This window comes from Zeus faber (assembly GCF_960531495.2).
Source record: "Zeus faber genome assembly, chromosome: 2".
Lineage (NCBI taxonomy): Eukaryota > Metazoa > Chordata > Actinopteri > Zeiformes > Zeidae > Zeus > Zeus faber.
The window spans coordinates 32,490,356-32,601,212 of NC_137189.1; the positions used below are offsets into that span (position 1 = coordinate 32,490,356).

The 110,857-nt window shown below is 44.1% G+C and overlaps 2 protein-coding genes across 2 annotated transcripts; both read right to left on the minus strand.

The window, feature by feature from the left end:
- Positions 1 to 19,643: 19,643 nt before the first annotated feature.
- fdx1 (ferredoxin 1) lies at positions 19,644 to 32,245 on the minus strand. The gene is made up of 5 exons (XM_079996689.1): positions 31,792 to 32,245; positions 24,664 to 24,788; positions 22,447 to 22,576; positions 20,279 to 20,393; positions 19,644 to 20,047 (listed from the first exon to the last, which is right to left on the minus strand). Exons 1-4 carry the CDS (start codon positions 31,986 to 31,988, stop codon positions 20,285 to 20,287), a joined length of 561 nt encoding a protein of 186 aa, XP_079852815.1. The 5' UTR covers positions 31,989 to 32,245; the 3' UTR covers positions 19,644 to 20,047; positions 20,279 to 20,284.
- A 9,087-nt stretch (positions 32,246 to 41,332) lies between these two features.
- nbeal1 (neurobeachin-like 1) lies at positions 41,333 to 107,957 on the minus strand. Its single transcript, XM_079996809.1, has 54 exons — positions 107,787 to 107,957; positions 98,634 to 98,725; positions 95,978 to 96,139; positions 93,181 to 93,262; positions 92,781 to 92,908; positions 91,978 to 92,060; positions 87,217 to 87,302; positions 85,000 to 85,351; positions 82,781 to 82,887; positions 82,077 to 82,160; positions 79,332 to 79,415; positions 78,745 to 78,843; positions 78,038 to 78,612; positions 77,468 to 77,600; positions 76,648 to 76,767; positions 69,962 to 70,271; positions 69,636 to 69,721; positions 68,922 to 69,011; positions 68,558 to 68,726; positions 68,155 to 68,288; positions 67,369 to 67,528; positions 66,570 to 66,672; positions 64,758 to 64,917; positions 64,094 to 64,252; positions 63,349 to 63,508; positions 62,707 to 62,795; positions 61,766 to 62,365; positions 61,507 to 61,682; positions 59,897 to 60,185; positions 58,368 to 58,676; positions 57,073 to 57,222; positions 56,748 to 56,905; positions 56,001 to 56,125; positions 55,250 to 55,376; positions 53,181 to 53,329; positions 52,948 to 53,081; positions 52,752 to 52,853; positions 52,562 to 52,657; positions 52,211 to 52,335; positions 51,961 to 52,101; positions 51,725 to 51,855; positions 51,419 to 51,528; positions 50,785 to 50,902; positions 50,215 to 50,312; positions 49,401 to 49,517; positions 49,076 to 49,165; positions 48,542 to 48,651; positions 48,154 to 48,326; positions 47,462 to 47,556; positions 46,735 to 46,851; positions 46,471 to 46,632; positions 46,131 to 46,279; positions 45,489 to 45,624; positions 41,333 to 43,701 (listed from the first exon to the last, which is right to left on the minus strand). Exons 1-54 carry the CDS (start codon positions 107,835 to 107,837, stop codon positions 43,594 to 43,596), a joined length of 8,253 nt encoding a protein of 2,750 aa, XP_079852935.1. The 5' UTR covers positions 107,838 to 107,957; the 3' UTR covers positions 41,333 to 43,593.
- Between the last annotated feature and the right edge of the window lie 2,900 nt (positions 107,958 to 110,857).

A 110,857-nucleotide genomic window follows, 5' to 3' on the forward strand; every position in this document is an offset into this window, starting at 1 on the left:
ATACCTCTACTCTGCTGTACCTGTACTCTACCTCTACCTCTACTTTGCACTACCTCTACTGTACCTCTAGCCTGCCTCTACTCTACTTTTAACTGCTCCACCTCTACTGTTGCTCTACTCTACCTTTAATCTATCTTGACTCTATTCTACCTCTACTCTGCCTCTACTCTACCTCTGCTATACTCTACCTCTAACTGCTCTGTCACTACTCTACTTTCATAGGGAACTGATGAGGGAATCATTTCATCAATATCTTGAAGAAAATATACTATATGATCTAATTCAATATAAAGACAGACAGAATGTGATCCAAATACAAAAAAAAAATATTACTTCATTGTCATTAAGTTCATAAGTAGTGCACAATGAATCAACCTCATTTTCGCAAGCACAGTCACGCACACAAACACACACAGGTGCAAATCCAATAACACACACATTTCGCTGAGTGGCTGTAATCTGTTGGTCACAACTGAATGTGCACGCCCGCACGCACACACACACACACACACACACACACACACACACGCGCGCACACGGTGTTAGGTACTGAAACCATACAAGTCACTCGCAGATAGATAATCCCACCCACACCCCCCTTCCTCTTTTAAAGCCAATCTGATCAGCGGATCAGGGATCTATTTTTAGGCCTGGCTTTGACCGCGTGGACTAGGGAAGTGAATAACCTAATTAAACAGGCTCCTGGAAAATGCAACCACTCTCTCCCGCTGGTGCGTGACCCCTCCTACGGAGCCCAAAGCCCCCAACAAGCCCTGCGCCCTGGAATTCAGGGTCAGCCAGGATTCCTCTTCATCCAGAACGTGCTTAACCACAGTGTTTTTAAGTTCAGGTGAAAGCCTCTGCCCCCCGTACACCTGTCAGAGGAAGGGATAATGGACAGTCAGCTGGTCAGTATCGCAAATGAACCCCTAACATGATGATCAGGACCCCGACGCAAATAATTATTCTGTGACAATTATTTGTGAGATTTATTTGGGTGGAATGCCAAGTGTAAATCAGTAACATTCCATATTAATTGAACTTGTCATTTATTGCCTGCTTATTTTCAGTTTGTGAAATTCAGTTAGTCAAAAATGTAACCACGCGCCCTAATGAACGAGTTGTGGCAGTTCCTCGATATTCAGTTCCTCGCGGTTCTTCGATACAGAGACACAGGCAGAGATGTTGCAAACATACCAGTTTTTGTAGAGAGCTCTTGTTTATTGTAGAGGCTGTCCTCCTGTGTGTGTGTGTGGGGATTCGAGTTTTACCTTTTGCTTGTTGATTGCTCTAATGATTAACAGGCAGACAGCCACACTGCCAAGACAGGTGTGGCTGCTTATTTACGATCCTTGTGTCACTCAACAGTTATAAATGATGGAAATCAAAATTTAGAATCATCAATGAGACCATGTTGAAAAATGGTGAACCCAGCCCAAGATATTGATTGATTGATAAATTGATCAATTGGTTGATTGATTGTATTGTCATTCCAGAGACAGCTTTCAGGTCCCCTTGTGTCCAGAGACCTGCCCACTGATCCAGTCCTACTTGAGTTTCCCGGAACGCTCCTTCATCCTCCACAGCCACGCCCAGCTGAAGACAGGACTCCAGACCCAGGAGAGACACCTGTTCCTGTTCAGCGACATGCTACTGATCACCAAGGCCAAGTAAGAGAGCGTATGTGTTTGGGGATAAATATCCGTTAACTGTATTAAAAAATGGATGTAGCCTGTGTGACTCCACCCGTTGCTTTCTGAGGACATGATCTGGGTTGAGGCTTGTCGCCATCTCAGCAGGAAACGGAGCAAGAACTTTCACTCTCTGAGGTGGAGAGTGAAACCATGAGAGAGTCAAAGGAAGGAAGAGACACGTCCACCTTGATAAAAAGCAAACAAGACGCCTGGCAAGGCAACCTCGCCCCCAAATAAACCTCTCTTTAAGTCCTAATATCCCCTTCATGGTCCTTTACGGTCCCAACCTGGCACCCATTAGAAGAAGTAAACTCAGATATTGAGACCCTAAATACATATATAATAGTGAGAACTTTCTTCTTCCATTGACTTCCATTCAGACAGACAGTTTCTGCAGCAGCATCTAGTGGCTGTTAGCTGAACTGCAGTTTAAAACACTTTTGCATTGACTTCAACACCTGCCCTTAATGGCTGCCACTTAGTGCTGAGAACATCCTCGTGGGCGCTTTTTGTGTGAGTTTGAGATGCTCTGTGACAGCTGTGTATATTTGTGGTAGTACAACAACCGTACGGCGAACCGCCGGTTCTCATTTGCATCTTTTAGGTTTTGCCACATAATTTGCTCCAAAAGGCTGCATGGACTGTGAACAATAGTAGGCCGCAGTGATGAAATGCTGCCGAGCAATTTTTCCGCTCACATCAACAAATTGTGTGTGTGTGTGTGTGTGTGTGTGTGTGTGTGTGTGTATGTGTTTCCCCAGGTCAGGGAACCACTTCAAGCAGAAGGCCCAGGTGTGGCTGTGCGATATGTGGACGGCAGGCTGCATGGAAGAGGTGTGTGAGGGCAGCACCAGCCCCGAGAGGGGTTTCGTCATGGGCTGGCCCACTTGCAACTGTGTTGCCCTATTCAGGTAGGTACGGACACACACACACACACACACACACACACACACACACACACACACACACACACACACACACACACACAAACACATTGTTTTCTTGGTCAGTTGTGTGCTAATGTTAACAGAAGTTTACTGTCTGATGTTCCCTCAGCTCTGCAGAACAGAAGGAAAAATGGCTCTCGTTCCTCAAAAGGTACACACAGCTAATATTTGCGTGCATCTATGCAGTGTATATGTCTGTGTGTTTGTGTGTGTATGTGTGTATATGTGTGTGTGTGTGTGTGTGTGTGTGTGTGAGCAATTACAGCAAATAAACAATTTCCAATATCTGTAAATAGAACCCTATCGTGTTCCTCTCAACCCCCTCCCCTCCATTTCAACTCACCTCTTCTCCTTTTCCTTTTATTTATTTTTTTTGCTTTTCACCATTTCAGTCGGATAAAAGAAGAAAAGGAGAGGGAGGATCCCAAAACCATCCCTCTGAAGGTGTACAGTAAAGGAATAAACACATTTGCGCCCGTAAGTTCACCCTGGCTTGATTCAAATCATGTTTCTGATTTCACATAAACTTCCACCAACAGGACTCTGTCTACTTATATTCTGTCCACTGGTTCGACAGTGTATTTCTGGAGGATTTGATTAGGTTGCACATTATTCGTTATTGATCCCCCCAGGAGAAGTCTTGCCAAATCGACTGGTAAAGCGGCACCTTGGTTAATTCAGGGAGGCCAAGAATGATTTACAAATAAAGTCAAATATGAAAGTAAAACTAAAAAGTCAAAATTCTTAGACCTTCTTTGTACATTTCAGTTTTTGGGTTCTAAAGGAGCTCCAAAATAAAATGACAATGTCACCATTAGACGATTTCCTCGTAGAATTTGCATTGACGTCTGTCATTTCTCGTTTTCTTTCCCTCTCCAGGACAAGACCTTGCCTGTCAGCAACTCTGATTCAGCCAATGAGGTAGTCCGCCTGGCCCTGCAGCAGTTTGATATAGCAGTGAGTAACCTCAACCATTCCATAATAAGTAAGGGTGCCAGGGGGTACCAGGATACACAGCATCTAGCAAATATTGCATGTACACTCGTATAACGGGTCACATTAGGTAATTTGAGTGTCCTGGCCCATTTTCATAACACTACGGCTGCTAATGCTCTTTTGCCTTTTCAAATAAACATTTTTTAATGTCAAATTCAAGTCAATCGTCAATCTACAATTGAAGACATTGGCGACCATATTGTAACAGAACCATCAGACAGGCTTTCATACAGGAATAGACAGGAATTAACATGTTCACAGAGTACTCAAAAATGTCATCTCATCTAAAAGTGCCGTTACTTTAAAATGAATTTCACCAAAGTATTAGTAAAATATGTCTAAAAAGAATCAAAATTCTACTCAGAAACGTAGAATCTTTGGTCGAGGGTTCCTTAAGTACATGGAACTGAGTACAAGTAACAAGTTACTGAGCATTCCAGCTATTAGTGATCTTATTTCTGTGCCTGAATCTGAGAACTGCATTGAGGATTGACTGCCAATGCCAATCGGTCGCTGTGAAAGCTGCTTGGTATCCATAAAGACATACCTTGTGTATAACAGTCATTTCATTTCGTTTTTGCTGGTCAGTCGGCCTTTAGAAGCCAAATGCTCTACCTGTTATGAAATGTGTACATAACCATGCAACTGAAAGAAAATTGCCTGTTTTTTTGTGTTTCTTGGTATTTAATGTAACTGTAACTGTGTTTTCCACAGGGCAGCGTGAAGGACTACCAGCTGTGGGTAATCTCCAAGAGGGACAACACCCCTTATCCTCTGATCGGTCAGTGAGTCTTTAGCTTGTCAGTGGTTCCAAGTGGGTGGGACATTGAACTTTTGATGTACCATGCACATTTGATGTCTGCCATGTAGTTTCTTGATGAATGTGATGTGTTGATGAGGAAGGAGTGACCGCTGACGCTGACTTGATTAAAATAATAGTTTTATTACACAAATCAACATCAAACCAGACTTGCCATGGACGGCCTGAGAGAGAACAGGAGCCGGATATATTCTCGGCCAAGCGGCGCTCGGCACTCGCTTTTAAAGCTGTACACAGATAACATACCACATCTGGTTTCAACCCATAGGTGCCCGCTCAGCCTCTGTCTTGCCATAAATCTAAACACTTCCTCCTCTGGCCAAGATGGAAGAATCAACAAAATTCCTCTCCCATAGGGCCTCTGAATAGACCCGTTGTTATTTTCGTTCTCCGTGTGACATGGAAGCAATAAATCTACAGTAACATACGTTAATATTATTACCGCACTATATCTAAGCTTTGGGAGCTCAGTGACCTATTCACCTCAAACCTTCCAGACACCTCAGCCATCTTTGCCCAAAGAAGGTGTTCTGGAGAAAAAAATTACTTTTCACACTCCTTTGTCCCAGGTCACGAGTTTCCCTTCAACATCCAGTTGAGTCATGTGCGCGCCGCTCCATCGCAGGGTGGCACCGGCAGGGATGTGATGGCTCCTCCAGACAGACAGAGGGCGCTGCAGGCTGAGCAGCTGCTGGAGGACAAGCAGTGCAGGTTCGTCCTGAAGCTGCGACCTGGGGCCACCACGCAGGCTCCATCCATAGGTGAGGCACGGAGGAACAACCGCAGGGTCTGAAAGCCGGACAATGAATACTAATTGTTCCTAAATTGGACTTGATTGGCTGTTCCACCATTGGCATAGGGTTCGATAGCGCTCTCTTGGCTACTTTATACGTATATCCTCATTAATCACTTTGAACACGTTTTTTTACGATGGTGAGTAACAGTAGCCTGTTCTGTCTAAAAATGTAAGGATACATTTTGTTATTAATATAAGGTTTGGCACTAGGGTATTTGATTTTTCATAATGAATAACACGTTCAAATTAAAAAAACATTTGTAAGAACGTTTCACTTCATCAAATCAGAGGCCCAATGTACGTCACACAGAGAAAGATATCACAAATTCAAAGGATTATAAACCTTTTTGTTTCTGTTGTTTCCACAGAGTCCTTGTCCCAGAAGCCCTTCAAAAGGAGGCGCTCCCTCATCCCCTGGGCCTTCTGGCGAGGCTCCTCCCCGCAGCTCTGTGACTCGTCCTTGGCCCAGTCCCGTCAAGGCTCCGGGTGCCTTTTTGGCCAACCACTGAGCTCTGTGTGCCTGGAGGATGCGCTGCCCAAGCCGGTCATGGTAAGAGGTGTTAGAATGTGTTAGAACGACTCTTTAGCTGGTGTGACTCCATGACTCCTTTTAAAGAACTTGTTCGATATGAACGAATCGTTTGCGAGTCTTACATCCCCAATCGCCAATGGAGGTTGTGTTTTAAGACTGGAGTGTTTGAAGAGGGAGGGGTGCTGAAATACAGTGAAATGATTGATTGATTGATTGATTGATTGATGGATGACATACTGGATAGGCAACGACATCTTTCTCAGCCACAATTCTCACCTGTACAACAATTATAAAGGCTGTTCAATTTGGACGTGGGCGTCCAAAATGGCTACATCCTTGGTAGCCTAATTGGATCTTCCTGCATCTTCTTCCTTTCTTTCCCGATATCTTGGAACCCTGCCCTCTCTTGCCCCGCCCCCCACCAGGATATGCTGTTCTTCCTGTACCACGAGGGCTCCTGGACCCGGGGAATCTTTCGGCGCTCGGCCGGGGCTCGGGCCGTCCGCGAGCTGCGGGACTCCCTGGACGCCGGGCAGAGCCAGATGCCCCTGAACCGGGACCACGTCTTCATCATCGCAGGAGTCTTCAAGGTGCTGCCCCCTTCCTAACCCCCCCATTTGTTTCTTGTCAGTTTTGTCCCCTACAAGTGGGTCTGCTAGCCATTTTGTGATCAGTGTTTCTTCTTGAGACTGACGACAAAGTCATCATACAAATCAAAAAATAACTTTAGCAAGAAATTAGAAAGCTGTTTATCTAAGGATAATGTAAATAAATATAGATAACATCGATGCCCTAAACATACAAAATACAATATTTACAGTAGGAACCACTTGTAGAGGGCTGTCCCAGCCAGAGGTCTCTCGGTTGACAGCCGAATGGCAACCAGCTCCCAGTCAGTTTCCAGCCAGTCCCAAGTCAATTACCAGGCGGTTCCCAACCGGCTGGGATTTCCTCCCCTTCTTATGTGTCCTGACAGGGCGTGTTTAATTTAAACTGTAAACACGCCCATTCATTCAATTGGAGTGTCACCATGAGATGCCATTAACCTTACAAAAACACATTCCCATTTCAGAGAGAGATTTCAGTGGACCAGAGATATTGTCTTTTGAACCCTGACCAGAGTTCATCCATCAAAGTAATTTTTTTTATTTTTTTGAATGAGAACAGGTTGTTATGCTGGTTGTTATGCTGTTATGCTGCACAGAGGACACGGTCCAACTGGACATTCTCAATTGGAATCTGTACATTAATATGACGTCATGCAGCGTCTTACTGTAAATTTCATCTTGTTCATTTTATTTAGGAATAGTGATGTCAGTTAACCAAGACAGCTGAAAACTCTGGGTTAAAGTTGTTCGGTTTTTCCTTAATATCTGCTTCCTATGTGGATCGATTTGGATGAAATTTCAACCACGAGACCCCTGTGACATAGCGGTTTACACGACATGTTTACCATGTTCGTAGGTTCTGGCCAAGGATGTCTTCCAAATAGTTTTAGCCGGGTTGGACATATTTTGGAGTGAAATGCATTGACCTGTGTTTCGCTAATATACGTTTGTGAATTGATTTGGATGAAATTTCAACCACGCGGTAGAAATTATTTAAATTAAATTAATTAAGTATGTGACAACGCAGTTCGAACAAGAGGTAAACTATTTGTGTGTGTTATGCTGATGTTGGTATCCCAGATAGTTTTAGACTTCAAAATTCAGAGATTTTTTCTCCCTACGGACTGGACCCCCAATTAACCTACAATTAACTGGAAGATAGAAAACATTTGGCAAAATACAATTAAAAAAGAAACCTAGCAATAAACAATAAACTATGAAAATAAATGTAAAAGTAAATAATGATCAATAAAGAATTGGCAAATATACAATAAATCTAATGATAAAGAATAAACAATAAATATAACACAAAATATGAGTTACGTTGAGTATTTAGTGACATAATAGAGGGCATGAGGAGAAATGTGTGTGTGTGAGCATGTGCACGCACACAGACACACACACACACACACACACACATCAGTATCCCAGGTACAGGGCTGACCCATATCTGAGCAACATGATTAATCTGCTCTGATCCAATTTGGTGGTGAAATGCTATCCAGCAACACCTCTGCTTTGCTGCTATAAACCTTCTGATTAAGCCGTTTAATCTGGATAAATAGTAGAGATGAGTAAACCGTAACAGCATGACAAGCCTGGCTGTGGGTGTAGTAATATAATAAATATAATAATAAGACCTCGTCTCCATTTTCCTAGTTTACCCCCATGTAACTTTGAAACTATACATTGAAATTATACATTCTCAAGACTGTGTAAACACAGTTGGAAAATATATATAATATACATTTTTAAGTCATATGTGGAAGTTTCATGGCCCTCCGGCACAGAGACACAGATATTGGGGTTGAGAAAACACAGTTTGTGAGAGAGTGTCTAGGTGGAATAAGCCTAGGAGCAGATGGACACGGTCATGACAAGGGCTCCTCTCCCGAGTGTGTGTGGGGATGGGGGTTTTACCTGTTGCTCGTTAGACCAACAGGTAAAAGGTGTCTGTGTGTGTGTGTGTGTGTGTGTGTGTGTGTGTCGCTGTCCTCAGGATTTCCTGCGCAGCATCCCCGGCAGCTTGCTTTGCTCCGACCTGTACGAGGAGTGGATGGAGGTGTTGGAGGAAGACGAAGAAGAGGAGGAGCAGGTGGGGGAAATACAGAGGTGAGACCTGCACCATCCTCCACCTTTTCAACCAGGCTGTTTCAATTTGTTGAGAAAAATCTCACTCCTGATTTAGTTTTCCTCAAGATGTACTTAGATGTACTTCATTATTATGGTCGTGGTGTCTGTGTCTAACCCCTGCAGGCTGACTGGGAGGCTGCCCAAGCAGAACGCCACACTGCTGCACTACGTGGCCGCCATGCTGCATGGCATCCAGAGCCACGCCCACGACAACCAGATGACCAGCTTCAACCTGTCGGTGTGCTTCGCTCCCAGCATGCTGTGGTCCCCGGGGCCCTGCAGCCCCGAGCTGGAGGGCGAGGGGGCCAAAAAGGTAAGGAGGCCCGGAGACTAGAGATCTAAATTTATAGTCACGTGATGGACGTGTTGTTCCACGCTGAAAAATCAGGCTTCGGAAAGAATATTTCCCCGGTTTTGATTTCTAGATCAAAAAAATCTTTGAATTAAAAAAATTGAATATCTTTATGAATGAAAATGTTTTGTTGCACCATTAAAACGCAGACACGAAATCACAACAAACTAACAGTAGAGTAGGAACCGTCTGTCATGTCATACCAGAACAGTCATATAGTAGTAGTAGTAGTATTCCAGTAGTCATCATATCATATAAAACAAGAACTAAACAATGTTTTGATCGTTATTTATGGGGTTCCCTTTTAAGCCTCGCGAGGGGATTTGGGTGGGGGCGTTAAGCTCTGCTTTGACAAGTTGGCCTGAAATATTGCTGTTTGTTGTTTGTTGCTGAAGACTTCTTCTCTCTTCTCTCCACCTTCACGTCTGTTCTTCACACCTTTGGCCCTCTCCCTCCCTCTCTCTCCCATCCACATCTTTCTTCCTATATCCCCCTCTCGCTTTACCTGCTCTCTCTCCCGCTTTTCTCTCCAGGTGTGTGAGTTGGTAAAGTTCATGATTGACCATTGCCAGAAGATTCTGGGACAGGAGCCCAGCACGCTGTTTGGAGGACCTCCTCAACGACAGAGTGCTGAGGAGATCAGTGCGGCAGGTTCGCACGCTCGCACATACAAATACTCATGTCGACAACCTTTGAAGCCGTGTTGGTTATTACGTGAGACCTTTTCAACCGAGATGTTGGCTTCCCTCATTTACAACTTTGGATCACACATCCCCGCTGAACGCTTTACTACTGAGGAAGTTACCACTCCGCTGCAGCTTCTCCTTTTCGGACACAAGAAGCCCACAATACAGTCAGACAGTTTCTATGTTATAGCGAAGACCATAATGGTCGCAAATCAGGTGTTTGAGGGTTTTATCAACTCTTTTGCACGTCCGGGAATCAGCTCATTTTGCCACTCTTACTGGCGGTCTGCTGTCAATGTGCCATTTTGGATGTACTGGGCCAAAAAGTATTTTTTAATTAAATGTGATATTGCGGTTAGTCAAAACATGTGTTGTGTCATGTGTTTGTATGGGAGCTTTCGAAAAGGAGATTCTGTGTTTTCTGAGGACCACTGGACTACATTTAAGCAGAGTGAGAAGCTGCAGCCGAGCCAAGTTTCTCAATAGTAAAGCGTTTAGGGCGGATGTAATATGAAAATTTACAAATTCAATTTTACAAGTTTTCAACATTTTCATAAGACCTATGAAATGATATGTGTTCCTGTATTATATTATATTTATTTATTATATTTATATTATATTATTATTATATTCCAATAAACCACAAAACAGTGTGAGGGATCAGTCATCAATATGGGTGGTAAAATAGCCAACTCCTATTAGTTTAAACACCACCCCAGATGCAAGTTGAAAGTCAAGTCGAGTCAAGTCAATAGCTCATTTCTCCCCCATCAGAGACCTGGTCGTACGACAGCCTGGAGAACGAGCTGGATGACTGCAGCAGCGGTGGTGCCGTCTCTCCGGCTCTCGGCCGCCACCTCGGCCCCAAGCCGCTCCGGGGGAGCCTGGACTCCATCCTGACGTTCAGCGACTACGACCAGGACAGCCCAGCGCGGGGTCCCGCCCGCCACAATCAGGCTGCGCCCTCCGAGAGCCCCCTGACCAGCCCGCTGGACCCCCGTGCCCCGGAAGGCCCGTACAGGCAGCAGAGGAGATGCTCGGAGCCGGCCATAGCATACGCGGCCGGCTTCACAGTGTGCGTCCCGGGGGGCACTGAGGGCCGCAATGTGGATGAGGACGCTAACGAGGGGTTTTGCAGAAGGCCTGGCGGCCGCGCACCGTTGGCCCCCTTGGACCCCAGAGGTCAGAACAGGAACAGGGCCCCGTTGAGACCGCAGGCATGCTCCCCCACCACCACCACCCACTCCTCGCTCGACTCCCTTGACGCCCTCCCCGGTGCCTCTACACCCTGCGACCTGGCCCGTGCGGCCTTGCCCCCCAGCGTGGCGGCTGAGCAGGGGCCCTACCCAAAGGGCTCCACACACAAGCAGCTCCTCGCCTGGGCGACGCTGAGAAGCAGCAGGGGCCTCCACCCAAACTCCTGGCTCAAGAAGGCGCGGAGGCTGTCGCTGACGCAGCAAGACAACCTGGAGGACGAGGAGAAGGACAAGGTGAGGGATCCAGTCAAGCTGGATGTGGGGGTAGGGGGGTTACAACAACAAACAAGATCTATCTTGAAAGGCGCGATACTGATGAATGATTTATCTGATTACAACTTATGGCACAGTCACACAGCCGGCGTACATGCGCTGCAAAGAGCAATACATTTCAAACAGAGCTGCGACCGGGAACGGGCTCACGGCTTCACGGCGACAAGGACAGTTTTAGCAGAATTCCACTTAATGCAGATTTGCAGAGCCAGGTGATAGCCAATAGCAGGGAAGATACGCTCTCAATGGAACTGAACCTTGGAAAATGGTAATAATTTATTTATTTTGTGAGGTAATTTATTTTGCTAAGTAAACAGCTCCACCATTTAAAAAAATAATAAAAGTACACATGGCCCCATTAAATCTGGAAAAGGAGCCCACAACGGCCTGTCGATTTTGAGCCCAACCAGGCCACAAACAGGTGTGGCAGGTGCACAGAAGCCCCGGTGTGACAGTACGCCGACGAGACGAGAGCTGCTCAGCTTCACGCCGCAGCCCCGTCGGCGGTGGCGTGACCCTCGCATTAGTCAAACAGCTTACTGTGGCCAGGCCCGGCCCCAGCCGTTTTGCCGCTCTGTCTGTTGAGTCTCCACGTGTCAGGGCCCGCGCACGTTCTGTGTATCCTTGGAGAGCTGCCGTTGTAATCCTCCTTGTCACGTATTGATGGAATACCCTAGAGAAACCCCCCTGCGTTTCAGCGTGCTCCCGGAGCTGAGAAAAAGCGCCCCTGCACTGACCGGGTGGCACAGTCCCGGCAAAATAAATCGACTCTGAACTTTTGTCGAGGATCCAATGACCGGTTCATTGTCTCCCTCGTGGGAAAACATCCTTTTCTTCTACTGCTGTTTGCGCTGGGAAAAGATTCTTCAGCCAGCTCTGCCGTTAGACAGCGCTCTCTGAAAGGAGACATCCGTGCGGTTGCCCTGGCGTTTAGCTGTCTCACTGCTTGTTCCGAGCTTGCCGCCTGTAGGTTTTTTTTTGCCGGTGATGTTAATCTCAAAGAGAACGTCAGACCAGACGCCCAGGGAGCACATGAATGTGCCGGTCTTCATTTTTGCTGCAGTGCCGCTCGCATCCGCCCTGGTTTTCACCCAGCAGGCTCCGGTGAGAGTGTCAATCCCTATTGACAAGAGGGCATCATTTATTTCTCAGAGTTGAAAACGGGATGGGTTGAACAGCCTCAACTCTCCTCTCGCATCTTGTTTCACAGTGAGTCCTCCTTGTTGTGTGTGGTCTGTCAGCCCTTGCCGGCGCAAAGCCGAGGAAGAAAAGAAAATTGTAAACCTTGGATTTGGATAGTGCCAAAGAAGCTGACCGCCTGGAGGCGGCATGACACAGCGTCATCAACAACCACATTGAGGGAGTGAAGAATGCCCTTGGTTTAATGTCGCGAAACTCTTCTCCGTACGCCGTTATATTTCCCCCTCACGTTGGAGCCACTATCAAGTTCAAGTTCAAGTTCAAGAGATTATTTGTCACATACATATACATACGTTCATACATATATGCAGTGAAATGTCATGACACCCGGTGATTACTCACAATAAGCTCTATAAATACTAAAAAATACCAAAATGTGCGTAATCGACACAAGGTGCTCGCGCAGGCAGCCGCAAGGGGAGGCGCCACAATCGCGATTCTGGGTCCTATAATTATATAATAGAATTAATTGACTGTGTTGTATTAAATATACATTTAAATCCTCCTAAAAGTAATTTTAAATAGCATTACATTATCTAATCTTACAACCAGACAGAGAATGCAGTGCAAGGAAAACATACTTGAAGAAAACACAATCAGCTACAATACTCAGGTATGCTGTGGCCTTTAAACCATGCTCAGTTGGTACTAAGGGACCCAAAGTGTGCCAAGAAAATATCCTCCACACCATTACACCACCAGTGTGAACCCTAACCCTAACCCTCAAGGCAGGATTGATCCATGCTTTCAGTTCTTTACGCTAAATTCTGACCCTACCATCTAAATGCTGCAGCAACGTTTTCCAATCTTCAATTGTCCATTTTTGGTGAGCCTGTGCAAATTGTAGCCTCAGTTTCCTGTTATTAGCTGACAGGAGTGGCACGCCCACTCGCTCACCTGTGAATGCTCCGGACAATCACCTGCTCTGTTCACACATACCGCTCAATCGGACATTACACAGACTTTGTACACAGGTGCTGGCTGGGTAAAGTCCGGGTCAAATGATTCAGATATTTGTGCGTTCACACACACAGCTCATCCTGGTAATGTCCGGATCATTTCAGGGTTGCAGTGCATGTGTGTGTAACGCCGTTTGCTCCCACATCACAGTCCATGGCAGGGGCCCCTGGGGAAAAAGTTCCCCGGGCGGCGCCTCCATTTCAGGGCCCAGCTGGTTTGCCGGCCTTGGCCCGCACGGTGGATAGTCCTCGGCCCTCATCGGCAGAGTCCCTGTCCCACACCCGTCAGACCCCCTTCCGGGCCCATTCTCTACCTCAATTTGGAATCTGCCCGAGTCAATTTCCAATATTGGATACATCGCACTGGGCAACGGAGGCGCGGTCGGCGCCGCTTCGGCCTTCTGCTGCAAAGAGGCCTCTTCCTCCATTTTACTCTGTTTCTTATTCCTCATTTGATGATCCATCCCCTGCCAAAACATGGCCCATGAAAACCACTTGCATCTGTGTCCCTCTTCCTCATCTCTGACCTTATGCAACTTCCTTTGTGACAACACCAACTTGCCCTTGGCGGCCTCCTCCGCTTCTTCTACCGCTTTTTTATACTCTTTCCCTCTTCCACAACACTGGCCCCAATGGCAATTCGTCATCTTGGTTTACTCCCTGTCACCGCAATACGAGATTTAACTCGTCTTTCATGTCCTTCCTAGGACCCCATTCCGTCTTTTTGGCCCCTTCCAGAGCCGTCAACAACAACTCCACTTGTACACTAATCGGTTTATATCCTCACTGACCACGCAGGAGAAATTCTCCAACAATACTTACAAATATACATACATATATATATATATATATATATATATATATATATATATATATATATATATATATATATATACACATACACTCTGGATTTTAACAATCAATCGACTATAGATTCATAGTTATTAAGAATTGAATCGTAGTCTTGTTGTAACTGTTTCATAGCCTTGTCCTCTCACGTTCCCAATATCAAGGCCCTGCTCCTCTAGTCTCCTCGTAAGCACGTCTGTCATACCAGTCTCGGTGGCATCCGTCAATTCAATACATTCCAAGAAGTGTGCCCTATCCTGTACAACACCGTCTTCAATAAAGCGCACTATCAATGTCATCTGTTCAGTTTTGCTCTCATCAGGTGCACAGTCTAAAATGACAGAAAGTATTTTGTTTGTTATTTTGTTTATTTTGCTGACTTAAGCAAAGAGAGAATTTGTAACTATCTTCATGCGTTCCAAGATAAGTTGTTCTTTTGATATGCTCTGCCATTACGGCATCAAAAAGGCTAATCATCTTCGCAAGTTGTAGAAAGATACTACTGATGTACTCGAACAATGCAACACCACGTCCAAGAAACGCCATGTTTTGTTTTGTGTTGCCATGACGCGAGAAAAACGCTATGTGCTACGCTATGCTGGGTGTCTCTGCTCAAACACACAACAAAAAAGCTTCCAGCAAAAGCAAAAAACAGCGTCCTGGTCCTCTGAATAAACTAGCCCAGGCCTGTCAAGTTTCTGCCCCGTTAAAGTCAGACTGTAGTGACTGGTCGGAAAATTTCCTGGGAGGGCCGTCTCGTGGAAAATCAACATCTTTGACTCGTGGTCCCGTCCGTACGGGTCGAGCATCCGTTTTTTCACCATGCAATTCGGGTTGCTCCTCCTGGGCAGTAGGTAGTGCCACGTTACCGCTTGTTGAAGGTAAGTTATCCTCCAGCTCGGCCCCACGGGGACCAGCATGGTGGCTGTGCTGCAGCCAGCTGGGTCAGAGCGAGCTTGCGCTCGTAGTGAACGCTTTAATTTTGACACTTCTTGCTCTTTCTGAAGTCTTCTCTTTTTATATTCACTTCCAGATGGTTTTGTCTTCAAAATTTTGCTCCGTACTAAGCCGAACTAAGCAGATTTCTAACTTGTCGCCCGCTTGTTAAAAAAAAAAACCCACGCAATTTCATTTGACACATCAACAGTCAGTTGTTGATGCTCCTGTTAGGATTGGCTGGTTGATATGAAAACATTACACGTGTGTGACGTAACGCGTGTGTGTGTGTATTTGTTTTATTAACTAGAGGAATGCAGGCGCTGCTCTTGGAAGGAAGGGGTGGCTGAACCAACAACACAAATCAAAAGCAGCAGTTCTAAAATTCTGCTTCAAGCAAAAAAAAAAAGAAGCGCAGGGACGCCATCAAAAATTCTGAAGAAAAGGCAAAAGAAAAAAAAGGCAGTCACTTGGTTTGCCTATATGGACCAGCTCTAATGAATGTCCTGACTGTATTCTCTCTTTGTCTCTCTCTCTCTTGTATTCAACACGTCTGGACAACCAGAAAGGATCAAGTGACAAATCTCTCGCTGGCACTAAACCAGGTGTTGAGAAAGGAGGACCGGGGAAATATGGACGGAAACTGACCTCTGATGAACGCCCCAGGTCCAAGCCGCTAAAAGCGGCGGCGAAGGAGGTAGCAGGAGAGCAGCTGAGCAGAAAGGCAAGGGGGCAGGAGCCCCCCGGCCATCACCGCTCCACCGGCAGCCTCCATCTCTGCAGACCCCTCTGCCTCCGTGCCTCAGACCTACCGCCGGCCCAGCCCGGGAAGCCCCCCAACACAGCATGCAACCTCGCCACAGGAAGTGCCGTGGACGAGGCGGACCAGCCCCCCCACCGCCGGACGGGGCTCCCCCTGTCTTTGTTCCGACGGCAGCGCTACCACTCTGTCACGCCGGAGGAGGAGGAGGGTGATGCCCTGCGCTCCCAGCGACGGGCCTCGGAGCCCGGGCTGCTGCAGTCGGGCAAGTCCCCGGCTCTGGACGGGGCCCTCCACTTGCAGCGGCCCTACAGGGGGGCCGTGCGCCAGCGGCTCCCCAGCGATCCTGGGCTGAAGGTCTCCAAGGCGGACACGCACGGTGGGGTAGAGCCACATTTCTGCCTCTCGCCCTGCGCCGCCAAAACGGTGCAGGGCTACTTTGAGTCACACCCCAGGAGCAGCCAGCAGGTGGCGCTGGACCTGGTGGAGAGCCAGAGGAAGTGGCTGCGGAGACACAGTGACCCGGCCGCAGAGCCGGAGCTCGAGAAGTTCCTGTTTTCTGAAGAGTCCTACGTGTGAGGAAAGGCCGCAGGCAGTGGCAATGACATGCAAAGGCATAGTTGTGTAGTCCAGTCCTAACCCCTCACCCCTAGTGCGCGCGAGAGCTCGCCAGGTACGCTGTGAAAACGTTTAAAATACCACTTGAAAAAATAAATAATGGGAGCCCAGCGCGCGTGTTGCAAGATCAAAATTGCAAGGCTGCACCAATTCATGTAATTCGTCAGTTCCGGCAGAACAGCGGCTCCGCGTTCATCAGAACGAGCTCAAGGCTGAAAGTCAGAATTATTAGCGGGGATGAAAGGTTTGACTGTCTTTGAGAATCGGTTTGTGACGTGTCACTCGGTCAAAAGAGTTGATCTTCAGACCCTTCGTTCATGTGGTTCAGTCGGTGTGACGCGTGGTGAGCGAGGAAAGCTGAGGTGAGGACGACTTCCTGAACTTCCTGAATTTATTTCTGTGAAAATAATTCATTTTGGTGTAATGCAAGTGTCTATCAGTCACATTCAATATGAATTATAGCAAATGCCTTTTGACCTGTTTTTGCCTTGGTCTTTAAATTAGTCCCTGTTCAGTTTGTGAGTCGAAGATAATTTTGCCAGAGACTCAGAAGACTTGTTCTCTACGGGCAAATTGTTCACCAGTCTTGCGGCGCTAACTATTCGTAGACCATAATAATAATAAAAATAATAATAACAATAAGCACAGTATGTTTGTGATGTTTTTGTTGTTTAACGGGGTAGTGGTGTGGTGTCGCGGCATGAAAAAGGTTGGAAACACCGTTTAGCGGACTGACTTTCAGATGGTGCTGAGGTCACCATGGTGATGTGAGGTCACCACGGTGATTTGTTCCGGAGAACAGGCGTTTGTGGAGGAGAACACGCTGCAAACCGTCAGCCAGCATGTCCACAAGCCCAGAGACACACTGAGTGTGGAGCTTTACTGATGACGAGTCAGTCATCAATGATGGAGTCAGTCAGAAGGTCACCTCAGTATTGTCCACGAGTAACCGATTGACTTTTTTAACCGATCTTCTTACGTACATTGTGGTTTCCTCGACGAACCCCCTGTGTCTCTGGCTCTGTGGACATTCTGGACGAGTCACACTTTGCAAAGCGCTGGATGGCTGGATCGCGGTAGAGCGGCCTGGGAATATTTAACCGTATAAAAAGAGTGAGCCGAGGCAGGGAAAACGGTTGGGAGACGCTGGTGTTTGTCGATCCAAAGTAGAACCGTGGCTCCGCTGCAAGTGGACGTGAATGGTTTGTTTCTCTTCTCGAGATTGGGCCACACCGTGCACTCCCCCGCCCACTTCGAAAAATGTTGGTTCCCGTCGTCCCGCTCGGGGAGTTTGCTGCCGACTATTTAAGGCGGAACTGGGTTGAAAAATGCAAAAAAAAAGTCTATCCTTGAGTTTGGTTTCTTTCGAGTGGATGTACTTCCACAGCCTGTGTTTTGTTGTTTGGGGGGAGTCTACAAGGTCCACTGAAGAAGGCTGTGGACGTTGTAGAGGAGACACAAACTAAATGTAATACACTGCTTTGTAACTGTTAACACATATGTATATCTATATATGCAATTTGTCCAAAACCGAACTGACCTTCATTTTGCTGCTTACTACAAATGAATCGTTATTAAAATCGTCATCCCACGCTCAAACAGAGGATACATCTGGGACAAACTAAACTTTATTTTGCATGTGACTCGTTTTGTTCTTGCCAAACACTGTGTAGGATTGTTCCTTTAGCGTCCACTGGATTTTCTTTCTTGGCCTTTTGGGGAAATCACCACTTGGGTGTTACGTATGTGAACACAATCTGTACTTTTCTGATGCCTTGCTCAAAAGATGAGTTGAAGTGTTTTACCAGGTTTTATCAGCTCTGTGTCAGCCCTGTAGAGACGTTTACGCCCTCGGAATATTAAGACGTGCAAATAAGGAAGAATTTAATTGATGTTAATATGAATTGATATTGACAATCGTTTGCAGATAGAGCAGATGTACCAAATAGAAATGTTTTAAAGCTTAAAACGCTTGATCTATTAAAGCAGTGTGAGCATTTTGAAGCATTTGCCAAGTATGTGTTTACATTTCAAATCCTCTGTAAATTAAATGACGTTATGGAAGTCTGACTTTTACTACTGAGCTCATTCTCTCAATCTACAGCGTCATAGTATTCAAGTTTTTTTTGTATTTGGGGTTTTTTTTGTCAGAGAAACAATTCAATGGACCTAAAATAAACGAATGTATAAGACGCATTTACCAAAAGGGACGTCCCGTATGGACGCTTGCTGATCCGAGTGTTTTTATTTCCAGTGTTGGTTTGCTGATTGGAGACTTTTAGAAGTGCCGCAGCTTAATAAACATTAAAGAACCTTAGCCCACAAGCTGTGTTATTTTTCCCTCGTTAATGTGATGGGTACCAACTCAAGGTTAAAAACCTATTGTGCTTTTTTTTTTTTTTTACTATTTTCCACCTCTGGCTTAATGATTGCTGTTGAAAATAAAACCAATTTTTTTGTTTCTTTTTGGCCTTTGAAACTGCAATGCTTTATTTTGCAGCTTTTGCTGAAACTATATTTTATATTATTATAAATTATATTATTCCCATTACCATCTGAGACGACTTGGTATTGATTCCAATGTCTCCGATACAAATTCGGACATTCCAGCATCGTATTCGGTTCCTTTCACCGCTGATGGTCCAGTTTATGCTTTTCACATAAGTCTGCCCTGATTTCAAATAATATGATCCGTGGGGGACCTTGAGGCAGGATTTCAGCTACCTTTTCCAAGCCAATATTGTCCGAGTATGAATCAGATAGTATGCAAATGGAAGCAGGACGACACTCTAAACTGTTTAACAGTGGTAGAAGAAGTACTCAGGTCTCAAACAAAAGTACAAATACCCTGTTTTCTATGTTACTTGGGGTCCTATAATCTGGATGTTTTGATCAATGACAAGCCTGAGCTCTACAAATTGGTGTTATCGGGAAGAGAAAACCTTTCAAAATCAACATTTCCCAACCGCCGGTAAAAAATGTGGACATTGTGTGTTTAGCTGTGAATAGACACAAGGTGAGGCCGGAGTAAATACACTTGGTTGGTGAGGATCCATGTTTCCAGTGCATTTCTGAACCAAATAAATAGACAATTCAAAGACAGGCACAGGCACAGGCACAGGCACAGGCACAGGCGGGCGCGTACGCGCGCACACACACACACACACACACACACACATACACACACACACACACACACACACACACGCCCCTTACTAAGCCATTAGAAATGTGATCTTGTTTATTACATATTGTCCAAATCTATACACCGGTTACATTGTGTTTTGTTACAAACATACAACCAAAGAGCTAAAAATCATCTGGTTACACAAACAAAATAACACCATACTGCATATGTTAAGTTACGTCAGACATTAGCATTAGAGTTGCATGATCGAAATCTTTCACAATTCTTCACTATTGAAATAATGTTTCAATGGTGAATTGTGAACGATTTCTATCATATCATTCCATATGATGTGGTGTTGCAGTCGTCTAAAACAGTACAGTGTGTGACCAGAGGGTTGTCAGCGGAACTTCGTGCTACGATCGTTTCTGTCGCAGTGGGAAAATGCGGACCTCTGGCCAGAAGCCGCCTCCGGACAAACTTATGAGACACACGGGACACACGCCTGTTTTAAAAAAAAAAAAGGACAGATTTGAATACAAGGTTAACGGGAGTTGAAAAGGAACGGCTTCCGGATTTATTTATTTATTTATTTATTTATTTATTTTTAAGCTAAGATTGGAAATTGGCAGCAATAACAGGCAGTTATTACAGGCAGTCAGAACCATTATGTCTGGGAATTCATAAATGAGTGTTCTGCAGATAGATAGATAGATAGATAGATAGATAAACAAACAGTTGGTTAGGAGGATCCGTCCTGGCTCTGCCGGATGTCCGCCACACTCTCGGGCACCCGGGCCACCATGCCCTCCAGGGACTTACTTAGACAGATCTGGCAACCCAAACGGGACCTGGCAGGTCATAGAGAGATGGCATAGATTAGAATATGGAGGGGGACGAAAGAGAAGATAAGAGGTAAAGGAGGAGGGAACCCAAAACACACCAAGCCAAAAGGTCAGAATTTAATCTTCTGCTGAGGAATTGCAAGGGGGTGTGACAAAATTCAAGTAAAGTCCATGAAATCCTCAGGAGGGAGCTTGGCCAAAAAAAAGCTTGATTACCACTGTTTTAGAGCCTGATACAGACGTTTCATCTGCCGACTTCCCGACGGTTGAATTAGGTCAAATAAATTCAAATAGCCTTTCTTAACATTCTCAGATATTAAATGTCAAACAACATAACATTTAACTATGGCAGTGTCAAATAAATAAGACAAAATCAAATAGATCAGCATTGCCTGAAGGGAGAAGGCCAAAATGCCCTTTTCTGGGACGTCCCTGTTTATTTTACTTGTCCCTGTTAAATAAATTCACAAACAAACAACAAATGAAAATGTCTTATCCGTCTTGACTTTTATTTGACTTTGTCTTGGTTCCAGGCCTTGAAGACGAGCATGTTCACTTTCTCCGGTTTGAAGCACAAGTGAGGGGTGTGAATACATTTCCTGCAGTGCTAAAAACCTGTTTGGATGCATTATTATTTTGCATATTAATATTATAAGTAGGAGTAGTTGCCTAGTTGTTGTAATTATTATTAGTCTATTATAATTATTACATAAGCCCCTTTCACACAGCCTATTCAAGGTGGGAATATTGCGCCTTTATTCTAGGTAGTCACAGAGCCAAAACGGGGCCGAAACGCTGTCTGTGTAAAAGGCACAGCCAGCATGCCGGGACAGGGGGGTGACGTTTTGAAGACCAGGTTTTTCATTGGTTGGTTGGTCGCAGGGAGAAAAAACAAAACAAAACAAAAAACTCCATTCGTGAGCTGCGCCTTGTCAAAATGAACCTGAAAACCTAGTAGGGCTGCAGATATTTATCCTTAATCCCATTAGAATTTGTATACTTTGTTATTTTTAATATTCAAAAACAAACATTTTTAAAGGATTAAACGTAGAACTAGGGGATTCAAATTATTTATAATCATTTTAAATAATAAATATATTAAATCAGTGTGATTCTCCTCAAATGTTTGTTATATAGACCGTTTACTTCAGAGACAGGGCCATCGTTGCAGGGAGAAGTATCGTCTGCTTTGTTTTCGAGGGATTGTGTGGTGTTTAAGCATACATTAAACTATTTATGTATATTTATAGGAAAGAGAGACTATTTTATACATTTTAGAAAAACATTTACAACTGGTGTACACATCGGGGCGGCACAAGACCGCAGCAGCTGTGATTGGCCCGCTTTTTCCCCACGAAGTGTTTCCTGTTCATTTCTGGCAACAGAAGAAAACAAAATGGCCAAAATGGAGCCTCTACGACACATCATCTGACACTCAATTTGTGGCGTGAAATGTCCTTGATCTGTTTTTATGCTAAAAATCGACGCGACATTGCCATCTTGTGTTTCGGCAGTCTTTTTTTTTTACAAAATTTAAGATGAATCACCTCTCTTATTCAATAAATGATTGCAGATAAGTACGGTGTATTTGGTGCAGAGAGGTAAGTATGAGGTAGAAATAGGTCAGGTTATGAACTAGATGGTAATAGCTGTTATTAGAATTATTCAGGTGACATAGCAATTTAAGTGATTAGGAACTGGAATAAATGTAGCCAATACTTCATTCCACAGAACTTCAGACCGCTAACTACGAAGGTATTTTTTTGCCTTTCTCGCTACAGATAAGTATGGAAGTGAGTATAAAGTGAGTTTGATTCATCTAGAAACAGGTATGAAGGTATGCATCAGGTTTTACAACAGAAATATTGACTCAGAATGCAGAAGAACATGACTCATTTTGACAAAAAGAATTGGATGAATATGGATGAATAAAACCCAACCCGTTGTGTTTATATTGAAATCAAGACCATCTCATGACTTTTACGGCCTAATGTTTGTAAAAACTGAATTGAAGACATTTTAAGACTAAAGCGGGAAAGGAGTGTGCGCGCGTCCTTACGTGTCGGTAAGGCCATAAGCCAGGTCTAGCATGTCCATCTCCTCGTCCGTGATGGGGCCCAGCGTCTTGTACACCTCCTCGTCGAAGATCAGGTGACATGTGGAGCAGGCCAGCGTACCCTCGCACGCTCCTGTAGAGACACCCAAAACTGAAATTTATCATGCAAAACACAAGCTTGACGTTTTGTCAGTTAAATGTCAGTTCTCAATTGTGCAGTTTCCCCCCACGTCCCATCTGCATTGCCCTGAGCCTGAACATACCACTTTGCTGGGTGTATCAGGCCTTCCAGCCAAAAGCACATTATTTACAAGACATACAATTTAAAACAGGCTGTGCAAATAAAGTAGGACTCTATAAAGACAACTGTTAGATCTCCGTTATTAAGATAAAACTAATAAGCGGAAGAAGTATGAGTAAGAAGTAAATGTATATTGTGCATTGCATACAGTACGTATGCAATGTACAATTACAATGTTCTAATTACAGATTGGTACTTGTTTTGGACTCTGGCTTGGTTTGGTGTTGTTATGGTGCAGTCCTACAGCAGCACACTAAATTTACTTCATTATAGGCGTTCATTGTAATGTTTGTTTTTCCACGGAGTCAAATTTAACAGCCTAGTCTACGGCGGTGTTGTTCAAATTTTTTCAAATCACAAGGCTGCGCAAATCCACCTGACTCATCACTTCCTGACAGAATAGCATCCCTGGAAGAAAAAAAGTTTCACTCAGAGTGAGGACTCTTCATAGATGACGATAGGTTCAACTCTTCTTTTGAGATTCAGTTTTTGACGAATGACTCTGTAAAAAGAGTGGTTGGATTTTCCGCCTCTCGGTGCGTTTCATTCACTTGGTGTAAAGCACAGCGAGCGAGGGCGGACTTCCCGAAAAATGAGCGAGAGTCAGAAGAGTCGGCGCTGAGTTGTGAATTTAATTTTGATGAGAATACTTTAATTCTGTCAAAATGATTTACTTTGGTGGAATGCAAAAAGCAAATCAGTCACATTCAATATCAATCGTGTCAAATGCCTCAAGTCCTCAGTAACTATCTTCACTTTGTGAGTCCAAATCGGAAAAGACACAAGGCGTTTTCGCATTGAATATTTCTGGGGACTCGCCTGAGGTGGGGAGGTCCCCCGAGAGCTAAATACCTCCAAGGGCTTTTTTTGTGACGTCACCCAACGGTGTTTCAGCGTGAGTTCCGTGCTGTATTTACTCCGTAACTTTCACTTACTTCACCGTATCTTATCAGTCCACCAAAATCTGTTTCTGAACAAATTTGAGGCGAGAAATAAGCAACCCAGATGCTGGACCTTCACTCATATTAGATGGACAAGACGTCATTTAAATGTTTGTTCCGACTTTCCTAAGGCACAGGCTGGCATCGCAGCGCAGAGGGATTACGGGGCGCATGTTAATTCATCCAATGAACGTCGGAAAAGATAATAAATTAAATAAATAATATCTACTTATTTACTTATTTTTTTTATTACCGCTGAGTCTACATGGGCTAGTCCGCACCCAGAGCGATGCAAATCGACCAGGCAGTCTGTCTTCGGTGCGCCGGGGACGTGCATTTACGTCTGGACCAATCACTGTGCACTTGTGTCACTGAAGGTTCCTCTTGTGCCGGTTAGTCCCTGCCCTGGAGTAGGGTCTAAAAAAGTTCCTCAAAACGGAGTTCTAACAACTACAAACGTTCGTAGTTCCTGCAGTGCGACCAAAAAAAAAAAAAAAAAAAAAAAAAAAAAAAGGCCCAGTTCCTCTAAAGGGTTCTTAGAACTATGAAAAAGTTCCTGCAGTGCAAAGATGCCTCATAATAATTATAGGGGCATTTATACATGTTTCTGGTGTTTTCAGTGGTTTAAAGGAATGTGGTGTGTCATAGGATTATTTAATTGTAAAAAGTGTGTTGTGGAAGAAAAAAAGGTGGAGGGACCGTTTCTAAAAGCAGCAACAACAGTGTTTTAATGAGTCGCATATTCCAGAATAAAAAACTTTATTTAGCCGGTTGGAAAAAGGCGAAGAGAAAGCCCAGATGGTGAGCAGGTAACAATGAGTAGGTTTTTTGTCGGCAACATATGAATATTGATGAGGTACGTGTTCTGAACGCGTCCTCATTGGTCGACGCCAAATGTGTCTTTTTTGGTGCGATTGGTGTAGGAAGCTGACGCCATCAGTCGAATTGTTCCGTACGCGTGTGTGCGCGCGAACCTACCGAAGCCGTCAAAGTCGAGGTCTTCGTTGATGACGACGTCGAGCAGCGAATCCCCCGTCTGCCCCTTCACTGTGATCTTCTCTCCGTCTCTGTTTATGAAGTGGACCGTGACCTTATTGTCGGACCTGGAACACACGCAAAAGCTTTTATTAGGCAGATATACACAGTCGGTGTGGTAATTCGTCGACGGGGCTACGTCCAAAACTAGGAGGTTTGGTTGCTGGTCTGTCTGGGGGAGACACCTGCTCTATAGGCCTAAACACGTCTGGAAACTAGGGCTTTGAACGAAGGTGGATAAATGTAGCCATGGTTTTGTACATAAGGAGATGAGACAGACAAAAAAAATAAAAAATAAAAAAATCATGACATTTTCATATTATTTCACTTAAACTTAAATGTTTGAGCTCAGTGACCTTTAAAATGAACATTCATGACATTATAGGTGAGATACAGTATATCACTGGATGGAGTTGTATATGTGAAGAACTCTGGAAGTCAGTGGGAAACACTTTCTGCTGGAGCAGCCATTAGCCCAGCAAAGGTACAGTATTAAAAACTTATTACATTTTTTCTATCTAGTTGTTTTTTTCATGTAAATAATATGAGGTATGCATTTATGCATACCAACCAACTTTTATTGCATGTAATGTGTATATGTAAACACTGAGCATTGTTTCCCATGTAGCAAAAGTAGGTGGAAGTAGTGGAAAATGTTACCAATGAATGTTTTGTCCAAGATGTACGTGCTGTAAATGATGAACAGCTTCATTTACAGCACGTACATCTTGGACAAAGCACCGCGCTCCGGCTGTACCAAATCCCGTTACAGTATTATCTGAGGTGCCAGGGTCCTCATGTGTTTTCTTGGTGGTAGATCTGGCTAATGCGTTTCTCAGTTTATAGGTGGAAAAGGGATCCCAGTCATGGTTCGCTTTTACGTTTAAAGGAAAGCAATATACGTGCACACGGCATGCCACATGGAGTCACCTGCTGTGTTTTCAGCAGCGTTACAGGAACATTTATCTGGTTTTGAACCACCAGGCGGGTGCACTCTAATTCAATATGTAGATGATCTACTGCTCTGTTCCTCCTCTAAATCTGTGTGTGAATGAGATACACACTCTTTACTTGTATCTGTATTTTCACCTCTCCTGTGGCATACAGGGAATTACTTAGGGGTGCAACGGATCACAAAACTCACGGTTCGGATCACGGTTTTGAGTCACTGGTAGGATCACTTTTCGCATCAGCCAAAAGAAAAAAAAATATATAAATGAATAAATAAAAAAGGAAGATCAATATACATAACTTTGCCTTCCATTTGTTCTGTAAAACACCTAAAGCACGGAACTTTTGCCCATGGCCTTATATGAAAACAACATTCATGATGTCCAATGTTTAAATAAAATCTTATAATACATAAAATATTCAACACTCAATTGTTAAATTAAAGTGCAATATGAGGCATGCATGACATCTACCTCCTTTAAATACGGCAGTGAATGAAAAAAACCTGATTAAGTTACTTCCAATATCATGTTCAATTTCTCGATCCGCACGGATCAACCACGTTCCGTTACACCTGTAGAATTAACTGTACATGTGCCTCATGCTGTTCACACTGTTGTTACAACCAAAAACCTCTCACTTCTATCCTGTTATCGAACAAGCTCTTATGCCTTGTCGAGTTCTGACATCGGTTCCTCTTGAAAATCCCGACCACGTTTTCTATGCCGCTGGCTTTGCACAAAGGGATTCGAAAGGAAATCCTCTTGTCTCATACACCGTCAGTGATTTTGAAAACATGGAAAGTGCTCGTCTCCCCTGGTCATTTGTCTGCCCAAGCTGCAGAATAATTTGCCTCAACCCGTGCCTGCCATTTACCATCATCATTATTATATTCCTGTTATCTTATCATACTGTGTGTTTGTAAGGGAGGAAGATGCGCAGAACAGAAGGTATTGGAGGCAGATGATCGGCTGTGGCGACCCCTAACGGGAGCAGCCGACAGACACAGAAGAAGAAGAAGACTGTGTGTTTCCCTTAATGTGTTTGTTCTATTAGGAACAAAAGGGGGGTAATGTAGTGGAAAATACCAGGACACACCTTAATTTGGCTGTATGACCATATTTTTTTGATCATTTCTGTTTATCTACTCAGCAACGATTGTTTATATATGATGATAATATGAACACATTGCACTTGTAACTGACTCTTCTGTGTATATGCTCACATCAGGAGGAAAGCAGAAATGTATATCACTTGTAGGAACGTACATGTCTTGGTATATGATATTTAGAGAGCCATGTGAGGTGTAACAATGTTTAAAAGACTCTCCGAAGATACACTCTTAAAGAGACAGCTGTTTTCGCACCGCAGGAACTCTTTCATAGTTCTAAGAACTTTTGGAGGAACCGGCACTTTTTTTTTTTTTTTTTTTGGTCCGCTCTCCAGGAACTAGGAATGTGCGTAGTTCCTAGAACTAGGAACGTGCGTAGTTCCTAGAACTCAGTTTTGAAGAAGCTTTTTAGCTCCTACTTCAGGGCAGGGACAAACCGGCACAAAAGGAACCTTCAGTGACCTAAGTGCACCGTGACAGTCCCTCGTCCCAAGCGAACTGAGGACAGTCCACCTGGTCGAGTCTTGTTCGTGGTAATAAAATATAACCAATAAAAATAAAAACATCAAAAATTTTATTTTTATTGTTTAATGTAGATTTATTTCATTTTCAAGTTAATTGAATTAAACAAAAAAATAATAATAAATCCCTGCGCAGCGTCCCGATTCGAGGCCCTCTTAACAGAAGTCGGAACAAACTTTTAAGCTACGTCTTGTAGATCTAATGAGTGAAGCTTCAGCATCTGGATTGCTTATTTCTCACCTCAAATTTGTTCAGAAACTGATTTGCCCGTGAATCAGTGAATGTTACGGAGTAAATACAACACGGAACTCCAGCTGAAACCCTGTTGGATGACGTCAATTCAGAGTTCCAGTGCAGTGCGAGCGCAAACAGAAAAAAAAAAAAAGCCCTTGAAGGTATTTAGTTCTCGGGGACCTCCCAAGTTCCTAGTTCCCCTCAGGGAGTCCCCAGAACTGTTGGGTGTGGGAAAAAAAAAAAAAAGCCTATAGTATCTCCTGAGAGAATGCATACTGTCCTGCTCCGCAGAGCACAATTTCAATAAATACAATATATTGCAAAGTACATCAGAGTGGTAATCTAATTGATGTCTCACCTTTAGGTAAATTTCTACGACACAGAGCGTAAAAAAACACCATTTCTGCTTTTAATATGCAAAATATTTGTAGCCATTCGTTTTTTTTCTTTAAGTCGACCACTAAGAAAGAAAAAATAATGTAGGATATGCCCAAATGTGGTTTCTCTTAAACAGAATCCTTGTGAATTTACTTACAATCTAGTTGTAGCTCTAGCTGTTTTTTATCCTATAGGAAAGAATACTGTTGAATACTGTTGTGATGAAGTAATGGTTTCTAATAAAAGTTGAAATGGCCTTGATATTTGCATTTTCTTAACTTAATTTCTTAGGTTTGTTTATAATTTTAAATATTACGGCAACAACTTGATTTGCTTAATCCTGGAAGACAAAATTCAAGTTTGTCCAACTTAATTACAATGAGTAGGATTATCATAGCATTTACTTTAAAATATTGCACGTACGGTTAACTCAAAAAGATTCACGCAAATACTTTCCTAAATTCTTTTGAGGTGAGACAAGGCATCGTTTTTTAGAGTGTAGGTTTAGTCTATCTTGTTATATTTTATTGTGTACAGTCAACTGTCAACAGTTTAAATGCAATAGATGCATAGAGTATCGATCTATCTATCTATCTATCTATCTAAATGCTAAGGTTGTGGTTGTCGTTTAACTTCCAGGGCAGCGGAATCTGTACCAGTTTGCAAATGATCCAATGTTTTCCAAACGGAGGTGATATGAACTTTCTAACAGGGAGGCGATCTATCCTCCTGGTTTTCCCTCCATAACGGATGGCGTGCAGGGGCCCTGAACATTCTTATCTGGGGTCATGAGGGTGCAGGGTCATGGATGAACATTCTGTAACAGCTTAGCCTTGTCAGACCGCACCAAAAACCTAAACCATACAGAGACAACTACGACATCACGCCGGCTGCGGTCGCGTTGGCGACAAGGTTCAAATTCTGAAGCTCAGAAACAAGCTGAAGACGTGAGGTGGAGCCTCCACCATGGACCTCACCACCTTATACACCACAAGTGGAGAAGATGGTTCTAAAGACACAAAGTACTGGCCCTCATTTCGCCAATGGTAAACTCATTGTGACAGGTTGGAGTGGACATGAAGGCTCACGTGTGGACAGTTGCTCCAGCAGCAAAACACAAAACAAATAACACGCAAGAACACGTTGTAAAACAAACATAATACCCAATGCTGCTTTGTAAATTGTTTTCTGTGGCTGCATGATATTGAAAAAAACTGAAATTGCAATTTTTTTTTCATGAAATATGGAAAAAATACAGTGTTTTCACCAGGTGACTTGAATAGTTCTATTTGGAAAGAATTAATCATCCTGGAATGATTGGGGTGATTTTGTAGGGGAGTGCATCTGCAAAGAATAAAAATAAAAGCTTTCTTTTTATTCTTGGCACATTCAGGCTATAATCAGTAAACTGTCAACTGTGAAAGGAAGGCTTCTTTCTCCCTTAATTTATAAAAAAAAATATTACTCTTTCTTATAATGAATGATCAACAAAAAAAATCCCAAACCAAAACTATTTTAATAAATAATGGAAGAATATTAGTAAGAAAAATATATTAAAATTTAGTGAAGCTAAGCTAAACATTTGAGTGTTTGCTGCAGTCAGCCATGGCCCAGGATGGAAACAGAAGTGTGTGTGGGCACTGGAGCTGAACGATTAATCAAATTCGCAATGTAATAGAACGTGATTATCAAATTGGGGCTGTGTGCTGCTGGCAGAGCCCTGAACACCTCTAGAGTCCGGACGGAGGCTCTTCCACAACACTGCTTCTGTTTTGTTTTTGTTTTTTTCCTTCTTTTTATCCTTTTTTTCCCCAAATTTGATGAGCATATCACAAGCGCACGGAGCAGTGCACAGACAAAGTTCATTGAACTGCGCACACAGAGAGGATGTATGTGGACGTATACACGCAACATTTTGATTAAAAAAAATAAACAAATTCTGCTGCGATACTCAATTTCTTTTTTTGAATGTTAATTTTCAGATTCTAACAATTACAAGTCTTGAAGTTCAATCAATCAGTCAATATTCTGTGATTGAAGGTTTTTCGTTTTACAATTCAATAGTGAAATAAAGATATGTTATTTCTATCAATTCATGCATCAATTCATCATATTTCATCAAAACACGTAGGCCCGGCCTACAAGAAAGAGCAGTTCGTATATATACGTATACTGTATCCAATATTGTGTTGGTCCTACTATGGAAACATGTATTGCTTGTGTTTAGTGAATAATACAGAAGATAAAAAAATCGCATACTAAATGCGATTGCGATGTCAAAACGGGGGAACGTCACGAGGAAATGACTCATTGGATGGATTACTACATTTGCATTATTACAAAATTCTTGTAAACCCTACTAAAAACCCTTAAATCAGAGTGAATGATATATCAGACAGACTTCTCTTGAAGATTAGTCATGGAAAATGAGAACCGTGCGAGTTCTCCTTTCATATTATGCAACGAATAAGTTGTAGTAGGACGTGTTTGAGTTAATTTGCCTTTTGACATCGCACGCCCTGACTAGCACTAGTTTTTTGTTTTTTTGTCCAAGGACTTCACACAAAACAAAAATAATAAATTTTCAATGTGAAAATGTGCACTAGCACAAAGGGGGCTATTTTCAAGGTATTCCAGGACTTACATTTCTGAGAACGAAATTCAAGCCCCTCAAGGCCCTGGTTAGATTCCTGATAATAAAATAATCCAGATAATAACTAAATGAAACAATTTGGTTTATGGACAATGTAAGCCTCATAAATTGACTGTTTTCATAGATCATTTGGTACTGTGGCACAGTTCCAAAGCAAACCTCTGCACCACCTATTTTATTAACACTTTTGGTGTTTTCTTCTGTTCAAATGGTAAAAGAAAAAGTGGGTTTCTTCCCGAAAATAATGTCCGCCACACTTCTAAAGTCCCATACCACACATGCACTCTATACATACTCGTGTTTTATCTTGCCCTTCTTCTCCTCATACATCCATGGTTTTGGAAATATGTGACTAAGAGAAGCTTACGCCCTGATGGATGAGTGGAACCTCTTTCGTGATCATTAAACTGTTGTGGGTGTTGTGTACACAGCCTCCGCCGGTGTCAGCCGGTGTCCGGTTAAGGCCAGTTAACCCAACCTTCAACCCAGGTGATGCGTCGTTATGCAATCCAGTCCAACAGGCGGTTTGGCCTTGGTCAGAGCATTGGAACCCCACGTGTAGGCTGGAAATGTGTTTAAAAGTATCCTTTTTTTTTGGTTTGTTTTTAAAGGACAGACAATTTGACTATTGGTATACAGGATAAGCTGTTTACTTGTGCAAGACTATAAAAATATGTCATTTCTTGGTAATACTCTGGTGGCTCACTTCTTGTTTAACCCTCTGCTGTAAGCACGACGCTGAAGTCAGATGAAACGGGTAAAGGCTTCACGAATCTGAAACGAATGAGCAGTTAAGTTAACCTGAGTGGCCGGCGTGGGAAAGATAAAGCAACGTCCACCCCGTCCACGCTTTCGGGACTTTCAAGAACTAGAATAACAATTTCACAAATCTGACGTAGGGGTTTGAAAGGCAGTTTCGACTTCTTACTCAAATCGAGCCCATGTGTGATCGCCATAAATACTGTCGTTTTGAATCTACAGTTGAGCGAACGTGGTCTGTGTGCGGTAAGAATTCCGAGGGTTTTGAACGCACCACGCCGTCAGACGCGAATCGTCGTGACGTAAGCAGTCTCGGTAGATGAAGTTTTCGCGGACGCGTCACTGGTGAGCGTAAACTATGCGCATTGTTTCACTCGTTCAGTTTTGCAATGACTCTGTATTTCGTTTGGAGAATAACCCTGACGTTAAATTGTTTCATCCCCGGACGGTTACGCCTACGTACCAGAGTCTCTGCGTGCCGGCGGTGAAGTTCCTATGGCCGTGGCTCCCAGCGGTCAGACGTGGCGGGGACCCCGCGGAGGCAGCCCTGCGTCGGGGTGACACCGGAGCGGCCATCGCAGCCGCAGCCGCAGCCGCCCGCAGCAAGCTCTCCCGCAACGTTACGTGAGACAGTTTCCTCGCCGCGCTCACCAAAGCCATTTAAGCACAACGGACAATAAAACTATGTATAAATATATATTAAAAAAAAAAAAAGGGTTGTTCAGTAGCGCAGCACAGCTCCGGTCCGGTCGGGTTCACCTCGCTGTCTCAACGCGCCGCTAGCTCGTTTAGCTCCGTCGCTTGTCAGAGTCACTTTCATTGCATAACGCGGGGTACCGGTGGTTGGCCAGGACGACAGTCCCAAAAACCCCCCCCCCCCAAGGTGATTAAGCTGCTGGAGGAAAAGAAAAAGCGGCGGCAACGAGGCGCTGTCAGCGGACAACTGTGTCCCAACCCAGACTATTTCCGGGAGTGAAGGCTACGCGCCCGGCGCCCGGTCACGTGTGAGCCCCGCGCCGGCCAATCACGCTGGGGTCGGAGGCGGGGCGCTCGTTTTTGCGCCCCGAGCGAACCCGTGTGGGCGGGAGCGCGTTCGCTCCGCGTCCGACGCCGCCCCTTCGAAGCCGAAGACGGTGCGCGTCGAGACGACCTGCTGCTCTCTTTGCTTTACGCGCAGCAAACACATGTGTAGAAAGACGAATAAAGAGAGAAAACACACACACACACACACACACACACACACACCACACTATCTCGGGAGCGTAAACTTGACAAATGAACAAAGACAACTCATAGGCATATATTGCCATACACTTTGTTTTTCCTTTCCTTTCCGTGTTTTGCTTACATTTGCTTCCTCTGTCCTTTTTGTATTTGTTCCGTCGCTTCATTCAGGGCCGGTACAGGAGGTCATTCCTGCCCACCGCGGTAGTCATCGACAGTGACTCCCCTCTGTGCCAGGGAGGAAACCCCTCCTCTGAATGGCAATGCACAAGGCACATTGAACTTCCACTTTTAAGCCTAACCTTTCACTAAGTTAAACTCTATTTTATTCTATTTATTTTTATACGGTACAGTAGTTCTTTATATATATACACACAACATATGCATGCATGCATGTGTGTGGAGAGAGAGAGAGAGAGAGATTCAAAAACAACGTGTGTAAATGATGTGTGTTTTGTCATGTACGTCATGTATGTCAATGTCACTTTCCCATTAAATGCAGACTAAAGAAAATCAAAGTTCTAGGAGAATCTAGGAGGTATAGCATCCAGACCCATACAGTACTCCTAGAGTACTCTTCTTCTTCTACCCATCATTGGCCCACCTCCAAAACCGTCTGAATTCACCCACCAGTGGTCGTTGGCCCTTCTCCGTCGGAGGGTTCGGAAGTAATGGAGAGACACTGGTTCAAGGAAGGTGAGAGGAAGGGAAGCTGAACAAATAAAATGAGAAGAGATGAAACCAAAAGATAAAGATTATTGAAACTCATCACCATGGATAAAAAGGGGGTGGGTGGATCCATGGGGGTGGGGCCCCCATGGATCAGGCTCGTTCCAGCACTTCCCACAGATGCTCCATCAGATCGGACCCTAACCCCGGCCATCCGCATGATGAAGAAAACGTGATTCATCAGACCAGGCCACCTTTATTCCAATGCTCAATGGTCCAGTTCTGACGCTCACATGCCCATTGTAGGCGCTTTCAGTGGTGGACAGGGGTCAGCATGGACACTCTGACCGGTCTGTGGCTACGCAGCTCCAAAAGCAGCAACCTACAATGAATTATGTTCTGACGCCTTTCTATCATAGCAGCATGAACTTTTTCGGAAATTTGTGCTACAGTTGCTCTTCTGTGGGATCGGACCAAATGGGCTAGTCTTCCCTCCCCATGCGCATCAATGAGCCCATGGGCGCCCGTGACCCTGTTGCCGGTTCACCGGTTGTCCTTCCTTGGACCACTTTTGGTAGGTACTAACCACTGCAAACCAGGAACATCCCACAAGACCTGTCGTTTTGGAGATGCTCCGACCCAGTCGTCTAGCCGTCACTATTTGGCCCTTGTCAAAGTTTGCTCAGATCCTTGCGATTGTCCATTATTCCTGCTTCCAACACATCAACTTCAAGAACTGACTGTTCACTCGCTGCCTAATATATCCCACCCCTTGACAGGTGCCATTGGAACAAGATGATCAATGTTATTCACTTCACCTGTCAGTGGTTTTAATGTTGTGGTGGATTGGTGTATAGGGGCTTTTTCACACCAGTTCTTTGGAGCCAGAAATAGAGTTTTCATTGTTACTGGCCTGAAATTCAAAGTTCATGTTGTTGTCCTTGTATATAGCTAGTTGTGGTTACAAACCAGCTATCCTGTTTTTGACTGTCACTGACTTGCAATGCAACATGAAAATGAAAAGAAAAAGGAAAAAGAGGAATGGTTGTGATCAAATCACTCGACCCCTATTTTTTTGAGTGTGTTTAAAATAGAGCGCCTAGTCTTTTGATTTATTGTGTGTTGAAAAGTTACATAAAAGAGAGCGCATCCTATTTGTTGGAGACAAGTTTTTTATGACATTTTTTAAAGTCCATGTTGTAGCAAAGGCTCTCTGATTTTATCTACTAGGGGGAGCCAGAGACACCATGGTTTGAGGTAACCTACATATGCAATGCACACATAAATAAATAACCAAATAACTAACTAACTGAATAAATGATTAAACAAATAAAGCAATAAATGAATAAATAAATTGCTGGATAGATAAATCAATAGATACATAGATAAATAGACGAATAATACACACACACACACACACACACACACACACACACATATATATATATATATATATATATATATATATATATATATATATATATATATATATAGATACATAAATAAAGAAATAGATAAATAGACAAATAAATAAATAGATAGATAAATAGACAAACAAACAAACATATAAACACATAGACAAATAAATACATAAATAGATAAATAAATATATTGATTGATAAATAGACAAAAAAATTAAGAAATAAGGATCAACTTTACAGGGATATGTGTTGTATATTTTCAGCTTTTTTTGCAGACCTGGCAAGAAGAGAAGAATCTTTAATCGTCACGCGACACACCAAACTACAACACATGCATACACACACACACACACACACTTGCAGATGCTTCGGATGGTGGCCGGTGAAATGTGGCCTCTGCATTTGACCCATCCTGGCTTGTCCTTCCTCCAGGGGGGCAGCCAGGAGCAGTGGGCAGCATTCAGCGAAGCGCCCGGGGACCTGGTTCCATATGTCCATCGCTGGTCAGACGGTGATGTGCATGTTTTTGGTGGGGGTCCCTACTGATGTTTGATGGAGGACACCCGTTGTGAGCACTGGGAGAACATGAACAACTCCACACAGAAAGGCTCCAAATTGGGAGATAACCCCCAACTCACGAGCAGCCAGGAACGCTGAACAGATAATTATGACAGTGGGCTGTATTCTAATAATTATTCCAATGTGGGCTTTATTCTACTACCCTCCTAACGTGTGAAGATTCTAACGTTCACACATTATATGAGTAATTCATGTTAATGTGTGTTTATGATTAATTTCTGGATTATGGAAGTCACGATATCCCGTCATCGGTGCCTTCAAGACAGATTTCCGCCACGTATTGAAAATAAATCATGTTAAACACGTATTGGGTTGATTGTCCTTTACAACTATGTCGTATTTCCTTATGAAAACTTACAATAGTTAATAACAGTTTGCTAATTCAACTGCAAAATTGCCCTTCGGGTATTAGAGAAGTACTCAACTGGATAACATCAGAACTGATTACACTTTTAGGACTTTATCCGTCCAGGGCCCGAGGGCCAAAGTGTAACTGTATCTGTCAGGGCTATGTACAAGTAGGACCGTGGACTTTGCAGATTAATCAATAACCCTATTTATGATACCGGTGCACTTGTGTTTTATGGCACTGACGCATGTATATAGTCAGCTTTGTCTCCAAGGTCTTGTCAGTTGCCAAACATCACGTCTAGCGACACTGCTGCCTTAGGTGAGTGACACACTCACACACACACACACACACACACACACACACACACACACACACACACACACACACACACACACACACACCAGATAGTAGCACTACCATGAATGTACATGTGATGGCAAAAAGAGATGAATAAAGTAAGAGATGACATGAATTGAGGTGTAAGAGGATTTTTCTCTGTTTACAGGATGCTGAAGTGTGTGCTGCTTTGCCTGACCCTTTCAGGTCAGACCTCACACTGGTTATCCTTCACACACACACACACACACACACACACACACACACACACACACACACATATACTGTATTTATCTCAAAACCCTGAAAAAAATCGATTGTTATTGTATGAGGGAAAATTGAAAACAAAAATGTTTCATGATGACGACAACTGAACTGAAACATATAGTAAATAGATTGTATTTTGCCTTTAAAGTACTTTTTATTGGTGAGAAGGTCTGTGAGGTTTTTTTATATATACATATAATATCAATCACGTGTGCTTTTTTTATTTTTTATTTTATTTAATAGAAATTAGATAAAATAAGGTCTCTCCATTCAAAGAAAATAATCACACAAAGCAACGTTTATTTCGCTTTATAAATGTTGATTCTATGAAATAAATGTAAATAGTCCATCAAATTGATTGATTGCTGAATAACAGATCCAGATAAATAAAATCTGACTTTGATCTGTATTAATTTAAATAGCTGTAAATCACAATCTATTTATTTTTTTCTGGCTCAACGGTTAATGAGCAAATTAACTGCTCTTGCATATCTGTCAGGAAAAAGGCAAAAGTTCATTAATTGATGCTCAAGGAAGGACAAGGCCAAAGTTTGTTGATAAAAACAACATTATGTTATGCATCCTTTCCTTCAAAAGTATTTTCTTTTACGTTTTTATTGCTCCCTCAAAAAAAACAAAAACCCGGCACAGCATATTGTGACGGACTTTTTTATTTTATTTTATAATTTTTTTTTTAAATTGGGGTTATTTATCCCCAAACAAATATTTTAAGAAATATTATGATTTAAACTCTAGTCACTTTCCTCTAACTTCATTAAATCTGCATCCTCTCTCAGGCCTCCAGGCCCTTCCCATCGCACCCCGCACGGCGCCGGGCGGGGACGGGAGCTTTCCCTCTGGATTCCGGCAGGGAACCGAACCCCTGAGGCGCTTCCTGGTCGACCTCAACACCGGCCTGGTGAAGGAGCACGTCAGCGAGATGGAGAGGAGAGCGGCACGCGGTGGGTTTGGGGGCTACTACAACAACAGGACAAAGCCCCACGTTGATTTGTGCTATGCTGCAGCCCGCGCAGCACACAGAGTAGTGCTGCAAGTTAAGTCGAGTATGAAACCATAGTATACATCAAATAGTATGTGAAAAGCACCAGGATGATGTTCCACATCCTTGCAGTACGCAAACAGTGCATAGTACAGTGGCGAGTGTATCCCACAGTGCATTGTGGGTAAAAGTTTATATGCAGTGTTGTCATGACAACGTGCTGAAAGGAAGTGGAGCGGCTATATGCAGGTGTAGTTATGTCCGAGAACACATTGTTCTTTTTACTCACATCGTAATGGACAATAGTACGGCACACTATATACTGTAGTATGTTGTACTATCGCCCGGCGCACTTTATTATGTGAGTAAAATGAAGAGTACTCTACGTAGTACGCCATTTCTGATGCGGAGCTACTTGTACTTTCAACGGCCAAAAAGTGCATCTGGGTTGTTTGGCTACTACGCCCTGTCACCTTCTGTTTGCGCCTGAAACCGACAGTTAACGTTGACTCATTCAGTACAGCACCTTATAGTCACCAGTTGCCCATTATCTAGTAGGCCTGAGCGAGGCTACACAAATGGTTTCCAACTGAAGAAAAGTTTAAATGCGATGCATTGTGTTTTCTGACACCTTTCTATCATAGCCAGCTTTAACTTTTTCCGCAATTAGCGCATGGGCGCCCACGACCCTGTCACCGGTTCACCGGTTGTCCCTCCTTGGACCACTTTTGGTAGGTACTAACCACTGCATACCAGGAACACCCCACAAGACCTGCTGTTTTGGAGATGCTCTGGTCAAGTCGTCTAGCCATCACAATTTGGTCCTTGTCAAAGTGGCTCAGATCCTTACGCTTGCCCATTATTCCTGCTTTCAACAAGAACTGACTGTTCACTTGCTGCCTAATATATCCCACCCCTTGACAGGTGCCATTGGAAGGAGATGAGTAATGTTGATATAACATACACCGATATACGTCAATAATATTAAAGTAGAATGTTACTAGATTTTTAAATCTATTTTTATTCAAAGGCTCGAGGATTCTCTTTATTTGAGTTGACTGGGCATTTTTTTTACACACGACGAAAACTTTTAAGTCTCAAAGTGTGGATCATATTAAGTCACATTTACTTTTAGTTTGTTGACGAGTCAGAAATGAGCAGTTTGACAAAATAATAAAACCATGACAAAATATACTTCCTCCCGTAATTGTGTTTATCCACTTATTTGTTTTGCCTCCAACTATCTCTTCTTCTACTCATCATTGGCCCACCTCCAAAACCATCTGAATTCACCCACCAGTGGTCGTTCACCCTTCTCTGTCCGAGGGTTCAGAAGTAATGGAGAGACACTGGTTCAAGGAAGGTGAGAGGAAGGGAAGCTGAACAAATAAAATGAGAAGAGATAAAACCAAAAGATCAAGATTATTGAAACTCATCACCATGATCCATCAATGACCAGCTCTTCATCCATTATCCAGACAACAATGAGGTTCCGGCCGAGAGGAGCGGTGCTGGTTGGGTCAGAGTGGAGGACCCGTCTGCTCCAGGTCTGCCTGATGGTTTCAAACAGGGAACAGAACCCGTGATCTCCATCCCTGATGGTTTCAAACAGGGAACAGAACCCGTGATCTCCATCCCTGATGGTTTCAAACAGGGAACAGAACCTGTGATCTCCATCCCTGATGGTTTCAAACAGGGAACAGAACCCGTGATCTCCATCCCTGATGGTTTCAAACAGGGAACAGAACCCGTGATCTCCATCCCTGATGGTTTCAAACAGGGAACAGAACCTGTGATCTCCATCCCTGATGGTTTCAAACAGGGAACAGAACCCGGGATCTCCATCCCTGATGGTTTCAAACAGGGAACAGAACCCGGGATCTCCATCCCTGATGGTTTCAAACAGGGAACAGAACCCGTGATCTCCATCCCTGATGGTTTCAAACAGGGAACAGAGCCCATGAACTCCATCTCTGATGGGTTCAGACAGGGAAAAGAACCCTCCATCCTGAAACTTAATACTGGAATGCTGAGGTGCCAAGGGGAGATCATCAATGGACGCTGCTATCAGTTCAATCCCACACCACTGGCCTTCGGAGATGCCCAGGTTAGAAACACACACACACACACAACACACAGACACAAACTGCAAAGAGTAGATGGTGGTGGTGTAATACAATACTCTTCCATATTTGTTTCTGTTTCATATTCATATTTGTTGTATTATATTTTATATCAGATCTTCTCTTGCATGGGCTTGTGCTTCTGGCTTAAAGAGGGGAAGTCTTTCAGTGAAACCTTGTTTCTAACTGTGTCCCTGATGGTGTCTGTCCACAGCGCTCCTGCAGAGCCCTTGCCCAAAATGGCGTCTTGGCATCCGTCACCGACAGCAATCTGCATTCCCATCTGGTTTCCATGGTGACGCAGGGCGGCAAGGCCGGCCCTGTGCTTATCTGGCTGGGGGCCGTGGTCAAGGTAAGTACCCTGGCAAGGCCAGTGTCTCCCATCCCATATCTTCTAGAAGGTCAGAGACGGGACAGAAGAGTTTGGAGATCAAAGGCTGCTTTAACTTAGAAGAACCCATGTGCAACGATTAATGTGTGTGTGTGTGTGTGTGTGTGTGTGTGTGTTTTCTATCTTAGAATCAGCAGGGACAGTGGCTCGACGGCTCAGAATGGGGGTACAGTGACTGGATGCCCGGTCACCCAAACATCCACAGCGACAAGCCAATCTGCCTGGAAATGTTCAGGACGGGTAAGATCTGGACCAGTCATAAAATGACATCTCGTTGGATGTCTAAAATGTTTTTTAAAGAGGCCCAGTAGTAGTGAACACTGTTCTGGTACGAATTTAGAGTCTCAAGGGGCTTCGCAAGCGTCACATTTCACAGGGAAATCAACAGCATCCACCTAGCCTTAACCCCCACCCAGGCAAGGAAAAACTCCCAGATAAAATACCTTGAGAAGGGGCCGCAAAGGGAGGAATTACCCCCGCCAGAAGAGCGCAGAAAGGCATTTAAAAATGTCACACTAAAATTACAATTTTGACCCGAATAATTGCACTAGTTGGAAATATAAGGGTTTGTACAGATAAAACCCTCCTTTAACACTGTGAAACAAAAAGCCTGCGGTTAGGCAATAATAAGGTGGGCGGTCAGTGACTACAGGTGTTGTTCCCATAACACTATCAATACTCTATTTGTTGTGAAATGGCACCTTTGGTCGGTGCCGTGTGATTATTGCGGTCACGGAGGAAGGTTAGGAGTCAGATAGCTGGGATAGACTTTGAGAGGGCGGTTTGCCGAAACTTCTGGAATTTCACCTCGGACAGAAGAAAGAGTCGTCCACCTTATCCTCCGCTTATCTGCCTTGTCTGTCTGTCTGTCTGTCTGTCTGTGAAGGCGAGAGCTGGTGGACAGCGATGGACTGCGAGTTGAAGAGAGCCTTCATCTGCTCCTACCCCATGACCGCATGAGTTAAACCAGCGGACATGCACGCCCGCGGTCCGCAAAGACGGAGGAAGAAGTTTTTGATCGGGAACTCGCCTTATAGGAATTGACGTTGCGATGCTGAAATACCATTTCTCCTGCCAATTCCGCTCAGCTCTTCTAACGCGTGACGGCTGTTCTCCAGGAAGAGGGAGGGAAAATGCACCGAGCGAAGCAACTGTTTTAGCCAATAAAGACCCTACCAACCGAATTAGCCCTTTTCTGTCTCTTCTTGAGAACATACACCTCACAGACATTGGCGTTCATTTTAAACTTTCAGTTGAGACCTGGAAAATAATCCTAATTCCGAATTCCTAATCTGCGCAAATATTTATGTGTTTGTAAAAGGAGTTGTTTGCAAATATGTACTGTGTATGCAAATAACAAGAGCGGTCAATGTATTTCAACTGCTCCAATGAGTTTATTTGTCGAGCTACTCTCGGCAATACAGACCTTTTATTTAGTCTCCACTGACAGAGTTTGCAAATTTGCCAAGCCAGAGATAATGTTTATACTCAAATATTTAAGGCTCAAAGGTTTGAATTCAGTTCATTTCAATGTAATCCTCACAATCAGTACGTACATTCACTTCCGGAAGCCAAAGAAATTCACCATGAGCAATATATAAAGACCAGCAATAAATAACAACTACCTCACTTCCCATTTTAATTTAGAGAAGACTTTAATAATCACTTCCAACGTGTGAATACAAAGCAATTTTTCTGTACAGATCAAGGAGACGAGTTAAAACAATTTGTTACAATTTAGTACCTGGAAAGTGCAAAAAAGTACATTTCAAATACGTCTAAATAAAAATCCATGCTGTACATTATATACCGTATTCATAAATAATCACAGATATACACACACATCCATTTTGGTGACAGTCACAGAGAATGCAGCTAAGGTAAGACACCGAAATAGTACTTTTTCCATTGACTTCTAACGTCGACAGGTTCTTGGCTCCCGCTGAGGCAGCGGATGTTAAGTTAGTCTCTTGGAATGATCCCGTTGATTTTTATGCATAAGGTATGAGGGACAATTAGCTTTAGAGTATTTTGCAAACAACGCACATCTTTTTACAGTACCACCGCATCATGGGATAAAGGCACTCCATTCTCCAGTCGCAGAAGTCGCTTTTAAAAACAAAACCTTTTTAATAGTACTGAGCTTTTTACCAACAACCAGGAGGAAAAGAATTAAGAGTGATCCGTTCCTCCCTAGTTTTCTAAAGCCATGACGAGGGTGAGCCCCCATCACGGAATGCAATGGTGTGATGTCCAAGGTAAAACTTCTTCTCTCATTCGGATATAAAAAAAACAAACAAGAAAAATGTATGGAAAAAATTTGGTTGACGAGAAAATCACAAAGAAACCAGTGATTGTACATCCACGGGGATGGAAACTGTATGTCATTGTGAGATCAACCATTAATACAGGTCACGTGCAGGTAAAAAAACCCAAAACCAAACAAAAAAAACAAAAAAACATTCACAAGCTTTTTTTTTTTTTTTCTTTCCTCCCCCAAATAATTATGGCGGAAATGGTCGGATTAAAAACAAACAAGATAGATCAATCAGGTGGAGGTGTTGTAGAGCAGGTGATGAAAGCGGGGGGGGGGGGGGGGGGGTGTAAGAGAAGGAAGACTATATTGGGGATGAAGGCTCTTTCAACTGGAGCGGTATTGCTGTTAATAAAGTCTTTATTACAGCCAAACAAACAAAAACTACCGGAACTTATAAATAGACACTGTTTCAAGTAACTGAAAAACATTCAAACAGGTTGATGGAGAAGGCGTGGCGCCCCCTGGTGCGCTTCTTCTGCCTTGCAATCTCTTACACGTGAGCGTGTTTTGAGTTAGTGCTTTTTTTTTTCTCGTTTTTCTTTGCTTGTAGTGGTAAAACACAGCCGATATGCCGTTGTCATATCTCGTCTGCAAAAATGGACCCCCCCCCCCCCCCAAAAAAAAAAAAGAAATTACAGAATTTAAGCTTCTGATAAACACAAAGAAATCCGCAGAAACAAACAAAAACAATTATTTAAAAAAAATAAGAGAGCGTAGGATGAAGGCTGAGTCTCGAGGCCAGACAGACTCTGTACTACTGCATAAAAAAAAGGCTGCTCGGTGTGTAAAAAAACCCCAAAACAAAACAAAAAAAACCTCGACAAAGTCAACAAAATAAAAGTTCTAAACTAGAGGGGTGGGAGGGTGGAGAGCAGGGGGTGGGGGAGATGAGCACTCTGTCACAGTGGGAGTTTGTTGAGCGGTAGCACGACGTGCAGCTGGGAGGGGAGAAAGCCGTCGCCGGCGCCCGCACCGGGGGACAATCCCATCTCCCACATGATATTGTGGGTGTGTCCTGGGTATTATGGATGTTGTGGTTGGCGGAGGAGCGAGGGGTGTTGTGGGTGTTATGGGTGCTGTAGGCATTGTGTGGTGTTGTTGGAGTTCTGGGTGTTGTAGTCTTGTGGGTGAGTTTCCGATTTGGTAGATAATGTGGTTCTGCCGGGTGTGTGTGTGTGTGTGTGTGTGTGTGTGTGTGTGTGTGTGTGTTCTGGGCATTGAGGGTGTTGTGGTGTTGTAGGTGCTGGTGGGTATTGCAGGAGTTCTGGGAATAGATGTTGTGGACGTTATGGGTGTTTTTGGACTTCTGGGTGTGTTGTTGGGGGTGGGGCAGCCAGATGCTGTGGCGTTCCAAACTGTTCACCCCTTCATCGCTTCCTACTCGCCACACAACACCACCACCCCACTCCCCCTCGGCCGTTTAGCCGCTACGCATTATGGGATATTGGCGACGGCAGTGCAGACACTGCGCGACGTCATTTGGCTCACAAAACAAGCCGGTTTGGGACAGAGCCAGAGAGGAAGAGGAGCCAGAGAGGAGGAAGGGTGGGAATATGCAAGGGAGCGAGGGATGAGGGTGAGGGGGGTCAGGGGGTGGGCTGGCTGTGGGCGTGGTACTCCGTCTCCCCTGAGGAGATTTGGGTGAGCCTCTTGCTGGAGCCCCACAGCTTCCTGGTGATCTGGCCAGAACGCATCTGAGGAAGAGGAGGAAGGGAGAGAGGAAGAGAGGCCGGGGAGGGGGGGGGGGGGGGGGGGGGCAAGAGGAGAGAGAGCGAGAGCGAGAGAGAGAGTGCATGAGGATAGGGAGAGGGGCGGGGGTGAGCCATGAATGATTTTGTGGCATCAGCTCATCCGAGAAAATCGTTTATGACATGTACAAGCTGGTGAAGGCAAAATTGGAAATCATATATAAAAAAAACAATCAATCAGTGGATCAATTAATTCAAGAATAAATAAAAGCTGCGAAGCGGCACCGAGTGCAGGGGTGTGGGGGAGCGGGCAAATAAACAAACCAACAAATAAAGTCTGCATCAGGGGTTAAATCAGTCCTCTGCAGTATCCATGTTATTCCATGTGGACTTCCTTGGCACGGAGATATTAGTACACAAAAACAAAAATCAAAATGTCTGCTTCACTTCTATTACTATACAACTATGGCTTGAGTATATAGGGAAGCCGACAGGTTTTGGTATTTGTGTTTTTTTTTTTTTTTAATCCTCAGGAAGGGGAGCGAGATTAACGCAGGAAGACGGTTTTCCGATAGTTCACAGTATTAAGAGAAAGCCTGTGTGTGTGTACTGCAGTGTGTGTGTGTGTGTGTGTGTGTGTGTGTGTGTGTATGTGTGTGTGTGTGGATTCTTCAATGTTGCTGGACAAATACTCGTAGCGATATTCAGGGATATAATACATGACGGTATCTGCTTATAATTTCTTAATTTTGTGCAAATGTACACGTGGTCAAAAACGTATCTTGAAGGGGAAAAAGGACATTCGTAGAGAAGAGCTGGGCGATATGGGCAATTTTATCATCAGCAATAATTAGGGGAGTTTTATTCAGGGGAAGACTTGGAAATTTTGCATGATTCATTTATCTTAATCTATTTTATCTGCATCGGAAAATTCAAATCTGGTGTCAAAGAATCCAGTGCAGACCCGGAACTAGGTGGTAAAGTTGAGTATAGGCCACCAGAGCAGACCGCTCAAAATACTACTCCCTCTAAAATTATTATATATTTTTAACACATCACAAGGAATTTGTGATCACACTCTTCTCAATGTTAAGTTAAGACTGAAAAAGGGTTGTTTCAGCTATGACGAGGTCTTTGTTTAAGATTTCGTCTTTCCGGTATTTCATCTCTCGCGTTCTCTTCTTCGTTCATTTAGAGCAGTGTTTTATCAGGTGTGCAGTCAATTTTTCTTGTTCCAATTCCGCTTAAAAAAATGAATAATGCAAATGGGCTCTTGTGTTGCAAGATCAAAATTGCAAGGCTGTCCTAATTCATCAATTTCTTGTCAGGATAGCAGCTCTGTGTTCACCAGGACAAGCACAAGTTTACACTGTGCGAGACCCTTTTGCAGATCATTATAATAATAATAATAATAATAATAATAAGCACAGTTATACAAGTCTGTGGTGTCACTGCAGGGTTATTTCACGGTTAAAACTGGGACGTGGCAGAAAAGGTTGGGAAACACTGACTAAAACTCAAAATCTCTTGAATATTTTGAATCGCCCAGCTCTGGTGTACGGCGTCTAGACGGCAAGGTGTGTGGGGGTTCAATGAGGTAGTGGTCTTAGTGGGTGGGGTCGGGGTCCCTATGGCCTCTTCTGCTCGGCGGGGTTGGGCCGGAACACCAGCTGGTCGCGCTGGTGCAGGAGGCGGGCGGGGGAGCGCACGCGCAGCGGGGCCAGCAGGGGTGTGGCCATGAGGGGCGAGCCCTCCAGGCTCTGGGCGATGTAGTTCCGCAGGGAGCTCTTTACCTCAGCCGGCTTGCCCACGCCCACCATGATCAGCTTGCCGTCGTCCAGGCCCACCAGGGCGTGGCTCTGCTCCTTGGTGACCGACACACAGCGCACGGCCACGCGCATGGCCATGGGTGCTACGCATAGAGACAGGCTGGGGGCGAGGGGTATTAACATTAATACAATATATACTGCTTAATATAAACATTAATATATACCACATACTGAAAAATACACAATACAAAACACATTAAATAATGGACAGTGCAGCCAGCAAGTCATTGTCACAAAATAACAAAATATCTTATGTCTGTGTTTAAAATCCAACATTTTAGATTGCAACAGAACTTTAATACATTAAACTATGGAGGAATATACAAGATCATCATGGATGAAAAAATAATAATAATACGTACATGCGTGCGTGCGTGCTAATATTATTGTTATTTTCATACATGATGATCTTGTATATTCCTCCATAGTTCAATGTATTTCAGTTCTGTTGCACCCACCCACCCACCCACACACACATATATATATTTATTAAATCTAAAAGGACATGGAAACAGATGATCTGGTGGAATTTCAGAATTTCACAAAGTGATCTCGCTCAGCACATCATTTGCGACAGCTCTAGGTCCCAGAGGTGCCGGCTCTCACCTGTAGAGGTCTCGGATGGACAGGTATCCTTGCTCGCTGCCGACCACCACGTACTCCCCGGAGACGCACATGTCTGTCACTTGCTCCCGCAGCGACTCGCTGGCCAGGAGCTTCCCGTTCACCGAATACAGATGGAGGGCATTTTTATCCTGGGGTGCAAGCGGGGTGAAAGGAAAGGTTCAGGAAACCTCACTTCTACAAATACTGGTAGACCCGCAATCTCAGGTTCCATCCACACCCATCCCCAAATGGATCTACGGTACATCAACCACACTAACCTCAGTTAATATTCCAGATCTATATATTACATGTCTGTCTGTCTGTCTCTCTGTCTGCGTACCTTGAGTGTGGCCTTGCCCTCCAGGCAGCTGTGCACCAGCAGGTGTCCCTCCCAGGACACAGCCAGGTGGAGGATGGAGAGGGGCAGGGAGCTCTCGCAGGGCGGCCTCAGGCACCGCATGTACTGGCCCCTGCGCACCGTGTGGATGATCACCGTGCCGTCCTGGGAACAACCAAACAGCTCTATTGTAGAACAAACCAAACAAACACTAGGATGTTTTGTTTTATAACCTAGACAGGGTATAGGTATATCGTTCGGTCTTACCCGTGACCCCGACACAGCCATGTCCAGCTCGGTGCTGATGCTGACGCTGACTACCTCGTCCGTGTGTCCGTATAGAACCTGGAGGGGTTTGGGACAGAGACCCACGGGAGCCCCGCCCTGACAAGAGACACCCGTTAAGGACAACAAATGTGTCGACAACTAATGGCCACAACACAAAAGTGAACAGCAACAAAAGAAACTGTCAGGGAGCCTCCCAAATCCCTTACATCTCTCATTATTATTAGAATTTTTTTTTTTTTACCAATTTATTTATTTTACTCGTTATATTTTAATTCATCTCTTCCTCATCATGGCATTTGAATTTCACTCTCCAGAATCTATGGGGGAATCTATTTACACACATTAGTTTTTTGAAACTCCAAGTCTCCTCTGTGGGTCACTCATAACCGTCCTTTATTATTTTATTTTTCTCCAAAGATCTTTTATTTTATTGTCTCCGAAGATGACACATTGCTCAACAGTTTTCAGTTTGTTTGTAAAAGCTTGTAATTTGTACTTGTTTGTTGTTCTACTAACTAACCAGATCTAATTTGCCATCTACTGCCCCCTGCTGTACAACCACACCTTGCGTCTGCAGTGTGTAGGCCGGGCATTTTGTTACTCACGTAGTGTATGTTTTGGCCAAGGCAATAGAATCAGATGATGTAATGTGGTGAGAGCTACACAAAGATATTTAAAAAACAGATAAGAAGCCAAGTTTACTGACCTGCTGCAGCACCTGCCACACCATGCAGGTAGTGTCGCGGGACCCCGAAATCAGGTGGATGCCACAGTGGTCTGTCGCCAGGCACGTCACAATATCTAGGGAGACCGAGAGAGAGAGAGAGGACGAATGTGATCAGTCATTATAGTAGACCTACGGTTAATGAGTAAAAAAAATAAATTAATAAACTACAACGACTTCAACCAATGTCCTCACTAGTACACCTTGTGACGAACTCTACGCCTGAAATAATGAATTTGCCATGACAATGATGAGTAACAACGCACACTGGTTTTATTTTGGTCATGCTGACAAATTCAAAATGGATACAGTCAAAAATGGTTCTGAATGTAGTTCCATTTAAAACGACAAAGATGTTGTTTCCATTTTAACTCCTCATAAATACGCAAGGTGTATCACTTAAATAACTTATAAGTTTTTGAGATGCTGGACTGTGTGTTTTCCTCATTTCACAGGAGCTAGGCTAGTTGATCCCATCAGCAGCCTTGCATTAAGCTGACACAGTTAGCAGGCAACCTATCGCTATCTCTGTACAAATGAAGTTTGACCTGAAAAAAACCCCAACTTATTTTTACTTTTATCAATTCCAATACAGTCAATGTTATAGTGCCTCCAAAGAGGCACTGTTCCATCACAGCTTGGAGGTGGGACCCTGGGTCTGGACGTGCACGTACCCATGTGTCTGATGTGCTGACCCACTGTCTTCCCCTTGACCAGAGACATGACCCGAAGGCTATTATCCCAGTGGCCGCCGCTGAAGAGCAGCTTGCCGTCGTGGGACACAACAAACAGGGCGGCCGTCAGCTCCACGCCGGGGGAGAAGGGTCCCGACAGCACCCTCTGGGTCCTGGAAGAAAGTGGGAGGGGGGAGAGGAGATGTAGCTTCTTGAAAAGTACAGCAAATGTTGGCATCACTATTTTACCGCCTGGTTTGTAGTGCCGAAACTGTACTGTGTGTGTGTGTGTGTGTGTGTGTGTGTGTGTGTGTGTGTGTGTGTGTGTGTGTGTGTGTGTGTGTGTGTGTGTGTGTGTGTGTGTGTGTGTGTGTGTGTGTGTGCTCACTTAGGATTGCCCACAGTGGGGTCCTTGATGAAGGTGAAGTAGTTGGAGATGTTCTTGTCGTACGGCAACCAGCCGTGGGTCCCCAGTAGGCAGTTCTGACTCACTGTCACCTTTTAAAATATATCCCATAACAACAAGCGTTATCGCACCACAGCAACTTTTTCATAGTGCTAAGAACTCTTGGAAGGAACCGTCCTTTTCTTTGTGTCCGCACTGCAGGAATGAGGAACATTCGTAGTTCCTAGAGCTCCGTTTTGAGGGATATTTTAGCTCTTACTCAAGGGCAGGGACTAACCGGCACAAGGGGAACCTTCAGTGACAGAAGTGCACGGTGATTTGTTGAACCCATGAGCCAATGAAGCACCGGCAACCCGTGTAAAATGGTAACAACTAACAACGTAAGCCAAAAATAAGACGTCTTTATTTACACACTATTTATGAAAAAATTATAATTATTATAATTAGGGGACATTTAACTAAGTTGCATTAGTTCTGCTAAAAATGGAGAAAGGGTTTGAAGGGTGAGGGTCTCACCATGGTGTCGGGGCTGCCCTGGCTGATGAAGGAGTGGGACTGGTTCTTTGGTACGACCACCTTCACCAGCGGCACATTGTCACTGATGCCCTGGAATAACAGAACAGATTTACCAACAATATATTGTATACAGGGTACAATCCTCTATGTGTTGTTGATGGTATGCCTTTTTCAGGAACTCCTTTAAACATTAAATGCTTTAATATTTGTCGTTGTCTTATTATCCACTTGTTCGACACAGGATTAGTGTATTATAATATATACAAATACACGTACAGTATACATACACTTATATATATATACACACATATATATAGCCTCTAACCTCCACGAAGAAGGACTTGAGCTCGGTGAGGTGCTCAAAGATGCTGAGTGGACAGGCGTCCAGGCGACTCTTCCTCCTCTCCACCTCGTCCAGGGGCAGACGCACGGGGTGGGGCTCCTGGATCCACAGAAACACAAAGTGACGAAGGACAACTCACTCAGGTGGTCAGATCTAATCAGCCTTGGATCTGGGGTCTTAATAACCAATAATTACCAGCTTGGTATCCAGTTTGTCAAGATCATTTTATTCACACAGTCCTCAGTGATGGCTCCACTCTCAAAGGAAATAACAGCTCAAATATGCTATGACTGACTGCCAAGGCATTAGGAGCTATTTAGGTAGATTATGAGTTATGTGGAAAGTTATTTTGGAACTATGTGAATTTTGGTTTTATGGCTGCAGGAAATGCTACGCGACTGTCTTTCGTAGCTGCTGATATCTGGATTCATTTAAAAAGACGAGAATTTATGTTGGGATACTTGTTTAAAGTGTTGAAATGTTTTTTTGTTTGGATCTGTAAAATCAATCAACTTGACACAAATGTGATAAAACCCTTCTGTTGCGTACATTAAATTGGTTATTTATTGAAAATCTAGATTTCTTAGAGACAGATTTACACTGGATGAACTTTATGAATTGGCTGAAATTTATATGACTTGGCTTTATTAACTCATACTATCCAAGCGTTTACATTGTCCTTACGAGAAATGTCTCAATTAAAAATGCAACTAGTGTGTCCGTCCCAAACCTTAATGAATATACCTGGCTGGTATTTCCCATTCCCAAGCATGTCATTTGGGGTGTGTGTGGGTACCTTCAGCAGCTGGCAGGGGGTCTGTCCGAAGTTGCTGATCATGCCTTCCAGGGCCTTGCGCTCCTTCTCATCGGTGATGGCGTCCAGGTCCACTGCCCCTGTCGCACAGCACCGGACCAGTCACTTAAGAGTATGGACTGTATTGTACTTCATAAGTACAAGTAATAAGTAATCTCTTATTTTGTCCTTAAATAAGTCTCGTCTTCCCTCTAAAGATACGACACTTTGTCAGTTCAGAGGTGGGCAGTGACTAATTAGATATACTCAGTTATATGTACACTTCTGGTCAAAAGTTTAAAAACACCCCATTTTTATTCAGTTTGATTTTACAGAAGTCATATTTTTTTGTCTTTTACGTCATGCTGTTGTGAAAAAATAAGCTTGAGTCAATAATTTGACCCAGTGAACCGTTTTTTGACAAGCTTCTCCCAAGTGTTATTTCTACTTTAAGTTTGGGGTCAAAATAGAAAATAGTATGTTGATATACCAAATGTAGATATTACTTTCCTTATTTTTGAGTCCATTTTGGGTGTGTGTATAACCTGTCTGTGTTTTAACTGACGGCCATACCTTCGTAGGTGCAGTAGTAGAAAACATTGAGGGCCTCCACGGCTGCGGGGCCCCTCTGCTTGTAGCCGAAAATCAGATCGATCCACTTGTGCAGGTTAGCAGACACGTACTCCGACTCCTAGTGAGTGAAGGGCAGGATGCAAAGAGATGGATGGAAGAACGTTCCATCAAATAGGGCATCTTAAAGCTGCATAAAGCAATATTTCTGCGAGTGAACTTGAATCAGACTCCCTGTAATGTGAAGGATTGCTCGCTTGCATGATACTGACAATTATCTCCCTAATCTAGCGCAACATGTGCAAGAAGCGCAGAACTACATGGTACAGCTACTTGTTTGGCAACAAAGACAACATGTCAATTTGTATTTATTCAATTTCACGGAAGTGCAGAAATGTTCAGATTCTGATCTGCCAAATGAAAATTACGTCTGGAAAGTCATTGCCATAAAAATCTTTGGGAACCCCTGTACTAGACCACCAGCTGCAGACATCCTGTTGTTCCCCGCAAGGCTTTTCACCAGAAGATGAAAGTTTGTTCAGTGACAGTTTTCCGACTACTCTAACACCACACCGATTTTTGAAAGCAGGCCGCAAATATTCCCCAATTCAGAATGTTTCTGGGAGGAGTAGCTCACCAGGGCCTTGCGGTGCTTGTAGATGAAGTCCTCTGGGGACTTGGCCCACCTGGGCAGGACCACGTGGTCCACCCGCTCCTTGGAGATCTGCAGGCGACCCAGATCAAAACCTGAGAGAGATTTCTGTTGTTAATATCTGAGATAGGCCTTTTGATACAATATTGATATCTTGATATAAATATACTAGACATCACCTTGGATTCAGGTATTAATATTGCGATATTGTTAAATGTTCTTAAATGTTGTGATAATGTTAAAGGCTGCATTACGGTAAAGTAATGCGATTGTAACGCTGCTGCTTCTCACCATTCAGGTTTTCCAGGAACTCTGGGAAGTAGAAGAACTCCGGGATGAGCTCCTTGACGTCGTTGGGGTTGTCCATGAGCGCCTGCCACGTGGCCGGGATGGAGTGGAACTGCCGGTCAGCGCAGTCGAACCTCAATGACGATAACAATATCGTTGAGACTAAATGTACTAAGTGATACACAGCGCATTTCAAGCTGGTGAAATGTTGAGTGGTTTGGGTGGGTGTTCTCCCTTACCGTCCGCTCTGGAGCTGGATGTGCAGCGAGGTGAAGGGCTCCATGCGGATCAGGTAGTGCATGACGCCGGCTGCGTTGGAGTAGTGGGTGCCGTAGTGGAACCTGTCGATGGTGCCCGTCGGGTCCTCAAAACTCTCGTACCTTTGGGTGGGAGGGGGGATCATTATCTGGACATGTGCAGGCTGTCCACAGTCTCATGAGATTTCTTTCACTTGACAGTTTTGAGTATACTGTAGTTTGTTCAACATACTTCTCCCTGACGGCTTTGGCGTTGCGTTCGTTGAGCACGGCCACGGGCTTGGAGAGGTCCCTGAAGACCCGCGGATCCAACAGGTCCAGCTCCTCTGAGGTGTAGTCTGCTAGGATCCAGGGAAACTAGAGACGCGCGCACACACACACACACACACACACACACACACACACACACACACACACACACACACACACACACACACACACACACACACACACACACACACACACACACACACACACACACACACACACACACACACACACACACTTCAATCATAAAGGTTGCTACTGAGACAAAGAAAAATCAGAGTTAGCTTGATGGGAGACAAAGCTGTTATTGCCGTACCACTGGGTACTGTGATAAGTCATTGTAGGTTCTGCCTGCGATGGTATTGAGCTGGATCAGGTATTCAAAGTTGGAGATCTCCCGGTTCACCCATTTCTGTAGAAAAATAAATTAATTAATAAATTAGTGCGCCGGTCAAACCGTACAGAGTTTATCATTTGATTTTGTGAGCGGTTGCCGGGTGGCTGACCTGTGTGAGCCCGGAGGCCTTGAGGAGCTCCTGGGGGGAGCGGGTTCCGTACAGTCCCAGGGAGCGGAGCAGCAGCAGGCGGCTGTACACCTTGTTCCGAGCCTGGACGTCCAGAAACACAACAGCGCCGTCACAACTGGACGCTCATAACCGTCAAAGAACACGCAAAGACCTTTGGGTGGTGTTCCTGGCTCACCTCCTTCTTAAAGTTGAGGAAGTAGTTAGTCTGGTCGATGAGGAAGATCTCCAGAGCGGAGCGACGAAGGTTATACCTCCGCAGGTGGACCTCCCGGATCTGGGACAGGGGCCACTTGAAGTCATGGCCGACGCCTTTTGCAAACAACAACGAAAAGTTTGACTCCTGGCAACCTGCTGTTCCGCTCTGGGTGAACTTGCTTCTTGTTTTTAAAAAAGGAAAAAGTGTCTGACCTTCCTCCTTCTCCTGGCTGCTGTCGTAGAAGTAGATGTGCTGGGTGGTGAGCTCCAGCCGCCCGGGCACCACGTCCACCACCGTCACCAGCTCACAGTCCTCCCACAACACCAGCTTCTCTTTCTGGCCAGCCTCCTCCGCCTCCACCCTGGATGTGGAAAGAGTCCATCAAAACTTCAGAATAAACTCCTCTGACATTTTAGATAGGAAGATAGATAGATCGACAGATATTTTATTCACCCACAGAGGAAAATTGCTTCATTTTCTTGAAATACCGTTAGTAGCTTTGATTTGAGCAATAGAGGTTTTATTTCAATTAGGGGTGCCACGATTATTTGATTAGATTTTTGATTTAAACATAATGTATTTTCTTTCCAGCACTGACGGCTATGCCACAGCATCTTTCACACATAAGGCATTTTCACAACGCAATAACGTTTTCATAGTTCTAAAAACGTTTTGGAGGAACAGTCCCTTTTTTCTGTGTCCGCACTGTAGGAACTAGGAACATTTGTAGTTCTTAGAAGGCCGTTTTGAGGGACTTTTTTAGCTCCTACTCCAGGGCAAGGGCCATCCGGCACAAGAGGAACCTTCATTTACGTAAGTGCACGGTGATTGGTCAAGACGTAAGTCCACAGTCCCTCGCCGGTCCCTTGGACTGCGGACAGTCAGACCGCCTGATGGAATCACATCGCTCTGGGTGCGGACCAGCCCACATGTACTCAAAAAAATAACCAACAAAAACAAACATTTTTTTATTTATTGTAGATGTATTTATTTCATTTAATTTTATTTTCCGATATTAATTTAAGTTTGTGTCCCGATGCAGGCCCTTATTAAATCGGAACAAACGTTTTAATTCCTTGTTTTGATTTGATAGGAGTGAAGATTCAGCAACAAGATCGTTTATTTCTCGCCTCAAATTTGTTCAGAAACAGATTTTGGTGGACTGATAAGGTTAAATAAGTGAAGTTACGGAGAAAATACTATATGCCACTCACGCTGAAACTCTGATGTCATGTCAGAGTTCTTATTAGCAGGGCAAATGCAACCAGTAAAAAAGCCCTTGAAGGTATTTAGTTCTCGGGGGACTTCCCCAGTTTCTAGTTCCCCTCAGGGAGTCCCCAGAACTGTTCGATGCAAAAATGCCGATAGTTCCTGGTAAATTACAGGGATTACCTTTCCGGCACAGCAAGTGACTTTCACTATTCACACATGCAGCTACATTCAGGAAAACATCCGTCTTGCATCTTTTCACACATGCCATGATAATGCCGGAAAAGATGGGGCAAGGGACAGTCCAGCAGAAGTGACCTCCCCACCCACTATGCCGGAGAGCACTTATGGAGCAGCACTGCACGCAGCTCATTCACTTCAGCGCGTTAAGAGGATGTGTGTTGAAGTAGTACGCAGATAAAAATATGCCTATGAAACATGAAATCCTGAAATAAATAAACAAGCCAAGTAAGTGAGTAAATATTGCCAGACGGACAGGGTGGAGTCGGTGGGGCGGCCGAGCCCCTACGTGGGCCAGTCGAGGTGGGGGACCTTTTTATTTCGATTCATGGGATGTTTCACCACTTTCACTGCACTGCGGGGTTTCGTCAGACCCTAAATCTTTTGCCAAGTTGCCATTTCCAAGCGCGCAAAGTGAGAAAGCGAAATCCCTGCGGTGCAGGTGTGGTCTCACTGCCAGGAACACTCGCACACTCGCTCCGTCCCCCATTTGGAAAACAGTCCGGTTAGTTTTTTTAGATTTCATTTTGAATGTTTTGAATCAGCTATTTTGGAAAACAGTAAAATTTCTTAAATGTTTTGAATAGCCCATCACAAAGAAAAGGTCAGTCAACAGTTTTGATTTTACTGTTGACAGAGACAGTCCGTCGTTTAGTTGCCACATTTAACATCCCTAGTTTGTACATGTTTAAATAGCATAAATGGACCGTAATTTAAATAACGATCTAACAACGTTGTTTAATTGATAGAAATGCTATTAAAATAAAGCGGTGTATGTATGTATGTATGTTTGTGTGTGGTCTGTCTTTCTATCGCCTGACTGTGAACTGACTGTGTGCTGGCTGCGGCGGGGTCATCCTCGGGGAGCTCCAGGATGTCGTCCTCCAGGTCGCTGAACTTGACCTGCTTCACGGCCTCCAGCAGCAGAGACTCTGGGTTCACACTCTGCTGCTGAACGCCTAGTGGAGGAGAGATGGACAACAAGAAGTTTGGCGCTTGTTCCCAGTTTTATTTTTTTAATTTTTTTCATATTATAGGATAGGTTTGCCATTTTTAAACCCAGGCCTTTAAAATGTGGGTCACAAACCTTTCTGGACACTTAACTATTGGAAACTTACAACTTCTCACTGTGTTTAAATGCAGTGCATTGGGGCAAACGTTTAAGAGCTTGAGTTTCATATATATTTTGGAAAGTTTTGAAGTAGTAAGTGGTGCAACTTTTTTGTTTCTACAGTAGTCTCCTATATCGGTGCAGATACAGCCAAAACACCTGATTTGCGGAAGTGCAAAAGAGTCAATAAAACCTTGAAGAGCCTGATAAAATGCACCATTCACAACCATTTTCTTTCTTTTCAGTAGAACCTATAAAGGTTGACAATATTTTGGGCTTTCCTTCTTTTCCCAAAGAAGAATTTAAAATTTTTTAAAGCTTAAACATTTGGCCCACTGGACTGCATTGAAGCACAGCGAGAAGCTGCAGCAGAGTGGTAAGTTTCTCAACGGTAAAGTGTTCAGTGAGGTTGTTGCTGTGAACAGTTAGAAAATGATGGGAGCAAACATTTTAACATTTGCATTTTTCTTACCAAGGTTGTCTCGCAGGGCGCTGGCTTCCCGGTGAAGGTCGAAGTTGTAGTTCCGCACCAGCTTGAGCCTCATGCGGGAGTAGTTCTCGGCGCTGGACACCCTCCAGTGCATCTCAATCTGCTGCCTGTTGGACAATGCACGCAAACTGATTAAATTAAATACTTCTGCTTAACCTTGCAGTGCCAGTTTCTAACCTTCCCCTTTGTCGGTTTGCCTAGTTTAAATAAAATGTTTGCTATTGCTATTTCTTTTAATTTTGCTGACGATGATTGTGATTACTGATTAAAGTACTTATTGTAAATCTGATAAAACACCAACAGAACTGTGCTGGCCTTTCCGCTGCAATTACATTACAAACATGGCTTTACCCTAGCTTCCCTTGTATAACGGCTTCTAGCTGCACTGTACCTAAATCCCTCATTTTGTGAAAGAAAATATAACTGTTTGGGAGATATTTGTAAAATGAGTATATTTTTAACTTGAAATTGTTTGGCTAGTATTTATCTGCGCTGTTGAGAATTGGCACAAGCATTTAAATTCTAACATGACAAAGAAGAAGAATGTTTGTTAAATGTAAATATACCGTCTTCTCCATAATTATCCTTGAGCTGCTCTACGATGAATTATTGTCTAAACGAATCTCTTAACAGCAATCATTAAAAGAAAATCAATACATTGTAACAAAAATGTCACTTTTTTTTTTTTTTCTTTCAAATTGATATTCTGACATAACCGCCCGGAAGTACCTGTCGGCCCACGGGCCCCTCTCGCACACCAGTCCCCGTCGCGCCGCCTTCCACTGCCTGAAGGTGGCGCTGTTCTGACTGTGCTGCTGCTTCAGCATGCTGTTGTAGCGCAGGTTCTCCTGGCGGCTGCGCCGCGAGAAGGGCTCCACAAACTGCTCCTAAAAATGACATCAAAGTTTGAGTCGAGTACGCCTCTGTGTGTGTGTGTGTGTGTGTGTGTGTGTGTGTGTGTGTGTGTGTGTGTGTGTGTGTGTGTGTGTGTGTGTGTGTGTGTGTGTGTGTGTGTGTGTGTGTGTATGTATGTATGTATGTATGTACAACTGACCTGGAAGCAGATCTTGCTTTCACCCCGCTCACGCTCCCTCTTGTGCAGGCTGACCATGAAGGCCTCGTAGCACTCCTTCCAGTAGAGCGCCATGGTCTCGTGGCCCTGGCTGAAGGTCTCAATCTCATACTGCTTCATGTACGGGATGATCTGAAATTATGAGAGTACAACATTTAACTTTGGTAAATTGGGATTTGCGAGGTTGAGGTCGGCCCTAATTGGACCCTAATTTTAAGTTTTGGAAAAAACCTATTCAAGTTTTTTTTTTCTCCCATCAAAGGTCAAACAAATTTGGAAAAATTTATGTGGTTGCAAACATTTAATCATGCCCCCCCCTCCAGACTCTTGCACTTCTGCAATGAGCACTTAAAACCTGCTTAATAGTCGCCACAAGTGAGCCGTGCAGCTCAAACCGTGCAGCTCATGGCGTCTCACTACCAGAGAGCACGAGCATTTGTAGTTGACGGCCGTGTAGACGCCGTGGCAATATTCTCCTGAAAGACAGGGGGCAATGTGTATAAACCACCTGGGGAAAACTGAAAGAACTGCTGTAACTATTATGAAGAAGTCCTGAGGGCAGGATCTGAATAACTAGAAAAGAGCAGTAAAATTAAAATATAAAGTGTTAAATGTATGTATATCTATTGTAGTCAGTGCAGGGTATTTTATATATTATAGTCTTGATTTTGCGCAAATTGTCTTTGTAAACACTACAAAGAAGTCCCGAGGTATTAAAATTGTGCACATTTTTCGACAGAGGCAGTGGTCATCTGGTTATTTTTGTGGTCACGCATGTCAAATGCCTGTACCCGCTGATCTCTTCGCACAACCTTTTTAACAAACCATCCTTCAGAACGCGTCCATCTTGGACTACCTGAAGCGCACAGCGCGAAGTTTCAAAAACTGGGAGGTGCGCGGCCTCACACTAAATCGCTGTGCGGCTGCAATGATGTCATTTATGGCGCGGCCACTAAACGACACTACGGCTGCAGCGACAACAAAGCAGGCTTAAGAGTCACAAGAGTAGTTTTACTGTAAATAAAATGATATTACTGATATCACTGTTATTCAAAACTGTTTAGAAGCAAGGTTGTTGCTATGAACAGATAACTGGTGGGAGCCAAATTTGTACCCCAAGGCCGGGCCGGGGCTTTCCCAAAAACACTTTGTATGTACTGTATGTGTATGCATATATGGAAACACGTCACAGACAATAAAAGATGTAAGAGAAAAGTTGTAACACTAGGGGTTGATGGGCAGACAAAAGGAAATAAAACAAACAACAAAATACTCACATATTTGTCAAGGTAGACGCGCCACTCAGGCGACTTGCAGTAGAGCTGGAAGTCCTCGAAGAAGGATGGGCTGCCGTTGGTGTCGGGCAGCTGCGGCAGGTGCAGCTCCATGTAGAGCAGCCGGTGCACCTTGGACAGCAGCGTGCGCACCAGCGGCACCAGGTACGAGTAGGTGTCGTCGGCTTGCTGCCGCAGCGCCCGGCACAGGATGCCCTCCACCTTGCCCAGCAGGTAGCACGCCTCGTCCTGGCTCTCCACCGCCTTGGTCTGCAGGATGCCGTTCAGCTTGGCTGTGGCCATGGAGCACACCTGCAGGAGGGAGAGGAGTGAGTGCAAGCCGCTTTCAATCCAAATCCCAATATCCAAAAGATCAGCTTTTGATTATCAGCTGTGAAGCCCCCCGTCAAACTGAATTCATCGGTGCTGTAAGGGTTGCCAGATCTGTTAGCGGAGTTTTGTTGAAAGTAATTGCAGTTCATACCTGGCAACCCCCAAGTCACTTGATAATGAATTATCAGTCGGAAACCTTTCAGCCGACTGAGATTCTTCAATTTGAGCAGTCTTTTTTTTTTATGTGAATCAGTATGCATTACAATAACCGGATAAAACAGATAGACAGTAACAAAAATGCACAGGGATAACATTTCAATGAGGAAAAAATATTAAAAAGGGCAATCATTAATATATTTTTATATTTGTGAATCATCTGCGGTGGGACACAGACACGAACACTTCTCTCTGTGCTCCCCGATGATGGAGAGCTGTGCCTACACACCGTTTTTAGCTGTTTCATTTGGGGGAACGGGGACAGAGCACCAAGGAATGGGGTACAAGTAGGGATGGGTATCGTTACGATTTTAACGGTACTACTACTCTTACCGATACTGCTTATAGATCCGGTACTTTATTGGAACTTATTGTTTTTTTAGTTCGTTTTTGAGAGAAAAACCGAGAAAAACAAACACTTTGTAACACTGCTTTATTTTCTGCACATTACTCATGGAGAGGGGGGGATTAGGGCGCAATCGGCGACCTCGTCTCCTCGTGCGTGTGTGTGTGAGCCAGGCGCCCCGCCCCCCTTGCGCTTATCTACATATCTCCAGTGTTTATCTGGTTTCGTAACCCAACCCTAGTCCCTCCGTGCCCCCCCCCCCGAATAGTTCAATATTTGCATTGAAGTACCAAAAACTGTTCGATTCAAATATGTTCAACTGGTCTAACATTTGAGATTGAAGAATTGGGAATTTGGAATTGGTGTCGATATAAAACAATGAGTATTATGGAACTTCAGAAAACTGTAATATGTGCCCAACACGACTAAACAGGGTCTGCAATACATGGTAGTGTATTCCACTGCAGCCATGTGGAAGTACAGTCAAAAATATTTCAGAATGTAGCTGTATTGAAACATTTTTAACATGTTTTTTCATAAAGACAGAATATGTTGGAATTGACCTTATCATCTGAACTATTATCCCTTTAATACATACAGTATGCTTTTAAACAGCGTTAGAGTTCTGAGCTCTCACCTGGGGGTCCTCCTGGGCCATGAAGCCCAGCAGCAGGCGCAGGCCCACCTGGGACAGCTGCAGCCACTGGGCCCCTGAGGCGTACCACACCATCAGACTGTCCATGAGGGTCACTGTCTCCTCCAGAACCTTCTCCGTCCACAGTGCCGGGTTGACCAGGCCCTCGGCCTGCAGGAAGTCCTGCACCACATGCAGAAGCCGCACGGCGTTCTCCGTGTGCTGGGGCAGTGTGGCGGCAGATGCCTCGCGGTTGTCACCCACCGCCCACTCCAGCATGCGCTCCATCAGGCTGGGGGCGAGAGGAGGAGGTTCACAGGATTTTAAAGTCGACCTATTATGCTCCTTTTTACACAAGTTAACATAGGTCTCTGAGGTCCCCAAAACCTATTGAAGTTTTTTGCTGAAAATACCACTGATTATGCATTAGAGCCATTCTAACATGCCTCTAAATCCATTGTGTTCCTGACGCTCGTTTGGGAGGAGCCACATTGTGGCAACGAGTTCTGTGAGACAATGGGGTTTGAGCACAACTTCCTGGTTCTTTTTCGGCTAATTTTATTGGTTTCATTTGGAGAAACGCACGGTGGACGAGCCGATCAGCTATTGCTGAAAGTAGAAAAAAAACGAGCATTCAGAGCGGTTGGAAGCCTCAGCGTTTTGTTCACAGCGATTACTTTGTCATCAGTTGACATCATTATTTGACAGTTTGGCCACGTCGAGTGAACATCAACATTATATATACAGAATATGACAAAAAATAAGCAAAAGCATAATAGGTCCCCTTTAATGCAACAGATTAGGTTCACAGACAATTTCAAAGGACATTTAAGAACTTTCAAAGACATTTTCCAGTACTTGAATAAGATAAAGCCGTTGGTCAGTAACATTGGACAAATAGTGTTAAATAGCGCACCCTAAAGGAAGCTGTAGAAATGACACCAACACCAACTACACAAACATGACATGATGCTCTTCCTCCACAAGGCTTTTTAGCCTTGGAAGCAGACGGGTCTTGCACACAGTTGTTTTGTCACTGAATGTTTGCCCGTGCTTGCTAAAACTAAAATGAAAACAGTTTGGGGATATAGGTGGGGTAGTTCAGGGGGATTGAGCAGAGATTGACAGGTCTGAGTGTGAGGGGTATTTCCAGTGCGGAAGTCTCAGCAGTCTTAAGACGTAACAGTGGCATCCATCAATAACATTAAGGAACCCCCGCTGATATAATGGTGAATTTGCACAACCGGTGAATAAAATATTATGAAATTGTTCCTTTTGTAAAGTCAAGCACTACCAAGCACCTGCAATAATAGGGAAGAGTTGAACAACATGAAATGGTTAACTCATAAATTTCAAAGTTCATATCGAAATTCCTTTAGTTTTAAATAGGAAGACAAAAAACATCTCATATCTGATTCAATTCATCAGACTGAATTCTTTGAGCTGGCACTTTTTAGAGAAACGGCCATTCAATGTACTGCGTCAGAATATTGCTGTATACGCCTTTTATGATTTGATTAAATTCTGCTGAATAATCTTTGCAGTTTCAAATGAATTCTGGGACTGGGAGAGTCTTGTGGATTGGATGATGGAAGAGGGGTCTGGGTCCTGACCTGAGCTTGATGTGGTCCACGGGCAGCAGCAGTTCGTTGGCAGTTCCCAGCTTGGCGAGGGCCGAGAACACCTGCCCACGCTCCAGCCAGGCGGCATCATCCGAGCCCTCCACGCCGCGCCACATCACGCTCAGCACGATGTCCAGCAGCATGGAGCACAGCTCCTCCTCCGCCCGCTGGGGGGATACAATGTTAATCAACTGCGGATTTCTGATTTGATGTTAGCATTCACAACGATAGGTGATTAATTTCCCCTCACCTCTGAGCTGTTGAAGGACTCCCCCAGGGAGATGCTGTCGCTGAACAGGAAGCTGTCCTCGCTCAGGGAGGGCGTGGCTTCCCGTTCGCCTCCTCCGCTGCCGGGGAAGGGTTTTGTCGTCTCCAGGGGCGACGGCGTGCTGGGAGCGCTGGCCGGCGTCTGGCTCCCGCTCTCCCCGCCCTCATAGGCCTGGAGGTGGGACAGGTCCAGGGTGAGGCCACCTGAGCGGCCCGCCGGCCATTGCTTGGAGGTGGAGGAGGATGGGGTGTCCAGCAGCGATGCGGCGTCCCCGTTCTCCAGGCTGTCCACAGAGCGGGCATCGCCCACACTGAGGCGGTCCTCGTCTGGACGCTCGCCCCGGTCTGGACGCTCTCCCCGGTCCGGGCGGCCCGAGCTTCCCGACCGGCACCGGCGCTCCAGCGGCGGCTCTAGGCGGTTGGAGCGGTTCGAGCCCGGGGTCAGACCAGGACCCAGGTCAAAGCTGCAGGTGCTGAGGGTGTCACTGCCCCGGACGAAGAGCTTGATCAGGGTGTCCTGCCAGCACTGCTGCCGGGAGATCTGGAGAGCTGCGTCTGGCTGGGACTGCAGCAGCTGGTGCACCTGGTCACCATGCACACATTCATATTTCAATGTTTTGTCATGTTTATTTAGTCATTCTTTGTTGCTTTCATTCGTATCTAACCTATTTTTTTTTTAATCCTATAAATTATTTTACCATTATTGATTGAAGGGAGACTCAACTGACTGAAGTCTTCTCACTTGTAATTAAAAACATTTAAATAAAGCTATTTATACATTATTTATACATAGACAAATCTATTTATACATTTAAATGACACATGTGTAATTAAAATTTCCACATTCATCTATTACTTCATTGGTTAATTTAAAAATATATATTTTTCCCTAATTCACACATTCATTTTTGGGGAATTCCTCACCCTCTTGCAGACAATGAGGCGTATACTGGGTCCAGCCCGGTGAGTGAGCTGAACCAGAGCCATCAGGTCCTTGTAGTTCACCACGTTATCTGCCCCACCCACGCCCATATGTACAGACAGACAGACAGACAGACAGACGCTTTAATTTGCTTGAAGCCATGAACAAATGACAATTTGGGCTTCAATATGTTAACCATGAGCACTGTTTCCTTCACTGATCCTCTACTGAGCAGTACTTTAAGTCAGTGGTAAATCAATGATTATCAGTGGATAATCATTTACTCTTAAACTGTGGATGTGTGTCCGTGTGTGTGTATGTGTGTGTGTGTCACCATGATTCAATTAAGCCTAATACTTAAAGTCTTCTCCCCTCTGTTGACAATATATTGAATAATAATGGCATCCTGACTCTTAGCTTGACGACAGCTCACACGACTGAACATAATTTATAAAGTTCTGACAATTGACCTAGTGCAGACACATAGAATTGGTCAATCCAAACGCATCTCTGCATCTCATGTTAGGTTGATAGTTTGGTTTCATTTAGGGTTTGGTAGAAGCCAATTACAAATAAAAGTTAATAATTTATTACAAAAACATATTTAGCTTAAAAAAAAAATACAAAAAAAAAAAGAAACTGACCTGTGTGGAGCACCTGGTTGAGGAGGCAGCGCACCAGGCTGTGGGTGACGTGGATGTCGGAGAAGAGCAGCGACAGGCCCGAGTAGCCGGCCTCCCGCAGGCGCAGCCGCTGCTTGTTCCTCTCGTAGACACGGTCGCATCGCAGCATGCGCTCAAACAGCTGCCGTTACATAAGTCAATAAATAGATCGATAAATAAATACGATTAAAACAAGTTTTCAGATCAGAGAGTTAAATTAAATTAGTAAATTAAATGCAAGAATGAAAACGTCACTTATACTTCCATGGGACTTTTAAAGTGCAAATCCTTGCATCACTGCAATAATTCATCCTGTGTATAGAATCGCATGTGCATATTATCTGTAATTTATATATCTGGCTATTCCTGTTCCTTTTTGGGGGAGAGTTTTTTGTATGTTTAGCTTCCCCCCCCCCCAGAGTTAAGCTTTTATTATGCTATATTATGACAAATAAACAGATTCTTATGCGTCTTGCGTCCCAGATTTCCTTTTGAAATTCCATTCCACTGCACCTTTTCGGTGAATGTTCATCCATATCCATAGTTTACCAACCACACCTAACTCTGCTGCTTAATGCAAATTCACCACGGCTGCCCTTCACTTAATTTGTTTTTTTGCCGGGAAAGGCAGACCCTGCCACTAACAATGGAAACAGCAATAATCTCACTTGGATTTACACAACAAAATTGTTTATCAAAATATGAAGATAAACTACCCTCCACCCACCTTGAAGACGAGCTCCCGGAGGCGGTCAGAGTGCTTGTTGTTGATCAGCAAGGCGTAGCAGGAGTCGGCAGCTCCGGGTTCAAACAGCAGCAGGGCGAGCTGCTCCCTGGACGGGCTGCTCTGCAGGAGGCTGATCACCAGCTCCATCAGCGTGCACAGCTACAGTGCAACCATACACACAAACAATTTTGTGGATTAATGGTGACATAACATGTCCGTGTGAAGGATGGGGAGGTATTTAGAGACGACTGACTTTTTCTTTAAGGGGGATTAACAACAGCCTCAATTTCCCTTTTCTGTATTAATACATAGGGCTTTTTTGTATTAGAAGCAAACAATTAAATACCCATTACATTTTCATTACAGATTTTTCTAATTAATATGAGGCCTTACAATAGGTTAATTGATCCTTTTTGATACTTTTCAATGACCCACGGATACCCTGCCAGAGGAGGAACTGTCAAAATGATTAAACGGGACAAATAACGCAAAATAAGCAGTGCAGTTACTACTGCGACAATTGCTATTGAAGTTAGTTCGTTGTGATAGCAGTTCAATACCAAATGAGGAAATAATGGCACACTTTTAACCAAAGGGGAAGCAACTCAGCATCACTACTCGGAGGATCAATTCAGTTTTTCCAATATAATGGCCCTCCTCTCACCTGCTCTTCCCCTCCGATGGCGGCAATGTATCCCAGAATGCTGTGCATCTCCTCCTGGGACATGCCCTTGCTGATATAGTACTTGAGCAGCCCGCAGAGGGAGGCGCGGATGGTCCGGACATCGTCTTCACTGAGGTCGCTGTCTTTATAGCTGCTCTTCCTGGAAGACCACAATTTAATTTTGTTGATAACTAGGAGAAAGCTTTGATGAAACTGGGGCGCCAGGGTATCAGAGTATCAGCTTTCAGGTATCAGAGACTTCAATTTTATACCTTTAAAAATCTATATTCTCTATATATATATATCTCTATATTTTTTATGCTGGGACTCCAGTAGAGCAGCTTTGCATGATTCACAGAAAAAAACACCATTATTTAGCTCATACTAGCCGGACATAAGGCGCGACAGTAACAGTTGCCCTCTGCAATCAGATTGAGTCAATTGGCAACCTGTGGCCTCTTGTTGACCCCTTTGGCAACCACTTTTTAACATAAAAAATAGGGACAGCAAACCACAAAACATGCACCCCAAAATAAATAAATTTGCTGTTGTTAGTCGGAACCAGAACACTGCATGTGCGTTTACTCACGTGGGCACAGGCACCAGTGCACAGCAGTAGAGCTAGGATGCAACTTGCTTTTTTTCCCCACGTAAATTTGGGTGACTTGTGTGAATCATAGATTCACTCATTCTCTGATATTATGTTAGCACTAAGACGCAGGCATGGCTCTTGTATACGGTTGAAAGCACTCCAAAGCGATGCTGCCTTCACAGGCTCGGAAGTATAACTATATTTCAGACCTTTTTTCATCATACATGTGTTTGCATCCATGTACAGTTAACCAAAACTAAACTAAAACTTGGTGTGACAAAATATTTTAGTTAAAACTAGACCGAAAAAAAACTAAAACTAGCTCAAATGATATTGTGTACTTAAAAAAGGAGGAAATAACCCAGTTGTTGGTTCCAAAAAGTTGCCTCACCATAACCTGATGGCCAGTCATCTCGGACATGATAAAACACTGCAGCGGATAATGGCCCACTTGTATGGGCCGGGAATTTGGGCAGATGTGTGTAAGTGGTGCGCTGCATGTCCCGAGTGCCAATTAGTCAACTCTCCCGCTACACCAAACGGGCCGTTGAGGCCCCTCCCTGTAGTCGAGGCACCGTTCCAAAGGCTCAGTAGGGACCTCGGCGGGCTGTTAGACCGCAGTGCTTGTGGGTATCGGTTTGTGTTAGTCCTAGTGGACAACGCAACCCAGTACCACGAGACATCGCCATGGTGCAGTATTGCGGCCAAAAGTGTGGCGCAGGCACTGTTTCCAGTGATCTCCCTCATCGGGATTCCGAATGAAATTCTGACCGACTAGAGCACTTCCTTTATGTCACGTACAGTTCGGGAATTTACGGTTCAATAAGAAGCTGAAGAACATGGTTTGTAAGTTTGTGCACGACGATAGCCGTAATTGGGATAAATGGTTGGACCCTCTGTTGTTTGTGGTCCATGGGATTTTCTCCCCTTGAACACATCTTTGGCAGGAGACCCCGGGGGTGCTAGACCTAATTCAAGGAAAACTAAGGAAAACTGGGAGGAAGGCGCTTGTCACAGGACAATTTGCGAGTCTCCCACAGATACATAAAAATCTGAGAATATGCTGAAATTAAGACCTCATCAATTCAGTATTCAATTACATTTAAGATATCTCTATATGTAAAATTTAATTTAAAGACATTTTATGGAAAAAAAAAACCAACATATTGGACCAGCAATAAGGATCACAAAATAGGGGACTCTGGGTAACTGCATCTCACCCATAATAGAGCCGCATGGTGTCCAGCAGGAACTGAACTCCGTATTTCTTGCGGAACTGCTTTCTGTTGTCCTTGATGACGGTGGACATGTACTGGATGTGACCTTCATCGCCAGACAGAGAACATAATGACAGCGACGTTAAGAGCCGGCAACAGCTAAAACAGCGTGCACACACAAACACGCGGGCAAAACACTTACACCTCATGTCACCTGGGCTGATTGGAAGATACTTACATTTTTGGTTGAAACTTAACGTTGTATTGTATAGTATAGTAATGTGTCTATTGCCAATTTTTTCTTGTTTATTTTTCAGGTTTATTGTAAATGTTTAGGTTTAATCATTACGTTGATTCTAGGTTTATTGTATTTTTGCCAAATTTGTATTAATTCATTAATTGTTTTAAAGGTTTATAGATCATCGTTAGGTTTATTTTTATTGTAAATCTTTATGTATATTATATACTTTTAATTTTTCTCGGCTTCTAGTAAATTTGTCGGTCTATTGTATAATGTCAAAAAAATGTTTTCCCAATTCTTGGGTTTATTGCATAATGCATGCATTTCCTTTTCTATTTTTACTCTCATTTCTTTATTAATATTATTGCCTATTTTTGATGTGAGCTGCTAGGACACTGCAAAACAAATATTTTCTTCTCCATCCGTTCTTGCTGTCTCTGTAACCTTCTATCGGTAATCTTTCTCTATCTATTTATCTCTCTATCGTTCAAACCCATTTCAAGCTGAGTCCGGATGCAGGGACAGATGGACGGACAGACGGACGCAGACAGGTGGTCTCACCGATGCGCAGGGGGAAGTCTCCCTGGTTCCAGATGCTAAAGTTGAACAGCAGGTGGGTGTGGAGCTGCTGCAGCAGCACCTGGTTCTTCTCGTAGGTCACCTGCTCCACCAAAAGCTGCACCGCCACCAGCACACTCACGTCCACACAGCCCGCCGGTAGCTGAAAGGGTGCAAAGTTCCAGTTTACATCCAATTTAAGGCAAGTTTTTATTTTCTTGCAGAACTTTTCGATATATAAAGAGGAATATAAAGGAATTTCTTGTGGTAAGGATTGGTGCATTATATGTTGTATAATGTATCTTTTTACTCCATTGTTTGTTGTTTGTTTGGCTTTGGGGTGGCACGGTGGCACAGTGTATTAAACTGCTGCCTCACAGCAGGAAGGTACAGGGTTCGCTATTGGCACTGTGCTCTGGGGGGAGGGTTATCTCCTGATTGGGGGCCTTTCTGTGTGGAGTTTGCATGTTCTCTGTGTGCTCAGGTTTCCTCCATATAAGAACCCCCACCAAAAAACATGCAGAAGAAACATCGTCTGACCAGCGATGGACACTGAAGTTGGTCCCCAGGCACTGTAAGCTGCCCACCCCCCCTGGCATGTGTTGTGGTGTGTGCAGTGACTAATAAAGATGAGCTAAGCTTGTCTAGTTTCATTTTGTTTGGTTGTTTGTTTTAGGTGCTTTGGCAATATTTCTTTAATGACTTTCATGCCAATAAAGCACTTTGAATTTGATTTGATAGAGGGACGGACAGAGACAGGCATATAGAGAGAGAAAAGGAGAAGAGAACCTTCTGCAGCAGGGCTCCCAGTGTGGCCACGCTGTGGGAATGCAGCAGCGTCTCCTGGTTAATGGGATGTCTCTGCAGGAAGTGCTTCAGCACCAACAGGAAGGTGGCCACCAGGTTCTTCTCTAGCCGTGCCTCTGAGGAAGATAAAAGAAAAAAGTTAATAATAATAACCATATAATAAGCATGCTTATAGCATAAAAAAGTGATTACCGCCTGTAAAAAAAAAGAAAACTAAAAAAAAAAAAAAAAAAAAAAAGGTTAGTAATACCCATATTCTATCCCTACCAAAAATTCTATCAATTACTTCGATACTTTTTGATTTGATTTTTTTTTTTGGAACCGCATTCCAAAAATAAATACATATAATATAATAATATATATATAAAAATGTAAAAAAACCCACCTGAGGCCCTGTTGGACGGCAGGATGACCCAGTCACCGTCGGCTGGTGTGACCACATCTGGTGTGATGAACGTGGCCGTGTCGACGCCGGGCTGGTCGGGTCCCAGCAGGGTTAGCTGCTCCAGGAGGGGGAACAGCACGGGCAGGCCGCCCACACTGTTGATCATGTCCTGAAACGGTGGAGTTACGACAACAAACCATCAGCAAAACTGCTATTTATGGTATTTATTAGAGAACCGTATAGTGACACCACAGTTCCCAATTGTTACAAACACATCAGGTCGCAACACTAACTTTTGAAAGTGGTTGCCAAGACTGACAAGATGTTTGCAGAATCTTTAATCAAACGGTAGCAGTACAGGTACCTTGATGTCCCAGTTAACCACCTTGTTGCCAGTCAGGCGTCCATGCAGCATGTTGGGAGACAGATCCAGGCAGATGGGCTTCCTACAAGCCTGTTGGAGACCAAAATATTTTAAGCCAACAACTTGCCTTGTTTAAATCGAGATACTTCCTCCGATGCAAACTGAGCCATCGAACCGAAAGAGTTGGAATAACAAGTCTGTAGAGACGTTCTAAAGCTTAGAGAAAGGCCGCGCTTCATCTGCAAGGACACTTCCTATCATCTTTTTAACTTTTGCAAATGTTCCTTTATCAGTAGCTGCTTTGGGAAAAGGTGCCATGAATTAAATCCTTTCTAAATAGACTGTCAGTGCTACGATTGTGTTCTCAACCAGAACCTTCACGTGGAACTGTGGATGACCTTTTGGGGACTTAATTTGTCATTTCAAAGTAAATTTTGAGTCAAAACCAATAAAATCCAAGATCCAAGGGCCACTTTGTCCTTTGCTTGAGTCGCAAGGTGTTACGGGATATTCGAGGCAAAAGGAACCCCCCAGTGTTGTCTCAAGGAAGCTAACGCAGATGTGCCTCCTACAGTAATATGTCGTACATTTTCCAACAACCCAGAAAGTGTCCTTGCACATGAGACAGACACAAGCTAACGGCACATTTCATCGCATCTTGTTCCACGACTGATTGTTTCCACAAGAGGTCGACAGAGGCTCAGAACCAATCACCTTGGGGGAGTAGTGCAGCAGCAGTTTGGTGGAGAGGTCGCCGAGCTCCGCCTCCTGAGTTTTGAACGGAGAGATGCAGTTTGGACCTGCAGGTGTGGCAGAAAGAGACAGAGTCAAATAAAAAGATATAAATAGAGGTTAAAAAAATGGACTAGAAGATAATGTTGGAAGATTAAAATTGGTCAAATGTGTTCATTAAATACAGCATTAAGCTTTTGCATTTGGGGCACTTTGCACTAGCAGTGCCATATGCTAGTAAAACTAGGTTGACCACCACTGCTCGACTCTCTTCTTCTTCTCCTCTTCCTCCTTCCTTTAGGACTCACCGGCACTGCAGATGGCCTTGATGTGGCCGGGCTGCAGGGGCTCGTGGAACACCATGACACTGCCCAGCTGGCCCTGCAGCGAGGTGGGGCTTCCCCACTCGCTGTCCTGGGTTCCCGCTGAGATCAGCTTGGTCACAGACTCTGGCTTGCTGCCCAGCAGGCCCCCCCAGCCCTGCGCCGACAGGATGCCCCCTAGCGAGGAGCGTCCTGACGGGGCCACTGCCGCCGAAAAGGGCGGATCGGGGATCTGAGATGGCGGAGGGGTGGTCGTCCGGTGTCCTGCAGAGCCGATGCAGCACGAAGTGAAAGGCTGCGGGGGATGATACAATATTTTTAACATAATGTGAATTTTTAAATATTAAATTCTGTTGCATTTTTGAGTACCACGTTGCATATTGTCACATTTTCTATACTGCCACGATATATATCGTTACAGCTTTGTTACACAATGATAGTGTATATATATATATATATATATATATATATATATATATATATATATATATATATATACACACACACACACACACACACACACACACACACACACACACACACACACACACACACACACACACACACACACACACACACACACACACACACACATTTTTGATTTGTGAGTTACTTTGGTTACATTTCATATGTGTCTTTTCATATTTATCATGTCTTCACGATTATTCTACAATGTAGAAAATAGTAAAAGATAAAGAAAAATCCTTGAATCCTTGAACTTTACACTGATCAGCATCAACATTAAAACCACGACTAGTTCCTGAAGGACAGGTGGCACATATGAGCAGTCCAGAGTCTTTCCCAGTAATGTTCCGGAACCGTTCCTGCATGTGTGAATATATTACTGTGTTGTATATTATTGAATAATATTTCAAAAAAATATTTGTTATAAGGGAAGAAAAGAAAAAGAAACATTTCGGAAAAAACAGGGGTCTGATCTAAACCGTGAAGCTCTGCTGCAATGACGCAGAATGTCCAGTCTCTAGGGAAACAGGTCTTCATATTCTTAAATTTTATTCTTTTACTTAAAAATGCCACTTAAGACCGTACATGTGCGTTTTACGCCCGGGAAAGGTCAGATGACGTCATTCTGCATAAAGCAAGGGGATGGGGTGTTTCGGGTTATTGCGCCGGGTGCACCTCCGCCCGGTCTGTCGGGCGTACATTTACTCAGTTAAATAGTTATTTCCATGTTTATTTATTTCAGGATTTATTTTTAATATGCATATGGCATTGGCTGTGTGTGAAAAACATTGGAAAATTCCTTTTTTAGTCCAAAATGAGATTATATCAGATGAATGTTCCTCAAGTTGTTTTCTATCTCTCAACGTATTTTCAAAACGGGGTTTGATTTCTAAATATAAGATAAATATTAAAAAGTCGAGGCTATGTGCTCCATCAGCATTAGCTGAGTTACTCAAAGACAACTTGTTGCACACACGGCGATCTTACGGTTCCTTTAATGCAAACATGCAGATCAAGACCATCCTTCCATGTTCCCAGTGACATGACGTCAGAATGTGAAGCCGTTTTGATAAAATAAGCATATAAAGTGTAATGAAATTGTGAATGACTACACCCCGTCTTCTTCAGGTGATAAAGAAAAACTGTTGGGTGGATGCCACCTCAGAGGACGCGAAATAGAAGCGCTGACGTCACTTCCGTTAGCAATGTTTTCAACAAACAACAACCAGAAGCAAGAAATGTCACTTCTCTGTGAAAACATCCTATCCGTGTTGTTATGGATTAGGAGAAGAGGGCGGCGGACGCTCTCAATTATATCGCAGATAATCACTGCTCCCAGGAAAAAGTGATTCCCAGAATTAAAAAAGCTGGGAGGACCTCGCCGATTGGGAATTGCTGTGTCCTGGTGATAGGTTTTCCTGCGCGAGATCACTGTTGTAAAGCAGTAAATGCAGGAAATAGGAATGTTTAGAAGTGACGGTATAATAGATGGGTCATGCTAGTTTAGTGAGCATGAACTGAGAATGAAAAAACTTTTAACTTGAATTGTGCATTTTCCAATATTTTTATAAATTAATGATTCAAACATTATTTCAGAAAAAACACATTCAAGATGATCTCATTATCCGTACGTAACCATTTAAAGCACTAATTGTGCTTCTAAATGTCGGTTTTGTTCTGCAAACGTCCTGAAATGCTTCTAAATCTTTAAAGGCTGATTTCTCAGAACTTTCCAAAACTTTAATCTTTAGTAAGTCATAGCTTCCAAATGATGTGCTTGATCCCCACAAGCGATACCTTGCTTTGAAGCTCTGATTCTACACTTTGATACTATGTGAAAAAGAAATATATCAAATTTTGAAATGTGACCCTAAAGTCTGCGGTTGGTCATGATTATTTCAAAGTTTGCACGAGCAGGTACACACCAGAGTTGCCAAGTCTGCTTATAATACGCAACTTTGGGCTTTAAAAGTGGTTCAAACCACGTTATCAGCGTTGAAATAAATAATCTATACAAAGGGAACGATGTTTACCGTTAACGGTACGCGCCACCATGTTGCCGACCGCTCGGACCTGCGGTCAACCAAACTTCTCCGTGGGTAAAAGCAGAGTCAGATACTACAGAGAGGGAAAGTATAACGTTTCTCCAGTCATTAATTGGAAAATAGAAGAAATAAAAGAAGTTAGGGAGAAATTATTGAGAAATTGAGGAAGCGTGGATCTTGCATGTGCACACACACACACACACACACGTACACACACACACACGTACACACACACACACACACACACACACACACACACACACGCACACACGCACACACGCACACACGCACACACGCACACACGCATGCGCAGGGGCAGAGGGGGGAGGTCGCCGAACGCCCTGCTCGCTGCCGCACGGACACAGGACGTGAGTTGTTTCAGTCGTTTGAATTCCCATCCTCTATTGGGGGGGGGATGAGAATTTTCACCTCTCGGTGAAAGAGGGCTGATTCACTAAATTTTTCATCAGCGGGTTGTGTTTGCATATGTTTGGGCTCTGTGTGACCTGTTAAGATCACACAACGATGGCCCATTATGTGCAAACCAAAGGTACGCCCAAGGAATCTTGAATCTTTAAATGCCCTCCCCAAAATATGCGAAATATTCAAAATATGTATATTTTTATATCCAGACAGACAGACAGACATAAAACCTGATACCATGATATACCGAAAATCATGATATTGGGTAGTATGATTATTATACCGTGAAAGCGCAGTATGGAACGAGATGAGAATCTCAAACTGTTATTTAGATACTGTGTGTGTGTGTGTGTGTGTGTGCGTGCGTGCGTGCGTGCGTGCGTGCGTGCGTGCGTGCGTGCGTGCGTGCGTGCGTGCGTGTGTTTATTATTCAAGTTTCACTTTCCAGATCAAGTCCTGGTACCTGTTTGTATTAATATATGACAATTATTATTATATATTATTACAAGCCCAGACTGGATTATTATTATTATTAATACCAGCCTCGTAGCTGTGGGTGAGCCTGGGCCCACCCAAATAAAAACTGATGTAAGAAAATAAATAAATATAAACTTGATTTATTGTTGACTTGGTGTGTGTGTTGAATTTGTCTTTTGATTAAAAACACAACAGTTGAAACAAGTTGTATGTACCCACCGGTTTTTCTAACTTTCTTTTCTTTCTACTTTTGTTTTGCTGCGTTCCTCATGAATGCATCGTTTATTTTGTTAGTTCGTTTTGTGTTGTTTGTGATCATTGTTCTAGTTTAGCTCACAATCAGCCACTTCATGGAGGAGTGCGGTTTGGCAGCGGGGCAGAGGGTGGTCTACTCCTCTGTCCAAATCGCTTCCAGAAGGAACAGCGTGGGGGTGATCTTTCTGAACAGTACGGATCAAGTCAACAGTTTGGTGGAAAGCGGGGTCGTCATCTGTGACACTTTCGTCCCTGTTCTCCCTCGAACCCTGCCAAAACAATGATCATTTCCCATGTGCCCCATTCATCACGCCTGAAATGTTAGGAAAGGAGCGAGCCAGGTTTGGGCAGATTTATTTCCCCCATGAAATTGATTTCCTGCTGTTGCAAAGCTCCTCAGCTTAAACACGTTTTTTAGTTTAGAAGACAAGTCTTTATGTTTTTAAAAAACAATGCAACCGAACTGAAAATAACATTACACCATTTTTGCCACATCTGAAATGCCTTGGGAAAAGAGGGTCATTTGATCGGAACCTGCCCAGAGGAGAATAGGTGTTTTTGCAACCCAGGAACCTTAACATAGTTCTAACAACTTTTTGGAGGAACTGTCCCTATTTTTGTGTCCGCACTGCAGTAACTAGTTCTTAAAACTCAGTTTTGAGGAACAGTTTTAGCTCCTACTCCAGGGCAGGGACAAACACAAGAGGAACCATCAGTGACCTAAGTGCACGATGATTGGTCCACCAGATTGAGTCGCATCGCTCTGGGTGCGGACCAGCCCACGTACACTCAGCAGTAGTAAAAAATTAAAAACAATAAAAAAATATATATATTTTTATTGTAGAGGTATTTCTTTTATTTTCCGATGATTATTGAATGAATTAACATGTTCCCCGTAATCCCTGTGCGCTGTCCTGATGCGAGACGGTGCCTTATGAAAGTCAGAATGAACGTTTAAATGACGTCTTGTAGATCGAATATGAGTGACGGTCCAGCATCTGGATTGCTTATTTCTTGCCTGAAAATTGTTCAGAAACAGATTTTGGCAGACTGATGAGGTGAAATCAGTGAATGTTACGGAACTCACGCTGAGACCCGGTTGGATGACGTCACTTCAGAGTTCGAATGCGGTGCAAATACAACCAGAAAAAAAAATTCCTTGAAAGTATTTAGTTATTGGGGGACCTCCCCAGTACCTAGTTTGCCTCAGGGAGTCCCCAGAACTGTTCAAAGCAAACACGCCTAATGTCAGCACGACAGATCCCCCCCCCCGCCCTTTCATTATTTACACTTGCAGCTACATTCAGGAACATTTTCATCTTGCACCTTTTCACACATGCCATGATAAAGCGGTCCGCAGCCCCCACTCCGGAGAGCGATAGACGGAGCAGCAGTGCACGCAGCGATGCACGGACAAAGCTCATTCACTTGAGCCAACAAAGAGGATGTACTGTATGTGGATGCAGCACGCAAATAAATAAATATGCCTTTGAGTATAAAAATGAGTAAATATACGCTCGACGGACTGGGTGGATGCTCGCCCCGTACAATAACCATTACCATCCTTTCTACTTCACCCTGTCCCCTCGCTTTATGCAGTGATGTCATTGTACCTTCCCAGGCGTAAAAGACACGTCTACGGTCTAAGTGAAATTTTTAAGGAGTAAAATAATAAAATTGAAGAATATAAAGACCTGTCTCCGTAGAGACTGTACCTATTTCACTTTCTCATCATTACAGCGGAGCTCCATTGTTCGCTATTTTTCAAATGTTTTTTTTCCCATCTTGAAAACTAATAATTTTTAAAATACTTGTACGAATAAAACCCCACTATTTGCGATTTCACTTTCAGATTTGGCTCACACTGGATTCAAGTAATTGCGGAGCTGCAGCTTCGCTGTAGGTAGAGCACATGTCATCAGGATTCAAGCACTCTGCTGCCCCCGAGCATCTCCAGACTACAGACTCAATTAACAGTGCCGATGGCTGCGGCGATGCCGCCACCTAGCGGCGGGGAAGAGGTATTTTGAAACCAGTATCACCTGTATGTGTTTATCTTTCTGGTTTCAAAGATTTACTTACATGTGTATTGTTTTCTTCTTGCATTTCAAAGATCTATTTAAGTGCTTACCTTATCTTCTTTTATTTAAAGATTTATTTTACATGAATGGGATTCCGGTTTTAAAGTTTTGAACGAGCACCGGATCCTCAGACGCTGCCTACGAACCAACGACCTACCATGCAACCAGCCCCGGCGAACAGTCTTCGCTACACCTCGCTGTTCTGGACAAACAGTATGTGGGACCCACGATACTCTTCCTGGCCCCAGGTGAGACTACCCATCGAAGCCGAGCTACAGTGATCCAGGGACTGCGAATCAGTAAACTTGGAACTATCGTGGCTAAGTGATGTTGGTGTGGGCAAGGTGATTCTCTTCTTTATTTTGTTATTCAGTTTAGAATAGTTTAGTCGTGCCTTCGGGCGCATTCAGATACAATCCCTCGATTTCAATCCGGAATCTTCCCAGGAAGTGTATTTGTGTCTCAACTTACTTTAACTTTGTTTTTATTTTTAAACTCTGTTATTAAAAATAAACATTCATTTTTTGATTAGGAAGTATTTCCCTGATATATCATGTATCATTCTTGAATGGAGGACTCATCTGAGACACCCTGAGAGACACGGACCTCTATTGCCAACCATGCGGTCATAAACTGACCTTTCATTTTCCAAGTTTTGTGATAAACTTGGTGGTGCTTAACGTATGTAATTATAGGTCCTAATCATACTACAGTACTAAAACATGTAGGATAGAAGCACTATCACCACTGCACAGTTTTACATTTTACATTTACATTTACATTTAGCAGACGCTTTTATCCAAAGCTGGATAAAAAGCTGACAGTTGGATGAGGTTCAGGAGATCTTCGGTACAGTTCAGTATCGTACTGTTTATTGATATTTGTATTAGTTTTCACTCTTATCCGGACGAGAATACGGCCTCACCTCCGTCATGGTGGGGTACTTGAGAGGAGCGGACAGTTTCTGCTGTCCGTCCACGTAGATATAGACGAGGCTCTGGCCAAACGGCCTCTTCCCTGGCACGTGGACCACACCGATGCTGTGCTGCAGAACACACGCACACGCGCACACGCACACACGCACGCACACACACACACACACACACACAGATACACACACACACACACACAGTTGGACTAAACCTAACCTGCAGTGGAAATTACCTCTTGTGTTGCAAGATCAAAATTGCAGTGCTGTACTAACAAATGAAATTGTTAGTACAGCACTGCAATTTTGATTAATTGGCTATTTTTGCAAATTTAGCTATTTTCTTTTCAAACTGTTAAGATTATTTGACAGCATTTTTTTATTTTTATTTACAGCAGTGCACCAATCTTCACCACGACAAACTTCTCGTATTTGAAAATGTACTTTACATTACGGTACATTATGTCATTTAGCAGATGCTTTTGTCGGAATAAACTGATTCTGATTCTTTGAGAAAAAAACAACTGTTAAGCTGGATAAAATTTGATCCATCAAACATAATCTCTATTGTGTTTGGCCACCATTATGCACCCAGAAGGGGAATCCCTCTTCCCCTATTTGGAGGGAGGTGGCAGAGTTCGAAAGGGGGGGTACCACCCAAGTCTTGTCTGCCAAATGCAGGCCTGTAAACCTCTTTCAGGCTGTGATTAACCGCTATAGAAATAAACTCGTGACTACACCTACCTACAATTACGAAGACTTTCCGGCAGCCCTATAAAACCTGGAACGCACACTGTGACTGAAAGTGTCGACTCACCCAGAGGGAGTCGCAGAAGCAGTAGTCCGGCAGCATGACGGTGACGTACTCCTTCTTGGTGCATACAGCCACCACCAGTAGCCCCGCCGAGCTGATGAAGGCCTCAAACCCCGTCCCCCCTGGGGTGAAGAAGCTAACAAAACAAACAACAAAAAAAAGAAGCCCTTCAGCCACTATAAAACCATGTGCGAAGTGAACCATAGCAGTAAGTGAATGGAAGAGCAATAATTCAAGAGTGATAATTTGCTGAGGAATTATCGTGAAACCATTGAAAAAGGCCTTAAACTACTGCGAGGAGTAATAATGATTGCAAATGATTTGCTGAGGAATGACCAAGGTCTAAATTGATTAATTAAATTTGAAAATGAGTATAATATATTTACCAATTTTTATAAAATGCATTTTTCTTGTTTGCTTTTCCTATTGTTAATATTGCATTGCCTTCTATTAATAATTAAAAGCACTTTGAGCTGCATTTTATGTATGAAAAGCGCCATACAATTAAAGGTTATTATTATATCATCATTACTGTATATCCCCCATCCCTAACTCCTTCCCTTCACCTCTGACCTGTACAGCTGCTTGCGCTTGTCCCCCTTGCTGCCTGGCCCCTGCTGGTCCTGGTCCAGCGACAGCCAGGCCAGGAAGCTGAACGCTGAGCCGGGCCAGCGCTGCAGCGTCGGCACGGCGACGCCGGCCATGCTGGGGGACAGGTCAAAGTATTGCACGGCGCACTCCAGGCCCTGCTGGCGCACCATGGCCAGGAGGGCACGCAGGGCGGGTCCCACATAGGGGTGTGGACGGCCCGGCTCCGGGGGTCGCAGCAGGCGCAGCAGCGCCAGCAGCTCGCCGGCGCCCAGCGACAGGGATCCCAGCGAGCCCAGAAGCCCCAGCAGGCTCTCTGCACAGGCGCGGTGCAGCCGTCCGTGGCGCTCCAGGGTTGCCAGCGCACGCACCGCCATGGTGGCGTTGACACAGGTAGCGCGGGTTTGACGGTTCAGGCAGCAGAGGCGACGCAGCCAGTCGGCCGAGAAGAGCTGCAGCTCCGATGAGTCCAGCTCTGGGAGCCACTGGAGCAGCAGTAGCAGGGGCTCCACGTTGCTGATGCCCAGGATGCCCACCGAGGTGTGCTCCCCCTCCACCGCCTGGACGGACGGATGGACGGACACACACACAGACACACGCACACGCACACACACACACACACACACACACACACACGTGAATAGGTGTGGAACCACACACTGACAAGCATCATGATTGAGACACACTCTCACCATGTTCATGAGCTCTTTGAGGAGGTGTCTGGAAGGCTGGCCCAGGGAGAGCAGCACCTCAAACAGGTGGTTGTAACCGATCCGCTCCTTGAAAACCTCCTGGAAGAGTTAGAGGACATGAGTGAAGCCCGTGACCCTCATCTCATGGACTCAAATCCAAGATATCAGGTTCATAGATAAGTAAATTCACTCAAGGGTTTAAGCTAGGAAAACCTTTTGGGATGATTTGACCCACCTACAAGTCAGGGGATTTCAATGGCAGACTATGTGGGTTACAAATCTATTTTTGTCTTAATTACTTTATCAGCTGAATTGCATTACGGTGACATGAAAAATGTTGAATTTAATTTCCCACCGGATCCGATTCTGCATAGCCATCTTCCAAGCTGCGATCAAGCTTCTCAAACTTTCGCCGGCAATACTTTTAAAGATCTTAAAACTTATTGAAAACATATCTCCCGGTTGATATTCACTTCAATCAGGAGTGGACCTATATTTTTTCTTTGCCCAAAGTTCTGGGCCTCCCTGGAAAATATCTAAGGCTCTAACTGCCGGGGTTCATCCACTCGCTCACACGGAGGCTTTACCTTTGCAGACGGTGATTTGTGCATCACCGTTGTCAAGGCTTTGATAGTCGCCACGGCCAGGGAGTCCAGTCGGCCCTGAAAGACCTGAAAAAGGCAATATGGCAGCCACATGTCAGAATCCATCCAAGTTTGATTCCAGTGTGGAGCCAAGGTACCGCCAGCATCCCCCAAATGTCACACACACCAGGAAAAAGCAACAGTCAGCGTAAGTGCTTGTGATGATGAAATAATGATGGAAAAAGTCGCAGTTTGTTTACATTAATCCCCATATGAGACCGAATAAACGATGGTTACCAACACACAGCATGCACATCACACCCAGGGGACACTTTCACACGGATACCTTGGTGCGTTGTCCATATTTGTGTGTGCATATTTGAGCGTATAAAACAAGTTTAGCGTTTCCCAATTCTCTGTGAGTGATTAAGCAGAGGCTGCTGTAGCCGTGATCCACCTCAAGGGTGTCCGGGTAATTTGTTACAAAAAAACAAACAAACAAAAAAAGACAAAAATAAAACAAAAAAAAACATACCCACCTGCCGGCTCAAAGACAACACACCTTCATAACACAACAACAACAAAAGCCACCTTTACACGGAATCCCACAAACGCTGATTATTTCGGCTGGATGTCCATTTGTTTCTAAAGGAGAGTTGGCATTATTGGAATCTAGCATAAAACTAAGTAAGTTATATAATAACAACGCTGCTCATGTAAACATTGCGTGTTTCCATATTCACTATGAATAAAAAATTTTTGTATATGAATGAATTGTGTGTATTTATTTATTTGTGCACTCGCGGACACTATATAAAGAATGTTTTCAACTGTCTTTCATCCATAAAGATGGCGGCTTGGATCCGTTGTGGGATTCGGCATGAAGGCGGCTGAACACACTCCCACACAGACAATAACCCAACCTGTAAAAAACACAAAAACCAAGCTGTGACAAACGAAACAAGAAGCAGATCACGTCTCCATCCAGCTCTGTCCTTATGCTACAACATGGCTGTTTGGTATAAAAATTAGCATTTAGATCGGCGTCTCGCAAACAGCAGCTAAGTTGACGTTTAGAGAACATCTTGGACTGGCTGGAGGGGGACTGTGTTGAGAAAAATAAAAGATAAATACAATAAATAAAAATGAAAAAAAAAAAAAAAAAAAAAAGGGAATCCTCAATGAGACGTCATCCACAAGTCCAGGCCACCTTAAAGTGCAGACACCATTCCGATGGAGCTCCAAAGAATCGGGGGGGGGGGGGGGTGGGATGTGGACGGGATTGAAAATGGAGGGAAGTAAAAGAAGAAAGATGTGACCGCCTCCGAGGTAAAGAGGTCACTCCACAGCGAGACGGCGGCACCGAAAAGAGCCGTTTGGTGTCTATCTACCATGTTTAGTTTTTTTTGAATGTTTAAAGTCCGCTGCCTCTTTATTCTCCGTGACCTTCGATTGCCTTTGATCTCCGTACTCGCGAGTCAACTGTTGTCTTTCATCCGCGACGGCTCGGGCTCACATTTGCACCCGTGACACAGGAGCAGAGCGCGTTACCTGGCAACCGTCCAAACAGGCCGCGTAATTGTGCTACACTTTGCACCTGCATCAGATTACAGGAGCTTCATGACAAAGGTACTTTGTGTGTGTGTGTGTGTGTGTGTGTGTGTGTGTGTGTGTGTGTGTGTGTGTGTGTGCGTGTGTGTGTGCGTGTGCGTGTGTGTGCTTCCACGTTATCCGGATCAATGGAGAGCTCATGCCGTTGAAAGATGCGTCTCCATGTCCAAAGTGAGTAGTTTGCATGCAGCAGATGGGGGGAGAGAGGGCCTGTGTTACGGTTCATGAGCAGGTTGCCAGGTGTGCCATGCAGGTGAGTGTTCAGTCCAAGGGTATTTTGCTTAATTGGCCACCTCCAGTGTATTTGAGCTACCGTATTGACCCGAATATAAGACAGGGTTTGTTTTTTTTCCTGGAAATACGGCTGGAAAAAGTGGCGTCGTCTTATATTCGGGGTCGAGACTTTTAAATGTCTATTCACGGTAGATTCATAAAAAATAAAAATCTGTGAGTTTCAATTTGTTTCTGCACATATACGGTAGGTATCCTACAACTGTGGAACAATGCCGACACACCGTCCTTCACCGATCCTCCACTCGCTCTCCATTACTGCCGTAGTTCACTGGGAATTTGGGAACTTGGGAAGTTGACTGAACTGGCAAGGCTAAAGCCCCCATCTACGCGTTGAGCTTCACAGGCTGCTTTAAGTCTTAAATGCCTATCATCATAAATGGCTATGCGTCAAAACCACTTCAGAATAACTCAACTTTTGAGATACAGAGCTACACAGCTATACAGCTTTATTTCCCTTATTTCACAGGAGCTAGGCTAGTGGATTCCCTCTGCAGCCATGCATTGAGCTAACACAGTTAGCATGCAGCCCACCACTATCTGGATGAACACACAAGGATGAAATTGGTATTTCACATTCTCATCTCATCTAATCTGGACATTCTCATCTGAATCTGGGGAAGATAGATAAAAAGAATGTTTCCCCAAAAACTAAAAACCTTAAACACAATAGGGGTCTTGCTGTGGAGTGCCCGTCTGGCTGTGTTGGGTGGTGGGGATAGCAGGAGGTGGGGATAGCAGGAGATGGGGTTGGGTGGGTGACAGGGTAAAGCATCACATTGGGGTTGGGTGGGGTTAGGTTGGATTGGTGGTGTTGGGGGGTGGGGTTGTTGTTCTCGGTGGTACCTGAGTGTTCCCCTCTGTCAGTAACCTGTTGTTGGCTATATCTTTCTGGTCCTTGTCTGCCGCCGTGCACCTAGCGTTAATCAGCTGACAAGCATACACGCGCACGCACGTATACACACGCACACGCAGACACACACACGCACACGCAAACCCACACACACACGCACACACGCAAACCCACACACACACACACACACACACACACACACACACACACACACACACACACACACACACACACACACACACACACACACAACAGGGGCACATAACAGGCATATAGGGGTGGAAATTACACATTGGAGGAGAAGACGTGAACGAGGGAGAGGAGATGGAGGTGCAGAGGTGTTGGAGGGGGTCAACGCAGGGACATTAGTTATAGAGTGGAGAGGGGGGCAATGAAATCTGGCAAGGGGAGAGGTGTGGGGTGGGTGGTGTGTGTGTGTGTGTGTGTGTGTGTGTGTGTGTGTGTGTGTGTATCTGTGTGTGTGGGGAGGTCAACAACCTGCACTGTGGCTATGCTAAGTAGCATTACCATGTTAATAACGCCATTATTGGAAGACTAGTACATTCAAAACTGGATCTATTTCTTATGCTTTCCCCTAACTTGCTGTGAATAAGTCCTAGATGGTTATAAGAGTATTTGTGTCTCAAAGGCATCATGGGAAAGAGACCTGGTGTTATTGTAATTGATTTTCCTTTACCTTGCTGTTTTGTAGAAGCCGCGTCAGATGCTCAAAACAGTTACTGTTGAGGAAGATGGCTTGGAGGACGGGTCTGTCCGAGCACAGGAACATGTCCCTGATAGTGTCTGTGAAAGAGAGGGAAAATAAAGGCAAAAATTAACCTACACCTAATTTTGTTAATTTTTTCCCCCCACAAATCCACCACCATCACCTCTGCAGTAACACACCCAAAGCATTATTCATCTCTCCCAGTAACATTGTAATAATTTATTTATTACAGTATTATGATGACAACATTTACAACTAACATATACTAACATACTTATTGTGGTCTAAGCATCATTATTGTGCATAATTTATTTTCAGTTTTTGACAATAAAGGTGCGCATGTCTTTTTGAATGCATCTCTAAATCCATAAAGGTGTAATTTCTAGAAACGAATCGCGGGCGTCGTAATTCTAAAGATTTACTGACTGCTATTACTGCTGTTTCCACCGATATCAACGTGATATCGTAGTTTATTTACAAGGACACCTTTTCGATGACCCGTAATTCCAAAATGCAACTCTTCCAAAATAAGATTTTGCACAGAGCTCATATCACCCAACACAGGGGTGGCCCGTCATGCCATGGCTGGTTAGACGTGTCGTCTGGTCCTGTGACCCGGGCAGGGAACTGAGCCTGGCCGGGTGTGCTCGGTGAGGGGCTCCCCATGTGGTCTCCTTCGGTGGGGCGGACTTCTGTCGCTGCACCGGGCTGCCTGGGTGCCTGTTCTTTGGCGCTCGTCGCTGGTGGGCTGGGCTGTGGGTGGGGGCCGTCTGCCACCCTCCTTTCTGTGGTCCCCACGTGCGGTGGGTAGGGGGCTTGTCAGAGGCCTGATGAGGGAGCATGGCGGGCTGCACTGTGCCAGTGGCTGGTCGCTGTGTCTTGAGTGCCTCCGGGTAAGAAGGATTGGGGGGCGCGCTGGGGCACGATCGGTCCGGGGTGGGATCTGTGTGGCCGCTGCACCCCTGCATTGATCTGGTTGTGCTCTCTCCCAGTTCCAGAACTCATACTCAGCACAGACACCACACAATAGGCCTAGGGTTTGCGGGACTGGCTGGGTACGAGCTATGTGGATAGGAATGTGGCGGGCGGCTCAATCTTGCCTGTCACGCTCCTGCCCCGACGTGTTCTTCGTCCGTCTCAAAATTGTATTAAATTCATATTAGCTTAGAACACATACCTTCGCACATAAATCTTACTCTGAACAGCACTTTACAAGTGAGTCGTGTTCGACTTCCTTGGAGGATTCCCTCCCCCACGCCACGCAATTGTAACTGCAATTGCAAACAGCACACATTGAGCCAAAGGGTTTTCCGGGGTGGCAGGGTGCTGGTGGGTTGGTGTGGGGGTCTGGTTGGCCGGGGGGCCGACAGGGGCGGGGGTTGGGGTCCTGGCAGCATGCGTCTGGTGCCAGGTGGTTTCCGGCATGCTGCCACCCGGCTGGGCGGCGGAGAGCACCGCCAAGTGCCTTCCGTGCCCCTTGGAGGCTACTTGCTGTCGTGGGTGTGGGTTGGGTACGGAGGCGGCTGTCGGCCAATCTTCCCGCTGTGTGGCTTCTCTGCAGCGGGTGCCCGGGTGTTGGAGGGCCCACATATCTGGCAGCCTGTGGGTCTCGGCGGCGGGGGGGAGGGGGTTACTTCCAGGTGTCCTGCACTGAGCACACTCGGCTACACGCCCGGGGCATGCGGCTGGATAGAGTGTTTGGCCGGTTGCAGTGGGGCAATCCTCGCCCTTGTGCGGTGCTGGTCGAGCGGGGTGTTGATCTGTCGCCGCGGGGCCTGGCTCCAGGCCCGCGGTCTGTGCGTGGCGTCCACGGCCCGGGTTCTGCGGCTGCATCTTGTGCCTGCACGTGGGGGTCGGGGGCCGGGTGTGGGTGTTGCTCCCCGGACTTCCGGCGTCTCTGGGGGGGTCTTCTGTGGCTGCAGGGCGGGGTGCTTGGGGCTTTCCTGCGGTCGTGGGGTGTCTATTCCGCTGCTTGGAGGTGCTACGATATAATACCGACCTCATACACCAGAACTAATTGGGACAAGTCCCGTACACTCACCAGTGGACGGACACACACACACACACACACACACACACACACACACACACACACACACACACACACACACACACACACACACACACACACACACACACACACACACACACACACACACACACACACACACACACCCCAGGAATCCTACCGAGCATGTGTATTTGCAGGGCCACAAAGCGGCTCTCCCAGCGATGGCCCAGCGGCAGGCCCCGTCCCTTGGCCAGCTGCTGGTTGTGCTGCTGAGTCGCCGTGGTGGCCGGGTCTGAGTTGAGCAGCTTGAAGTAGTTGTCGAGCACTGAGGCGATCTCCACCTGCCGCTGGTCAGAACTGGAGGCCAGCAGCCGCTGCACCACCTCCCGCAGGCAGCCCAGCGTCAGCACCGCCCGACGCTCCGGGGCCTCACTGTCCCAGTCCCCCGTCCCGGCCCCCAGGGAGCAGTCTGCCAGGACACGCATCAGAACCTCCATGGTGGCCGGGGAGATGGCCTGCAGAGCATTCCTCTGCCCAGGGGGAAGAGAAGGAAGGAAGAGGACAAGATAGAAAGAAAGACAAACAAAGAGAAATAGACAGGGAGCGATGAAAGAAAGAAAGATGGAAAGAGAGAATAGCATAAAGAAAGACAGACAGAAAGAAAAACAGAAAACATACAGAAAGAAAGAAAGAAAGATAGAAAGAAAGAAAGAAATACAGTAGGGAATGAAAGATAGAAAAATAGACGAGGACAAAGAAAGATGGACAGACAGGCAGAAAGAGAGAGAGAGAGAGAAAGAGAGACAAATGTACAGAAAGAAAGACAAGAAAAAAAGAGAGAGAAAGAAAAGAAAGAAAAAAAAAAAGAGAGAAATAAATTAGGTGAACGCAATTAGGCCAAAATGCTAATTTTAGTGGATTGTGATGGGATTTGACCCTCATCGTCTTCCTATTTATGATTTTACCTGTGATACTGTCACTCGGATAACATACAAAAAAAATGGAGCCACGAAATACAAATGTTCCAAAGCCGAACGTACCTTCTTAATACACACCAACCATGTGGACGTACATTACCGACTCTAAAAGTCTACTGCTATAGCTATGAACCATTACTCTGTAAGAAAAATATGTATCCAATTATCATCTGTTCACTACTTTTCAGTTGTAATATGGAGAAATAAACCTTTTTATGATTAGATTTAATTAGTTTCAACTAATTGTCATTGCACAGAGTACAAGTACTGAGGCAACAAAATGCATTTCTCTGCATTTTACCATCCTAGTAACTGACATATCTAGTGTTATGGTATAATAATAAGAAAAAATATACATCTAAAATATTATTTACGGACACATCAGGCTTCTCAAGGCTTTTGGATTATTAACCCCTTCAGTGGTGGTTGTACAAATTAAAAGCTTCTAACCTACAGTCAGCCACTCATTGCATATGACTTGAAGGCTTATTTTTACTGTGATCTCCTCTTGTTCAGAGTCCGTTGTCTTCTCTTTACACAGTAATAAGAGATATGCTTTTACGCACGCACGCACGCACACACACACACTTTATATTTAGCTGACAGGGAATCAATAGGGATCCAGGGAGGATCCGTGTCACCTACCCCATGTCTAGAAGAGCTTCTGTGTCACAACTCAGTCGGGTTGATACTAGTGATTTTGTACTGTGATGATATTAAAGGATAGGTTCTCTATTTTTTAACCCAGGCCTTATTACAATGTTGGTTCCGTTTTAGAAAAGGAGATTCAATGCTTTTGTTGTGAGTCTTGCAAAGTTTTCCTCATTGGACTGCATTGAAGCACAGTGAGAAGCTGCCGAGTGGTACGTTTCTCTTACTACCATAAATATACATAGAAATGAGGGGAACCAACATTTTAATGACGCCTGGGTTGAAAAACAGAGAACCTACCCTGTAAAATTTCATGACGTGATAGGATGATGATTATCAACATACCATATGAGGTCTGAAATATTTGAAGTTTGACTTGAAAGCTCCAGCTTCGGTCTGACAGCCAGGAAATTTGACATATTGTGATGAAGAAGTCTTCCATCATCCACCTCATTTGCAAAATGCGCATCCAGTCAGAATTGGTCCGAAAGCGTACTTATGACCATCATAAAGTCCATTGTTTATGTTGGACAAGGCTTATTCGTCTTTTATTCTTTATGAAAAATCAATGACATTAGTGCCAAAATCTCCGCCCAGTCTGCATGTTTCAGGGAACCCTCGTTGGCATTTTTTTTCCCTTCCAGAAATACTTCTGTCACAAATAAAAGTAAGAAAAACATTTTCAGAAAAGCTTTGAGACTGAGGCCCAATGACCAACCCTGTGACCTGACCGGTCAAACACCCGTCCCCACTCCCACGGGCCTCACCTGTCCTCCTGCCACGATGGCTCCAAACAGGTGCAGCAGGCAGCATTTCAGGCTGTCCTTCAGGTGCTCGCTCTCCTGGAAGCACTCTGACACACACACACACACAAACACACACACACACACACGCAGACACACGCACGATCAGTGATACTCAACCCACAGCTGATTTATGACTACTTGCGGCTCTTTGAAGTGTTATTTAAAATCAAATTTAAAAAAAAGTGAAAGAGTATTTAAATAATTTTTGACTGAGACACTGTCCGCGGAATTCAAAACTGAATTTCCCACACATCATCCCATGATGGCTGCGAGAGAGCACGCATCTATACAGATCTGTTTCCTGGTAGTGATCAATGATCTGTTAACTGAGTGCTCATCGGCTGATCGCCAGGTTTTCACTGGCAGTTATATTGTTAATTATTTGTATCTAATTATATTATTACCGTATATAAGTAATGATCTGGAGCCGCAACTTATCACCACAACCCCAAACGCACCCTGCAAGACCACTGTGTCCAAATCCTCCATCGGCATCCACGGTACAAGCACCACAACAGCCTCCATGCAATAAATAAATAGAAAAAAAAACCAAAAACTTTTATATCAATCCACGGATTTTATTTACGCCATTTAACTTAATTTAAGTGTGATATTCCAAAGAACACAGCATCTACCGCAGCAGCCGCAGCAGACATGCACAGTAGAGTCGGCTCGTCGCTTTCTCTATGTAACTTCCAGTTTGCCGTCTACCTGTATACATTTGTACATAATTTGTGTATAATAATACATAATACATTTGTGGTTGCAATGGTAATAAAAACATGGTAATAATGATATGGTGATGAAAATAATAATAAATTGCAATTATTGCAAACATCATGCTTTTCATTCCTTAACATATTACTAGTAGTCTTATTTTTAAATGCATAATGGTTTAATGGAGGGAAGGGACGTTTCAGAGATTTGGCTCTTGGAAAATATTTTTTGTTAATGTGGCTCCTGAGCTGGGAAAGGTTGAGTACCACTGCACTAGAACTACAGTATGAGGGTGTTATTTGCAGTGCAAACAATGGCATAGCCACATAACAACCAGACAAAAAACCTTTACACACAGACAATAAGAACTGAGACAAGCTGAAACATGGGTCTTACAAAACATGTGAAAGCATGTGAAAACACACACGCGAACACACACACTACTCGCGCATGCGTGCACTACGCGCGCCTGTGTGTGTGTGTGTGTGTGTGCGGGCGTTGCTTGTGTACGCACGCCAGTGTAGCACGTGTACACGTACACGTGCACAACGCCCGCATGCCTACAGGCACACAACGCCCGCGTGCGTATACACACTACACCTGCGTACGTACACACGCTACACCTGCGTACACGCGCTACGCCGGCGTGCGTGCGTGCGTGCGTGCGTACACACACACACACACACACACACACACACACACACACACACACACACACACACACACACACACACACACACACACACACACACACACACACACACACACACACACACACACACACACACACACACACACACACACACACACCATTGAAACGGTCTCAGTGTACTTCACCGTGTTCGAAACTGATCCCCAGCTCTGAATCGATCAGAGTGGAGAGCCGCTTCCTGCCTCTCTCACTCTCCGCTCAGAGCTGTTTTGGATTTGTTATTGATTATTTGTAATCTTCATTGTGTAAAGGCGTTCATGTATTGCGTGTAAAAAAATATATCACTGATGTTTTCCTTTTCGTTGTTGTGACTTTATGTGTTCTTCTAACCCTCATTGTAAAGTTATTGTCTGAATCAGCTGCGACCACAGAAATTGAATTTCTTTCATATGGAATTTATTTGTATGGAAAATTAAAAACTTAAAACGTAAACCTAAGTGGAGCGCGCACACATCGGGCCCGGTGCTTTGGCAGCATGGAGCAGAGACGCTCCTGTGGTTCGGAGGCTGGCTTGTCAAAAGTCAATAACTTCTGTTTTTGGATTCTAAATCGTATATGAAATGATCGAATGATTCACGGATATTCCTGCCTATGTATGCGCCAATGTCCGCAGTGGAAAAGAGGTATCAGAGAACTGGAGTGGAGTTTTTATTTATATCTCCTCCAGACAGCGGTGTGCGGGTGTGCAGTGTGTGTGCGCTGGTTCCCAACTCCTGTGCCAGTTTTCCCATGTTTATATTTTCGATCTATTTATTTTCGCTTATTTTGCCTCTCCGGTGAATTTGGGAGCACCGCCAAGCGCCTTCCCATGCTGCGCTGCGTCAGAGGCTTTACCATGTGTTTTTCTCTTTTAATATAAACTTTTTATTAATTTAATATACAGAAAATGAAGGGGGGAAAAATGTATACTGTGAAATACTGTATACCGCTGTATTTTGGTAGGTACCGTATCGAACTGTGAAATTTCACATCCCTCGTGTGAATAAACAGAAGGCGGCTAAAAACAGATATCCCACAGACAGTAGCTGTCAGATCGCTCGAGTGGGCCTTGGGGATGTTATCTCTGGTGCTGATACCGCATCAACCACACACACACACACACACACACACACACACACACACACACACACACACACACACACACACACACACACACACACACACACACACACACACACACACACACACACACACACACACACACACACACACACAGGATTGCTTTGTTTTTAAATGCCCGCCAGTATCTGTGAAGAGCCTTGACAGCAACCAGCAACTAGGCTCTATCAGCCCATCTCCACTGCTGGGGAACAGAGTGAGAACACAAAGGCGGAGGGAGAGGGAGAGAATTAAGCGCTGCATTAATATTGGAATCAATTCTCCACTGTAGCCGTGAGGTTAGGGGTTCTCTCGCACACCAAAACTTTAACAACAACAACAAAACAACCAATTGAAATCATGCACGTAGAGTTCTGCAATCCAATCCTACAAGTGCACACAAAAACTACAACCAACGCCTGTAGGGCTGAATTAGGACAAATACCACTACTGATCAAAAATCTAAAAAAGATTAATTACCGGTAAACAAAGGGGCGACTCTGCCGGTGTGACCAGAACAAGGTAGGCAGAGTTGCACTTCCTGACAGAGTGCACAAACCTCCAAACAATCAGAACCAAATATTTCAACAAATTAAAAAAAAAAAAAAAAAAACACCCCCAGTTCGGCCACATCACTGATCAAAACAAGATGCCGATGCTATTGGGAGAGCTGCAGACCCCAGCCCCCAAACCGCTGCGGGGTACACTGTCTTCCGGTGGCACTTGGCCCATGCATACGTAGGTACGTATAAGACATGTACAAATGCATATGTATGTACAGTATATAAGTATACAATATACAAACTATGTTTACAATATTCAAACTTTGTTTGTTTACTTATGGTCATGCAAATAAAGCTCACTGAAGTTTGAGAGAGAGAGAGAGAGAGAGAGAGGAGAGAAAAAAGAGGAGAGAAGAGAGAGAGAGAGATAAATTATGTAAAAAAAAAATTATAATAATACAATTTTATATATATATATATATATATATATATATATATATATATATATATATATATATATATATATATATATATATATTCAAAATGAAGTTTATTACAAAAAGGGGCAAGCCATTATATTAAAGTCCCTGTAAAGTCAATTCCGAGATTTGTTTCTTAACATATCGTCGCCTTCCTAAAATAATGGCATAAGTCATTTTTTGACAAAAGTGATTTTTTTGGCCTAAATCATCTCCTCATGATGGTGGCCACCTCTGGTAAAATCGCCTTCCTCCTCAGTATGTCAATAATCATCTATTTTCATAATCTTTATGAATGAAATAATTTATAAATATAATTTGTTTGGTTCAGTTTTTTGTGTTTTCTGAAAAACCTGAAAAAATGACTTATGCCATTATTTTAGGAAGGTGACTATATTAAACATGTTACAAAGTAATTGATGAAAACATGTGAAAAGACTCAACATTGTAGTATTGAATTGTGGAGTTAGACGCATAAGCGTCAGTGGTTTTCCCGCTCAATCAAGGATGACTACAGCCTACACCAGTTTGCGATCTAGCTATGGTGCCTTCTTCCCCCAAATGCATCTTCCCTGGATGCCAGGATGTACATAACAGCTCAGTCTCCGGATTCACATTTCAGTTCCGTTCCGTTCCGTTCAGAGCGCTGCTGGACCGCGGGGCACTGTGAGTCCCACCTGACAGCTCCACAGCTGTTCCGGCTGGCTCCCCGGGAGCGCACGGCGCTGGGGGAGCCACCACGCTCCCCGCAACAAACATCCCATTTCCTCATGTTTTATTTGTAACTTCAGAACAAAATCACAACACTGAAAATCTTGGGTTTGTGTATGTATGTTAGTGGTATTTGACACTTCAGAGAAGCTGCACCTCTCCCGCGATCGGGTGTGATTTTTGGCCTTCAGCTAACACACCGTCTCGGAGGGAAGTGCCTTATTTTCTCCACAATTTTGAAACCTCATTTTTTATACACTTGGCATTTATTATTATTATTTTTTTAATCATTCAAACTTGGCTGGGTGGTTAATCACACATTTTTCTGAGGTGTGACAGACTCAGAAGAGATATTTATCGTTGCTTTACAGGGATTTTAAAAGGTCAAATTTATTACATTTTGGCAAGTTATTACAAAATGAGGCATTATTACATAACACAGAGAGACAAGTGAGATGGAGGAAAGGATGGATGGGGGGGGTTTACAGAGAGATGGACTCACGGTAGAAGAAGGGAATGAACTCGACGGTGAGCACAGCCGCCTTGAACTTCTGTCTGCTCCTCTCCACCGTGCCCACATGCTCCCTGGAGGGAAGACACATTTATTGGACGCAAGGTTTTTTTTACAGGTTCCCCGCCATCTTGCTGTTTATATATATCCAAAGTCCTGCTGCCGTATTGTTACACTACACTTACACTTGTGCTAGTCCTGAGTAGGCTGCAGTGATGTTTGTAAGGACTTATGTCTGGACTAATTTTTACGACTTGACTCATTTTTCTCAGTTTTCTTGAAATGGCACAATTACAGCCATGAGTTTCCACTTTGACTGACACTGTTTTGTAGTTTCAGCCTCACTGGTCTCGAGTCGGTCTCACCACCTTAAAGACTTTGACTCAGACTCGCTAAGATGAGATAAGATACCGGACTGTGGCTGTGCTAATTCTGTGTGAATTATAAGACGGTTCTCTGTGAATCCCGTCTGTCTCTGTGTGAGTAAGGATATAATAATCTCTGTGCGGGTTGAAAATAATAATATAATGTTAGTGTTTTATACTGGTACAAGTGACAAAATGAAGAGGAACATATCAAACGTTGCATCCACCTCCATCATGCTTCAATAATTAGTGTATATTTTTTGGCACGTGTTTTTTTTTTTTAAGTAATGTATGCAGCCTTCACAGTTAAACGCTCCTGAGAGAAAATAAAGCTTGAATTGAATGAGTTTCCATTGCACAGAAGCTGTTTTTATGTTCATTTAATTGAGTGAATTGAGTTTCTTTAAGTTTCACCGTGGGTTGACTTACCCACAGCAGCGATGCCTCCAGTTGCGGTAGGGGTCATAGAGGCTCTCGCAGAAGGCCAGCGCGTGACGGACAAACTCCTCAGCCTGCGTCTGGTCCGCCATCTCCTTCTCTTTGGTCTTGCTTTTCAGCTGCAAAATCCGGACGTGGACAGACAGAAAAAGGTCAAGGCGGAAGAGATTACACAATATGATTATCGCTTCATGGACTTGTGTTATTAACACTATTTTTCAATCTCTGAATAATGTCTCTATTGCAAATTAAGGGTTGGATGTGAAGCTTGACCAACGTTGTTTGGTTGTATTTGATTTATTTATAGGTTTCTTTGTGTGCTAATAATGTGACTCGATAAGACAACAAATAAGAGTAGGAGGAGCCAGGGTAAAGTGGGATTGAGCCAAACCTGCTGGATGTAGAGGGTTGTCATGGTGATGACGTGGTTGATGTAAGAGCAGGTACCGATCTCCTCCACATTGGACAGGTTCCTGTTAGAATGAACGGTAACGCAGGAGTGATAATTTAGCTCACACTGGAGTCAGACAGTCATTATAGTAAAATATTGCAAAAATCGGGCTTTACAGGTTTTATTGGCTCTTCAGCGCTTCTGCAAATCCGCTCTTTTGGCTACATCTGGACTAATGTAAGAGACTAGAAACAGGAAGTTGCACCGCTTCCTACTAGCAACTTGTTGGAGCTAACGTTTTTCTTTGGATGTACTGCAGCAATTACAAAATGCAGTTTTATTTATTTGTATTTTCTTTATTTATTTTTAACCTGTGCTGTCAGCATGCTGGGCATACAACACAGACTATTTGTGTGGCATTGCATCTAGGACAGTTAGTCTGCAAGTGGAGTTCAACTTCTCAACTTGCAATGCAACTCTTTATTAATTCTTTAATCGTCAAGAACTGCTGCAATAACTCTGTCCTGTTGACGACCTGTGGGATTTCAAGAGCACAATTTTGTTACACAGAACCACCACCAACCCCCCTTTTGGATGAACTATTTTACCCTGTTTGGGTCTATACACAACTAATCACAACTCCGAGAGGAGGAGAATCACCACGGGTGAAACAAATAAACATAGAAACAAGAGGTTATTTGTCACATCGGACGATAACATGGATTGAAAAACAGTTACTCAGGTTCAGGAAAACTGGAACAACAATTGGTCACGTGGCCTCTTCCTGTCATAGTTATGGCAGTAAATGAGGGTGCTGGGGTGTGTTCAAAGCAGGTGTTGGTGTTGGGGTGTGTGTGTGTGTGTGTGTGTGTGTGTGTGTGTGTGTGTGTGTGTGTGTGTGTGTGTGTGTGTGTGTGTGTGTGTGTGTGTGTGTGTGTGTGAGAGAGAGAAGTGTCCACCGGTGAGTGTACGGGACTTATCCCAATTGGTTCTGGTGTATAAGGTCAGAATTATGTCGTGGTGCCTCCAAGCAGTGGAAAGGGCCCCGAAGCCCCCCCCACCCCGAGCTCCGCAGCTGCATAGACACCCCATGACTGCAGGAAAGTCTCGAGCACCCCACCCCGCAGCCACAGAAGACCCCGTGGGATTCCAGAGAAGCTGGAATCCCACGGAGCAACCCCCCCACATGGCCGAGAGCCCAGAGCGCCCATCCACATAGCAGAGTGTCCTCAGTGCACAACACACCCCCCTGCGCTCCACCACCCCTGGCAGCCGGGGCACACTCTGCAGAGAAGCCGCGCAGCGGGAGCAAAGGCCGACAGACACCCCTTGCACCCCAACCCACACCCACAACAGCAAGCTGCTGCCCAGGGGCCCCGAAAGGCAACCGGCGGCGCACTCCGCAGCCCAGCCAGGTTGCAGCACACCACAAACCACTAGGCGCAAGCCGCCAGGACACGCCACGACAGGGGGCCCACCCGGCCTCCCCCCAGCCAACAAGGCCCCCACACCAACCCATCAACGAACCGCCACCCCAGAAAACCCCAGTGCTCAAGGTGTGCTGTTGGCAATTGTAGTTTAAATTGCAGGGTGTTGGGGTGCGAGTCCTCCAAGCAACTCAAACCCGAATCACTTGCACCTCTCCTGCCCCGCAGACCCAGGTCTGGTGGAGTGTTGTTCAGAGTAGGATTGGTGTGCGGGGGATTACAATTTTGGGACGGATAAAAGCACGTCGGTGCACGAGTGTGACAGGCAAGATTCCAGCCGCCCGACACATTCCCACCCACATAGGTCGCACCCCACCCATCCCACAAGCCTATTGTGTGGTGTATGTACTGAGTATAAATTTGGCACTGGAAGAGATAGGCGAAGCGCAACCAGATCAACGCAGGGGCGCAGCAGGCCAGGGAGCGGGCCACGCGCCCAACCACCCCCGGACCCGACCGTGCCATAGCCTGCCCACCTTCCGTATCGCATGCACCCAACCAGCCACGAGCGCAGAGCGGCCCACCGTGCGCCTCCGCCGTGCCGGGCAGCTTGGCGTCCCCATCAGTGCCCTGGTCAGCCCCCGACCGCCGAGCATGCGGACCAAGAACAGAGGGCGGCAGACGGCCCCCCCACCCACAGCCTGTCCCCCCAGCGGCGAGCGCCTCACGCACCGAGAGGACAGGTAACCCGAGTCCGCCCCCCACCGAAGGAGGCCACATGGTGAGCCCCAGCGCCGAGTGAGCCCCGCGTCAATATGCAGTTTTATATAAAATGTGATTTTACAGTTTCCTCAAAAATACATGTGTAACTATAATGTCAGTTTACTGTTTCTCGAAAAGAAGATTTAACATGTTTTTTAAGGCTTAAGCACAGTGAGAAGTTGCAGCAGACTGGCACGTTCCTCAACAGTTGCTCAGTAGCAAAGTCCTCCTTTAAGTGAAGCAAAATGAGGCTACAAACAAAATTTTTTATAGCAGTTATGGTTATTTCATGTTATTTTCATTTTTTTTTTTTACTTGGAACAATGCTTTGCACTCCAAGGACCGGATCCAACACATCAATCCACTGTGAAAAAATGACTGCAATATTTTTTAATTTTACCATGTTCAGACGTCTTCGATGACAAATGCACAACAACCAAACAACCGATGCACGTAACAACTACAGATTCTGTCAGACAAATTATTGTATTACAACATTTAGACAGACAGACAGACAACAACTTTCTCACAATTTTCATCTGTACATCAAATATTGAGGCTCTTATTTTGGGATGTGTGTGTATGTGGGTGTGTGTGTGTGTACAAACCTGCAGATGACAATGAGGAACTTAAGCAGCAGCGATGCCAATGCCTGCTGCTGGGGCTCCAGGCCGTCCGGGGCTTTCTGGACGCACTGGAGCAGCTGCTGCCGCAGGACCTGCAGGATGTTGTCCGGGAGGAGGGACAGAGCTGGGGGCACCTCGTCCGGCCTGGGGGGGGGGGGGGGGGTCAAAGGTCGATGAGGTGTTTCAATTAACAATAAAACAATTTATATGAGCTTAAAGTACAGATTTCAAGCTTCGATTTGAGGGTATTTACATGAAAAATGGTTTCATAACATTAGAAAAACAACCCATTTTGTGCAAAGTCCCCTTTTTTCCAGTTAACCAAAATGTGTTGGGACAGATTACTATTATGTTCAAATTAGGTACCTTTTTTTATTTGATTGGATTATCTTTTGTATGAAGTAACCACACTTTTATTATCTTACCATTGAGTTTCAGTGGATCTCGATGGGAATTCAGCTGTAAAATACTTAAATACACGAAGGGATACATGGCTGGCTAAATGAGTCCAAGTGAATAAGAAGTAAAGGTAGAAAGGAAGCCATTTGGAAACCACAATCAAGCCAGAAATGCAGATGATACGGATGAAAAATTGAAAGAGTAATTTCTCCTTCGTAATTTCCTCACTGACTTTAGAAAGACAACTGGGTCAAAAGAGGCTTTGACTGAAATAATCCATTCATGACTCCGGGAGTGCTTTCAGAGTATCTAGATGAATACAGAAATTTCCGCTTACAAAAGTAATAAGAATTTGACTTTGAAGACCTATAGCTGATGGAGACGCTGTAAGATCATTAATTACCATGTGGGCTTTTTTTGCAATTCGCTTCATTGAATTTTGTTTTAAAGCAAAGGGAATTGTTTGAATTGCCTGATAAAGAATAAAATACTTTGTACATCTCACAGGAATAGGCCAGGGGCTCAACAACAATGGACGGTTACTGCTACTTTGTACTGTTGTATCAAAGTGAACTGATATCATGTATCATGAAACATTCTGTCATTTATTTATGGATGATTCCTTTCTTTTTCAATTTTCTGCTGGGACGCAGTCTTGCCAAATCAGAGTGATGCCGCTCTGTGGGGAAGCAGAACAGATGTGGCTTCTGGTGAGGCGATGGAGGGGGGTCATTACCCCAAGATATAGTCAGATAGAGAGCTAAATAGATAGACAGATACATGAAGAAAGATCAAGGGGAAAAAATGGGCTGGCAAAGAGATAGGAAATGTGGAGGAAGGAGTCCAGATGGTAAGATAGACAAGCATCACACACACACACACACACACACACACACACACACACACACACACACACACACACACACACACACACACACACACACACACACACACACACACACACACACACACACACACACTCTCTGTGGCACAGCATCAACTGACTGATGGTTGTGTGATCACAAATTACCAAAAAACCATGGAGCCGACAAGGGGACCACTCCCTGCTGTAAAGTATGGCACTACTACTGCTGAGTAAGGGTGTCACGATCGATTTGCGATTTGAAAATCGATCAAAACGAGCGTCTGCTTTCGAACTTCGAATTCACAACCGGGTTCGCGATTCCCCCCTGTATTTTTGTGGGTAATATTGTCAGACATGGTCGCCAAATTGGAGCGGGCAAACTCTGCCAGTAAACAAATGCAGTGTACGCTGGGCGGTGCAGTCCCGACTATTCTGGCTCCAAACCGACCTCCATGAAATTTGGTTTGGAGCTGCGGTGGGGTCCGCTGCGCTGCATCCCTCTGCTATTTAACCACATGTACAAAGTAGGGATGTTAATTGGTGTGTTACAACTAACTGTCTCTGTATTCTCTGTGTCAACAGAAAAAAAAAAAAAAAAAAAAAAAAATTGTAATGGCCTTATGTGACGGGTCTCACAAAACCCCGCAGCGTAGAGAAAGTGATGAATGACCCCATGAATTCGAATGAAAAATCCCAACTTGGCTGGCGCGTGTGATGGCTCAGGCGCACCACCACCTCCGCCTGGTACATCTGGGATATATTTACCCATTTACATATTTATATTTACATTTATTATATATTTATTGCCTTGTTTATTTTTTTCGCATGTTTTGTTTTAAATTGAAAATCGAATCGTGAACTATAAGACGACATTTAACTATATCGTAGTAATATTGCTACAACCAAAGTCGACAGACAGTATGGAGTCTCGTATCACACTGCTGATATTATATTGACATATCACCTGATTCGCCACTGCTCGGGGTTTCACAATTCTCCGAATCCACAATTCGATTTGACTTTCAATTTTAAGGAGCAACAACGAGTGAAAATGTCTTGCACTTTGGGTGTCATTGTGCTCAAATACAATGTCCATCAAGATTCAAGATTTCTTAAATCTTGATGGACGTTGTGTTTGAGCACAATGACACCCAAAATAGATTGATTCTGATCAAACTAGGACTTTTCTTGACCTCGGGTCACCCGGATCAGGTGAAATTGCAGCTATGCCCAGTTTTTGCAGAGCCACTGTTCCAGGTACTCTAAGGGTTAGGGAACCAGAGCAGTTTCATCGTTCTTTGTCAACAACCTGTTAAAAGGAATGTACTTGAGGGGACGGATTTTTAATTTTCTTTTTTTTAATTTGGATGTTACCTCGAAGGCAGTTTCTCGAAGTCCACGTCCAGGCATCTCTCGTAGGAGCCGATGAAGATCTCCAGCCACAGCTTCAGGTAGTCCGGATCCCTCTAAGGAGAGGGAGGGCGAGACAGACGGACCATGATTAGCATTCTTTAGAGAGTAAAAGTAAAGGTTTCCAACAGTAACTGTGTTCTGCAATTTATTTATTTTCTAAACCTATTTTGAAGCAGCGTCCGATTTTAAATATAAGAAAATTGGAACAAAATAGGAAAAATATTTTAAAAAGAAAGAAAAGGGAACCTTTAGGAACTGGTTTCAAACTCAACGTATTCTATCATTCATTAACAAATCTAATTTGTTCGGAAACAATGCTAAACTCGACATTAGCATGTGGCGCTCCGCCAGCCGGAACCTGTAATTCAATGCCGGTTATCTGGTTTGTGTAAATTTTTACAATCTGGTTTGTCTTAAAACACTGAGACAACAATGGCCTGGCAGGCCATTAGAAGACCAGTCAAGGCCCTTTCTTTCTTCCTCCCTTCCACCACCCCTCTCCTTCCGTGTCCAACCATTGTGTTGAAAAAGTACATCTTAAACTGAAAATGGTCGGTAGCCCCCGTGACTCATCCAAGAGAAGTCTCTGTGTGTGTGTGTGTGTGTGTGTGTGTGTGTGTGTGTGTGTGTGTGTGTGTGTGTGTGTATAAAATGTCTTATCAGTTTAGGGCGTGGAACATCAATTATGCACCTGCTGGCGTAACAAACCAGTTTGGCCATATTGTAAGCCGAGCAAAAACGGAGCCAGCGGCAACTGGGACGACACAAGTGACAGCTAAAGGAAACAAGGCTTAAATGTCTGGATAATATTTTTTTCCAACAAACATAAAATTCCATATCAGACGGTACACTGAAATGGGTAGCTATTCGCATTATGTATAAAATGTAAATATGTAGAATTGTATTGTGAGCTCCTCACCAATACCCACCAACCTTCGGGGCTAATAACACTTCTAACATACTGACCACACACTGGTCAGTAGAAAAGGAACTTATAAAACAAAAAACATGTCAATATTTTTTTGGTATCCAAGTTCTTGTAGAGCAGTGGTCTCAAACTCCACAACCTGGAGCCACTAGCCAGGTTGTCTTCTTGTTGTCTTCTCTTTATGAACTTCCCTTAAAGTCTATCTAATCTAATTCTGTTTAACATTGTGAAAACAGTTGGTCGATTTGTGCGGATTGATTAAAAAATAACAATGTGCGGGCCAGTTTTATCAATATATTTAGCGGGCCACATTAAACTGTCTGTAGTTTGAGCCCCTGTTGTGGAGTTATGTCTCCTCTCGGTGACATAACGTCGTGGTCAGCTGGCTAGCTTCACTTCTTTCATGTACTGTATTCTAACTGGGAGAAAGCTGGGGATGGGATTGGGGTCATCCCCCACGCATAGTGATGTCACTGGAACTATCACAGCTCATCTATTTCTTTATTTATCATTATGTTGTTGTGATTACTGTATGGTAAAGCAAATCGGCCCTCGGGGACATTTAAGATTTACTACTACACGACCTTGTTGGTTATCACCGCAGAGAGGCGACATGCGAGCTGACAGATTCAAAAATGATAATAATAACTTTAGCCTCGTGATAATCTAGGCCTGTCGTCTTTCTGATGCGAATACCAAATTTCATTTAAAAGCCAGTTACAAATTTCCTCTGTATATCTGGGGATGAGGGGATGAGATACTGCTCCAGCTGCTGCCAAACGCTGCTACTGCTGTCTGCATGTCAGGAGGAAAAAAAGCTGCACTCTGGAATTCCAAGTGAGGTCATCCCAACAATCCTGTGACTCCTGTTTGCCTGTGTGTGTGTGTATATATAGGGTGGGTTGCTCTGGTGAGAACATGGTGTGTGTCCTGCTGCGCGTTTACTTTCCTGAGGTGACTTCACTCCCATGAGCCGGTGACTATTACAAACCCGGTTCAAGGTTTATTTGGGGCCAATGTGTTATGGAACCAGCAGCGGTGAAACCAAAGAATCAAATATGCAGCTGATGAAATTCGTAGGAAAAACAATTACATCTTAATCACAGGCTAGAAATACTTGGACAAAATTGCGATACTTTAGTGAATTGGTTTCTTCCTACAATCCTTCTCGTGCATAGTCAAGTCATTGACATGGAGAGAGAGAGACATATAGAGAGATATACTGTATTTAGAGACACAGAGGATGAGACAAAAATTGTCTTTCGCAAGTCATTGAGCCTTAGGGTGGAAGTGGCCCAACTGCTTGCTGAGTCTAAGTCTGTGTGTGTGTGTGTGTGTGTATATACACGCCCCACAGAATGCCCCTATTTAACAGAACCAGTCTCAGAGCACAGATGCCCATTGAGGGTTTTAGTCTGCGGTGGGCAGGGAGGGCACATCCTGTCCTGTCCACAGGGAGCTGCTTATTCTATGACACACACACACACACACACACACACACACACACACACACACACACACACACACACACACACACACACACACACACACACACACACACACACACACACACACACACACACACACACACACACACACACCTTTCTGCCAACATGCGTGTTTGGACCCTCCTTTCTTAATAGCACGTTCGGATAACTCTGACGTTCTCATTTTTTTGTTTTGAACTCTGCGACATGCCTTCCCTATCCTGGCTCGACCATCTCCCGGCGGCTCCACATCCGCCTGAACTATCCGGTTTTGAGCGGAAATCCTTGGAGCGAGGGAGGTCACGGCGGAGGTCATCGCTGGTCGATTGAAACGGCGAAGCGGCTCTCAAGTGTCAGGTCACCTCCAAGCAGGTGAACCGTGCTGACGTACGGATCTATATGCGATTGGAATATCTTGGCATGAAATTTCATGGTACCAAAACGTGACAATATCAAAAAGCTAGGGAAATGCTTACAAGGCGCCATCGTCGCCACCACCCGCAGACAGACATTGCGGTCTGGATGGACCGGTTGGGTGGTGAACCAACCGGCTGAACCAGTTAGACACAGCTGGAGATCGCACAGAGCCACTGTAGACCACGCAGGCCCCACGATCATTACTCAGCCTTTTAAAAGACGACTTCCTGGACGTGATGTCATTGTCATTGATGTGTGTTAGTGTGTCTGTGTGGAGATGTCAGGGAGGCGTATTTATAGACGACAGTGAGAGGCACATTAACCACGCAGAGCAGGCAAAGATATAGAATCTCTCAATGACATCACTGTTATTTTAGAAATATTCATAGCAGAGAGAAAAAAAACAGAGAGAGAGGGAGAGAGAGAGAGAGAGAGGCAGAGAGTTTCTGTCTCTTTCTCTCCCCTCTCTTCCGCCAATTTCATGACATCCAACCGCCAGCACTCATAAAGGCAGGGTTGTGTTTTTTTTTTGTTTTTTTTTCGAGAATCTTGATCAACTGTGTCATTCCTCTGAAACCCAATCGAGCCAGCCGCTCAGTGGGAATGGGCGAGGCTTATGGAGGATACGAATAAAATAGAAACGGGCCAGAATAACGATGTGCTAATCCGAACCAGAAAAGTCCTGGTTTTGCAGACAATGAAAAGTGGTGAGGATTTGTCCCCAAATGAAACGGAGACAATGCATTAAGCGCTCAACCCCCTCATCTACCCCTAAAGCCAGCTAAGGTAGGATTCACACAAACGGCAACTGTTACAGCTGGGTATTGAAGCCAATGTGGAAGTGCTTTAGACTGCAGCTCTGCATAGGCTGCTTGACAATGCAACCAGAAAACATCAGACTGAATGAAAGAAATAGAATTCAACTTTTTTTTTTTGAAACACATAACCATTCATCCATCCATCTGCGTTTATTTACTGTGAAGAGCCACTTCAAGTGAGTTGGGGTTTGCCAGGTATGAACTGCAATGTCTCACTCAGATCATTACCCTCGACAAAGCTCAGCTGACTGTACTGGCAACCCTACAACACCAATGCATTGAGTTTTACAGGCGGCTGCACAGCTGGTAATCACTGCACCCAGCGGATGGAGGAATGGCCGTCAAATCATTCAGAATGTTAGCTGCAATTATAAGAACTAAGATCTAATTTTATGCTTTCATTTTTAATTGTCATAAAGACGCAAGATGTATCACGTGTTTTCCATAAATTCAGAAACTCAAAAAAAAAATCAATTTTCAGTACTTCACTTCAACATCACCTTCCCACATTACAGCAGCACACTTTAACCACGATGTGTTGCTATCCACGGAATCAGTAAGTTAACATCAACTCCAGTTGGTAGAAAATCTCCTTTAAATAGCAATATGACGTGGACAGAGTTCTATGTAGCGATCAGATGCTCTAGCACAGTCAGAGTTCCCGTTATCCGGTAATTACCGTTTTTTGACCGGGAAAATCTGTTGAGGTCCGACATATTTAAATCTCTCCAGTCATAATGTCCGGTGAAAATAATTACTACTAAGCAAAATTTTAATTTGTGCTGGATGATAAAACGATAACGATAATTATCACAATATTTATTTTCCACTGTGTCGAAATAAAATAGACCCGATCATATTTAAAAAGTCTGCAGATCTGTTCATTTCTGCGTTCGGCAAGTTGCAACTGAAAGTCAATCAGTTTGGATGATCTAAAGCTGACCTATCCCCTCTAACAACCACGTTAGTTGATACAGATATAAGCCCCACCACCTCCTTCGTGGACAGGTTGCGCTTGTAAACACAATAGACACAGAGCAGCGACAGAGCACAGTGTCCAGAACTCGGAGGAGAAGCAGAAAGATGAGGTGACAAGGACACATACATAGTTTGGCAGTTTTTTTGGAGATTTAATTTCTTACCCAAAACGGAAAGTAAATATCCATTGTGTAAATATGTCTACAAGACGTGCAACACCACAAACTTTTATTATTTAATCAGACCCATTTGCCAGATTTATTTTCTTTTTGATTTGATCAAAATTGTATTAGGGTAAAATGTTAATTAAAGCGGTTACACTTGTTCGTTATTGATCACAAATGGAAATCATTCAACTCAAATTGCATAATGCATAATATTAATTTATTTATTTTTAAGATGGCGTGAATTGGCAGGACTTACTGTATTATATAATGACTATTCAATAAAAAAACATTATAAATCGACATGCATTCATGATTTCATTCTTTATATAGCCTGCCTATCAATTGTTTTTAATCTCAATAGATACAGATAATATTTGACCGGAATTTCTCCTATTTGTCCCGGACATTGAAATCTTCCACGACAAGTTGACCGGCAGCAATTTTTTCTAACGGAAACTCTGAGCACAGTAGACTCAATCAACACTCAAGAAATTTGGAGTTACCTGCACCCCTGGATGTAGTGCAGGAGGCAGGGGAGATGGTGTCACTGTACAGTGCAGGGCTGTCAAAGCCGCTCACGCTGGCAACTTAAGAGGATTGCTGGAGGTTACGCAACAGCCTTAGCTGCTAGTTGGCACACTCTCACCTCTCCTCCGATGTAAAAGTCGTGGAGTATTTCTATATTAAATTATTGGGGGACGGGGGGTGTCATTGGTCGCTGGAACGAGATCCCTTATTGTCTGCCTTCAAATATTAGCAAGCTCAACCCCACCAATATACATAACAAACGCTTCCCCACGTCTCGCTTAGTCTGAGCTCTGTCCAGGCTCAGTGCAAGATTAATACTTAACTGGGAAAACACACAGTCTTTATACAGCCAGCACGGAAGTTACAGCTATGCTTTATGATGTAAAGCTTCATGACGTCATTTACTGGAACGTGCTTCGCCGGCCACACGCCGTTCCAGGTGCAATCGTACAAGTCTGTTATTGCACACCAGAGTGGGATACTGCATCAGATGTAAGAACAAGGGTGTGGTTGAGGAGGGATTATGAAGCGTGTAATGATAATGATGATGATAATGAATCTAACAATTGACATAAGGCTTGGGCAGATTTACCATTAAAACTTCAATCGGCGATGCACTCCATCGAATGCGGTTGACAATGATGAAGACGATTTTTATTCTATTTTTTATCCGCCGGGAAAAATCCGAGCATTGAAACGGTGTAAGTGGTGTAAGTGCAGTTTACTGTGCTCTGAAACTGGAGCGGAGAGGGGGAGAGAGGGCGGAGGCTGTCCACTCTCTCCGTCCAGAGCGTCTAGTAACCACTTGTGATCAGATCTTACTTCCCCGTTCTATATGCAAATCTTGTGATTATAACATAGTGATATATAATGTAATCTCAGAGAAAAAGATTTTGATTTTATTTCCTGAGTTTCTTACTTGTATGGAAGACAAAGAACATAAACCTACCTCAGGGAATTAGAGGAGTTCGTTTTTTTCCTCTTTTCCTCCATACAGCAGTGGACCGTGCGCAGGTCCCTGACTCTCGTGTTTTTATTTTAGATCTATTTATTTCTGTTTGTTTCGTACATGTATTAAACTTTTTTTTTTTTTTTTTTTTTTTAAACATACCTGAGTTAAGGGACTGTCCTGTTACTTCCGATGCTTTCCGTCTGCCTCCCATTACTATGGGACTTAATTTAGTTAAAAAAAAAAAAAAAAAAAAAAAAAAAAAAAGATGTTTTTGTGTTAATACTTTACTTGTAAATAATAAATCGTGCACTTCTGTTACAGGGAGACCGCATTTACCACATAACATAAGGTTACGTTCTATGCACGCAGGCAAAGATAAAATCCTCAATTGGAATTTTGCAATCGTCCATTTTTTTTTGCCCTAGACATTTTGTATTGGGAATATTCTCCAATACCCTATTTCACCCTGTAGAGTGATTCAGAATGATATTCAGCATCCTACCACATGACCAGCCTGTGGTAACCGGACGGCCCAGCCCACTGCGCTTCAGCATCTCAATAGCTCCAGTGGAAACATTGGGACTTCTGTTTCACATTTGGCCCCTAATTAAAGCCCCAAAAACCAGACTGAAAGCAAGACAGAATTCTGTCTCATTGTGTACTATCCCATCTACCGCATACATTTTTTCTCAAAGTGTGGGAATTTTCCAGTACCAGCTCTATGACAAGAAACATCTACTCCCTTGCAGTCCACAAACTGCACCACCAGAAGAGTTAAAGATGTCTCTCTGAAAAGCTTGTCAATCATTAGGAAAGGACTGGACTGCATCCCAGCTGACTAGGAGCGTGAGGCAAGGAGCATGTCTTTTGAGGTGGGAGGCTTTAGAAGTGGGAGGAAACCCACACAGACCCCATGCGGACGGATACCACAAGGCAAGATTCAAACCCAGCTCTCTGGAGCTGTGAGGTAATGCCGCTACCCACTTCACCGCTGTGACGCCCTCTGGAGAAGCACAGGGCAGCCCACATAAGTAGCCCGAAGCTTCAGTGCTCCTTATGTATCCTGTTGGCTTACTCTACACCCTCAAGATATAACCTGCTACTGTATGAAGGCTGCACTTTTGTTGCTGGTCATGTTTTGAATCTGATTAAGCAGTCGCTCATAGTGGCACTCTGTCAGGAGAGCCTGCGTCTCACTGATCGTTTAACGGCAGTGAGAGAGACTAATGTACTGCAGCATTTCCTTGCAAACCAAGCGGACAGGAGTAGAATCGCTGCAAAGGGCTGGAGGGGGAAGTTTGACCGACCGACCGGGAGGGTTGGTACAGGAAGCTTCCTTTACACGCAGGGAGTCCCTAAGTGTCGGGCAAAGGGACAGGCGTCCAAAAACGCACATTCCTAAGCTGATTCAGCACATGTGACTGGAAGTTTTCCTCGCTGACAGCGTATCCTGGTAACCCTCACGCACAGACAAGGAACCCCCGCAGACATAGCTGACATTTTATCTGTGCAGGGGAAAGAGATAGGCCTCAACTCCACACAAGTATTCCTAAAATGTGGGGCCTCTCTCTCTCAGTGCTCCTTCTGTCACAGAGTGAAATATTGGTCCCGCTGGCGAGCCAGTCTGCGGGCAAATGGCTGGGATCTAATTGAATTATCCCTCTTCTCACTGTATTGCTTAGACAATGCAAACACACGCTCCTGCTGCAACAAAGGCTGGTTTTGTGCCTGCAATTGCTGGCGTTTTCTCAGGAGACTATGAGGAGCATGAGGGAGTATATGTGTGTGTGTGTGTGTGTGTGTGTGTGTGTGTGTGTGTGTGTGTGTGTGTGTGTGTGTGTGTATTGCAGTTTGTACCGTGCCACCGTTAGAAATCTGCACATTTGCCTGGGAATATGTAACTTACACGCTAAATGTTATGCATGCACAGGTGTGTGTATCTTTGTATGTGCCTGTACACGCTCTGAGAAAAATTGTTCCAAATAGCTTTGATTTTACAGGACAAATACTTGTGGGAAGGATTTTGGTGTGTGTGTGTGTGTGTGTGTGTGTGTGTGTGTGTGTTGTTGCAAGGGATTACCGTGCAAGTTGTGTGCCCACAGCAAGGCTCACGTGAGGAGCAGCTCAGCCGGGCCGCTTTGATTGGACACTGGCATGTGTGTATCCTTTATCGGCAAGTGAATTAAATCTGGCCAACAGCTGAGTCAAGGCAAACCGGCCCTACGAGCGCATCATTCATTCAGAGCTGTTAGCCTGTCCTGTGCCTGTGCTGAATAATGCTTCATCCAAACCCAAATGTTCCATATAAGCAGCACCTTCTGAATGCAATTACTACTCCACAGTGCAAGATATGTACAGGCTGAGATGTCAATTATGTTTCCCCTTTTTGGTTTTTTTGCTTAGACACAATTTGTGGAAAACACTGCAAATAGCATTAGTCCACTGCTTGTCATTCTAACTCTGGATAAGCCTGGCTTTTATGGAATTTCCAAGGTTTAACTTTATGCTGATATTTACCACCATATCTGCTTGTGAATTCAAAAGCTCACACTTAAGAATCCAAACTGCGGCTCATTACACTTAACTACCTTCGAACGATACCAGAATGATATCATATGAAGCCTGGTTTTTCTAGTGATATCATACCACTGTAACACCCCTACGTCAGTGTTCTTGGATGTGGATGTGTGGTGACGTATGTGTCCCAAAGCACGTTATGCTTTGTGAAAAATCATACCATTCGTTGTGAAAAATGCCACAAGGCCGTCTTCTATTCACCGCCCCATGACATTTCCTTGGCAGGCTCACAAGCGGCGATAGCCTAGAGATCAGATCGTACCTTGTTGCAGTAGAGCATCCAGACCTCATACAGCCTCTCCTCTGATGCCATGGTGCGCTGCCACAGGACGGTCTTGCTGTCTCAGAGGTCACTCCTCTGGATTCATCATTTCCAGTTCCGCCTCCGCATTTCTGCCCCTGGGATATTCACTGCTCAGGCCCAAATGAAAGACCATCCTCCATGAATTTATTTTAAATGGTTAGGGGTTTTTTTGGGTTTTTTTTTTTTTTAAAGAAACCAACAATTATTCCACGATTCTTTCCCCCCCCTCCTCCTTCTCCTTGGACCAGCTGAGGTTATTCCAAGTGTTTTGCCTCCACGTCAGAGTGCTTCTGGGACAGGCTTTCCTTGTGTAGACCCTGAGGAATGACAATACGAGCCAAAACAGAACAGCGCAGGAAAATAAGGGTAGTTAGTTACATATTCAGAAGAGAGCAGACCCTCCAGCAAACTAACAAAGTTGAACGTTAGCTGCCAATTGTTTTTAAACCAATGTATTTGCGTTTTCCCCCTTCCAAGCCGCCTCCTCCTACTCATGTGACATTAACGCCAATGTGCACATTAAGCGCCTCGTTCACATTCCAAACCCCTGGCTCAACCTCAACACACTTGGATGTGCTTCTCGATTTGAACACGTACAGACGTGCGAGAAAATAAGTTAAATGGATAACGGCATCGAAAGCGGCTCACCTGGGTACAAGGGAACAACTGTCACACTGGCGTTTCGATACTTCTCGCCGCTGGGCGAAGACGTCAGCGACGCGGTCTCAAAACAAAGTCCGTATCCGGTATCGACGAGATTTTCAAAATAAATACCCCCCCCCCCTTTTTTTTCACGCGTCTTCGGTCAGAAAGAGGTAGAATAATAATGTATAATGATATAATAATATTATAATAAAAAAAATATATATATATATATGTATAATTAAAAATACGGAAGAATTGTCAATATGGAATAAACCTCTGTATCAACGTTTCTCGCCCTGTCAAAAATCGGAAATGTTGCATGATTGCACACAGAATAGAAATCTGTGCATATACTGCGCCAATGTCGTTGTATTTTACGAAATGTTTTTTGTTGTTTTTTTTTATTTACACACTGTATAAAAGCGATTCAAGTCGCTCTCTTACCTTTGCGTTCGTTGATGTTTATAATTGGACTAAATGTGCAATCAATTGCTTTGTCAAGGAAACGTCACAATCTTCGCATGTGAGCGCGTGGTGTTTTTTTGGTGCATTGTATATGTTCAAATGTGATTATAATCGACTGTACACGGTTCATCTTTTCTATTTTTATTTCCTGTAGGTGCTGATGTGCGCTTCTGTGACACTGCAGTTCATAAAGTCCTATATAGTCAATGGGTTTCGATGTTATATGTCAGCTTTGCTTCACATTTGTCGTTTTAAAACACAACATTTTAATGTGACTGTGAATAAAATAGAAATGAAATCCCAAATATGCAAAAAGGTTGATCAAGCAGTCAGTCATGCACGAAAAGGAGCTGACTGATACGTGGGTAAACTAGCAAAAATGACCGACGCGTTGCAGTTTGGGCTTTTAATTTGGTAGGCAAAAAAACGGAAACATTACACACCTCTGCAGTTTCTTATTTAAACTGTCCGTGTCCACTGGTTCATTTAACAGTTGCAAATTTCAATTAAAGTTACTATTATGTGTTTACTTGCTGGTATCTTTAATAAAAAAAAAAAAAGAGCGATATGTTTCGCAAAGTCGAGCGACGTGTCGTCACTATTTTCTCTGTTTGTGTTTACGACAGCTTGTCTGCTTTACGTTGTCGATGTGGAGCTAGGTCACTAAGGGCGGTGCTTGGTTGCCAAGGACATCCAGCAAGGGTATCTTGTGCTGCATTCCATTACGACCTGAACTCGGAGAAATGTCCACATTGTGCTCGGAAAGGCGCCAAGGACAGGACATTTAAGTCGGAATCGGAGAATTCCAAGTCGGAATTTCGAAGCGGATCGCTCGGGCTTGGTTTTTGCCAAACAGGCCTGCTAAACAAACAGCGATTTACTGCGGGCGTCAATGTTTAAAAAAAAAAAAAGAATTGGAACATTTATCTGGGAATTTGAGACTCAAAACTGGGAGTGTGCGATTTCCGACATAATACAATGCAGCATTGGTCGAAGGTTATTGTGTGCCGCTCACTAGCTCTTTCAGAAAAGAACCACTGCCTTGACAGATCATTGTTTTACAATCTAGCCCCAAAACCACAAGTTTGGACTTGACATAAAAATGCAGACCAAAATAATCATTAAAAAAAAAGCCAAAAGTTATGTATATTTAGACTGATGTTCAGAACGATATTATTCTAACTATATAAACTATCACTATAAATGTAAGTGTCTTAAATTGTAAGATGGTGTGTTCAAGATATATATCGATGGCTATAAATGATTCCTATCCTTAAAAAAACCGCGTACGGTGTATTTTGATTATCTTGAGCTATAGATAAAGGAGCCCCTTAATTATTATTCTAAATATCTCACTCCTATTTATTACTCATATTCATATTATTTGCTTTGTGAGATACTCCCGTGTGTTTATTGTGCGGCGCTCTCACCTCTTGTTTCTGCTGAGGCAATTCATCTTTGGCAGTCTTTCTCTGGCAATTAATGAAAGGACATGTAGACTTCTAAAGATGTCTGCTTCTTTGTGAAAATGTTTTGCCGTTTTTCTTTATTGTATTATATCTATGATGGTTCTATGTATTTCATTGGATAACTGTATGTTTATTGTCATTGAGGTATGCTATGTGATTTGCATATCCATGATTTTGTGATTTCTAAGTTATCAAAAAAATGTTTGAAAAAAAAAATAATAATAAAGTAATAATTATATTTTTGCTGCTGATGGCGAAAGAAAAACAGGCAAAGTTGACTCCACACTATCATGAGTATCTTCTCCCTTGAGCGTTAAGTCCAGCTGTGACTCGGCTGTGATGGCGTTTTGTGTGGATAAATGGATTAAACGCCAGCGCTGCCAGAAAAGTACATAATAATTCCTCCCTCGAGGGAGAGATTTTCAAACAAGGGAGACCATTTAATTTGAA

Coding starts and splice junctions, on each gene's coding strand:
- fdx1 (XM_079996689.1), bottom strand. CDS start 31,988: ATGGCTTTGGTGAGCGCGGCGAGGAAACTGTCTCACGTAACGTTGCGG. Junction 24,789..31,791: donor GCCGGCACGCAGAGACTCTG/GTACGTAGGCGT, acceptor CGTGTGTTCCAG/GTCCGACAATAAGGTCACGG. Junction 20,394..22,446: donor GCTTATGGCCTTACCGACAC/GTAAGGACGCGC, acceptor ATGACCTGCCAG/GTCCCGTTTGGGTTGCCAGA.
- nbeal1 (XM_079996809.1), bottom strand. CDS start 107,837: ATGGCATCAGAGGAGAGGCTGTATGAGGTCTGGATGCTCTACTGCAAC. Junction 92,061..92,780: donor TGGAGGCATCGCTGCTGTGG/GTAAGTCAACCC, acceptor TCTTCCCTCCAG/GGAGCATGTGGGCACGGTGG. Junction 50,903..51,418: donor ACAAGCACCGCAAGGCCCTG/GTGAGCTACTCC, acceptor TTCACTCACTAG/GAGTCGGAGTACGTGTCTGC.